The sequence below is a fragment of the Marmota monax genome, unplaced genomic scaffold, assembly GCF_021218885.2.
Source record: "Marmota monax isolate L192 unplaced genomic scaffold, Marmota_monax_Labrador192_F-V1.1 WCK01_AAM20220418_F8-fsc01029, whole genome shotgun sequence".
Taxonomy (NCBI): Eukaryota; Metazoa; Chordata; class Mammalia; order Rodentia; family Sciuridae; genus Marmota; species Marmota monax.
The window spans coordinates 1-106,229 of record NW_026694947.1 but is presented as its reverse complement, the minus strand read 5'-3'; the positions used below and the strand labels follow the sequence as shown (position 1 = coordinate 106,229).

At 39.7% G+C, this 106,229-nt stretch overlaps 1 protein-coding gene and 3 long non-coding RNA genes across 7 annotated transcripts; 2 read left to right on the top strand and 2 right to left on the bottom strand.

Moving 5' to 3' along the window:
* Positions 1–19,935: 19,935 nt before the first annotated feature.
* Positions 19,936–98,605, bottom strand: LOC124081248 (uncharacterized). 3 transcript variants are annotated; one of them, XR_009225229.1, is made up of 5 exons: positions 98,477–98,605; positions 26,006–26,112; positions 22,846–22,969; positions 22,087–22,185; positions 19,936–21,040 (listed from the first exon to the last, which is right to left on the bottom strand). It is a non-coding gene; the product is annotated as an uncharacterized LOC124081248 (long non-coding RNA). The 3 variants fall into 3 exon arrangements; XR_009225231.1 differs by having other exon boundaries at positions 26,037–26,112; XR_009225230.1 differs by lacking the exon at positions 19,936–21,040 and adding an exon at positions 21,048–21,395.
* LOC131423533 (uncharacterized) lies at positions 42,393–51,877 on the bottom strand. Of its 2 annotated transcripts, XR_009225233.1 has the most exons (4): positions 51,675–51,877; positions 45,189–45,284; positions 44,208–44,347; positions 42,393–43,817 (listed from the first exon to the last, which is right to left on the bottom strand). It is a non-coding gene; the product is annotated as an uncharacterized LOC131423533 (long non-coding RNA). The 2 variants fall into 2 exon arrangements; XR_009225232.1 differs by having other exon boundaries at positions 42,393–44,347.
* Positions 64,862–74,753, top strand: LOC131423534 (uncharacterized). Its single transcript, XR_009225234.1, has 3 exons — positions 64,862–65,055; positions 71,459–71,519; positions 74,587–74,753. It is a non-coding gene; the product is annotated as an uncharacterized LOC131423534 (long non-coding RNA).
* A 1,522-nt stretch (positions 98,606–100,127) lies between the features above and the next one.
* On the top strand, positions 100,128–102,773 carry LOC124081247 (transducin-like enhancer protein 1; the record flags this gene model as incomplete). Its single annotated transcript, XM_046427462.2, is given in 4 exon segments — positions 100,128–100,217; positions 101,006–101,106; positions 102,544–102,607; positions 102,729–102,773. Coding segments are annotated over 4 exon segments (300 nt in total), but the record flags the coding sequence as incomplete, so codon positions are not given.
* Positions 102,774–106,229: the final 3,456 nt, after the last annotated feature.

The following is a 106,229-nucleotide window of genomic DNA, read 5'->3' as shown; positions in this document are numbered from 1 at the left end:
ACAGAGCCTCACTAAATTGCTGGCCTTGAACTTGCAATCCTCCTGACTCAGCCTTGGAGCCAGTGGGATTACAGGTGTGTGGGGCCACACCTAGTTGAAATGTTTTTAAAATGGAAATTTCAAAACATTCACATAAAGTGCAACTACTTATTTCTCCCCATTTATCTTTTTAAAAAGTTTATTTTTATTGTAGATGGACCTTTATTTAACTAATTAATTTATATATATATATATATATATATATATATATATATATATATATATATATATATAGTGCTGAGAATAGAACCCAGTGCCTCAAACATGCTAGGTAAGCTTTCTACCACTGAGCCACAACCCCAGCGCCCCTCCATTCCATTTATCTTTATGTTTTCTATTTATCATTGCTTTGCATTCAGTCTCTTTTTGTTCTCTTTCCTTTATTTAATTAATCTAGTTGTTCCATTTTTTTTTCTTTTTTTTTTCAGGTGTTAGAAAGATATCCTTTTCTATTCTGCCTAGAGATTACCTTTACATTTTAATGCTCACACTTAAATGTATATATCTTATCAATGTATGTCTAGCAATCCCCTGATCAAGGTGAGAGTTTAAGACTTAGTCCTAGATCCATCTCTGTTTTGAATTTTCTAATCCCTAAACTCTCACATCTATTCTTTACAGGTTGGAGATGTTAGTTCCTATCATTAACAATGGTTTCTATCTATGTTATGTGTCAATAGTTCATTAGACTATCTAACTTTCATAGGTTTTGTCCTGCATCTTTTTTGGGGGGTGGGGGGTGGGGGGGTAATATGGGAGATTGAACCCAGGGGGTGCTTGACACTGAGTTACACCAACAGCTCATTTTATATTTTATTTTCAGTCAGGGTCTTGCTAAATTGCTGAGGCAGAACTCAAACTTGCTCCACCTTCCCTCCCCAGCAGCTGGGATTACAGGCATGTGTCATTACACCCAGTTTGCCCTACATCTTAATCATTACTGTATTCATTTTATTTTTCATGTTATTACTCAGCAATATGTTTTGAAGATTACTTTCAAAGGTCTGTGGTCAAATCCAACTATACCTTTATTTTGCCTTCTCACTAAAACATAAGTTTGGTTGAGTATAGAATTTGAAATGCAAAATTATTTGCTTTCAGAAATAGATAATCTTTATTATTCTGGCTTTCTGCATTACTCACTGGTTTCAAAAAAGTTAAAGAAAATTTGCAAATTCTTCTGCTTGGAAAAAATTACTGAAGTTGATGTTTAATACATAAAGGAATAGTCTTTTTTTTTTCCCTTCTAGTTTTGCATAGAGCAAGGAAGCAAAGAAACTAAAACTGAAAATGGGATTCATTCTTATAAACTCTCATGTAAAGTGAATTCTAAGTACCATCTGCTAAAGTGAAGAGATTAACAACAGAAAGGAAACAGCAAGAGTGTCACATGCCTCGAAACTATGTTCACTCTGGAAGGAGTCTGATTCAGGTGAATTAAGATTTTTTTTTTTTTTTTTTAGTAGTAGTAGTGTTCAAAATAATCAGCTGCCACTAATAGACAATGCTACTTTGTATTTCTTTAAATTTTGTTCTATTATTTATGTAATAATTTGCCAGTAGAAGTTGTCCTATTAAAAGTTGTCATTTTAATAAACAACATTTTTTTGTAAGAGAAATATCTACTCACACAATAGTCAACCACAATCTATGTTCTGTTACTCTAGACAATGGAACACTTGGTCACTAGAGTCACAAAACTTAATCCAAAAATATACCATTCTCTGCATAAATTTCACAGGCTGCTCTGAAGGAGGAAATAAAATCTCTGAAAGAGAACATTTTTTTTCCACCTTTTTCTACTCTTTTCATCACCATGTCCTTCCCCTCAAATTTCCTGGCAATTGGAAAGGGAGAAAACTAACTTTACAGACTCATTCAAACCAGGGAAAACAATTTATTGTTCATACTTCAAATCTTCTGCTGAAACTTGTGTTTTCTAGATCACCTACACCATTCCCCATCAGAAGAGCCTCTTGAATGACAAATGATGTTAAGTGGTATCCAAAATAGAATGCACAAATCATAGCAGCTGACAGTCACAAAGAAGCAAATTAATCAAGGCATGTTAACATAAGTAGTTATCTTTCTCTGTGAGAGAGGAGATAGGAGGACAATATAGCTGAGGGGACTCTACAGCCATTTTCTGTACACTCACATACTATCTAAAACTTTTACAATGTGAATATAGTAATACATTAATTGTGTAATATTAAAGTAATGTTAACAGTGAAAGGACACTAGAGATGACTGGTAAAAATCCCTCAGTTGTAATGCTATACATTGCATGTTTAGCCCCTGTCTCCATCCCCTGCCCCCAATTCCTCAATGCAATAGTATTAGGAGGGGGGCTTCTGGGAGATGATTTGGTCATGAGAGGGAGCCCTCTTAAGAGGGATCATTGCCATTTTAAAAGAGATCTCAGAAAGCTCTCTTACCTCTTCTGCCATGTGAGGACACAGGAGGATAGCAACTATAAACCTGAATATGGGCTCTCACCATACACCAAACTACCAATGTTTTGTCTGTGACTTCTCAGCCTCCAATGACTTCCCAGCCTCCTGAACTGTTCAGAAATAAATTTCTATAGTTTATAAGTCACCCAGTTTGTAATATTTTGTTACAGAAGCCCAGATTGACATGTATAAATGATGAAACTGAGACTAGAAAATCTGATATACTCCAGGTCAAGATTTACCCAATTTTCAATTTCTAACCTCCATCTGAAGAGGCATATGAGGAGACAAGCATAGAGTTGCTCTGAAAATAGCCATCCTCCCTTGAGAAAACAAGGGATACCAGGTTCTGAGAAATAAGTCAATCCAGAAACTACATAAGAAACACTTCTGGTTGGGCACAGTGCCACACACCTGTAATAATTCCAGTGGCTCAGGAGGCCAAGGCAGGAAGATCCCACATTCCAAGCCAGCCTCAGTAAAAGCAAGGCACTAAGCAACTCAGTGAGATCCTGTCTCTAAATAAATTACAAAAAATAGGATTGAGGATGTGGCTCAATGGTCAAGAGCCCCTGAGTTAAAAAAAAAAAAAAGAAAAAGAAACACTTCTGTTCAAATATTGGAGGAAGTGAGAAAATGTGCCAAGAACAGAGAGGACAGTTAAGGATGTAAGTCACAGAGTCAATCCAAGGATTTAGGATCTAGGATATAGGAGCAGTCAAGATATCAGTATTAGGGCTGGGGTTGTGGCTCAGTGGTAGAGAGCTCGTCTGGTATATGTGAGGCAAGAGGTTCGATGCTCAGTACCACATAAAAATAAATGAAATAAAGGTATTGTGTCCATCTACAACTAAAAAAATTTTTTTTTAAAAAAGATAAAGGTAAGTATTAAACTGGACCACCTGATTGCCTATAATAAATGGTAAAAATTAGGTCTTCACTTTTAGTTTATTCAGATCAGTTTTTTGTAAATAGCCATGGAGATGGGATGGCAACCAGTGGCAGAAAGCTTCCTAGAACACAAATACTATAGGTCCAATTCTAGTTTAAAAATCTTTGCATATTGCATCATTTGTCAAATACCAGTAATAAGAATTTCTTATGCCTCAGTGATACAAAAACAGATATAAGAGGTTATAGATCCATGGGAAAAAGAAACTAAAATCTTCCAAATGGAGATAAAAGCAATCACTATGAGCTTTGTTCCTGTAACCTAGCAATATTATTTCCATGAGATTGAGACTGAATCATGGGAAATTTGGAGACCATTATTTGGAAGAATACACAAAAGAGATAAATAATGTAAAGACCTGGGCACAAATGACTGGGGCAAGCCAAAATAACTTCTAGTCTTTGTCTGTACTCTCCTCAGACAGAAAAACACAATGGTGCCTGATAGGACAATGATATCATGAAATTATAAATATGAAAGTAAACTGAAATTCAGGTTAAGTTTCTCATTTGCCAAAAGTCTAAACAAACTTCTTGATAATTAATCTCCAAAATGTGTGACTCTGCTGCAGACTTGTGCACATAAATTATAATAAAGAACCTTGGTATGCAATTTGATTCAAAGTGCTTTTTAGTAAAGTACATAATGATGCATGCTGAGGAGATGCAGGTATATTTAATTGGATATAATTAAAATAATGATGTGTGTTTAAAATAATGATATATTTAAAAATGTTAAATGTAAGTGGCTGAAGAACCTGTAATAAAAAGTCAAAGCAGTAACTAGTTTTTGATTACTTGATTATTCACAGAACTAATACCCTTCATTTAACAAGTAATGCAGGTAATGCTTGTAATAATGTCACAGTAGAGGAGTTCAAGGAACCCTGGTGACAACATGGGCCTCTCCCCCCACCCCCCCCGTCTCCCCCTCATTGCTTGGGACTAGTTTCACCTTCCAGCTCTCTTCTCTTCATGCCAACTCTTTTCATCAAAATAGTAACAATAATAATTTCTCCAAGATAGCTAAAATATTGACAGTTGTTGAGGCTGAGCAGAGGTAATGAGATAGGAATTTGGGGTAACAGAAAAGAGAAGGATGTTGAGTCTCAAAGGAAGAAGTACCCATGAACCCCTGAACTGCAGAACACACCCATGAAACACAGAAATGAGAAAGCATACATGAAGAGTTGTAACTCCTGAGAGACCCAGCCTGCACCCTTGTCCTGAGCCCTTGTTTGCAAAAAATTTACATGAAGGCAGTGAGCAAGTGCAGGGAAACTGGTACAAAATTGTGTAACTCTGCCCCGACTCTACCTCCAGTCCAGCCCCTAGAAACCATCCCTCTATAAATATTAACACCCCACGCTAACAGGTTGCCGTTTCCCCCTCTGGAGATGGCCCACATTCTCCCTTGAATGTGCCTCTGCTTTTCTAAATGAACCTCTGTCTATGGCTCTGACTGGCATATGCTGAAAAGTCTTTTAAAACACCATTGTCCTGAGTCCAGTTCCCCTTTCTCTCTACAACTTTTCAGATCCTTCTTCTAAGCCATCTCTTCTCCTGTGACAGTTACATGAGGTTCAGTGTATTTGTTCTCTCCGTGTACTTTTGAGATGTTCTTTTATTAGTAGAAAAAAAAAAGTATCTATTTTTGAGCATAGGTTTTATAATGTGTGAGGACTTTGCTTCTTCCCCATTCAAAGGACAGACCTTACTAACTTGTGCATGCATGCACTGGCATTACTTGAGGCCTCAGAAATTCCCTTAAAATAAGTGGACAAGTAGCACATAGAGGGGTGTTTCTAACTTTCAGCCCTGGTTAGGTATTGCCCCCATAGAGACTGCTTTTTGCCTGGATACCTCTCACCATCTGGAGTTAGTTTTTGGTCCCTTCCTTGTCTTTCACCATTTCTCTGCTTCAAGTTCAATCAATGGTTCCTGTCTGCCTCATTATTTTCCAGAGCCTGGTCCTCATCCATACACCAGGATTTCTCAGATGAGCAGCCAATGAGCCAGTGCCCTACTGCCCAGACATCTCATTACCTTCTGTCCTCTGCTGCCCAGCTGTGACTTCTAACGGAGCTCAGTTCAACTCCCTGCAGGATTGTACAGGCAATTACTGTCTTTGAACCCCAAGCTCTATAATTCATGATCAGATCTTGGGAGAGGCAAATGGCTTGCTTGATTTTTTTTTTTTTTCAGTTCCTGCTTATATGACTAAGCTTTGCACTCAAAATGGGAAACTAGGCTATGGTACATCTGTAACATTTCCTATGGATAAAAAACATTTATTGTACATCTTTCTATAGTTCCTCTTTACTTTTTATGTTTAGTAATTGATACATTGTAATCCTGTTTCTATGAATTTGAAATAGCTCTTATGGACTTTCAAAAGATTATTCTAAAAAATTTGTCAATTTTCATATCATATTTACTGAAAATGTTTCTGAGAGTAAATTCCTAATTTAAAAAAGGACAAAGTTTCACTAATTGTATGAATGTATTGTTATCTTATACAAACTATGCTAAAGCATTCCAAAATTCAAACAACAACAACAAAAAAAAAAGGTCAATTTCACAAGGCAGAGTGGTGCATTCCTGTAATACCAGCTACTGGGGAGCCTGAGGCAAGAGGATCACAAATTTAAGGTCAGCCTTGACAACTTAGTGAGACCCTGTCTCAAAATAAAACATTAGTAGAGTATCTCTGGGTTCAATACTCACTACTGCTAAATAAATTTTAAAAATTATTAAAATAAAATTGTCAAACCCTCCAGAAGTTAAAAGTAGCAATTTTACATTTTCATCTTAAAAATTATCATAAAGTAAGGTATCTTATTTGCACAAGCACATAGGACAGCTAGAAAATAATACACAAGGGAAATAAAGGTCAAGAAACTTTTTGGCATTATTGTGCCTTATGGCAATTCAATTTCCACTTATATGGACTCTGACACCAAGTTTTGATTATTCAGTGGCGATGATCCAGTTTATAAATTGTACCTATCTTTTCCTATTCCTGTTTTTGTTAGGTTCATCTTTGCACTACTTGATTGCTCAAAATCACTTTCGTAATAAAGTAATAAAGAAGTATAGGCCACAGCTTAGGAGGTTGAGGCAGGAGGATTGCAACTTCAAAGCCAGCCTCAGTAAAAGCGAGGGATTAAGCAACTCAGTGAGACCCTGTTTCTAAATAAAATACAAAATAGGACTGGAGATATGGCTCAATGGTTTAATGCCCTTGAGTTCAATCCCTAATATCCCCCCAAAAAACTGGAGAAAAAGAAATACAGGCCAGAAAACAGAATACGGGTTAATCAATTATACCCATTTTATTATCTCTCTAATACTTGTTTGGAGGAAAATTTTAAATCACTGAACAAATTACACTCTCCTGAGTTCAAAAACTGTGTAATTACTCTTTTCCCAATACTAGAAACAATATGGGAGTTGTTTTTATATCCCAACATTAGCAAAATAGTCACAAAATCCAATTCTCAAATATTGAGTTTTAAAAGATTTCCTAGCTAACATGGTATATAAACAAGACTATCCAAGATCCTAGCTAGTTGTCTGCAAAAATCTTGGTCTAAATCCTATGAGAGTGTTTACATTTTAAGTCTATGCGTTACTACTATCCAAAAGGATATTTGAAGAATCAATTGATTTTTTAGAATTTAAATAATTTTTAAAATAAAACATTTGTCTTCTCTCAGCAAGTTTTAACATTGCCAAGTTAGTTTTCTCAATGTTTCTCCTTGTTCCTTCTCATTTCCATCTCAACCCCACTATCTCTGACCCAGATCTCCACCACCAGATTTGTACATGAGAGAATGGGGAAACATGTGGAGAAGAAGGAAGGGTGAGGAGGAATGAAAAGAGCCAACAGAAACTTTTACTGGGGCCAGAATTTGGAGATTATGCTGCAAGCTAAACATAAAGCAGCCAAATTGTTTATTTTGTAGTTAGTGGAATTTTGTTCTTCAATGTCAAGAGGCAGGAGCCAAAGTCAAAGTTTTCCCAAGACTTAAAATAAAGATATCCTTGATCATGTACACAATCTTGGAATGCTTGTAGGTTAGAAATGATGTCCTTTACTGGATGGATTTATAGGCCAAAATGCAGTCAAGCTTCCGAGGCTCCTGGCTCCAGCTACAACAGTGAATGAGGTAAGTACAGATTTCCAAACCACATGTTCCACTTGGCTATGAATGCTTTCTGTGGTCCAACCCTCTCCCTAGATTCAAATGATGGTTCCATGTTCTTATTTATTTTAGTCGGTACCAGAGATTGAACCCAGGGGTGCTTAACCACTGAGCCACATTCCCAGCCCTTTTTATTTTTTTATTTTGAGACAGCATCTCACCAGGTTGCTTACAAGCTTACTAAATTACAATCCTCCTGCCACAGCCTCTCCAGCCTCCAGGATTACAGGCATACATCACCACGCCTAGCTGATTCTATGCTCTTTGAGATGCTGTCACCTAATGAATTTATTTTCTAAATAGGTAAAGGATAATGAAAAGGTATATGAGAGTCAAAATATGTAAGGTGTTAAATGCCATCCAAGAAAAATCAGTTTCCCTTTAGAGGGAACTACAAAAGTTGTCCTTTTTTGGGGATTGGGGGGGGTGTTAAAACCTGGGCCTTAAGCATACCACTGAGCTCTACACCCAGACCAACAACAGTATGTTTTTAAATAGAATATAAGTGAGGTTAGATTTATTTTAGAAAGATACTTTTCAAGATGCCAATGTTTATGCCTGTAATTGCAGCAACTCAGGAGGCTGAGGCAGGAGGATCTCAAGTTTATATGAACCTAACAAAAACAGGAATAGGAAAAGATAGGTATAATTTATAAACTGTCTCAAAATTTTAAAAATACAAAGGTTGCCAAGTGTGGTGATGCACAAACTATAATCCCATAATTCAGGGGCTAAAGCAGGCCAATCTAACAAATTCAGTGAAATCTTGTCTCAAAACAAAAAATAAAAGGGTGATAGCTCAGCAACAGAATAACCCTGAGTTCAATCTCCAGTACCATGCAAAAAAAAAAAAAAAAATCAAAAGGAAAGATGCTAATTATTTTTCAAAATAAATTTAATACAACACAAAAATCTCAACAAGCTTTGTTTAAAAAAAAACCTTGATTAAATGGTATTTAATTCACTGGGAAAAATATAATATGGTAGGAAAATTTAGGAAATCTTTGTAGGAAAAAAGAAAAGGAAAGGAAAAAGGCAGGAGGATTGCAAGTTCAAAGCCAGCCTCAGCAACTTTGTAAGGCCCTAAGCAACTCAGCAAGACACCATCTCTAAATCAAATATAGAAAGGGCTGAGGATGTGGCTCAGTAGTAAAAAGCCCCTGGGTTCAATACCTAATACCATCCCCCACCAAAAAAAGGAAGGAAAAAAAAAGAGAGGAGAGCAAATTAGAATGTGCCCTACCAAATATTAAACATACTAGCAAGCTACTGGACCCAAAGAGACAGGGCATTTTTATAAAATTTGTAGCCAGAATGATGAAACAGAATAGAAGCCCAGAAACAGATGCAAAATATGTACTTAAGAGCTGGCATCTCTAATCATTGGAGTTTGCATTAAACTATAAATAATATGAGTAAAGCTGACCAACCATTTAGGAAAAAAATGAAATCCAAACCACTGTCTCATACTTCATGCCAAAGAATTTCCGAAGGGGAAAAGAAATGTAAAGCTTAATTATAAGTCATGAAGCCATAAAATATTAAAAGAATTGTATGTGATAAGGAATTTCTACCTGCTAATTAGAAAAAAAAAAATTAAAAAAAGAATTTCATTTTTAGCCTGGCCTGGTGTGGTGGCACACGCCTATAATCCCAGTGACTCATGAAGCTGAAGCAGGATGATGGAAAATTGGAGTCCAGACTGGGCAACTTAGTGAAACCCTGTCTCAAAATTTAAAGAATGAAAATGGCTGAGGAATTCAGTTTAGGGGTACAGGGTGCCTGAGTTGAATCCCCAGGACTCAAAAAAACAAAAAAAAGACAACAACAAAAAACCCAGAAACATTGCATTTCAGCTCTGGAGTGCAGCTTAGTAGTAGAGCACTTGCATAGTATGCACAAGGCCATGTGACATGCATTCAGTCCCCAGCACCACAAAAATAAAAAAGAAGTCCATTTAAGAAATTTTTTCCTAAGAAAATGAGGCCAAGATAAGAGATATACATCAATAAATCTAGAAAAACATTCAACATATTATTCATAAAAGTAAAATAACCTGAATGATCATGAAAAATAAATTGTCTAAGGACTGAGCGCTGTAGCGCTGTGGTAGAGTTCTTACCTCACAAGAGAGAAACTATATCATTAGACAAGAATTGCAGGACATAATGAAAAAGCTGCCCAGCAGGCAGTTGGGGATAGGCTGGAAAATGAGCCTTGGAGATATTGGTTAAAAACATCATCATGACTTTTAAAAGCACCTGTAATTCTCCAAGGAAAATGTTTGCTACGTCCAAAATGCTTTTAGAGCTCTTATCATACTAGGCTTCCATTTTCCCAATTAGAAGGGATTTTATTTCCAGAAATGATAATCATCCGAACACTTTCACTCTGTCGCATACAATGGATCAAGCCATCCCTGCTCTAAGTCCAAACTCTTGGCCTGGATCTACTGGCACTACACTGGGACCACATGATCTCTGACCACATTCTCTATCGGTCTCCTTGTTATTTACTGTGACTCCATCCTTCTGACCTTTCCAGTCCTTAAATACGCTGAGTTACCTCCCATGTCAGAGCTTTGCACATGCACTTCCCTTAGCTGCAAAGGTCCTCCTTGGCTTATCCCATGGAATTTTGGGTCATAGTCCCAAATACCATAATCTTGAATATTGAAATCCCAAAAGATCAAAATCCCTAAAATCTAAAATCCTTCAATTCTAAAATCCCAAAAGATCAAAATCCTGAACATATAATTCTGGAACAAAATAGTAAAATTCACTAAAAGACACTTAGTTACATTTTTTTAAAGGAGATTTATTTGAAAAATATCTAAAACCATGACACAACGCTTTATACATAGGCCCTGTTACACAATAAAATAGGTGATAATACTATACATATTTTTGGAAGCATAAACACTTAGGTATACTAATGACAGTCCCATGGGTACAACAGTTATGAGCAGATTAACCATATCCATACAGAAATGGGTCAAAAAGTAAAAGGTATAAGTACATATCATGTTGGTAATTGTGTGCAACCAGCTTTATAATTTTGGTCATCTGAAAAACAATGAAGAACAAGGCTTTTGGTGAGATTGATCAAAAAACATTCTGGGTCACAGCATTGCCTTTGGGTATATACATTATAAGTGTATGCACAAATGTTAAAACCTTCCAGGCATGGTGGCACATGCCTATAATCGCAGCAACTGGAGGGAAGAAAGATTATAGGTTTGTGGCCAGCTAAGCAATTTAGTAAGACCCTAAGCAACTTAATGAGACCCTGTCTCAAAATTAAAAGAAAAAAAATGAACTGGGGATATAAGTCAGTGGCAAAGCACCCTCGGGTTCAATCCCCACTACAAAAAAAGAAAAGTTAAAACTCCCTCAATAAATCAAGAGATATCTTTTTTGTACATTTACATTTGTGAAAAATCAAATTTTTACAGATCTCAACTCTTTGAGTGACTACATATGCAATCTGCATGAGTCAATTATAAGCAGAGAAACCAATCTTGAGCCCCATTTCTAAAGAGCAACCCCTACCCATATATATCACTCTATCACATCATCTTACCGTATTTCCTTTACAGAATTTTCCTCTATTCAAGATTATTTTTTACTTGTTCATTGGCATTTTTTTAAGAATGTAAGCTTCATAAGAGTGATCATGTCAGCCCAGCACATAAAATAGAGCCCAACATAAAGCAGGCTTTATTATGTTTATAGAATGCAGGATTGAGGCATTTATAGTAAGAAGCACTAGGTTTGAAATCAGAAGATCCAAATTCTATATAATCTTAGTTCAGTAAACCTCAATTTCCATTTCTCCAAAATATGGCCAGAAATGTTTATCATGAAACTTCAATTATTCATTCATTCTTTCGTTTAGTCATCAACAAATGTTTCTCACATACCTTCTGTGCTCTAGGTACTAAGTTAGCTGCTGAGGATACAGCTATAAATAAGAAGTTTAATCTAGTATCTGAGACAGTCAAGCTTAGAGGCAGTTACAAACAATACTACTTCTATCAAAAGGACTAAGCAAAACAAAAAAACAAAGGACAGGGCTGGGGTTGTAGCTCAGTGGTGGAGTACTTGACTAGCAAGTGCAAGACCCTGCGTTGGAATCCCAGCACTGTAAAAGAAGAAAAAAAAGAGGAACAAGCATAGAGTAATTTAAAACCAGTAGGAAGGGTATTAAATCCATTCTTATAGAACCAGGAAAGGTTGAATAGCCGTAGAAATCAACATGGCAAACTAAGACTGGGCGACAAGGGGAAAATGGTCCAGACTGAGGGAATGATATGTGCAAAAGCCCAAAGGCAAAGATGAGGTAGAATGAGGAACTCCCTATTATGACTAACACTAGGAAGAGGGAGGGATGGCAAAATTCAAGGCTGGAGCTCCAAAGAGAATCCAGGTGATTATGGGCTTAGGCACCATCGTGGACATTTTGGAGAACTTCAGCAGGACCAAAGCAAAGAAGCCTTGGGGAAGTGGGGAGGTCTATGAGGGCATATCAGGGGTGATTCTAGAAACAGAAAGAAGCCTGGGCTTTGGACATGCTAATGGGTTATACTCCACACTCAGAGTGATGGGCGGCTACAAATGGACTTTAAGATGGACAATGACCAGTCCCACCCAGTAAAAACAATGAAGGGAGAGAAAATAAGAAAACAAAAGGGTTGTTCATTAAACCAGGAGAAAAGAAAGCTGTGGCTTGAATTAAGAGCGACAGTGGTGATGAATCAGAGAGAGAAGTTCAAGAGATACTTTGGAGAAAGATTTGTTGCAACAAGGTGACTCATAGGGAAAAGAGGAGAGGGAGGTCTGAAGGACCCAGGGTCAGACCTGACCACCTGGAATGCTGTTGGTGTCATTCAGGGACACAGGAAACCCAGGAAGGGGAGCAGATTAGAGAGAAAGATGACATGTGTGATACTGAATGTAAAAAAAAGTATCCTAAAAATCGAAATTGCTGGCTGTCAACCCATGTTGCTGGGCGTATCTGTATGATAGGGGATTCCACTGATAAATCTTTAACAATAGCAGTCGTTTCTTAACTCAGTAGAAAGATAATAATTAATGGATAGAATTTCATTGATCTTAAACTCTTTTATAAATTTTTCTTAAATTTTGGATTCTGTTTCTGCTTTTTATAACTACCTGACTCAAGACAAAATTCCAAGCTTAGTGATTGTTTGAGATTGAGGTCTGCAGGAAGCTAAGAGTTTCAAGTGCAAGATATGTATACAGAGTGTCCTGAGGATCAACACTTCTAGAAGGACATTGGAAGCTGGACCAGGTGAGGCAGACACCAAGGGTAATATGGGCCCAGTGGCCACCATGCACAAACCCTCAGGGATTTCTGGAACTGAAACAACTTGTCAGCATTAGCCCAGACTGGATGGAAATGACCAAGCCTTTATGCCCTTTTCAGAAAGCCACTGGCTGGCATACTCGGGCAAGGCAGTTTTCTACAGTGGGCACAACCCTGGTAACCAAAGACTGCCTGCTAACTGCATTCCCAAAGCTGAGCCAGAATAATTCCTTAGTGAAGTGAAATCTGAGCAGTGCACAAAGTGATTATAAGTCATCTGTTACTTCAATATATCAAGACCCTCAGAGGACATTCTGATGGCCAGAAGACACACAACCCTGAGCAAGTGAAAAAGTTCTTCATTTCTACAAACATTTGTCAAGCACTGGCACTGTAGCAGTGGTTAATCACACACATGGCCTTCATGGAAATTTTAATCTCACGAGGGAACCAGTTCTATCTGTCTGTCTATCTATCTATCTATCATCTATCTATCCATCCATCCATCCATCCACCCTAGGAATTGAACCCAGGGATGCTCTACCACTGAGCTATATCCCCAGCCCTTTACATTTTATTTTGAAACAGGGTCTCACTAAATTGCCCAGTCTAGCCTCAAATTTAAGATCCTCTTGCCTCAGCCTCCCTAGTCACTGGGATTTATAGGCATACATCACTATACCCTGAAGGAAACAGTAGAATATAATTGTGTCATTAAACAAAGGACTTCCCCATAGAGAAAAGTGCTCTAAAGAAAGTAAATAAAAGGTGTCTCATTACACAGAGTGCCCCAGGAAAGCTGCTACATTCCTTGACTCATGGCTCCTTCATCTTCAAAGACAATGGTGGCATCTTTTCTCCTCTCTGATCTTTACCTCCTTTGTTTTCTCCGACTCTGATCCTCCTGTCCCCTCTATATAAAGGCTGTGAAATGACATCAGACCCACCAAATCACTAGGATTACTGTGCCTGGCTGTCTTCAGTATTCACCTCTCCTACTCACATCCTAAACCCCCACACTTCCCACCCTCCATGCCACCACCAACCAGTGTAGGCCTATGATAATCACAATTCATTAGCTCATTCTAGAAGCCAAACACCTGCAATTACTATCTTCATGTCCAATTCCTATGCCAGATGGACATCCTGAGCCAGGTATGGAACCTTGTTTATCTCTGTAACCCAGTGCTTCACAGTCCCTGGACCACAGCAGGTGCTCAGTAATGCCTAATGAACGAGTTAATGAATGGAGGAGTCTAGTTATAACCTTCTATAGTTCTATGAATCTACAAGGGTAGGAGCCCTATTAAATTCTCATCAAAGGAACATATTCTGATTGTTTGTAAAGCAGTTGAGGTGCTATAAAAATTTACAATGATGGCTCAGTACATCCCTGAGGAGTGTTCTGCATCCCCACAGCCTCCTTAGGCCTCCTAAGCCAGAGCCACACATAGTCATAGACATGCAGTTGCAAAGAGGGCATCTGGGTAAAGTGGCAAGGAGGCAGGTGGTATAGCACATATTTCTTTGCAACTTTTACAAAGGAGAATCAAGTGGCCCTGTGATATGGCTCTCATTTTTAGTTAAGATATACTTTCTCTCTTTCAGCATAATCTCATTTACTCTCTACCACCAAAAACATTTTTAAAAAGGAAAAGCAAGATACTGAGAAGGGCCCTTCGCTATGCTCCCCATTGGAGTGCCTGCCAAACCAATTAATACCTCCTGAATGTTATCTCCCCACTATGTTAATGTTATGTTAATAAATGCAATTAAGATAACATTCAGGAGGTGTTAATTGGTTTGGCAGATGTACATGAATAAGAAGTGCAGATATTTTGCTTTCCCTATTTATGGAGGCAGGAAGTGACACAAAGTTGGACAAAAGGAAACTTAATTTGCTTCCAGTCTCTATTGATACCACTTAGACATTTTCTGTTAAGTAATATATGGGATTTTTTAAAAATGCTGATTTAGATGGTATTACAAAGATGAAGTGATTGTTAAATGTTGCAAAAACACTGAAATTGTCTCTTGCCATAAGAATTAACTACATGATGCTTACTCTCTTTAAAATGCTATATATGCCATATACGCCATATATACACACACACACACACTTTCTTAAATGTCTAGAGAATATATGCAAATTAGCGCTTATGCTAATCTACGAAGCAGATTGTTCCAGAGGACTAACTCCCAGACTATTCTTGATATAATTAGTTTTTTAATGTATCCAGTGATTTAAGAGTTAATGGTTCTTTTATTCTAACTTACCACAACATGGTAGGTTTTATTTTTGTGTTAGAAATGATACATACATACAAAACATTGCACCTTACTTTGCAAAACAGAAGTGCTTCACTGAAAGGAAGCCTAGGTTTATATAGACTTGGAGTAAAGAGATTCAACCGTCCTGCCATGGAGGACACTATGTTCATTCCTGGAACGTGGCATTTGTGAGCCCATCACAAGGCCTTTGTCAAGCTTAGCTTCTTCAGCACTTTATTAGGATTCACCTCAAGTAAGTGTCCCATTGAGATTTGAGGTATGACAGGACACCAGTGCACCACTGAGGTTCCTTCCTATGAACCAAATGAGGAGATCTAACCTGAAACAGTACATGGAATGTCGATCAACCTAAACTCCCAACAAATTGGAAGCACATTAGGTCAATTCTAAGAAACATCTGCTGTGGTTTAGATATGGACTGTCCTTAAATCTATCTATGGATTTAGAGATGGGGACCTTGGGACATGATCAGGATTAGATAAGATCATCAGAGTGCAGCCCCCATGATCAAAATCTTGTGGCTTTATAAGAAGAGGGAGAGAGACCAGAAAGCACACATATGCCTGCTCTGTCTCTTGTGATAGATGCCCTCTGCCACCTCAATACTCTGCCATCAAGAAAGCTATCATCAGATGTAAACCCTTGAATCTCTGTGAGTTAAATAAACCTCTTTTGTTTATAAAGTTTCCCAGCTTCAGACATTTTGCTATAGTAATGAAAAACAGACCATATGCCATCTGTGTAATGCACCCACATTTTAAGAAGGGCATTGAAAGAAGAAAAGGATGAAAAGAAAGAGGAGAAAGACCACACTATATTTTATGTTTATTGAAAGATTGAAATCTAATTTCACAAATGGTAAAATGTACCTCTTAAGAATATTATGTATTAAAAAGCAAAAAAGATAACAGAGTAAGAATTCAGTACACAGACACCTGATTGTTTCAAGTGGATTGTTTTGATTCCGTGTCTACTGCATAATTACAGGGAATTTACCGATCCTTGAGAAATACATGCAAGTTTTTCTGCTAAACATCCATCTGTGCTCTCAACTGTCCCTTCAACACTTTTCTCAATAAAATTTCTTTGTATGTTAAGTGTAGAGCAATGAGATTGTTACTAGCTTTCAACTTGCAAATGTTGGTAATTTCTTAAGTGATAAAGTGTTACTGTTAGCCAGACGCGGTGGCACACACACTTAATCCCAGCAACTCAGGAGGCTGAAACAAGAGGATCCCAAATTCTAGGCCAGCCTGGACAACTTAGCAAGACCCTAAGCATCGTGGTAAGAACCAACCTCAAAATAACAAAATAAAAAGGACTGGGGATGTAGGTCAGCGGTGCAGTGCCCCTTAGTTCAATCTCAATACCAAACAAAAGGCGGGGGTATTATTGTCATTCTCCACAAACAATAAACTGTTGAAAGATGATTGCTATTACATGTCCGTGCAATATGTGTGTATGAATGTGTTTGCAATATTTTCCAGTAAGAATCATTGTGGCTCAAATTCTTTAAATTTTATAATCCTGGTTTTCCCTTCTAGGCTAGGGAAGCAGAGAAACCCTCCCAAGCATATTGGCAATGGCTCAGAGTTTGAGGGCAGTTCCTTTCTGGCTTACGGTTTGGGTTGCATTGATGACTTGACACTAATTCCCCTGAGAACCCATTCCTCAACTCCTTTAGAGGAATGTTGCTCACTCTGGGCATCTCTTCCCACAGTACCCCCAAAGCACAGGAGGCCACCTGAAAGCAGCATCATGCAATAAGACCTAATGCTTAAAGCAGTATACGCCCATCCAGAGGTACACAAACATTTGCAGTTTGTTCTTAATAGATTATACTCTATATTTTTCCTGAAAGTATTGGAAGCATACATTGTGGCTGAGACAGAAAATAGGTATCAGAAGGTTATGGACTGAAATATATCCCTCCAAAGTTCATATAATGAAGCCCTACACCATAGTACTGAGGGCATGACTTGTTTGGAGGTAGGGCATTTAAAGACATGATTAGGAGGCCCTGAGGCTGGGCCCTCATCCAACCTCACTCATTCCCTTACAAGAGGAGACACCAGGGATATGTGTGCACAGAGAAGAGGACAAACGAGGACCATGAGCAGTTAGCCATCGAAAGTCAAGGAGGAAGGCCTCAGGAAAAAATAACCAAACCTGCTGACACCCTGATTTTGGATGTCCATCCTCCTGAACTGTGAGAAAATAAATTTCTGTTGCTTAAACCACCCAGTTTGAGGTAAATTGTTATAACAGCCCTCCTGAACTAAGTGATTACTAAACACTGAATGATTGCTACTGGTTGGGTAGGGCTTAGGAATTGATACCCCAAATCCTGGCACTTTGGCATGCTGAACCAAAGCAGCAGCCCCAGGGTCTCTCTGGCCTTCCCCTGACCCTCTGTCCCTCCATCCTCTTTCCCTCCTAGGAAGGGGCTCTCTCTGAAGTTTCCCTGTGTACATAAAGGCTGGATCCCAGAAGATTAACTTGCAGGAGGAAAGACTAGAGTTGACGCTACACCCAGAGCCCACTCACCTTCCTTAAAAATCATTTGCTCTCCCATTAAGTGGAGCTCTCCAAGTTCCGCTTCCCTCTCCCCTATGAAAAGAGTAGGAAGGCTTCAGCCATCTGGTGCATCCTCAAGTCTCAATTTGTCACTTGGTGTGCCTGTATGTTGATAACTTTGTGCACCTTTTTTCTATTAATCTGTCCATAGTCAGCTCGTGTCAGCAGGCTCAGTGATCAACCCTCATAGGGTTGAGGGTGTGCCCTGAGCCCCTAGAGCTCCCTATAGCTCTGTGTTAAAACGGATTTGAGCAAAGGCAAATATGGCCTGGAAAGTAGCATGGCAGAACCTATGGTAGGTATTAGCCACTCCTCTTCCACAGGGTGAGATGAAAAGATCTAACTACTGTATGAAACCTGCACATTAGAACAATCCCAAAAGTTCTTCGGTAGGAAAAAACTTGGTCTTGAAGGTACGCTTATATTCTTCCTCTGGTTAAAAATAGAAGGAATGCCAGCTGTGGTGGTGGTGCACATCTGTAATCCCAGCAATTCTGGAGGCTGAAGGAGGAGGATCGTAAGCTGAAGGCCAGTCTGGGTAACTTAATCAGACCCTGTCTCAAAATATAAAATAAAGGGGCTGCAGGTGTAGCTCAGTGGTAGAGCATTTGGCTAGCATATTCAGGGCCTCGGTTTAATCCCCAGTAAAACACACACACACACACACACACACAGATGCATGAAATGTAGTCTTTGTCAGGCTCTTTAGCTTTCAGAAAAGAATGGCAGTCATCATCTGAACGTTACTAATTAGTAACTATTACACACAACTGAATAGAATCAATAACAGAACTGCTGCTTTCTCGTCAGAAAGACCAACTTAGAACTAATAGTATTAGTAGGAAATAGTACTTTTATGAATAAATGAATCTCATTTGATGATTTTTTTCTCCTTTTTATTTGTATTTTTTTAAATATTTGTTTTTTAGGTGTAGATGGACACAACACAATGCCTTTATTTTTCTGTGGGGCTGAGGATTGAACCCGGGTCCCGCCCGTGTGAAGCAAGCGTTCCACCGCTGAGCCTCAATCCCAGCACCTATTTGTATTTTTGAAGAACATTCACTTTAGCTTCATTTCTCCCTGCAAAGAATTCTGGAAAACCAGCAACCCTCTCTGAAGAATTTGTGGCCAAAAGCCATTAAGTCTGCACCTCAGTAATCATGCAACCAGTTGCTCAGGCCCCAAACCTTGGTTACTTCCTTTATTCTTCTCTTGCCCTCACTGTGTCCAATCAATCAGCAACTCAGCTCTACCTGCAAAATGTCTTGAAATGTGTCCACTTCTCTCCTCAGTTGGAACCTCAATAATTTCTCATCTGCACAAAGATGACAGTCTCCTACTTGCTTTGTCCACTAGGTCTCTGTTTCTACCATTTCAAACACAGAAGCTAAAGTATGTTTTGTTTTCAAATAAAGATTTTTAGTAGAAATTGGAGCATGCTTATTTTTAACACTCTGAAATGTTTTAGATCCCCATGTGCATTCACCTTTTTATATTCTCCTTCCTTAACCCTGAAGTTCAGCTCTAGCTTAAAATATGGTGTTCATCACCTCCAGGGATGTCTTCTTTCTTTTACAATACTGTAGATGGGTGTGTATTAGTCAGCTCAAGCTGCATAAGGAAATACCACAGACTAGAATTCTGGAGACTGGAGTCCAGGATCCAGGTGTCAGTAGAGTAGTTCAGCAAAATGCCACTTTTCCTAGCTTGCAGATGGCCCTCTTCTTGCTGCATTCACATGTGGTTTTTCCTCTGTGTGCATATGTGTGGGAGCTGGGGGGGGCAGAGACAAAGGGGGGCGGGGCACTATGATATCTCTTCTTCTTTCATAAGTCATATAGGCTTAGGACCCCATCCTTATGATTCATTTAACTTTATTTATCTCCATAAAGGCTCTAAGTCCACGGCTGGAGCTGTAGCTCAGTGGCAAAGCGCTTGCCTTGCATTTTTGAAGCACTGGGCTCGATCCTCCGAACCACATAAAAAAATAAATAAATAAAGACATTGTGTGTCCATCTACAACTAAATGTATATATATATATCTAAGTCCAAATGTAGTCACATTGGGGGTTTGGGCTTCAGCATATAAAGGGTTTTACCAATTCAGTACATCATAATATGTATGTATCCCTAAGATAGACTGTGATTTAAAAAATGATCTAAATGTATCATATTTACCTCAGCTAATGAAACTTAAGGAAGTTGCAATTGGACATCATCCATTTAATAGCTGTCCCTTCTTCAACCCCAAATTCTCATTTGATCAATCATATTTTCAAAAACTGATGGGAAAAAATATTCCTAAATTCTGCTTTTAAATAATCTATAGAAGTCTAAATTACAATGTAGTAAGACTTTATCATGTGACTTATGCAAGGTGATGGGAATTGAAATTACATACATTTTATATTCTTCATTTCTATTTCCAGGTATCTTAAATCTCTCCTATCTGAAGTAACTGTCTGTAATCATAAAAATTAAACTTTAAAATGTTTTTTAGAGACATCAAGAACTTTATCTCCCAGCTTTTGAATAAAAGACAATTTTATTTTTTAAAAAACAGAATTTTTATTTAAAATAAAGTAAATAGTAAACTGGCATATTCAAACCTTTTGACTGGTCAAGTTCAGTGTAATGACATGAATAAGTTCTGATCTATACTGGCACTGGAGCCATCATATTTTCATTTTATAGTCAATTGAATAATTTTTTTTTCATTCCACCTCTCAGAATTCTGTCCTTTTGAGGCAGGTAAACAACTCAGCTCCATCCATATTGTCTCTCATTTAACAATCTATCTCCGGCGCATGCTCGGCAGTTACCAGTGACCTCATGCTGTGGACACATTTTCAGTGTATGTGTGGCTGTGTATGAAATGCTACATTTTCCCATTTTGCTCTCCCCTTTGATCAGCAACCTTGTCTTGTTTCCCACTCTCCCTTGCAACTCTAATCATTTTTTACTCCTTTCAAACCATCGGGGAAAACATAAACAAAAAAACAAGGTCCCTCAAGAATACTTTCCCTTCCCAAAGCTGCTAGCTTAGAAAATTTCCATTTTATTTCTGCCTGAGTATTTTTGATTTAAGAAGTTTTCTTTCCTACCTGGACTAGACGAGTGTACATCAGGGTCCACTGGATAGTCCTGCAGCAGCAACATCTCCAGACACAGCAATATCTCCAAGCCCTCAGGCATCGCAGTGGGAAGACCAAAGCGTTTAAAACTCATTTGAGTCATAATCCTACTACTTCCTGGCAAGATACCTGTGGCAATCACTAAGCTACTCTGGGACTCAGTTTCCTTACTTATAAAATGGGGATTATAATGATATCTAATTTTCATGGTTTTAAGAATTGAATAAATTTGTATACGTGAGTATTCCTTGAGAAGCATCTGAGGCTATTTTACATTGCTATAGCAAAATGCCTGAGATCTTATAAAGAAGATAGTTTTATTTAGCTCACAGTTCTGGAGGTCCAAGTACATGATACTGTCATCAGCTTCTGGTAAAAGCCTCCTGGAATAGCAGCCCATGGAAGGACTGTGTAGAAAAAGATGGTAATCAATCCAGTCCGATGATAGCAAGAAGTTACTTTCTCAAGAAAAGCACTATTCCCTCTCAATGACCTAATCAATTCTTTAAGGCACCAACTCCCAACACTGCCACATTAGGTACCTAGACACAGTGTGAATTTTGGTGATAACAAACCACATTAAAACCACAGCAAGAGCTGGGCTAGGTGATGCACGCCTGTATTCCCAGTGGCTTGGGAGGGAGGCTGAAGCCGGAGGATCAAAAATTCCAAACCAGCCTCAGCAACTTAGTGAGACTCTCTCCCCCCGCCAAAAATAAATAAATAAATAAAAATAAAAAAATAATTCTTAAAGTGGCTCAAAAAAAAAAAAAAAAAAAGTGGCTCGGTGGGAAAGTGGCTCAGTGATTAAATGCCCCTGGGTTCAATCCCTGGCACTAAATAAATAAAACAAGCATAATGCAAGGATATTAGTTTTTGTTTAGTTTAAAAAACATTTCTTTAATAACTAACAGGATAGCAAACTCAAAGGAGTATAGTTAATATAAACACATTCAGAGGGTATACGTCTGAAGAACTAGAGACCACAGCCTGCCTAATACCCCACTCTAGCCCATACTATGCATCTGAAAAAGAGACCCAGTGTTGCCATTTTTTTTTTTCCCATGTAAAGCTAGAACTGGACATCATGACACACACCTGTAATCCCAGTGGCTCAGGAGGCTGAGGCAGGAGAATTGCAAGTTCAAAGCCAGCAACTTAGTGAGGTCCTAAGCAACTTACAAGAAGACACTGTTTCTAAATTTAAAAAAAAAAAAAATTGTGGGAATGTGTCTCAGTGGTTAAGAGCCCCTGGTAAAGCTAGAAATCAAGATGATTTTTATGTAAAATCTTCCAATTTTTAAATATAGAAAGCTAATTTTTAAAAAATGCTACAAACAATATTTTTCTACTAGCCTGAGTTGTCCTGCAAACCTCAAATTTGGCCTGCTGTCTGTCACATACTCTGATTGGCCTTAGGAATTCAAGGAAAAAATGCAGTGTGTGTGGTGAACACTGGAATGCACTGCCTTATCCCCCTTTGAGAAATAGATGTGCTGCCCCTGCTGCGGGGAGTGCTCTTGGCCTCTACAGTTATTGCTTCAGCTGCAGAGATGCCTCACCCCTTGCTGGGTGGCCCATAGCATAGCCATTGACTGGTAAAGGCAGATACAAAGGCCTGACCACTTCATTCTAATTTGCAATAACTCTGAAAGGCCATCCTGGTGCCAGAGGGCTTCTCAGTGCCAGATGAAGCAGTTGCTGAGTTTGCGTCAGAGTTTGTCTTCTCCGTCAGCCTGCTCCTTCCTGCCCCCTTCTTCTTTCCATAGGTGAGTGTTAGTTTTTCATCACTATGATGATGAAAACTTTTGTGACCAAAATGCCTGACAAAAACTAATTACAGGAGGAAAAGTTTACTTTGGCTCGTGGTTTCAGAGATCTCAGTCCATGGTCAGCCAGCTCCATTGCTGTGGGCCTGAGGTGAGGCAGAGCATCATGGCGGAAGACTGTAGGGAAGGAAAGCTGCTTCCGCCCATGGCACCTGGGAAGCAGAGAGAGAGAGCAGCATAGAAGAGGCTGGGGAGAAGATAAACCCATCCAGGGTCCATCCCCAGTGACCTACCTTCTCTAACCATATCCTAGAAGCCTTAAGTTACACCCAGTAGTCCCAAGTATGCTGGAGAACCACCAGCAGTTTCATACTCGTAGAGCTCAAAATGTCATTTGTAGATTGCCATGAGATAAAGTTGGAGAGAAAGTTTTAAATTAAGAACTTGCGGGCTGGGGTTGTGGCTCAGCGGTAGAAAGCTTCCTTAGCATGTGTGAGGCACTGGTTTCGATCCTCAGCACCACGTAAAAATAAATAAATAAAATAAAGGTATTGGGTCCATTTATAACAACAACAACAACCAAAAAAATGTTAAAAAGAAAAGAACTTGGGCTTGATTCAGTAGACAATGGGGACTGCTTCAGAGGTTGACTTCTCCCTCAGGACTGAAGATTTTTTTTTTTTCTACTTATTGAACACTTGTTCTTACTTTCTTCCAACAGTCCTTGAGAAGTCCATCTGTTGTCATAATTTAAAATCTAGACATGAACACTCAGCTCAGCATCTCCACTTGAATGGCCCACAGGAACCACAAAGTCAGCATTTCCCAAGTCAGGTTCATTAACTGACTTGCCTATACCTCATCTTTCTGAATTCCCTACCCTGGTGAATATTAACACTGTCCATCCAGTTGCTAAGCCAGAGTGCCAGACATCAGTCTAGATTCCTTTCTCTCCCTCACCCTCTAGGTTCCAACTTTCAATGTGACTTATAAGTAATCACACCTGAATATATTTTGGATCACTCCAGACCCGCCTCTACTTCCTTAGTTCAGTGAAGTCTTTTAACAACTGGCTAATTTGCCTTCAGTCTTACCCCCTTTGAAATCCATTCACCAAACAACTACACGAATAATACTTCCAAAACAGACTTGATCATGCTAAGCCTCAATTTAAAGTCCTCCAGGAGTCCCCATAATCTTCCAGATAAAAATACTTAACAGAACTCTTCATTATCTGACCACTGATTTCACTTTCTACTTCATTTACACTATTACTCCAAATCCTTCCAGATCTGTATGCTCTCTCTTGATTCTAAAACTTGCACCAGGCTGTCCTCATAGTCTGAAATCTCTTTTCTGGTTGTCTCTCCTCTCCTTCCTTTTACTTGAACACTTATTAGTCTTTGGAGGGCTAAACCTAGGTGTTGCTCCAAAGAGTTTTATGTAATACCCTTACTCCTATTATAAGCTAAGTCCCTCATTTGTAATTCTATCATTGTACCTATCAATCTGTACTTATCTAACTGGGAGATTATAACTGAAAGCAGAGAATATGTCTATTCATTCCCAAATTTCCAGTGTTTAGCATAATATCTGGCACATACTAGTTCTTAATAAATATTTCACCAGTAAAAAAATAAATAAAACATTTCACTCCTAAGCATACAGTCTGACAGTAATATGGGTCAGTGTTTCAAGAGGAAATTAATTGGAGCCCAAAAGAAAAGATACAACAAGTATTAATGATTTAAGTCAGAAAAGTGGGTATAGAAACGGACAAAAAGAAGCTAGAGGAGAAATATAGATAAAACAGCATAATTGGTGATTGGATGTTGCAGATGAGGAAACAATTATGGTACAAAATGACTCCTGGATTTCTGACTTGGGTACCAGGATAATCAATTTTCCCCCAGTACTGACTTGCCTTTACCTCATCCAGGGGCCCCTGATATCTGGCCACATCCCCAGTCCTTTGTTTGTTTGTTTGTTTGTTTTTTTGAGACAGGGTCTCACCAAGTTGCTCAGGGCCTTGCTAAGCTGCTGAGGCTGGCCTCAAATTTGCAATCATCCTGCCTCAGCCTGCCAAATTGCTGGGATTACAGGCATAATAGCTGAACTAAGATACAGAATATAGGTGGAGGAGTATGTTGGATAAGGGGCATAAAGATGATGAGTTTTAATGACTTTGTTCAGGTTTTATTGAGTGTGAGCTGCCTAAAGGAAGTCCAGGGGACTTTCTGGACATCAGTTTAAGGAATACAGAAAGAAGTAAAAACCATAAATAAGATGTCCCAAGGAGAAAAGTTGACATAAGAGGGTGGTCAAATATGGTGTTCTGAGGAGGACACTAACTTTGCTACAGATTGTGTGCAATCTCTTCTTTTTGCCCCTCCAGATCCTTTCCCACCCCATTCCAGAAGATGGGTGTCTCTCTCTCTCTCTCTCCATATATATATATATGTGTGTGTGTGTGTGTGTGTGTGTGTGTGTGTGTGTGTGTGTGTGTATATACATACACACACACATATATATATATATAAAATCACTAATTGTACCAGTGGGCTTCCTCACCCTCCTGTTTTGCTTGGGTTTAGTTCATGTTTAGTTCAGCAGTAGATAACAGAGAAGAGTGAAGCCAGATATTTATTCTCCATGTCACTCCTTGCTCCATCCCTCCACCAAATGTCACAGCAATTGTTAGGGAGCCTTCTTCATAGAGCTATGGCTTCAGGTGCCAGTAACTGCCTGCTCCCTCCAACCTGCACCCCAGTGTTACTAGCCTGAGGCATTGTCACTGTCCCAGCCCTTCCTGCTTTTCCTAAACTTTGTAAACAGCCCTGTTACTAAAATATCCTCAATTACTCAGTTTGAAATGCCATCAGTTTCCTAAAGAGATTCTGAGTGAAGCACAAGACCTCCCAGGAAAGAAAAGATTGGCTAACAAATCTGATAAACTAACTCTATCAACTGCCTTAGTAGACTACCTTTCTCAAATAAACGGATTTCTCCTAAAATTAAAGGAACAATCTTGATGGGAGAGATTTCAGGTACTTAGGTGACCATTAGCAATAATGACTGCAATAGAAAATTAATTTGGAATCCAATTAAATTCCAGTGAGACATTTTCCAAAGGGTTAATAAGTAACTGTATACATGGGTTACTTGTAGGTGGCATGATCTCATATTATAATGAACTTTGTAAGATTTACTAATGGCCTAGGTTACAATGACAATAAATTCTACTTAACTCAGGTAGTTGTTGTTATAGTTGTTACAAACCCCTCAATATCCTCATGTTGTCAACTTGCTTGGAGAAAGTGGCTCAATTGGTTTTGTCTGACATAGCCAATCAATCCTGTAAGAATGGAGGAAAAAATTAGTGGGGACCACTCAAAAACTATTAAAATGCCAATAAGGTTAGGAAGAGACCTATTCATAATGCAAATATGAAGGACTTTTACTGTTGATACTCAGGCCATAAGAAAGTGTGAGTTAGGCTATTACAACTTTGCATTAACTTGTCAATAAGAAAAAAAAAATATAGCAGCTGTGGGATGTGTCCCTGTTATCTCAATTCCAAATTATATTGATATATTGTATGAATGTACAAATATGTAACAATGAATCCCTCTGTAACATATAATTATAATGCTGCAATAACAAATATAAATCAGAGAAAACTCCCAAAGTTTGTTTGTAAGGAAATAACCTTAGAGTTTATCACTTCTAACTTTCCTCTCAACTCACTAATTTCTTGTAGAAGATTCCTCAAAAAGTCACTTGTTCAATGGACATAAATTGAGAACCTGTTCCACAAGCACCACTTAACTTCAAAGACGAAAGCACTTTCACTGCTCTTTCCAAGGAACTCATCCCACATCTGTCCTTGATAGCTGACTTCAGGACAAAGGTCACTATTATAAAGTTCTCTTGAATGAAAATCTGCCTCTACATGACTTTCAGAAAACATTGTTCTGCCTTTAAATATTTTTAGGGAATGATTATGCTTTTGTGCTGTCCACTCTGGCCCCAAGTTTCTTTTAAGCGAGATATATCAAGTTTGCTGTTACTCCTCATGTGGCTTAGTGACCAGACCATTCAGGACCCTGGTCACATTCCTGTATGCACTCTGAAGTTTGTCAAAACCCCTCTTAAATTGAAAAGCCCAAACTGGAAAATATATCCCATATGTTTCCTGAACCTGGACACTCTGCTATCGAAGGACCTGGACACTGCTTTCACTCACGCAGCTACAATTAATTACTTAGCCTTTTGAGAACACCTCGCTCATTTTGTTAAATGAATATAGTTTTGCATTTAACCCAAGTTTTTCTGATCGATGATGATGTAATCCTGGACAAGTTGCTTCACATTTCTGAACCGTAACTTCATCTATGAACAGAGATAATCATTACTTCTTTATGGATTTTGTGTGTGTGTGTGTGTGAGAGAGAGAGAGAGAGAGAGAGAGAGAGAGAGAGAAATGCATGATGTAGGTAAAGACTTAGCTCAGTAACTACTCAGAAATTGTTCACAGATGTCCTTACTTTTACTTTCACAGATATATCTTTTTTTCCCACATAAATGGACACCAAACACAGAATCATGAATTCTGCATTTAACTGATTTTCTCCCTGAAATTTAAGATTTCACATTTACTATTGTAGCAGTTCATGTGCTTTTATCTTATCCTCCCAGTTGATTGAAATTTTCTGTAAATTTTCATCCTATTTTAGATCAACTGTAGATTTGATACAGCTAACCTTTGATACACCTTATCCAAGATATTGATAATGCTGTGATTAGAGAAGAATCAAGGACAAAGCCACTCACTGGGACCTTCATCAAGGTTTATCTATTTCCACTTTTCATCGGTTGTTTAATGAGTTGTGAATGGAGCTTACTGCATTGACATCTTACACACATTGCTTCATCTTTCCACAAGAACATCCTAAGAGAAAAACCAGAGTGATAAATTTGTCTCTGGCATTCCCCAGTTCTGTCTGCCTGGTAACTCCTCAAATAAGAAATGATACTTGCTACATTTTAATTAATGTATATTCATTGTTGATGATTATTTTCTAATTATCTGTAAATTACCTAACAATCCACAAATGTTTTTCCTCGCCTCCTTCTTTGTGATAAATAAACTAATGTCCTCCCCCACATGCACATGTACTAATTCTAGAACCTGTGAATTTCTTACCTTATGTGGTAAAGGGACTTTACAGATGAGATTAATGGTATGGAGTTTGAGATGACAGTATATTGTATATCCAGGTGGACCCAATCTAGTCACACGAGTTCTTAAAAGCAGAAAACCTTCCCCAGGTGTGTCAGAGGTAGATCAAGCTTTCTTAGAGAGCCAAAGTGTTACTGATATAAAGATGGAGGAAGGAAGCCAAACACACTGGCCGGCACCTGTAATCCCAGCCACTTCGGAGGCTGAGACACAAGGATCATGAGTTTGAGGCCAGCCCGGATAACTTAGTGAGACTCTGTCTCAAAATTAAAAATTGAAAGAAAAAAAAAAGTAGGAAGGAATCATAAAGTAAAAAAAGAGTGCAGCCTTTAGAAGCTAGAAAAGACAGAGAGCAGATTCCCCACCTCTACCATACTCCACAGTCTCCAAGGTGTATTGCTAACACCTTGATTTTAGCTCAGTGAGATCTATGTTGTACTTCTGACCTTCAAAACGCTAAGAAGATAAATTTGCTTTAAACCACTAAGTGTCTGGTAATTTGTTAAAGCTTCCATAGGAAACTAATACCTTCTCATTGCTGTCTTCCTCCTCTTTTGTAAATTTATACTAACATAGGTTTTTCTTCAAATTCATTTTTGGTCTTGGGGCTTAATTTGCCAAGACACAGGAAACTAGTATAAGTCTGGTGAATTTCAGGAGATCATCAATCTCCCAATAACAATTATCTTCATTAATGTAGGTTGCAATGAAATATCTCCAAAGCAAAACTTTGCTAGACTTGCCCTGATTATTTTAATGACAAAACTGTATTTATTTTTCAAAATCTGAAATTCATCCAGTCTCTACTCCATTACACCTCTGATGTAATTCAATAAAATCCTACAGTTTCATTAAATATACTAATAACATTATTGCAGTTATTGTAGAAGCTACATTTGTGAACCAGAGCCCACTCTCTCACATACCCATTTTGTGACTTTTAATAGTCACTTTCATTTCTTAGTGCTTCAGTTTTCATACCTAGAAAAATAAGAATTTTTTTTTTTTTTTTGAGCTAGGGTCAGCTATGTTGTCCAGACTTGCCTCAAATTTGCAATCCTCCTGCTTCAGCCTCCTGAGTAGCTGGGATTACAGACACATGCCACTACTCCCTGATAAATAAGGACATTTGATAAAAATAATCTGTATCTAAAGTTTCTTTATTCCTCTAAATTGCTATGTTCAATCATAGTACAGACCAAGAAAAAAATTGTTTCCTTGCAAAAGGAGAAACTGATTGAAATATAGTTCTTAAGTCCTACATGCATGCCAGCCCCTCTACATGAAATGCATTTTCTTTCTCCTTTATTTCCTTTTACCACTTATATCCCCAGCTAGTAAAATCCTACTCTGCTTTCAAGTCCTAAATCAAATGCCACTTCTCATGAAAACTCCCTTGATCACAGCATCAGGAGTTAATCTTGCTCTTGTCTGAAATACTACAGCACTCATTGCCTGTAGGCTTAGCACAGACAGTTATTATTATTTTTTTGTTATGGTTGCAATGTCTTGCCACTCCAACCAGATTGCAGCTCCCTGAAGATTGGGACCATGTTCCTTGTTATTTGCCAATAGCAAGTGTTCAGTAAATATCCTGCCTTTCCTCCTATTATAAAGGAAGTGGTGTTCTACTCCTACCTAAAGCCCACCTCTTGACTTCTAATTCCTTCTTCTCCTGCCTCTCACAGACTCAATGACATCCATTATCCTCCATCGCTCCTTCTCCTTTAACTTCAACTTCTCTTCCAGCCTGTCCATTGGCTCGCTATATCTCATTTTAAAAAATTCTATCATCTATCTGTCTGTCCTACATCCAACTCGAGCTACATGATTGGACCTGAAAAATTTCATGAAGGAGTTGAGTTGTTCCCATCTACAGCCTCCACTTCACCTATGCTATTCATGATTCTGCCCACTTCAGTCTGGTTTCCAAGGTTACCAGTGCTGTCCAGGTCACCATCGCCAATGGATATCTACTATGCTTATGTTCTAAGCAGCAGATTCTGCTATTGACCATAACTTCCTCCTTGAAACACTCTCGCCCTTTGCCTTCCACTGGATGTTCCTTTAGTCTCCTGTATCAGTTCACTCTCTGTTATTCACCACTGAAATATTTCCCTTCCTTAGAATTATATCTTGGACCCCCTCCCTCAATTTCTCCATGTATTGATCAGCTTTTTGTTTTTGTGACCAAAATATCTGCGCAGGCGGGGGGGGGGGTGTGGACTACTTAGAGGAGGAAAAGTTTATTTTGGGCTCACAGTTTCAGAGGTTCAGTCCATGGTTGGCCAACTCCATTGCTTTCAGCCAGAGAGCATCATGATAGAAAGGCATGGTAGAGTCAAAGTGCTTACCTCATGGTACCTGGGAAGCAGAAAGGGAGTGAGGAACCAGGGAGAATATAAACAAAGAGAGACAGGAAGAGGCCAGGGTCCCGAAACTCCTGCAAGAACGAGCACAGCACCACTGACTTGACTTTCTCCACTAGGTCCCACCTCCTAAAGGTTGGAGCACCTTTGAAGAACACCAGGGGTTCGCCACCAAACCCCTAACACTTAGGTCTTTGGGGGACATTCCGGATCTAAACTATAGCACCATTTTAAATATATGATCAACATAAGACATTATGTGATAGTATGTGAACTAAGTCCTGTGTGTGTTTTACATTTAAGGACTACCTCAATCCAGACTAGCCCCATTTCAAGAACTTGGTACCTGTTTGTATCTAGTGATTACCTTATAAGATAGAGCAGGTCTAGACACTGGTCTAATAGCACATACTGTTCTCCTACCCTCTTCTCTAGTTCCTACCTCATGATATCACCAGATAATAGGTACTCTCCCTCATAAATCAGGAAGTCCTTTCATAATCCCCCAAAGCAGAGAAAGTGCCCCTTGTTCCATGTCCCTAAAGCATCTTGAATGTCTATCATAATACCCACCACACACATAATTATTTCTTCATCCTGCTATCAGCTCCATGAGCAAAGTGTCTGCCTTGTCCAGAGCTGCATCTAACCTAACACCTAGCACGTGAAAGTTCTTCAAGATGTATTTGATTAAATAAATTTAAGGCAACTTCCAGGATAATTAAAAACAGTTCTTTACATTGCTATTTTCATCATAAAATTTCTTAACAGTCATAACCTAATTAATGGGATTTTACCATAGTGCTCAGTACTAGGGATCATGTTGCATAGCACAGACCACAGAGGTAGGACCTCATGGCAGTGTTATGAGACATAGCACATACCTGTTGCTGCTGCTATTGACTGGTGCATTCTTGCACATGTAGCATTGTTTGTTACAAAATTCAAAATGTACAGAAGTGAAGACAAAGTCTTTCTTAGCTGGGTGCAGTGGCACATTCTTGTAATCCCAGAGATTTGGGAGACTGGGGCAGGAGGATTGCAAGTTTGAGGCTAGCCTCAGCAACTTAGAGAGTCCCTGTGTCAAAAAAAAGGGGGTGGGCCTGAAGACATAGGTCAGTGGTAAAGTACCTCTGAGTTCAATCCCTAGTTCTCCACCACAAAAAAAAAAAAAAGTCTCTCTTCATCCCTATTTCTAAGTTATTCCCTCCCTAAAGACAACTATTACTGGTTTCTCATTTTTATTTCTCCCACCTTCTTCTCATGGATAAAAATCATTTCACAGGCTAACATTTTTCAGTTTTCTCAATAATGTGAAGAATGAAAAAACCAATAATCCTTCCTTAGGAGACACCCTGTAGACTATTGTCTGCTCTCAGGCATGCTCTAGAGAATTCATATATTTCTGTACTTTAATTAAAATGAGGAAGCAGTAGAATTTAGAATTGGAATTCTTTCAGCCAAACAATTATCCTTACCTGGGGTATTTTCCACTTAGATATTATTAATCAGTAATTGGCATAATAAAGTTCTTTATACTTATGTATCATTGGCTATGTAAGAAGTATTAAATACCCAAATCCATCCTTTTATATGAAGTCTAGGTGTTGGTATCATTGTGTCTATTTTTTAGACAGGAAATTTCAATGCAAAATACTTTGACCAAGGGCAAAAAGATAGCAAATATTTTCAGAGCTATAGCCTCTGTTTTTGTTTTGTTTTTGTCACTGTAGATTAAACCCAGGGGTGCTTCACCACTAAACCACATTCTAAGCCCTTTCATTTTTTCTTTAGAGATTTTTAAATTTAGACACAGGGTCTAAGTTGCTTAGGGCCTCACTAAATTGTTGAGGCTGGCCTTGAACTTTCAATCCTCCTGCCTCGGTCTCCTGAGTTGCTGGGATTCCAGGTGTGTGCCACTGTGCCCAGCGATCACTGATTTTTATTTTCATTCCATGGTAATATCCTCAGCTCTCTAGAGAGAACAAAGCCTCAGCAGACCCTACAAAACAGAAGAGGAGCCATAAACCAAAAGATGTTTGGGACCCATCTGCCTAAATCCTTCCTCTTCCCTATCTTTGATCACTCTGGCTGTAAAATAGAACCATAATTAGTTTGGGCTTCTTTTATTATCACAAAGTACAGATATGAAATTTTAATATCTGTTAAAGTTTCATTAAAAAATTTGTTTCAAACCCTTCAAATGTTGCTGTTTGAATGACACATTTTTATAAGCATTTTTTAAAAGTAAGTTAGCATTACGAATTAAAAACCTAAACACCACCCATTTAAGGGACTAACTTAGGAATATTACCTCCTTGAATATCTCTTAAGGGAATAATTTCAAGCATAAAGATATTCATCACGGTGTTATTTATAACAGCAAATAATTGGCATACTCCAAAAAGGCAAAGTAATGGTAAAATAGTAATTTAAAATAATAATAGTAAGATTGTGTGCTACTTTGTAACAAAGCTGATTATATATAAAGCGACGAAAATTAGGACACAAAATTATGCATATAATATAAGATCAAAAGAAAATATTTATTTATTTATTCATGGTACTGGGGACAGAACCTAGGGGCAATTTACCACTAAGCTACATCCCCAGCTTTTTTTATTTTTTTTTTAGACAAAGTCTTGCTAAATTGCCCAGATTGGCCTCAAACTTGCAATCCTCCTGCCTCAGCCTCCCAAGTCATGAGAATTATAGGCATGCACCCCCACACCCAGCAGGATATATAAATTTAAAAATCCTCTAGGTAATTAGACAATAAATGATATTTTCATTCTTTCTATATTAATTTAAATAGTGTGTTTTGGGACTGGGGATGTGGCTCAGTGGTAGAGTGGTTGCCTGGCATGTGTGAGGCCTTGGGTACAATCCCCAGTATGGGGGAGGGGAAAGCAATAGTGTATTTGAAGATGATAAGTCATGTGGGAAAAATGAAACTGAGAAAAGGAAAAGGAGTTAAGGATTGCAATTTTACAGAGGGTAATCAGGGAAGATATCATTGACAAAGTAATGGTAGAAAAGACTTGAACCAAGTGAGGAGTACATAGGGTACCTTGGGCAGAGCTTTCTAAGCAGTGGGAACAGACAAGTGCGAAGGTCCTGAGGCAGGAACAAGCCAGTTTTGTTCAAGAAACAAAGGGAAGCCAGTGTGGCTGAAGTGGAGGACACAAAATGGAAAACACAAGGCAGAATCTCTAAGGGCTGAGGTGGCACTCACCTGTAATCCTAACGACTAGGGGTACTGAAACAAGAGGATCACAAGTTCAAGGCCATCCTCAGCAACCTAACAAGATCCTGTCTCAAAATTAAAAAATTAAAATTAAAAAAGGACTGGGGATGTACCACAATGGTAAAATTCCCCTAGGTTCAATTCCCAGTACCAAAAAAAAAAAAAAAAAAAAGAAAAATGAATGAAAGAAAGAAAGAAGAAGAAAAGAAGGAAAGGAAGGGAGGGAGGGAAAAGCAAAGCTCAAGAAGAACAGGAAGGCAGGTCACGTTGTATGGTGCCTTGCTGGCCATGTGTGGTCTTTGGTAGTTCCTCTGAATAAGATGAGGAGCCTTTGAAGGTGGAGGATAGAGGAGTCAAGTGAGCTGATTTATGCTGTAACAGCCTCCTCTGGGAGGTTGATAGGGGCGAGGAGGCTGCTGCTGCAACCAGGCAACTAGAAATGATGATTAGACCAAGAAACTAATAGTAGAGGTAGTTAAGAATTAGCTGGGTTCTGGAATATTTTGAATGTTGAGCCAATAGGAATTCACAGCTTGTAAGATATCAGGAAAAATGTAGTCAGATTAATTCAACAGTGTTGGCAGGTTTCAAACTCATTTTGAACAATGACGTTCTACTGTACTTTTTGGTCCAAGTAATTAACTCAAAAAAGGAAATTCCAAGCTAGGAGTGTATTTATAATCCCAGCATTCAGGGAACTGAGGCAGGAGGATCCTGTGAGTGAGTCCTATACAAGCCTGGACACTACAGGAAAAAACCCTGTCTCAAAACAAAAGGAAAAAGAGAAAATTACGAAATGTCTGTTAGAATATATAAAAGAGACCCGATGTGATAGCGCATGCCTGTAATCCCAGCAGCTCTGGAGGATGAGAAAGGAGGATCACGAGTTCAAAGCCAACCTCAGCAAAAGTGAGGTGCTAAGCAACTCAATGAGATCCTGTCTCTAAATAAAATACAAAATAGAGCTGGGGATGTGGCTCAGTGGTCAAGTGCCCCTGAGTTCAATCCCCATTACCCATCTCCCCCCAAGAAAAAGAATGTACAAAAGAATTTTGACCATAAATTACATGGGTGGGCATATCATGTTACAATATTCGAGGGACCCACTGAAGTTCATCCTCAGCCCTGTGGATTTTATTTATAATGAATTTTTATTAAAAACCTCTGCAATTATTTTCCTCTTTCCTTAGATTTTTTTTTTTTTATTTAAAAGTCACAACAAAACTGCTAAGATGTAAAGGGCTCCCTTATAATCAGTTTGCAAAAATAGTAATGCCCCGCATCCAAATAGACCTTTAAGACCATCACAGGCCCTGTGACATGATGCACTTCTCCGTCCCCAGTAACCTCTGCTATGTGCACCACCCAATTAGAAGACTCCACCTTCCTCCCATCTTTTCCACCATTTAGCCTGCTGAGTGACTGCTGAGGCTGACAGGTAATGTTCGTTAGGTTTACTTCTCTGGTTGGTGTGATTCGATGCACAGAACTTTTTGAAAGAGAAAGTTTTCTCTACTCATGTTGATAGCAAGTCACTCCCTGACTCACAATCAGCCAGAAAATCCAACCTACACTGTAAGACTTGAGAGATTCTCCCAGGCATATCTGCCAGGCAAATGAACAGTAGAAGTTAGAAATATTTAAACAGAGAAAGAAGAGCAGCAATCTTCATGAATTCTTCTAACTCTTGGCCGAAAGCTTGATTGTCAAAGGAGGCAAGACTTTTTCATCACCCTGAATGCTTATACTGTAGAGTTTTCTGCAAGTGTTTCTTTTTGTAATCTCTTCAACCTAGTGAGTCAGAAAGTACCTATATCCTACAAATTGCATCTATACTGTGAATGTTTGTATTGCCTACATATTCTCCTGTATTGTTCCTTAGTAATTTCTTATCTACAGTCCTTGAAGTAGAAATCAAATTCCTGACCTCCTATAGGCAAGGATCTTTTCATGCCTGTCTTTCTATCTCTTCCTAGACCTGTAAGAGTGAGGGTCAATAATTATCATTATTATGCTACTTATAGACATTAAGACACAACATAAAATGAATACTTTCACATGCACACAAACACACACAGGTAGCTGAACAAAGGGGTAAACTATAAAGTGCATAAAACACATATTTAGTTTCCTGTCCTCAAACTTCTGTGGAAAATTAACATATTATGTAGTGCTGTTTTTCAAATGTAAATAATTTATGGACCACTTTGAGGGAAAGATAGTCTCACAGACCTCTGAGGTCATCTAAATGATTTTTATTATAATGATATTCTTAATGTATATAGACTTAGCTAAAAAGAATGTTTGCATACAGACACCATGCAACAATACAACTAAAATGAACTTGTAGATCAACAAATGCAGGAAACTCATAAAATTCAAATGAACAATTTTAATTTAATGGGACAAATGCAGAATGGCCACCCCACCCCACAGGGTGAATGTGGCGCTCACTGCCAATATGCAGATTCTTCGAGTTAATTTGCCAACTGTGTGCTTTGCAATGACTCAATGCTTCCATGGTTTGTCTCTATTTAAATCACACAGAACCTTCCTTTTTACATCCTGTGATGAAGTCATTTGGCCTTTAGTTGGTGAGAACTCAACATTCACATATCAACCGCTTGTGTATTCTCTCTTTTTAATCATTTGTCTATGACAAATAAAGGAGCTGTTATGTTTGATTATGAGGTGTCCCCACAGTTCCTGTGTTAATACAGGAATGTTCGGAGGTGAAATCATTAGACTGTGAGAGCTGGAATCTAATCAGTCCATCCTAGTTTGAATGGACTTACCAGGTGGTAACTATAGGTTGGTGGGCGTGACTGGAGGAGGTGGGTCATGGGGGGGCGTGCCCTCCTCCTGCAGTCTCTCTCTTTTTCTCTTCTCTTCCTGGCCACCATGAGGCAAGCAGTGTTCCTCCACCTTGCCCTTCTGCCATGATGTTCTGCCTCACCTCCGTCTACATTGATGGAAACGACTGTCCATGGACTGAATCTCTACACCTGTGAGCCAAAGTCAACTTCTCCTCTTCTAAGTTGTTCTTGTCAGGCATTTTGGTCACTGTAACAAAAGGCTGACTAACACAATAGCACTCCCTGGCACCGATAAAAATCTTAACACAGACAAAAATACAAGCCCTGTAAATAAGCGACAGCTCTCCGTTAAGCTGATCACCCAAATGAACCAAATATGTTGCTATTCACTTATTATTTGCCATCAAAATGAAAACACAAAATTAAATTCTTGTGGAGAACTTGAGGCCCCTTGAGAATATGACTACAGACTTTCAAGGATGTTCAAACCCTAATTTGAGAAATATGAGTGAAGTGTAAAAGGTCCTTGACTTAGAAAAGTCAGGATAAAAATTCCAGCCCTGACATTTATAGCAAGTGGGCCTAGAATGTTTACCTCATAAACCTGTTAGAAAGATTAAATAAAATCACAGTCATAAAATTTATTTGTGAGATAATCTTTACAGCAAGTTAGAAGATGGCTTAGTCAAATAACCTGGAAAACATAGTATGAGAGAAAGTGATGTCTAATGCTTGCTGTAGTTGCTATCCCAGGGAGCAGGAGCAAAGGGAGGAGGACATGGGTTGTGCAGTAATCATCATGGCTAGGAATATTCCAGCATTCCTTTGCCCAGTCAGGGTGTTTGAATTTAGAATACAATTAGAAAAATAACAGGGTGCAATTTTAACTTTAAACTACATGCTGAATTATTCTATTTTCAAAATAGAGCCAACCTTTGCCCTGCCCACAATTCTTATAAACAGAAAAAACAAAAAAAAAATTATTCCCAAAGACTATTTGGGGGATTTGTTTTAGTATATAGTCTTATGTCCTGATTATGGTCATGTGTTAATGAAAGCATATTTGCTAAAACTAGTTGCCTGATTTGAAATGCAAAACTTTAGAAATGCAAACATGATTGCAAATATGTGAAGTACAGTGTCTTACACAGGTGGCCCTAATCGAGATGCAATCCTGCTGAAATTAATAAAACAAATTCTGAAATAGACCAAGAAGTAAAAGGTACAAAATGGTTAGTTGTTCTTAGTTTATTATCAAGATTAATCTTATTTTACCTATAAAAGATGACTGTAGGAAAAAAATATCAAAAGCCTTCCCTGCTCTGTGTTCCTTCATTTTTCCCACTCAGCTATTTTGCAGTTGTCATTTCTTACTTCCAGGCTCTGTGCCTATTCTTAGACGTTCAATAGCACCAAATGTAAGCCACTTGGTGTTAGGCATGAATTAATGAACAGTAATCTCTTGTAGGCAGGGAGGGTCCAACAGGATGAGTGGTGGAGAGGGGTTTTGTGGTAACACTGCTGAGTGGAGTAAATGAACATGTTCTTTGGACACCAATTGGGAGAAGGTACCTCAGGGGTGTTAAATATTCTACCCACCATCACAGTCCTTGAAGAAGCAGCCACCTGAGCAGGAGAAAGGACCCCTTGAGAGTGGGCAGAACAAACTCAATCAAGTGAACATAGTGTTTTTGGAAAATTAGTGAGGCAAGACTCAGAATTAAGAGCCCAAAAGTAAAAAGGGGATGTTTCACCTCAGACCCAACCAAATAAGAGAAAAACAATGGAGAATATAAAGAACAGAACCCAGTACAAACAAACATGGAAAACCCCTTAGCTATACCAATTTGCAGTGCCCCTGCTTTATTAGGGAGGAAAAACTAGAGGAACTCAGAAAAATCCCTCATACTATGGCTTATAAAAAGATGAGGGTATCCTGTTGCAGTGGTGTATGCCTATAATGCCAGCAGCTCAGGAGGCTGAGGCAGGAGGATCACAAGTTCAAAGCCAACCTCAGCAACTCAGCAAGGCCCTAAGCAACTCAGCAAGACCATGTCTCAAAATTTAAAAATTTAAAAAGAGCTGGGGATGTGGTTCGGTCCTTATGTGCTCCTTGGTTAAATTCTCTCTCTCTCTCTCTCTCTCTCTCTCTCTCTCTCTCTCTCTCTCTCTCTTTATATATACATAATGAGAGAGAGAGAGAGAGTGCAAACTCTGTATATTGGCTTTATCTTTAGAGTGTGGGCCCAGTTATAAGTGAATAAGTAAATCCTACAGTTCTTGTTATATACACATATCTGGAAATGTCCAACTTTGTCAGGATCCTGATTGCCAACATAGCCAAAATTGATAAGCAACACTTCTCTGGTCCATGTGCAAGCCTATTTTACATATGTAGCACTATTATTTTGTTTGACCAGAACCCATTCTTCCTTCCAAGAAAGAAACCCCCTTCTTGGAACTTCTCCTTGTGCTTCAGATGGAGAGAGCCACCATGTTATATATGACCCCAATCCCACTAAAGAGATCCTCCCCTGAGATTTATCTATCTGGAATTAAGGAATAAAATCAGTCCTTCTTTGATGTTTTAATGCACAGTAGGTGAATCTCAAGATCCACAAGGAGAATGACTCAGACAGCCAAGAGGAATAAAGATGTAGGCATAGAAGGAAGGAATCCCAGCAGGGTGTGGTAGGGCTTGCCTATAATCCCAGTGATTTGGGAAGCTAAAACAGGAGGATTGCAAATTCAAGGCCATTCTGAGCAACTCAGTGAGACCCTGTCTCAAAATAAAAAATAAAAAGGGCTGGAGATGTAGCTCAGTAGAACACCCCTGGGTTAAATCCCCAGTACTGCAAAGAGAGAGGGGGGCGGAATTCGGGTGGTAGAGTTCTGATTCCAGTTTTATTTTGTTTTATTGAATGTATGGCGGGGGGGGGGGGCAGAAATGTAGCTCCATGGTAGAGAGTTTGCCTAGTATACATGAGGCCCTAAATTCAATCCCCAACACACACACACACACACACACACACACACACAATTCCTGCTTCTTGTCTTTCACATAGATTGACTTTCAACCTCTCCTTCTATCACTTAAAATACCCCATGTGAATGTGGTAGTGCCACTAGTGACTCAGGAGGCTGAGGAAGAAGACTATAGTTTTGAGGCTGGCCTGGACAACTTAGCAAGACCCTCTCTCTCTCTCTCTCTCTCAAGTTGGGGAGGGTAAAGACTGAGAATGGAGCTTAGTGGTAGTATACTCCTGGGTTCAATCCCCAGTTTTAAAAAAGATTCCAGGGCTGGGGCTGTAGCTTAGTGGTAGAGCACTTGCTTAGCACCTGTGAGACACTGGGTTCCATCCTTAGCACCACATTAAATAAACAAACAAATGAATAAATAAATAAAGGTGTTGTGTATAACTACAACTAAAAATATGTATTAAAAATCCTTAAAAAAGAAAAAAAATCCAATATCCTCTCAATAAATTTCCTCCTTATTCCTAAAAAAACTGAACCTGGCTATCTAGAAACAGCAATCAAGGCGATTCTGAATAATAAAACACTATGCGGCTATTGTCTTACTCTTCAAAGGATGAACATGAAAATGTACCTTAGCTAATTAATAAACTAGAAGATGATTCCCAGTTCAGCTTTAACTAACCTTGATAGGTGGCTAACCATCAGTTTAGCCTCAAGGGTTAAAGCCAAATGAAAGCAGAAGGAAAAAAAAAAAAAACCTCAGTCTCCACATTGTTGGATTTCCACACTAATGAAAGGGCAATTGCTATAGGAGATAGTGGGAAACAGAGAGGATTTTCAAAGAGGTCCTCTGTCTTTCATTCTTTTTTTTCTCTTATTATATTTTTAAAACTCCGTTGCTTCTGAACTCTTTGCTCCACAGGCAGTGCAGCTGGGGAAGCCATGGGTGGTCTCCTCCTCAATCCACCAAGATGACTCGCCTCCTGGTCATTGCCCCTAACTAAACAAGGTCCAAGGCTGGGAGAAATCAAAGGAGTTATTTTTACAAAAGAAGTGTTTTTTGCATGCTGTGCAGGGACATTATGGGATTGTCTGGCTGAAAGCTGGGATGTCTGAAACAACTGGCAGAAGGAATAGCGACCCAAGATCCCTAGGCTGGGCTCTTCCCCTGCCTTTCCTTCACTCCTGCCACCCACCGCCAGTCCCACACCCAACATGGTGGCAGAGATGTCAGTTGCTGTCTGGTTCAAAATGGCCTTGGAATCCCCCCTAAGTGTTCACAGTCAGGAAGTTCGAAGTTTTTGCTTGTTTGTTTGGTACTGCTTTTTCTTGAAGGAAATATTCAGTCGTCACAGCACCATCATCAACATCTCCCACCATGTCAGTGACTGGGAGATAAAGGGGACAGAGTCCCACAGAAGGTGGAGAAAACAGATGAAGACTTGATCTGCTGAGCAACCTCTGCCTGGCATCCCCAGCTTGGCCAGGCCAAGAAAGAAAGAAAAAAAAATCCCACAAGGAAAGGGTCTGGGAGGTGTAGGATTAGCGGTTATTTTTTTTAAAAATCTGAAATCTTCACATACACTTATCTTCCACACAGTCATCCTTCCCTCACCATCTCACTGTGGAAGAAGTGTAAATTAACTTATCATTTCCCCTTCTTCCTTTTCCATGTGATAAGACTGACCTGTTGTTAGCCAAATGCAATCTAGATGGTGAGAATCAACAATCACAGAAAGAAAGGCCCAGAGGAATCCTCCACAAATGAGTTGGCTCTCCTGTACCCTGAGGGGAAGGACCATGCCCAAACAGAGTAACTTCATTTAAGGTTATACAAGCTAGGCTACCTTTTCATAGTGCCATTGAGGATTATTATTTCTTCTTATTATTGAAAATACTTTTACTGCCAGGCAGGGAGTGTACCCAGTGGCTAGGGAGGCTGAGGCAGGAGGATCAAGAGTTCAAAGCCTCAGCCTCACCAACAGTGAAGCACTAACCAACTCAGCGAGACCCTGTCTCTAAATGAAATACAAAATAAGGCAGAAAATACTTTTGTTGAGGCTGCAGTTGTAGATCAGTGGTAGAGCACTTGCCCAGCATGTGTGAGGCGCTGGGTTCAGCACCATATAAAACAGACTCTAGTATGGCAATAAAACAGTGGATGTGTAACCGATGTGATTCTGCAATCTGTATACGGGGTAAAAATGGGAGTTCATAACCCACTTGAATCAAAGTGTGAAATATGATATGTCAAGAACTATGTAATGTTTTGAACAACCAACAATAAAAATTTAAAAAAAAATTAAACATACATTCCTTCAAAAAAAATAAATAAATAAATAAAATAAAGGTATTTTTTAAAAAAGAAAATACTTTTGCTGATATGTAAGCCAGAGAAGCCACTTGTGATCCCAGCAACTCAAGAGGCTGAAGCAGGAGGATTACAAAGTTCAAGGCCAGCCTTAGCAATTTACCAAGACCCTCAGCAACTTATGAAGACCCTGTCTCAAGTTTTTAAAAAATAACTAAAAGGGCTGGGGGTGTAGCTCAATGTAAAGCACACCTGGGTTCAATTCCTAGTACCAAAAAATAAAAGTGAAAGTGTTGGTACCTGAATTGTTTTCAGATCTACTGTTTATTATTTTTCATTGTTCTTAAGACTTTAATCAAAGATTTCACAGCACTTGGGCAGAATCTTTGTGGATGTGTTTCGCAAAAGGGCTTTCATTTATGTTAACAGTGATTTCTGTTACAGAAAACCAGAGCTGGAGAGTAGTTTGAGTAGTAAAAAACAGATTTTATTCAGGAAATACTGCAGTAAGGTTAAAGAAACATTGATATAAAATTGGTTTGATGTGGTGAGCCGTGTTTGTAGACCGCTGCCGTCATTAGAAGATGGCGCCGGTCTCCGTTGTGGATCTTGGTAAACAACTCCTTATTTGGGAGAGTTGGCGTGCTGTCCCTCAATACCCTATGAGAAAACCCCGCTTGGCAGCTTTGGATTGGACTTAAGTAAGCTTTATTAGGCTATGCTTGGGCGCTCGGCGGGGGGTCACTAGAAGATGATACTTGAATCAAGGCCTGAATAAACTGCTGAAAGAAGAATCCTGTGTCGTGTTTTCCCTTGCCGGCGAGGGGTGGCGACAGTTTGATTCCAAAAAGATCAAGGACAAATGGAGATTTATCACTAAAGATAGGCTTGAAGGTGGATGGGTAGAATATTACCAAGAGGGGGCTTCAGGGCTTCATGCACTCAGGCTGAAGGCGACCAAGGTGATCTGATACTAAGGGCAAAGGATGGGATGTGATCACAGACCCAAGGGTTTTCAAATATTGAGGGTGGGGATTCTCTCTTAACTGACTTAACAGGATTCTTGTTAAAACTGGGTGATGCAGGCCCACACTGAAGTCCAAGGTCAAAGCCTCCTTGAGACATGGCTTCAAGGAGCCTGAACCAAGTTTGGTCAAGAAGAGAGTCCTTGTCACTTTTATCATCCAGATTTATACAGCCAGATGAATGATATCACCTTGAGAGCAGTCTCTAGAGGAGAAGGGACTAATGCTGAGACTGTTTAAAGTATTTTGGGGTCCTCCATAAGCACTGCCTACAGAAGAAGTCTGTGTTTTGGAGCAAACCAGATCTAGGTTTTAACTCTTGCCTTGACATTTATTTGCTATCTAATCTGATAATTAATTCCTCAGCCTGTTCCATCATCCACAAAATGGGGTTACTAATACCTACCTGTCAGGATTATTGAGAGATTTAAATAAGACAGTGATGTGAAGCATTTTGTATAACATGCGGAACACAAATAGGCTAAATAAATAGTTATTCTAAAGACTGTCTCTGACTTGCCAGTGTTCTCTTAAGTATCTCCATTGGTACAATCTTGGTTTTCTTTTTTCTTTTTGTATTGGGAATTGAACCCAGTGGAAACCTATCCACTGAGCAACATCCCTGGCCCTTTTTATTTTTTATTTTGAGAAAAGGTCTCACTAAATTGCTCAGGCTGAACTCAAACTTGCAATTCTCCTACCTCAGCCTCCAGAGTTGCTGGGATTATAGGCATACAATAAACACACCCAACTAATGAAGTTTACCTCCTACATAATGAGGCTACATTCTGTTGTATTACCTGGGAATTGGTTCTGAAGAAATGGCCAAAAAGCATTTCCGAAAGTGGTTTCCATGACTTTCATGATGATTGCCAGCTTCTCCTTCAAGTCTCCACAGCTTTACCATCCGCTGCTCTTCTATCCCATGTATACTCTCAGCTCCAGCATCAATGTCAACCAAGGCTGCTTGGCTCACCATCCAGGTGGAGCCTTAACATTTAGTCACCTTCCTGAATTTGGTTCCTGGTGACATACTTATAAGGGCTGGGACTCTTGAATCACTCTGCTGACCTGGTGCCCAAACATTATACATGTCACCTTCTTAGGAAACACTCTTACCCACAGCTTCCAATATTGTCCCAGTTTATTCAACTGGATCCTTCCCAATGCCCCAGTTCTGCCAAATTCCTTGCCAAGCCCTCTCTGTTCCCCCAGCTCTCCCTTGGCATGCCAATTTTCCTGCCATATGAACTAGGTGCTGCAGCACAGGGTGAGAATCCCTCGAAGGAAATTTAGTCAAATTCTTTCTTGGAAACAACAGAATTAAACACAAACTAGGTCCCACAGAAAAGTTATTTGTTAAAATATGTTTGGATTTGACAGAAGAGCAGAAAGATAGGACAACCAGGCTGAGTAAATGGGCAAGAATCAGAAAAATTAGCCAGGCATGATAGTACACACCTATAATCCTAGAGCCTCAGGAGGCTGAGGTAGGAAGATCAAAAAGTGGAGGCCAGTCTCAGCAACTGAGTGAGACCCTGTCTCAAAACAGAAAGGGCTTGGAATATAACTCAGTGGTCTAGCTATCTTGGGTTCAATCTCTAATACCAAAAAATAGAAAGGAGGGAGAGAGAGAGATAAAGGGAAGGAAGGAGAAAGAGAGAAAAAGAAAGAAAAAAAAAGTAGACATTAGTTAGAATCAAAATCAAGCCCAGCCCTTCTGGCAAGGACATTGTGGCCACCACCAAAGTTTAGATCTAATGGCTGAACTTAGCTGCTGGCACTGCAGACATATTACACATGGATTCCCCCTTCTGCCTGCTTCTTTGCTGCACCAAAGACTGGGGTCAATCTGAAAGGTCTATCCTAGGTCACATGCCAATGCCCTCCCTTTAAGAGAGCCTGGGAAAGTATTTGGCATTCTCAGATTTTACAATAGGTGGCCCAAAACCAAGTATGCACTGTAGGTAACTGGCTGTCCACAAGGACTCACATGCTGCTTCTGCTTTGAAGAGGACATCCATTCCAATATAGTAAGCTTTGGCTCACTGGAATTTTTAAAATTTGGAACACTTTCTTGGAAATCTTTAGAGGATGTTAAACCTTCAGACTCAGAAATTTCACTTCTCTGTCTATAATTTGGGTAAAATGAGAAACAGACTAAGATTTCTTCAAAAATACATTAATTGCAGTTATTACTAATTAAAGTTATGTGTTGCTTAAAAAAGGGATATGTTCTTGAAAATACATCATTAGGTGATCTTGTGGTTGTGCTAACATCACAGAACATAATTCACAAACCTAGGTGGTATGCATCTACACACCTAGGCTGTAAGATAATCTTATGGGATCACAATCAAATAGGTGGTCGGATGTTGACTAGAACATCATTAGTAGCATGTGACTATATTTCAAACATTTAGGAAAATAACTAAATATTACCTGCATGCATTGGCGTACACTGTAATCCCAGCAACTCAGGAGGCTGAGACAGGAGGATCAAGAATTTGAGACCAGCCTAATCAACTTAGTAATACCCTGTCTCAAAAAAAAAGTAACAGGGGGGAGTGGTAAGGAGTAGCACAGTAGATAGAGCACTTACCTAGCATGCACAAGACCCTAACTTCAATTTCCAATACCACAAAAAGAAAAAAATAACCTAAAAGTTTAACAGAAGATGATTAAAAAATTATGGTATATTTGCTTAATGGCATATTATGTAGCCACTAAAATTATAATTATAATAAATAAATATATGTTTTGTAAAGCATGTAAAAGCATCTTTTTTTGGGGGGGGATTACTGGGTACTCTACCACTGAGCTATATTCTAAGCCCTTTTATTTTTTGAGAGAGGGTCTCCTTAAATTGTCCAGACTGGCTTTGAACTTGTGATCCTCCTGTCTCAGCATCCTGAGTTGCTGGGATTTCAGGCCTGTACTACCACACCCAGCCAAGTCATACTTTTTAGTGAGAGATTATTCTTTATTTTTTCTTTTTTTCTTTGTACCAGGGATTGAACACAGGAACACTTAACCACTGAACCATATCCCCAGTCCTTTCTATTTTTTTTTATTTTGAGACAGGTCCTTGGTAAATAGCTGAGGCTGGCTTTGAACTTGCCATCGTCCTAGAGCCATTGGGATTACAGGCATCCACTATCACACCAGGCTAGTGAGAGATTTTAACATGCCTTTTTCAGCACATGATGGAAGATGCAAACTCTCAAACTAAGAAAAAATAAGCTAATCAGTATAAATATAGAAGATTTGAACAAGGTTCATAAACTTGGCACCACTGTCAAAAGGAACTCTCCCACCAGCATCTACAGAAAAACTTTTTAGGTGCACTTGGAACATTTACAAAAGTAACATCCACTGGACAGCAAAGTAAATGTCAGCAACTTCTACCAGGCTGAGAGATGAATCTGTTCTCTTGACATCATAGAGTTATGCTAACATATCATGATTAATAGACGTATAGATACCATTAGCAAAAATGATAACTAGAATTCAAAACTATTTGGAAGGTAAGCAATACAGTTCTAAATATCATATGTACAAAGGATAAATAATAGAAGAATTTGGAAATTTTCCAGAACTGGGTAATAAAGACTAAGTTATACTCTGTAAATTCTTTAGTTTTTTTGGTGGTACTAAGGATTAAATTCGGAGTTGCTGGCATCACAGGTGTGCACCACCACACTTGGCCCTTTAAGATGTTTTGTGCTACACTAATAGTTCACTAAACCAAAATAATCAGTTTTTTTTAATATAAAATAACAGTAATTTTCTTATTCAAAGAAAGAGCTGGACATAACCAGGCAAAAATTATCAAGGTCAACTTTGATTCAATCCTAACCCCTTCAAAAACCAATTCTTTCACTGATTTTTTTAAATAATATTTTTAGTTGTAGATGAACACAATACCTTTATTTTATTTACTTATTTTTATGTGGTGCTCAGGATCGAGCCCAGTGCCCCACATGTGCTAGGTAAGCACTCAACCACTAAGCCACAACCACAGACACACTCACTGATTGATTAATTTGCTGAATTAAATGCTACACAATTTGAGCAAGGAAGTTAATCCAATGAAGAGGTCTAAATCCATTTTTAGTATGCATGTGTGCTAGTCAGCTTTCTACTGCTATGACAAAAACCTGAGCTAAATCAACCTGAAGGGAAGAAAGGTTTATTTTGAAACCTGGGGTTTCAGAAGTTTCAGTCCAAGGTTGCTTGGCCCTGTTGCTTTGGGCCTGTAGTATCACATCATGGCAGAAGGGTGTAACAGGGAGGCCTGTCAACCTCATGGCAGCCAGAAGCAGAGAGAAGAAGGGGCCAGGTCCCATTTACCTTTCAAGGGCACACCCCCCAAAGACCTAACTTCCTTCCACTAGGCCCCACCTAATAAAAGTTCCCTCACCTCCTGATAGTTACAAAGGCTAACGACCAAGCCCTCAACACATGGGTCTCTGAGGAAATTCCTGATCCAAACTATAGCTGCATGTGACAGTGTTAATTCAGGATTATTAACCAGTCCTTTTCTGTTAGCAAAAAGAAAAAGAACAAACTAAATAAAGCCTTCTGATTGACAACACACAACAGAATAGGAAACGTCACCAAAGCAGATAAAACATGACAGATGAGGGGCTGTAACTGAAACAGACTCAAAGAGCATTAACTAACCCTCTCAGTAACCTACACCATAAGGAAAGTGTCCCTAGGTTAGGAATTTAGAGAGGAGACATTTGGTGTCTGTTCCAAGCTGCACATTTTCAGCAAAAAGAAGTCTGTTCTCCCATCAGAACTCCCAATTTGAGCTCCCCCACCTATTACTCTGTGTCCTTGGGTTAGCATTAAGAACATCTGATCTCTGTGAAAGATGGTGCATATCAAACATGATGATGAATTGTGAATGTGCTTCGTAAACTGTAAAGGGCTGCATAAGTGTAAATGATTATAGTGTCATAGCATTGTCCCAGATGAACACTTATTGAGGTTGCAGCATAAGCACAAACACTCTTGGAAGGCTTTTGAAGTAACCAACTTAGAAACTGAATAGTCTTCTCTTCATACAATACCACTTCCTTGTCCTATTTCAAGTTCCATCTTTTCTTTTAAATCAAATATCTTGGTACTGAAAATAACACTGATGGTATATTGAGCATGTTATTACATGACAGACTCCCTGCTATGTACTTTACACATTTATTATGTGTACTTTACACATATACTAATCTTCAATTCTCGTAACCCTCCAAGGTAGAGATTTTCCAAGTTTCTTGGATGAGGACACTTGGAGAATTGTTAGCATTTAATTCTGGGGTGCAGGGGGAGGGAACCAGCATGAGAAGTACCAGGAAAAAGTCCCAATTGTAAAAAAGTGCCAGGATATAGAGTAGAGGGGCACACATGTGCATTTCATGAAGGTTCCCAGGGGTGACTCTGTCTTCTCTGATCTTTTGTGAGAAATTAATCTACTGGGGTTAATTTATTTGGTCACACTGCTAGTGAGTACAGACCAGGCATTCAAATCTGCTGGCAAAACTCATGCTTTTTCTGTTGCTAGTTTTTTTTCCCCCCCGACTGTATCTCAATAATGTGCTATATAATACAAATACAAGTTTATTTCTTATGCACAAGTAACAAGTGATCTTTGTAAAAAACTCATAATAGTACAACTCCATCTATAAAGCATTTTTGCCAAAAATATCTAACATTAATCTAATCAAAGACTTTACTTTGGATACAGTAAAAACAGGTAAGACAGAAACATGTTAAATGATACTATAGGGAAACAATCAGACAAACACAAAATATTGGATAATGTATAGGACAATTAACCTGGATTCTTCAAAACTCAATGTCAGGGGCTGGGGATGTAGCTCAGTGGTAGAGAACTTGCTTAGCATGTACAAAGCCCTGGGTTCAATCCCTGGGAAAGTACAAATCATTCTTATAATAATTGAGGAAATCTAAATATATAAGAGATGCCATATAGCTCTATGGGATTGTTGCTAATATTTTTGAGTCACCTAAGATAGGTGTGATAATGATATTATGGCTACCTATGAGAATGTACTGATTCTTTAAAAATGTATGTTAAATTATCTGGAATAAAGCATGATGTCTGTAACTTTCAAATGGTTCAGAAAAACATGTGTGTGTGTGTGTGTGTGTGTGTGTGTAGAGAGAGAGAGAGAGAGAACAAAATTGTTAACAAATTGGTGAATTTGGAAAATACATATGTTCATGGCACTATTCTTTCAGCTTTTTTGTATGTTTCATATTTTCTGAAATAAAACACTAACACAAAAGTCATTAACAGGAGACCCTCTAGTAAATAAAAATTACAAACAAGTTCTGCTTGATCTGCTGGATGTTCAACTTTGTTTTTTATTTGAATGCCAGGTATGAAGTGGGCCTGCACCCTCCTGTTTAGCCCAGTCTGGACCACTCCCTGGTGTCTGACACCAATGGCTCTTCTTCAGTTATGCAAACTGCCAGGGCTCTTGAGGCAGGGGGCTGGAGATGTTTGACTGGGGTATTTGACTCTGTGATCTAAGTCTCCTTTGCATGAAGTCCTTTACAGTGTGGGATTAATTTTTATATGTTGAGCATTGTTTTCTAATTGGCTTCCTCTTTTAAAATGCAAACGTCTTTAAGAAAGGTAATGCAATCATTCCGAAACAGTTTTAAGGTAAATAATTATATAGATTGGGCATCCCTAATCCAAAAGTCAGAAATCCAAAATGCTCTAAACTCCAAAACTTCTTGAGTAGCCACATGATGCCACAGTGGAAAATTCCAAACCTCACCTCATGTGACAAGTTGTAGTCAAAACAAAGGAACACTAAAAATATTGTACAAAATTGTCTTCTAGGGGCTAGGGATATAGCTCAGTGGTAGAATGCCTGCCTACCATGCATGAAGTTCTGGGTTCAACCTCTAGTACTGGAAAAAAAAAATTAGACCAAGTATGGTGACACACACTCGTAATACCAGCAACCTGGGAAACTAAGGCAGGAGGATGGCAAGTTAAAGGCCAGTCTAGCAATTTTAAGAGATCCATCTCCAAATAAATAAACAAACAAACAAACAGCACCAGGGGTGTAGCCCAGTGTTAGAGTACTCCTGGGTTCATTTTTCAGTATCAGAAAAAAGAAAAAATATATATATCTTCAGGCTATGTGTATAATAAGGTGCATATGAAACATAAATGAATTTTATGTTTACACTTGAGTCTCATCCCCAAGATATCTCATTATGTATATGCCAATATTCCAAAACCTAAAATAAAAACAATCTGAAATGTGAAATACTTCTAGTGCCAAGCAAATTGGATAAGGGATAATCAACCTGTGTCAGAATGTCCTCACTAGGTCTGGGGTTGTGCACTCAGTGCTAGAACACTCACCTGGACTGTGTGAGGCCCTGGGTTCGATCCTCAGCACCATATAAAAATAAATAAATAAAATAAAGGTATATTAAAAAAAAAGAATGTCCTCACTAACTAGAGACACAAAAAATTGTGATCACACTAGGGCCTCACAAGACAGATTATGAAAAGGTGAAAAGGAAAAAAGGTGCAGGTAAAGAAGTTAATTTCACTTTGTGTGTGTGCGTGCACATGCACACACATGCACAAAGTGTCAGAATTGAACCTAGGGACTTGTGCATAATTAAGCAAGCATTCCACCACTAAGCCAGACCCTTAGTAACTTCATTTTCTTAACAAAGTTTACCAGGAGCTCACTGAAGAAAGGACTAATTCCAGGGATGGAGCAGAGAAAATACTGTTGTACACAAAGGTGATGCTTCATACAATCCTGAAAACATATCAAAAAGACAAGCCAGGTTGGAGGGGCCACCCACTGGCCAAATCTGGGAAAATTTGAGGGAAAATTAAAAATGAGAGTAATGCTGTACAAATATGGAACAATGAATCCCATTATTATATGTAATTGTAATGCACTACTAAAAAATGTGGGAGAAAAAGTGAGAGAAATAGCTATAACCCAATAAGTTCTTAAATAAATATTACTCTTTCTTAAATAAGTAAATGGATAGAGAAGGGAAAGCTCTTCTTACAGTAAAACATCAACTAATAAGTTTAGAAGGCATGCCCCAAATACATAAGTTTAAACCTCAATCAAACCTGGAATGAAGGACCTTCTGAAAAAAAGAGAAGAGGAAGAAAAAAAAATCACTGGTCTACAGAAAAATAGCCCAATGACATTAAAAACTGTCAAATAAAAAAAATATATTGAGAAATTTTTGCAGATAAAAGGAGACATGGCAACTCAATATAATGTATTCATCTGCATTAGAACCTGAACTGCAGGAAAAGTAGTAATTAATTATTGGGACATTTGAGAAAATCTGAACTTAAATTTGGACTATACATAGTGGCACATGCCTGCAATCCCAGTTAATGGAAAGCTGAGACAGGAGAATTGGAAGTTAGAGGCCAGCCTCAGCAATTAAACAAGACTCTGTCTCCAAAATTAAAAAAAAAAAAAAAAAAAATTAAAAGGGCTGGAGATGTTGCTCAGTGCAAAATCACCCCTGTGTTCAATCCCCAATACCTTAAAAAAATTATAAACTTGTACTATGGATACCTATAGAGAGAAACTGGACAAGATATAAATAATTATGAATGTAAGGGGTGTATGGGGGCTTCTTGCACAATTCTTGAAAACTTTTCTTGATATGAAAGGGAATAACTGTCCCTGAACGGGTACTGGAACAGGTAGGAATAAACTCAGTCTTGTTTCCTTTTTGGTCTTTTAATTTAAAGTCAATATTTTAATAATCTCTTTGACTCTTCAGTTGGTTGCTCTCAGCCTGCAAATGGATCACTACCGATATGTAATTAAAGGAGAATAACAAATAGTTAGGATATAGATTACACAGGTGTTGACTTACAAATGCAAACGTTGTAACAGAAGATTAAGCTCCCAGGAGGCTAGAGGTGCGTGTCTTTGCTTATTGCCATCATATTTCATTAATGGTCAGAGTAACGCTGAGATCAATATTCCTGCAGTCACAGCAATGAGAAAAAATGATCCCCACCAAAACAAGATACAAAGACATTCTCAAAATGCTTCTCCCTGTATAATGAAGAAACCAGTCACTGTTAAGAATTTTAAAATTCAACAGGTTTTCTTAGCTATTATACGTTTAAGAAGTGGCATACTTTAAGTAATCTTGAAAAGAACTGTAGGACCATATGGGGTCGGGGGATAGGAGGAAAGAGAGGGAGGCAGGCATTTACTTATCCTGTTATCTCTTAGCTCCTCAAGAACAAATATTTTCCTAAGTCATTTTTTTATATTAATGATAAAGAAATTTTAAGGAGGGATGAAGGGATATGGTAAATACCACAGAAGGCAACACAGTGTGTGGCAGTCACACGAGAAGCTTAATCCTGAAATATGGATGAAGAGACTATAGAAACTAGCCTTTGGCAAGATCCATACTTAAACCAGTGGTCCCAATTCAGGTTCCTGGGCCCCAGCGAAAGGGATCAAGTTCAAGAGGATTGTGTTTGGAACCTTAAAATCTGCCTTTTTTTTTTTGCAAATGTTGCATGGACCAGAATAGAAATGGTAAGAGAGGCATATCGTCTATGATATGATAAACAATGCTTATTGTAGTTCAGTAATAAAATTACTTGTAATAAATTAAATGCTATACAGGAAATGGCAGAGAAATTTGTTATGACTCATTTCTACCTCTGATCTCAACTCTGGAATTGAAGCCAGGATCTCAAACATGCCAGATAAGTATTCTACCACTGGGCTACATTCCGCAGTCCTTTTTAGAATTTTAATTTGAGATAGTCTCTAAAGTGGGATCCTCTTGCCTCAGTCTCCAGAGTAGTTGGGATTACAGGTGTGAGCCACCATGCCCAGATTCCTAAGAAGACTCTCTTAAACATTTCTGCTCTTAGGTCTTCTGGTTGTAAAGAAATTTCCCATCCAACAAAAATTTTTAATAAATATTGCTCTTTTAAAATATGCTCATATTTTAGATACATTAGAATAATGAATATTTGAAATAGAGTAATTAGCCTATTTTAAAAAGTTCCTATTTTGTGCAAAATTTAAAATGGTTTAACTCCTGCCAAGAGTATCAAGAATTGCATAATTTTGAAGTTAGCAGGCAGTGTGAATGGCAGCTGCATCTATCTGTGTGGCTATGTGTCATGTCACTTCAGCTGATAACCAAAAGAAAACTGGGAGCCTGGGAATATAGCTCAGTGATAGAGCACTTGCCTAGCATGTGTGAGACCCTGGGTTCAATCCCTAGAATTTTAAAATAACAATAACAATGAAACAAACAAAAACAAAAAATCACGTACATTAAAACTACTTGGGGGCTGGGGATGTGGCTCAAGAGGTAGCGCGCTCGCCTAGCGTGCGTGCGGCCCGGGTTCGATCCTCAGCACCACATACAAACAAAGATGTTGTGTCCGTCGATAATTAAAAAATAAATATTAAAATTCTCTCTCTCTCTAAAAAAAAAAAAAAAAAAAAAGAACTACTTGGAATAGCATGCTGCTTGAAAACGAGACTTTGAACATGATAAATTTGGTGATTGACTCCCGTACTCACACAGCGGAATCACCTTGGTCATTTGATTAACTTTTTACTAAATTGGCCTCACACATTAGGAGTTTGGAGTTTTTGGAGCCCACTTATGGAGATATAGCAGGGTTTTACTTGATGTCACTCAAATGTTACTGAAATTTAAATCTAGAAGTGATTCAAGTGAATTTTATGTTGAGATTTTAATTTTTACAGTTATAATCTTGAAAATAGCTTTCATCCTATAACAAGGTCATCCAAACTCTCATGCAGTGGAAGCAAAAACCCAACCCTTAGAATATATTCTTTTGGAACAGAAGTTAGATATAATGAAACACTTTTATAATGCATGACCATGTACCATACCATTAATTTTGGATAGAGTACTCTGAAGTATTAGAGATAATCCTGAGAAAATTTAAAAGAGCATTCAAGTAGGCATAACTCTAAGTTTGTAAATATATTGCTCTAACTGAGCATGGAAAATGGGATGACTGCAAGATCATCAGCCCCATAATGTATTCTCAGGCTACAGAGACTGTTTACACCGGTGTTCTGGTATCACACCTCCACAATCGCACAGGGATGCCTATGAAGAAGTGTTCATGATTGTGCATGCTTTGAATATACAAGATGTTTGGAAAGTCATTCCTCTTTCTAATATCTTGGTTGTGTAATGACCTCTAGGTATAAAAGATAAGAATTTAGCTTATTTATATTATCTTATTCCTCCCAGTATTGAGCAGTTACATCATTAATTTCAAGTTTTGTTTTGGTTATCCTTATAAATTTAAATAGCAGGTCATACTCAATTTCTCATTTCAGAGCTGGAATCAGTGTCTTGACTTCTGATTAGACAAGTTGCAGGAATCAGTGATACTATTTCTTTTTCATTGTGCATATTTTCTTGTGGTACTTGGGATTGAACCAAGGACCTCTAACCTGCTCATGCTAGGAAAGGGCTTTAACATTTAGCTATACTCCAAGCCCTTTAAATAAACTTTTTTTTTTTTTTAAATTTTAATTGTGAGACAGGGTCTACTTAACTTGCTGACTGGCCTCTAACTTGTGATCCTCCTGACTCAGCCTCCCATGTAGCTGAGGTTTTCGCCACAATGTTCAACTCCCTTCTGTGTGTGTGTGTGTGTGTGTATGCGTGCGTGTGTGCATATATATATTTTTTAACTTTTTACTTCTTGCTTTTTGTCAGGTACTCCATTTTTATATTCTGAAGATTAATACTTGCCTCTTTAAAAAAAAAATAACCAAGATCTGCTTTGTTTTTATCTGAGGTTGATTGTAACAGATGTTGGTCAAAAGGCACAAAACATTCAGTTATAAGATGAATAAATTCTGTACATCTAATGTACAACATGGTGACTAGTAAAAAGACAAAAACCCAACCAGAGTACTTAACTTATTAAGACTACATCAATACTGTGCACATCCCAGTGAGGTAGTATGTTAGAAATGTAATTTCTTTTTCTCTGAGGGCAGTATCATACCCCTTATCTATGCAAAGAAAAATAATATCATCACATACTCATCTTTTTCTTATAATCTGTAAATTACTGAAAATCGTATAACATGGTATTTTTTTTTTTTCAAATTTGGATCAAAACATTCTCCTCAGTTAGCTTTTTGTTTTTCCTGGAATTCTTAATTGTTTTTTTTTTTTTTTTTTGGTAGTGCTCAAACTGAATCCAGGGCCTTCCACATGCTATACAAGCACTCTACCATCGAGCTATACCCCAAACCTGTTAAATGCCCTTTGTATTGACTAAATATGTGCTTTATCTTATGCTAAAAAGTTTTCATTGTTGCTGTTGTTGTTCACTTAATCACACTACAGACTGCATGGAGATCTCTTTTGTCCCAGAGATTTTCTCTTTGGAGCTCTTTATCCTCCTACTCCTACAAGGATGATTTTATTATACTCCTTTCCTGATTTAGGAAGCTCCCTTGCTGCTTTTTTGTGGGGAGGGGGTACCGAGGATTGAACTCAGGGACACTCAACTACTGAGTAACATCACCAGCCCTATTTTGTATTTTATTTAGAGACAAGGTCTCACTGAGTTGCTTAGTGCCTTACTTTTGCTGAGGCTGGCTTTGAACTTGTGATCCTCCTGCCTCAGCCTCCTGAGCTGCTGGGATTACAGGTGTGCTCCACTATGACCGGCTCTTTGCTATCTTTTTTCTTGAATTAATTTATTCTGTTGCAGCACATATTCAAATAACATAAAGGGATTCTAGGAAGTAAGTTTTTTTCCGAAGTTCTGGTTTGTGTGAGATGCCTGCACTCTACCCTCACATTTGGTTGTTAAGTGGGTTGGATATGCAAATTTGTTTCAAATTCAATTTCTCCTAGAACTGCAAGGACCACTTTATTATATTGTAGCAACCAGAGATATTAAGGAGAATGTGGATTCTTAATTTAACATTCTTTTATGGGTGGACTAATTTTTCTTTCAGGAAGCTTTTAGGAAATGATTGAATGATTGTGGTACTGGGGATTAAATCCAGGGATCCTTTACTACTGAGCTATAACCCCAATTCCTTTTATTTATTATTTTGAGACAGGGTCTCAACTAAGTTGCCCAGAGTGGCCTCAAATTTGTCCCTCAGCCTCTGGAATAGCTGAAATTAGAGGCTTGTGATACTGGGCTGACTTGGGTTTATTTTTAGAGTTCTAAAAGTTGTGTTCATGTTATTGTCCCCATTTATCATGACTGGCACATAGGGGGCTCTCTGGAGGTAAGTATGTGTGTCCTTTTCTGGGAATTTTTCTTAAATGATTCTCTAATAATGTCCCTTACACCTTTGTATCTGATCTCCATTTCTGAATCTCCTATTATTTAGCTGTTGGATCTCTTAGATGATTAGCTTTTATTGTCTCCTATTTTCTTTCATGTTCTCCATAAATGGGAGAAAATGGTATTTCCCCTTCAACATCTTCATCAGTATTGTCATCTTTTTTTGTGAATTATGATTAAATTATAGTGGGATTCATTATGTCATATTTGTGCATGCACGTTATATATTATATATATCATTACCCAGTACCTCCCCTTTCTCTCTCCTCCTTCCTCCCACCGATTAGATTGATGAACTTTACTGATCTCCCTTCTATTATTATTTTAATTTTTATTATTTTAATTAGTGCATTATAAACACACACACACACACACGGTTCACTGTGGTGTCTACATACAGAAACATAGCATAGTTTAGTAGATTTTGATCCCTAGTATTTCCCCTTGTCCTCTCCCCTCCCCTCCCCCTCAGTCCCCTCCACTCTGTTGGTAATACTTCTTTAGTCACATCCATTAATTAAAATTGTAGTAATTATTACTATTAACTGGGAGCAGAATCTTTGTTTCTACCATTTTGAGTACCTCACCCAGATTCATGACTACCCAATTGTTGTTCTAGGTAGCATCCTCTCAGACAATTGATACTGAAACATGCCAAGGGATAGAATCTAACCCCCCCACCCCACCCCAACACACACACACACCCCTTACTGGAGTCCAATTGTAGATGTTGTTTTCTCTTCTACTGCCAGGCTCATCACTCCATCACAGACAAAATTAAGTTGGTCTGGCATAATTTTGCACTTCAAAAAAATCACATTGATTACTACCCAGTACCTTGTATTCTTCTGGTTGGTTGCAAATTGATAGTTTGATGATTTGTTCTTGTATCTTCCCAGGTATCTAAGATAAGCTGAGTAATATATAATTACCACGGGTGTCCCTTTCTCTGTTTTAAAAAACCAGGTACTCAATCTGTCAATTCTGCTTGTTAAGACCTCCTATCCCACCTTCCATGTCTAACATAAAGCTGAGAGTCTTGCAATTACATCTGCCAATTCCTTAGATATCCTGGGATGCATGTAATCAGGCCCCACTGATGTGAATGCACCCAGCTTTCTGGAGTGCTCTTCAATCACTTCTTTCCCCCTTGTTTGCCTTCGCACCACCAGTGTGATATCACTCAATCTGGTTTAGTTTCCTTATCACTGCTGATTATAAAGAAAAAAAAAAAAAGATTTCAGATGGTGAAAGCCTCTCCTATTATAGTTTTCTGTTAATGGTTTCTGTTTAATAGTACTTAGTACTTATTAATTTTTGTTAATAGTTTTAGTAGTCATATTTTATATCTTATAAATTCTTTATGGTCTTATTTCTGTTCTCCTTCTTTCCTGCTTCATTCTTTCCCTCCATCTTCCTTCAATCTTTCTTCGTCCCTCTCTCCTTTCCTTCCTCTCTATTTCTCTTTCTTTTATATTTCTTTTAGAGGGGATGAGGTACAGAGAATGGAGAAAAGAGAGAGTCTGGGTTAGCTTTCCATTGCTGTGAAACACATGAGAAAGGGGGAGAGATTGATTTTGAGAGGTCTCAGTCCATGGTCACTTGGACTTGTGGCAAAACAGAACATCAGGGCAGGGAGTGCTCTACATCGTAGCAGCCAGAAAAAAGAGAGACAGGGGAAGGAGCCATGGTCCCAATATCCCCTTTAAGGGCACAGTCCCCAGTGACCTAACTTCCTTCTACTGCTCCCACACAGTGAATGTTCCACCACGTCCCAATAGTGTCACAGGCTGGTGATTATGTCTATAGCACATGCAACTTTGGTTTAAGATCTGAACCCTAACACAGGCCAAGAATGCCACGTAACTTTAGTGCAGGGACATTTACTAATCATCAAATGACCCCATGCTTCCCCCAATTCTCCAGCCTGCCTATAGTTGTGCAGAAGGTCCATGTTTTCCTTCCTCCTCCTCCTCTAAGGTGGAAGCCACCTCTTCTGAATGGCGTACTAACAAAATGTAAGCAGCCTGGATCCCAGGCACCACTGACAGGCAGCAGTCCTGAACAGTCATCAGACACCCCCAGGAGACCACATGCTAAGCCACTGAGATCTGGGGATTTGTTTTTCTCAGGACAACTTAGCTTATCTTCACTAATACAAACAGAATTGTACTAATAATTTCTGGATTAGTCAGATTATGCTAGGTTTTTTTTGCCAAGAGAACAAATTAACCCTGAAATCTAAGTGACTTAACATAACAATGCTTTATTTCTTACCTGTGGTATGTGACCATCAGCTCCAAGCATCCTGATTAGCTTACCTCCTGGTAATCCTTCCTTTATAGTTACCTCCCACTCTGTCTCTGATCTCATGACTCACTTTAACCAAGAAAATGTGGTCAAAGTCACACTTGTGACAGTTCCCAGCTTAAGCTTAGGAAATCTTGGCATTTTCATGATATAAGAAGTCCAACCATCCTTATTGGAAAGAGAGGCCATGCAGAGATGCCTGGAGAATGAAACTCTATGTTTGAAAAGCATAAGTAAGGTTCCAGACATAGGTAAAGAAGCCATCTTTAGTTCAAGCCAAGTCAAGATCCCTGAGGACTGCAGACCCAGCCACCATCTGACTACAGCCACACAAGAGACCCTAAGAGCAGCAAAACTTCCTAGCTGAGCCTAGCTGACTCACAGAATTGTAGAGATAACAGTGAATTGTTGTTTTAAACTATTTGTTTGGGACCATGTTTTGGTTTGGATATAGAATGTGCATATCCCCCAAAGATTCCTGTGTTGAAACTTTGTGGTTCACAGTGGGGTGGAGTTGAGGTGGTTTAATCTTTAACCTTGAGATGGAACAAAGAGCATCAGGTCATTGGAAACACTGCCCTTGAAGGTATTAATGTAGTTCTCAAGGAACCCCAGTTGGTTCCTTATTATATAAAATAGGTTGTTATAAAGGAGCTTGGAAGGGAAGTTATAACCTCCCCTGAATCCCTCTCCCTCATGTGTATGCACCATTTACACCTTGCCACATTGTGATGCTATTTTTCGTGAGACTCTCACCAGAGTTGAACAGATATCAGCACCATGATCTGCAACCTTGACAAATATGAGCTAAGCAAATCTCTTCTTTACAAAGAATCCAGCTTCAGGTGTTTTGTTGTAACAACAGAAAATGGACTAAGATAGATGGCATATCATAGGTAGCAACAGATAACCAAAGCATAGTGCACATTCAGTGTGGGTGAATGAGAATTGGATTCCACACAGACATTCATGGAACCATTTTGATACAGGCTCCAACATTTTGTATCTGCCCCATGAGAAACACATGACCTCCTTAACTGCAGCAGCAAGGAAGGCAGTACTGGAGGAGGTTGCATATTGACTTCTAAATATTTACATCTCTGTTCCTAGTCTATTAGCCAATAAAAATTATGGGGGAGTAGATGGAGATTCAATGGGCATTAAATGTCACTGCCATATACCTTGCCAATAAAATGTATTATCCCTGTTTCTACTAGTATTGTAACAAGGTTCATCCAGGTATTACCCAACTAGCTTTCCAGAAATTGTACAGTAGTATGCAGGACTGGTTCATATATCTCAGAGCTGTGTGTATCTCCTTCCTACTCTGCATTCTATACGCTAAGTGGGTAGCCTAAATTAACCATGGTAGAAATATTTACACCACAGAACTTGGTGAATGAGTTCAAATTGGGGCTTTCTTTCCTTGGAAAACCAATTATTTAACATTTACCAGAACATCATTAGATGTACAGAATCCAAAATATACCTACTGCTTGGCTTGGTGGTACATGCATATAATCCCAGTGATTTAGGAGGCTAAGGCAGGAGATGGTAAGTTTGAGGCCAGCATGGGCAACTTGTTGATATCCTGTCTCAAAATAAATAATAAAAGTAGCTGGGGATGTAGCTTAGTGGTACAGTGTCCTGGGTTCAATTCCCATACCACATATACATACATTAGTCGCACGCACACACATACACACATACACACACACACATACACACACACACTAACACAGATAAATATACATACACCTACTATTCAAGCTGCCCCTATATTCATAAATTTATTATTTTTAATATGATTTATCATTTAATATTACAGGTAGAATTAGGAAATATAGCCATTGATGACTGGATACTCCATTAGTTCACCTGGGAGGAGATAGAAGGCAGGAAAACTGCAAGTTCAAAACCAGCTTTAATATAAGAGCAAGACCCCATCTCAAAATGAAAAAAATAAAAAATAAAAAGGGCTAGGGATAGCTCAGGGGTAAAGTACCACTGGGTGTGATCCCCAATACCACAAAAAGAAAAGAGTTGTTCTATTCAGCCACCAACTACTAGAGTCTCCCCAGGGCAGAAACCAGGTGTGTATAAGTGAAAATTCAGACAATCAGTCCTCCGCACCCCCACCTCCAAGGTGTCTCAGCTGAACCCAAGTTGAAATGGAAACAAGCTGCCCATGCTCTGCCTTGCTCAGATGACAGATTTGTAATAAAATAAGTGTTATTCTTGTTTATGCCACTCAATTTTGGAGTGACATGTTCCACAGCCACTGTAGCTGTAACAGCAAGTAACAGAAGCCCTGCAAGCCAGCATTGTCAGAATAGTGGTGATGGTTATAGTATAAAGGTTTAGAAGCATCTAGTGGAGCCCTAGGAAAAGAGGCACAGCTCGGTCTCATAATGGGTTGAACAGGAAGTAAGAAAACGAGCAGAAGCCAAGCCAGCATTGGACTCCTGTCCTCCTCTATTTTTTTCTCTCTCGTCTTCTCTGGTCTCCTAGCACATCTACTTCCTTCTACCTCTCTGCAATCTGGTGCTCTGGCTGCTTCTTGCCAATGGCACACTAACATAGCTGTTGAGTTCATATGCCCTTAGTGTAAGAGACCAGTGCACACTAACTGGCACCCTTTCATTCCAGTGACAAGTTCCTGGAGGAAAGCATGGAACAAGACTGCCTTGAGTCAGATGTCTACTTCTGGTCCATTTGAAGAGTACTGGGGGCAGGACCACCTGTAATAATGGGGTCATTACCCCACTCCCCAATTCCCTGTGAGAGATCTTAGAAGGCAGGTTCAAAGGCTTCAGTTTATAGCAATATATCTAATGCCTGAACCTTAGAAGGCATTTTGCATGTTCTTATCCTTATATAAAACCCCATCACAAACCAGGAGCACTGGTGCATGCCTATAATATCAGTGGCTAGGGAGGCTGAGGCAGGAGGAGCATGAGTTCAAAGACAGTCTTAGCAACTTAGCTAGGCCCTAAGAAATTTAGCAAGACCTTGTCTCTAAATAAAATATAAAGAAGGGCTGGGATGTGGTTCAGTGGCTACGTGCCTGTGTATTCACTCCCTGGTAACAATAACCAAAAACCCCACCAAAAACCCCTTAAAATTGCCTGTTGCTTTGTGTACACATATGCTTAGATAAGTGCATGCCACCCTCCTGCTCAATCTCTTCTCATTCTCCCTATTTTTTAAAAATATGCTCTGGAGCTCTACAATAAAGGCAGTGGATTGACCACCTTGATGTGACCTCAAGAAGACTGAATGCAGTGATTAATCTCTTTTATTTCTATTTTTTGAGATTTATATTCTAATATGATATTGGCTCTTTACCTTTTAGCTATTAGGGCTTCTGAGTACCTGGGTCAATTAGCGTTCACAGAGACACTCAGGGAAAGTGCTTCTTCTTCATGAAATTTGATAATTTTCCAACACTAAAAACTTCCCTTTGCTAAGTAACCTGTGGTCTCAGAAGTCAGGATAGAGGTTATCCCCAAAGGAAGGAGAGACTGGATGAAGTTTCTTGGGTGCTGGTGATATTCTGATTCTTGTGCTGGGAGATGGATGAATGAGTATATTCCAGTTCATAAAAATTCAGGAAGCACTGGACACAATGGCACATGCCTATAATCCCAGTGGCTCAGGAGACTGAGGAAGGAGGATAAGAGTTCAAAGCTACCCTCAGCAAAAACTGAGGTACTGTGGGCTGGGGATATAGCTCAATTGGTAGAGTGCTTGTCTTGCATGCACAAGACCCTGGGTTCGATCCCTAGCACCACACACAAAGTGAGGCACTAAGGAACTCAGTGAGACCCTGTTTCTAAATAAAATACAAAATAGGGCTGGGGATGTGGCTTAATGTTCAAGTGCCCCTGAGTTCAACTCCTAGTAACAATAAATAAATAAATAAATAAACAAATAAATAAATAAAGGCAATTCAGAAAGCAATATATACATTGCGTTAACTTCTATTGCTGTGACTAAATACCTGAGAAAAGGTTTATTTTGGTTCACAGTTTCAGAGGTTTTATTTCATATTCACTTGTTTTATTTCTTTTGGGCCTGTGGCAAGGCAGAACATCATGGTAGGAAGCATGTGGTACAGCAAAGCTGCTTATAGCAACCAGGAAACAGAGAGAGGAAAGAGTTAGGGTTTTAATATCCCCTTCAAGAGTGTCCCCAGTGACCCACTCCTTCAACTAGGCATCACATCCTAAGTTTCTACTACCTCTCAATAGTGCCATCAATTGGATTCCAGCCTTCAACACATGAGCTTTTGGGGGATATTTAAGATTCAAACCATAGCACATATGATATGTACTTTTCTGGTACATATGTTAACCTTCAATAAAAGTTTTAAAATATTTCACTAATTATGATCCTGGCACAGTGGTGCATGTCTATAATCTAGCAGCTCAGGAGGATAAGGCAAGAGGATCACAAGTTCAAGGCCAGCCTTAGCAACTTGATGAGGTCCTAAGCAACTTAACGAGACCCTGTCTCAAAATAAAAAAAAAAAAATACAAATAAAAAGGGCTGGGAATTTATGGATCAATGGTTAAGTGCCCCTGGGTTTAATCCCAAGTACCCCCTGAAAAAGACTGCTCAAACTAGCCTCACAGTATAGAGTGAAAATATATACAACTTACTGATACAAATATATCCTCTGTTAACAGATATATATTTGTTATGGTGCAAACCGAATTTTAACATTTCTTCAGGATGTTACGTAGATATACCTCTCACAGAAAATTTGGCTCCTAAAATACCCAATTTGAGGGACAGTAAAATAGTGAATGGCTCTGGAGTCCGACTCTCTGGGTTTTAATCCTACTACATGCTACTTTTATAACCCTGGGAAAATTATTTAACCTCAGCTTCCTTCTCTGTAAACTGGAAGTATTGAGAATACCCACTTCATCAATTCTGAAGGCTGAAGCAGGAGGGTCAGTTCAAGGCTAGTCTCAGCAACTTAGCCAGACCCTGTCTCTAGATAAAAAGGGCTGGGGATGTGGTTCAGTGGTAGAATGCCTCTGGGTTCAATCCTCAGTACTGAAAATAAAATAAAATAAACAAATATAAAATGTCATGAGAATTAAGGGAAATATTGCTTGTCAAGTGCTTGGAAACAGGGCCTGACCCCTAGTAAACACTTCATAAATGTTAACTATCATTATTATTACCATTATAATTACTGTGAGGAGACTACCTCAAAACAAAGAAAGCAAGCATCCCTAATTCTACCTGTTACTACCCCATCCACTCCAACTCAACAGAACTCACTTGAATACAGCATGTTAGCTCACCTCCACGAGCCTGGTACAATGCTCAGGTATGGGCAGAACAGATGTAGAAAGTGTATGTCTGCCTATTCCAGAGTCCCCCGCTGCAGAGATCTAAGTCCCTGGGATCAGTCTACTCTGGTAACATTCTCTAAAAGGTTCTGTGGTTCCTTTTTTCCCCACGAGTTCACTTCTGACACTATCTGCAGTTCTACAGATTTCTGTCTTGAGCCATTGTGTGAACAGAAGCAAATCCTCTTACTGGGTTGTCCTAAGAGGAACCTGGCAAGGTAAAAAGGTGAAGCAGGATGGATTTGCTGCTGTGTTTGCTTTTTTGGTTGCAGGTGCTGTGTCGTGTTGTGTTTCACTGCAGCACCAGTCCACTTGACCTAAGTGCCCTGGGAGTCTCTAGTAACACCCGTTTTGTTTTAAGTAAACTCAGGGAAATGGGACAAAAGAAAATGGCTATTAATCAGAACTTCAGCAACACACTGTACACAACGAGGCGCTGCTACAACCATCTAAGTTGAACAGTTGTTTGGATGCCATTCGTAACCAAGGCAATCTGCAGTGGATAGTAGCAAAAATGATTAGTTACCTCCTCCAGAATTCACAACTACAATCATCTCTAGTAACTCCTGTTTCACAGCTCACATTTGGCATTATACCAACACATGAGCTGAGAACCTCTTGAAATGGAATTTGTGAAAAGTGGAAGGGAAATGTTACTTCTAATTAGACAAGCCTAACGCTCCAACAATTGATTTAAAAAATTGAGTCTGCAGCAGTGGTACATGCCTGTAATTCCAGAGATGGGGGAGACTAAGGCAGGAGGATCACAAGATCAAGGCCAGCCTCAGCAACATAGCAATATCCTTCCTCAAAATAAAAAAAATAAAAGGGGTGAGGATGTAGCTTGGTGGTAAAGTGGCCTGGGGTTCAATTCCCAGTAAAAAAAAAAAAAACAAATAAACAAAAAATGGAAACAAAACACCAAATCGGTGGGGTTTTTGTTATTGTTGTTTTTATTTTTATTTTTTCATTTATTTCCTCCTCCTTCCCTGAATAAGGAGCTTCCTGAGAATAACCTGATATATATTGCTCTTCCTTCTCAGATACAGAATTGGGTGCTTTGCAGTTTGGCTTCTGCCTTATCCACACCCAGGCATGTACAGAACTGGAAAGGAGGAGAAGAAACTGGGGGAAAGGAGAGCAGGAAGTCAGCAGTGAACAACACAGTGACCATCTCCCCTCCAGCTTAGGCACTGCTGTGTAATGAACCCTCTGTATGTGGGAGGTAAGGACTTTAAACCACTTGATTACTTCCAGGTAGGGACATGTTCTTCCAGGTTAAGGGTATGTGCCAGTAGCCAAAAATATTGGCTTTGAATCCTAGCTCAGTCATTTACCTTGGATAATCAATTTAATCCCTCTGTACCTCAGCTTTCCCATGTGCAAAAGGGGACAATAATAGTACCAATAACTTAACACCTATAAAACACTGAAAGAAAGGACTAGCACATATTAACCACCCATAAATGTTAGCCATTATCATCATCATCATCATCATCATCACTATCACTATCATCACCATCACCATGAAATATTTCCAAATCATAATTACAATGCAACATCATCATATTATATTTTTCTCCAGTTGCACACCATTGAACCACCATATAGGAAAAAATAAAAATTTTTGTCAATGTAGTTACTGAACAGTGTTATAAGATCTAACATAAGCTGTGTGTGATGGCACACACCTGTAACCCCAGTGACTTAGAAGGCTAAAGGAGGAGGATCAAAGTTCAAGGCCAGCCTGGGCAACTTAGAGAGACCCTGTCTCAAAATGAAAAATTAAAATGGCTGGGGTCAGTAGTAAAGTGCTCCTGGGTTCAATCCCTAATACCACACACACACACACACACACACACACACACACACACACAAAGTTGTAACATGAAACACCTTGGGCTGATTTAACAGGGAAGACAAAAGAGAGCTTCCAGGATTCAATTTGCCAGTAATTCTACTTCTAGTATAACTTCCATGGGATTTTTCAGATATGCAAAGAAAAGGTACTGCAGCATTATTTATAGGGTGAAAAACTACACACAGCCAACTAAGTGTGGAAAAATCTGAGAATGATTAAATAAGTTATGGCCCAGAGATGCTACAAACATCATGGAGCCATCAAGAAGGGCACTTTTGAAGAATTTTTAATGTCTAGGAAATACTCAGGAAACAAAGGTTAGTAGAAAAACAGGCTTCAAAACTCTGTGTACAGTGGGATGGCATTTGTTAACTAGGTAAGCACGATTCAGAGAAAACAAAACTCCAGAGAAACACATCAGGATGTTAACAGTGGGGTTTCGGCCAGTGGGGAACATATGCATGGTTTTTTGTTTAGTTTACATTTCCTTATATTTTTTGGTGCCTTCCACAATCCCACAGACGAACACAAACAATTTGGGGAAAACATTAAGTCATAAAACCAAAGCATTTACACAAAGAAAGGATCTTTCTGAAAACACACAGAGGGCCAACAGGAACTAGGGCTTTGACCACGTTTCCTAAGCTCCTTCCAGGTTTGTTTTGTTTTCAGTCCAGAATGATGTCACATCACAAAGACAGGTGTTGCTACTCTTCAATTTATCTTTGGTCTGGAAAGAAAACCCATGAAGAACCTCTTGATTAAAAAAATACAGACAGATATGGATGGGGCAATAGCAGAGCAAAAGAGCCTCTCCCTCTCCCTAAGTTGTCTTAGGATACAATTTAGGATTGACTAATCACAGGCGTTTGTTTTCACAACATTGGGGAGAAACATCTTTGGCCCACAGCAAGATGGAAGAGAGCCATCCATCAGCTCTTTTGGAAGAAGTTAAAAAAAAAAAAAACTGCAGTTAAAAAAAGAAAAAGATAAATAACACAAACAGTACATCAGACCAGTCTAAATAAGTAACAGAATTCTTGAATTCCCACGCCTCTATGCACAGAACCTTGCTGATAAACCTCCTGTTGTTCCAAGTCCTACACCTAAGGAAAGGTTACTAAGAAGAACTTGACTTAAAAGACTTGGAACATATCAGAGAAAGCCAGTATACACTGTAGGCCACCTAATATCAGTCAGCTCAGGGCCCCCACATGGTCCTCACCAGGGGCCCTTGTCCCTTCAATCAGGAGCTTGGGTCTGTGTACTCGGGATGAGAGGGGGGTCTTACAGGAGTCGGACCTTGGTCTGAGAGGCCAGAGTAAAAACATTAGGTTCACTTATGATGCAGCAGTGATTTAATAATATTTTTCAAGAACCTGATAGATTTATGTAGAGGAACTGCTGTTTTAGTAACTAAACCCTTTTGGATAAACTCCAAGATAAACCAGACTTGTCTGGCTTCCGCCCCGAGTCCCTCCACCTCTTCCAGTTTCTCTTGGCAAATAATCTCCTTTACTTTACTGGAGGGTGATGGTCAAGGAGATGACCTTCCTGGCTGCTTTATCATCCTGACTCCCCACTTCGAAATATCTTCCAGGAGTATCTCTCTTGTTCCTTCAAATCACAAAAGAAGAATCACAGGAGGCTGCAGTTTTTTTGTTGTTGTTTTGTTTTGTTTTGTTTTTTTAATAGTAATAAGGATTGAACCCATGGGTGCTTTACAACTGTGTTACACCCACAGCCCTTTTTTACTTTTTGAGACAGGGTCTCCCTAAGTCACTGAGGCTGGTCTGGAAGCTTTGATCCTCCTACCTCAGCCTCCGGAGTCTCTGGGATTACAGGTATGTATCACCATTCCTGGCTCGTGCCTTCTTCATGCCACAAGTGTGCACTTAATTTCCACAAAAACCTGCAAGTTAGGCACATGTATCTCTGTTTTGTTTTAGAGAGGATGGAGGAAATTTTTTCTTGTTTTTGGGGTTTTTGTTTTTGTTGTTGTTGTTTTAGCAGCTGATATGAGTATTCCTCTCAGGGAGAGAACCAGCTTAGTGGGTAATGCCTTGACCAACTTCTTTGGATTATTAGGGTATGGGGAGGGGTAGGGAAATATGCAGACTGCAGGGAAGGGTTGTGGACTTTTCACTCAGAAAGAAGAGCAGTGGAGGCAGAAAGAGAACAGCCGCTTGAGAAAAACACTTGGTATGGTACCAAATGTCCCATCCTCAAAAGCATAACTTCAAATCTTGAATAAATGTATAAACTTATAAAATGCTTGCTCAAAGAGGATTTTATGAATTGGGCTGCCAACGTAGGGTGAGGCAGAAACCACATGAGTTCCACCTGGAATGGTGACAGGTGATACCATAAAAAAAATGTTTCATAAATTCAAAAGCAGAAAGACCCCTTGATTTTGGAGTTACATAAAGAAGGATACACATAGCTGGGTGTAGTAGTGCATGTCTGTAATTCCAGGAGCTCAGGAGGCTGAGACAAGAGGATCAAAATTTTGAGGCCAACCTGAGCAATTAAGTGAGACGCTATCTCAAAATTTAAAAAATGAGGGGCTGGGGTTATGGCTCAGTGATAGAGTGCTCTCCTTGCACTCACCTTGTAAGGCCCTGGGTTCAATCCTCAGCACCACATAAAAAATATATAAATAAATAAATAAAATTTATTTTTAAATTTTTTTTAAAGTGAAAAAAGGACTGGGTAGTTTTTTGCTCAGTGGTAGAGTGCCCCAGGGCTCAATCCCTAGTACTCAAAAAAAAAAAAAGTAAAAAACTTTCTTTGTGCAAGAGTCACACAAACATGGGAGGCAGGTCTGCAGGTCAGTTTGCTGACTGATTTTCCTAAACCCTCCCTTCTTTAGGTTCTTATCCCTGTGGGTCAGCTCCTGGGCTGGGCTGGGCTCCCAGTTCTCCTTTGCCTCACTCTCTCCCCCATGAAACCATACAGGTTTGTTTGTGAGCCTCAGCACACATCCTGGCATCAGAATCTCTCCTCCACCCTTATAGCTCCTCCTGCCTAACAGAAGAAAAGTAATTGTCTGCTTTCTCTTCAGGAGGCAGCTGTAAAATAAGAGAACTGGCCATCATTTAGATAACCTTGGTGAGGCTAAGCTCTAGGGACAGGATAAAGGGGCATCCCACAAGAACCAAGGCTTGCTAATGATGTGCTTCAAACAGAATGAACATCACAGAAAGAAACCTCTAGAGAAGGTGGAAAAGTCATTGCTAAGGATCTGAATCCAAGGAGGGAGTCCTGCAGCCAGAAATGGAAATGCCTCACTCATCTAGGAGGCCAAGGCCAAAGGTCAAGACACAGGTGCAGGACAGGATGCACTTCTGCCCAGAACCATTGGACAGCACAGGTCCAGTATAGGCTCAGACTCCATTAAGGGAGACTAAGAACAACAACAGCCATCACTTCTTAATTAGCTCCTATGCTCCAGGCACTCTGTTGCTGGGATTTTAAAATAATGCATTATTATTATTATTACTTTGTGTGGGGGGAAGGGGCCAATACTAGGATTGGCCCAGTATCTCCAGAGTACTGCAGATGCTAGCAAGCACTCTACCACTGACCTCTATCTCCAGCCTTTTCTTCTTCTTCTCCTTCTTTTTGAGGGGTGGAGGGATAGGAATATCACTAAGTTGCCCAGGCTCCTGCTTCAGCCTTCTGAGTAGCTAGGATTATAGGCACTGTATCACTGCACCAAACTTCCTTCATTTAAAATATATATATATATATTTATTGAGGCTGTTTCTCTCCCAGGAGATGGCCCACATTCTCCCTCAAATGAGCCTCTGCTTTCCTAAATACACCTGGTTCAATCCCCGGTATCACCAAAATAAAATAAATAAATAATAAATAAATAGGTGTGTGTGTGTGTGTGTGTGTGTGTGTGTGTCATAGGAGATAGGGAGATCACAGATTTCCCTGAGGAAGTGAGTCTTAGATTTAAATGCAGTAATTATTAGTGATGGATGAGGGAGGTTAAGATTAGACCAGACAGAGGAAACAGCATGTACAAATGCCCTGTTATAGATACAAAGGGCCAGAGCCAGCACAATTTGAAAGATTTATATAGTCAAGCAAAAAAGAGTAAGGATCAGCCTGTGTTCGCTGAGGTTAAAAAAAAGGAGGGGCTGAACCAAAATCTTGTTAGGGTACTTATTTTCCTTAAATACTGAAACCATGGCACAAAAACTCAAGTAATATGCACCTAATAAAATATGGAGCTAGAAAACTAACCTGTTAACTTCCAGACTCAACTTCTATATTCTCTTGGTTCCGTTTGGTTTTATGTTTACCTGATGTCTTTATAAATTTCTCTTAATGAAATTCCTGATTTGTTCAACTAAATTAAAAGGAAGAGAATTTTATACAGACCTAGTCTGGAAGGCTAGCAGGGTCCTGATACTAGCAGGAAAGCAGAGGGAAACTTGTGGAGGATTCCTTCAGAGAAGGATGTGCAAAGATTGGGGATAGCTATGTTCTATATTCTCTTTTCACCTTTGATGTCTTTTATGGAGTATTATTAAATCTTTCTTTTTTTCTCTATATCAAAGAATAGTGTTCAGACTATCAGCCTGGTGTAGTGGCACAAATCTGTAGTCCCAGAAACTCAGGAAGTTGAGGTATGAAGACTGAAAGTTCAAGGCCAACCTCAGAACTTTAGCAAAGTCCTAAGCAATTTAGTGACACATAGTTTCAAAATAAAAAATAAAAAAAGGGCTGGGGATGATCTAGGCACAGTGGCACACACCTGTAATCCTAGCAACTCTGGAGGCTGAGACAGAAGGATCACAAATTCAAGGCCAACCTCAGCCACTTAGTGAGACCCTCAGCAACTTAGTGAGACCCTGTATCAAAATAAAAAATAAAAAGGAGCTGGGGATGTGGCTCAGTGGTTAAGCATCCCTGAGTTCAATCCCTGGTACCAAAAGAAAAGAAATATATGTAGATAGATAAAGAGAGAGACTATCCCTAACACCTCAACTAGCTGTCTCTGCCACACTCTGTCTTTCCAGTACCAGGGATTGAACCCAGGGTGCTCTACCACTGAGCCACTTCCCCAGCTCTTTATTTTTTTTATTTTGAGACAGGGCCTTACTAAACTGGTAAGCCTGGCCTCAAACTTGCAATTCTCCTGTCTCCATCTCCTGAGTTCCTGAGATTACAGGTGTGCACATTTTTTCTTGATCCAGCCTCTGTCTGCCTCTCCAGCTCTGTCTCATCACCTTATTTGCCTCTTTCTTCTGAGAAAATAGGCTGACTTGTCCCATGAGAATCCCATATCCCCTCTTTAATTCCATGCTGTCCCCTCTGCTGGAGGAGCACATGACTGGCCTTGCCCCTTTGTCTAGATATTCTTTCTCTTTAAGAATTCATTCAGGAGCCAGGCACAGTGGTGCTTACTTATGATCCCAGCAGTTTGGGAGGCTGAGGCAGGAGGATCACAAGTTCAAAGCCAGACTCAGCAAAAAAAAAAAAAGTGAGGCACTGAGCAACTCAGTGAGAACCTGTCTCTAAATAAAATACAAAATAGGGCTGGGGATTTGGCTCAGTGGTCAAATGCTTCTGAGTTCAATCCCCAGTATCAAAAAAAAAAAAAATCCATTCAAGAATGACTAGGGTATTCTAATTTTAAGAAGCCCCCATAATCTCTTCCTCACCTAACCTGAATGCTGTGTTCCTTCTCCTGTGCTTACAATGGTTCCTACACTGATGGCTAACTATCCTACTATCCATCTCGAATTAGTGTGCAGCCTCTGCCATGAACCCCCAGCTGGTGAGCTCTGTGACAATAAAGGACTTGTCTGGTAAGTGTTTTCTATATGGAGGTTAATTTATTTAGCCCCAATTTCCTTAGGGAGGTTTAATTGTTGACTTGTTAACTCCGCTTCTTTTGCCTCTTAAGTATATTTCTATCTTTTGGAGTTCCTACCGCTGGACTTGAATCAGCAGTTCCAAAAGTGGGGTCCCAGATCCAACATCAATATCATCAGCATCACCTGGGAACTTGCTAAGCAATGCAAACTCTCCAGCACTTCTCTGACCTCTGAAAACTCACAGAGTAGTAGTAGTAGTAGTTCTGTTTTTTAATAAGTGCTTCAAGGGACTCTGATGCATACTAAATATTTGAGAAATAGTGCCTTACAGAAGTTATTGCTCATTAAATTGTTGAAGAGCTGAGGATGGGATGGGGCTCAGTGGTACAGCACTTGCCTGGCATGTGTCAGCCTTGGGTTCAGTCCCCAGTATCAAAAAAAAAAAAAAAAAAAAAAAAAAACATTGTTGTCGATTCCCTGAGGATGGCAATAGGCTATTTTTAATCTCAAGAGAAACAGTAATTGAGGAAATTACCAGGAAAGCTTTTATGAGGTTGAAATTTTTTCTGACATAGTATTTCAAATAGATGACTATTTCAGAGAAGGAGCAGTGGTTGGGGTTTTGTTTTGTTTTTGTGGTAATGGGGAGAACATGGGGATACTATACCATTGAGCCACATCTGCAGCCCCCCACCTTTTTTTTTTTTTTTTTTGGAAACAGGGTCTCAACACATTGCACAGACTGGCCTCAAACTTGTGATCTTTCTGTCTCAGCCTCCTGAGCAGCTGGGGTAACAGACATGTGCCATCGAGTCCAGCATGCTTTATATGGGCTTAAAAACAAGATGGATTCTTTTCTTTGACTCAATCTGGCTTGAGTGTGGTCTTGCTGAAGGGATATGGAGGAGACTGCCTTAACAGTTTCCTTCTAGTGCACAGATTCTCTGCTTCTAGGACAGTCTATGTGCTATTTAAAAAAAAAAAAAAAAACATGAAAGTTAGGGAGCAAGGGACCTTGCTAGGGGACCTTGGGCTTCAGCCCATAAGGAAGTATTTACTTTTTTTTTTCCCTTCCTGAGGTGTCTTTGCCAGTCTATACTCATAAAAAGGGATGACCAAGACCTTTCCAGAAAGGTAACTGTTTGTTTTACAGTCATAAAAATGAATCCTTGCTTTGTTTTCAAACAAACATGCTCTTCATGCAATCCATACAAACTGAATGACAAGTAGGTGCGGTCCAAGATTGGAGAGATAAAACTTCATTTGTTGATTTTTGGCCTAGAGCTGAAACAATGGGACAAAGGAGCAGCTTGTTGGTATAAGCTCTATAAAACACAATAATATTAGTCATGTAAACAGAAGAAAATAGGAGAGGCTAAGGAGATAAATTACATCAAGTCACCACAGTAGGGATTAAAATATTCTGATTAAGCAAACACTAAATGATCCAAAAGAAAGGATGAAGGGAAGAATGATAACTTCAGATTTAGAAAACAATGGGTCCTTCTATCTAGGGTGCTGTCTGACAAGGCCAGCTTTCAGAGGCTGCCTAAGCCAACTGTGATCGCCCATTAAGATCCCAGTTTTCATCAAAAGAAAAAGAAAATCATCCTATGCTCAAATAGCTGGCACACAAACCCACACATTTTTTTTTCTTATTTTCTTCCCTATTCTCTTATCCCCCTGCACAATTGCAAAGCAATCCATTTTGCTATGTAAGCACGGGAAGGGAATAAAAGCACTCACAGGTTTCTAACTCTATTTGCATTCAGAGATTTGTTGGCTTAACTTCCAAAGTATGAATTGGTGGCTGCTCTCAAGCGATGGGGAAAACAGCCAACTTATCAATGTTTAAGACTGCCCAGGTACTGTGTGAACAGCAACTTTTTCATAACTGTCTTTATAAGGATATTTGAACAACTAAAGCATAGCTTACAGATTGGTACTATTTCAAGTAATAGTGCTGCTGAATCTGGAGTTAATGTTCTATGTTTATATACTTGTCTGTATTAAAGTAAAGTGCCCTTATATAATGATGAAGAAATAATATTTCCCTTTGAAACTTAGAATGCTGACATGCTCACTGACCTATGCATCTGTAAACTTCTTGGCAGTGACAATGAGCATAGGTTACTGAAAGCCAGTAAGCATTTTTAGAAAGTGAAGGTCTGGGGCGTAGCTCAGTGGTAGAGCACTTGCCTGGCTCTCCAGCACTGGAAAAAAAAATAATAATAATCTTTAAAAATAACCAGGCTCCCGGACCTGGCTCCAGGTCAAGAGTTGATAATTCTACAGCTAGACAGGACTCCTGTGCTTTTTTCCTCCCGGGAAAAAAATGTCCTTCTGGAAGGAATTGAGACTAGCTGTTCTCAAAATCAACTTTTGTTGTTTTGTTTCTTTTAAAAGTAATATATATATATATATATATATATATATATATATATATATATATATATATATATATATATATTTAATGAAAAATAAGCAAGATGCAGAGAGTATTAGCAAATAATGATCATAAGACCCACTTTAAACCACTTTTTGGTTTATTTCTTAACAGGCTTTATTTATATTAAGATGTATTTTTAAAAATATTTTTAGTCGTGGATGGACACAATATCTTTTTTTATTTTTTTAATGTGGTGCTGGGGATTGAACCCAGTGCCATACATGCACGAGGCAAGTGCTCCACCACTGAGCTACAACTCCAGCCTCTTAAGATGTATTTCTAAAAAAAAGAAAAAAGAAGATGAATACACACAATTATTCAGCTCAATATTATACTGTATGTACCATTATGTAACCTACTTTTTTCAATTAAACATTTTCTTGCTAATAAAAATCTTAAAGCAAAGGTTGTAACGTGGTGGCCAATGAATACATTAATTGGCTCACAGTGTTCAACAGTGTGGAGCTGAGGAGTAGGAGATTCTGTGATATGGCCTGTGGTCTTCACTTTACTGCAGTCCCTACCACTCCCTATTGTTCTCTATTCAAGATTATTGGTTGCTATTTATTTATAATTTCACTTACACTGCCTTTTATTTTTAAATTGTAGGATCAAAAAGAAAGTGACAATATTAATTCTGCCTATCCAAGAACAAGGGAGATCATCTTCTAAGGTATTCTTTAATTTCTTTCTTTAGCGTTCTGTAGTTTTCATTGAAGAGGTCTTTCACCTCTTTTATTAGGTTGATTCCCAAGTTTTTTTTTTTTTTATTTTTTTTTGAGGCTATTTTAAATGGGGTAGTTTTCCTCATTTCCTTTTCAGAGGATTTGTCACTGATACACAGAAATACCTTTGATTTATGGGTGTAGTTTTGTATCCTGCTACTTTGCTGAATTCATTTACTAGTTCTAGAAGTTTTCTGGAATTTTTGGGGTCTTCTAGATATAGAATCATATCATCAACAAATAGTGGTAATTTGAGTTCGCTTTCTATCTGTATCCCTTTAATTTCTCTCACCCAATTGCTCTGGCCAGTGTTTCAAGAACTATGTTAAATAGAAGTGGTGAAAGAGGGCATCCCTGTCTTGTTTCAGTTTTTAGAGGGAATGCTTTCAATTTTTCTCCATTTAGAATAATGTTGGCCTGGGATTTAGCATAGATAGCCTTTATGATGATGAGATATGTTCCTGTTATCCCTAGTTTTTCTAGTGTTTTGAACATCAATGAGTGCGATGTTTTGTCGAATTCTTTTTCTGCATTTATTGAGATGATCATATGGTTAATCTCTAGGATTTATAAAGAACTCAAAAAGCTAAACTCCAAAAAAAATAAAAAAAATAATAATAATAACCCAATCAATAAATGGGCCAAGGAACTGACAGACACATTTCAGAAAGTGATATACAATCAATCAATCAATATATGAAAAAATGTTCAACATCTCTAGCAATTAGAAAAATGCAAAACTACTCTAAGATTTCCTCTCACTCCAGTCAGAATGGCAACTATTAAGAATACAAACAACAATAAGTGTTGGTGAGGATGTGGGGAAAAAAGCACACCCATACATTGCTGGTGGAACTGCAAAATGGTGCAACCAGTATGGAAAGCAGTATGGAGATTCCTTGGAAAACTGGGAATGGAACCACCTTTTGACCAGCTATCCCACTCCTTGGTGTACACCCAAAGGACTTAAAAACAGCATACTACAGGGACACAACCATATCAGTGTTTATTGCAGCACAATTCACAACAGCTAAACTGTGGAGCCAACCTAGATACCCCTCAGTAGATGAATGGATAAAGAAAATGTGGTATATATACAAAATGGAATATTAATCAGCAATAAAAGATTAATAAAATCATGGCATTTGCAGGTAAATGGATGGAGTTGGGAGAAGATAATGCTAAGTGAAGTTAGCCAATCCCCAAAAAAAAACAAATGCCGAATGTTTTCTCTGATATAAGGAGGCTGATTCATAGTGGGGTTGGGAGGGGGAGCATGGGAAGATTAGACAAACTTTAGATAGAGCAAAGGGGAGGGAGAGGAAATGAGAGGGCAAGGGGATTAAAAAAAGATGGTGGAATGAGATGGACATCATTACCCTAAGTACATGTATGAAGAAGACACGAATGGTGTGAATATGTTTTTTTTTTTGTTTTTTATACTTTTTTTTGTTTTTTTATACAAACAGATATATGAAAAATTGTGCTCTCTTTATATAATATGAATTGTGATGCTGTCATATATAACAAATTAGAATAAAAATTTTTTTAAAGTGAAAACATTGCTTTCTCCATGTCTCCACTTTATATCCAACCTACCTTCATTCATTTCTGTTATTGCTTGGCATCCAGGTTTAGAAGTCTTTAATTAAAGTAAATTTTATAAAGACTCTAGGAAATATAGCATTATGTGATTTCCATAAGTATTTAATCAATCACTGCTGTTGGACACTCAAATTATCTTGTTCGTTGATATTACCAATAAAACTGAAAATAATCTTTTATATAAATGTTAAATATAAGTTCTTAGGGATGGGAGTATAGCTCAGTGTTAAAGCACTCCCCTAGCATGTGTGCAGCCCTGGGCTGGATCCCCAGCACCATATAGGCGCATGTATGCAAACACACACACACACACACACACACCACACACACACACCACACACACACACACACATGCTTCTTTGAAGCAGACTGCTTTCAAGCATAGCCAGGCAGGTGATTTAGCACTGAGCTACACCCCCAGCCCCAGCAGAATTGCTTTGAATAGTAAGAATATTTTAAACCTTTTTTTTTTTTGTTTTGTTTTTTACTGGGGATTGAACCCAGAGTGCTTTACCCGTGAGCCACATCTCTATATTCCTAGTCCTTTTTATTTTTGAGACAGAGTCTCACCAAGTGGCAGAGGCTGGCCTCAAACTTTCAATCCTCCTGCCTCAGCTTCCCAAATCACTGGGATTACAGGCAAGTGCCACCATGCCCAGCCAACAGCTGCATTTTGAAAAGATATTCCCCAGATTGTTTTTTGTTTGTTTTGTTTTGTTTGCAGTACTGGGGATCAAACCCAGGACCTTGTACAGGTTAGTCAAGTGCTTTCCCACTGAGCTCCTCCAGATAATTTTTAAAGCACATGCTGGTTAAAGAAATACTTCCATAAGAGACTGGGAAAATGCAAGGAACCACTATGGAAAGTTGAGAAGAGTTGGAGAAGCAAGAGCAATGGGAGGTGACAGGGGCATGGTGAGCCTCAGGGCCTGGCCAGGCACAAGCTTTCCACCAAGGAGGCTTGTGACATGTTGCAGTGAGGGCGAGAGAGATTATGAAGGCTAAAAAGAACAGAAAATAGAGGTACTTAATCAAAGGGAAAAAAAATGTATTCCAGATCTGACTACATAAATATGAACTATTTCAACATGTCAAAAAATAAATTAAAACAAAAAATCAGTATATGTGAGCAAATAAAGCAATATTACTAATGATATAGTTTTATAATCCATTCAGAAAACTATGACTCACTTGTAAAAAAATGAGCCACCACATGGACAATTCCTAATGAAAATACAATTTTCAATATATATGAAAATGAATATAAAACATTTATAAAAATAAAAATGTATGACATTTTAAACTTTTTAAATTGGCTTTTTTTAAAACCAACCAACCAACAAACAAAAAAGTATACTACTGTTCTGGCACAGAAAATAAGGGAAATGAGCAAATTCATCCACTATTCATATTCACTATTAGTAAAAATATCTTTGGCACAAATTTTCTTTGGCACAAATTTTCTAAAGATCTTTGGAAGTTTTTCTGCTGGAATCAGGTTGGCACATGCCTGTAGCAACTCAGGAGACTGAGTGAGGATCACAAGTTTCAGGCCAGCCTCAGCTACTTAGTGAGGCCCTGAGCAACTTAGAGAGATCCTGTCTCAAAATGAAAAGAAAATAAGAATAAGAGTAAGAAGAAAAAGAACAACTGGGGATGTAGCTCAGTGGCAAAGCACCCTGGCTTCAATTCTCAGTACCAAACAAAAACAACCACAACAAAAAACTTCCAGGCACACTGGGCATACCTGTAATCGCAGAGACTGAGGTAGGAGGATTGCAAGTTTGAGGCCAGCCTCTATAACTTAATGAGACCCCGTCTCAAAAATAAAAATTACAAGGACTGGGAATATGGCTCTGTGATAGAGAGAAGGGTAGGAAGGAAGGAAGGAATTCCCTCTTTTGCCACCAGGCACATCTTCTGATACCTTATGGTCAAGCCCACATTTCCTCAATCAAACTAATTCCATCTTCTTAAATATTTATCATTTCTTTATGCTGGGAACCTTTGAACTCCTGTCTTCTGGGAGGCTCTTAGACAGAATGAGTCTTGCTTCAAGCTGTTTTGACTTCCTTAATGATAGAAGTGAAGAAAAAGATGCCAGATAATAATCAGAGCAGACACTACAAACTGTCCAAGTTGAAAAATCCTGTCCAATCCCAAAGTGCTAGGGACGGGAGTGTGGCTCAGTGGTAGAGTTTGTGCCTAGCAAGCATGAGGCTCTAGGTTTGTCGCTCAGTGTGGGTACACACACACACACACACACACACACACAGATTTCTATCCATAAGGTGCTACTTAATATCTTGTTGCTTTCACTGCCCATAAACTCAAGAGACAGCTCTTCCTTCCTGGGCTTTTCTGATGCTCCTGGGTAACAGGAGCTCCTAAGAACTTCTTTAAATCTAGCTTCTCCTGTTAAACTCAGAAGTTAGGCTCAAAGCAGTATAGTCAACCATCTATCTGACAGGGGGCAATGCATCCTGGTTAGGAATGATGACTCATTGGGTGCAATGGTGCACACTTGCAATCCCAGCAATTCGGGAGGCTGAGGCAGGAGGATTGTAAATTTGAGGCCAGCTTGGACAGCTTAGTGAGCCCAGGTCTCAAAATTTTTAAAAAGGGATTGGGATGTAGCTCAACAGTAGAGTAGCCATGGGATGAATCTCTAGTACCTGCGGGGTTGAGGACCCTAACTATAGGGTGACTCTGCAGTCACCATCTGTGAGGTTGGGGGACAAATGGAAACCATGATGACAACTCTCAAGGTGCAAGGGTACCTGAAATTCTTCCTCTGACAACTCCTTTAGTCTGAAAATGGTCCCCAAACTATGCTCTGCGTTTTGGGTTTCAGGGGCTAGGCCAAAGCAATTTATTGCTAAATTTGAATATTGACAGCCTTGCCTGCCCACATCCCTCACCTACTGCAGACCCAATTAAGTTCATGGACAAAGTTTTCAATTTAGGCATGGTGCCACATACCTATAATTCCAGTGACTAGGAAGGCTGAGGAGGAGGATAGCAAGTGCTCGGCAATTGGGGGAGACACCATCTCAAAATAAAAATATTTATTTATTTATTTATTTATTTTTTTAGTTTTTGGCAGACACAACATCTTTGTTTGTATGTGGTGCTGAGGATTGAACCCGGGCCGCACGCATGCCAGGCGAGCGCGCTACCGCTTGAGCCACATCTCCAGCCCCTCAAAATAAAAATATTTTTAAAAAACCAAAAAAGAGCTGGGACGTAGCCCAGTGGCAAAGCACCCTGGATTCAAACCCTTGTTCCAAAAACAAATAAAACAAAAAATATGAATTTTTAAATTAAAAATGTCATCATCTCAGCATTTTTCAACCAAAAACATAAGAATTGTACTTATTTATTGGGAACAGTGTAATAATTCAATACATGTAAAACATATAATGATTAAAGGAGGGTAATCAGCATTTTCGTCTTATTAAATATTTATCATTTCTTTATGCTGGGAACCTTTGAATTCCTGTCTTCTAGTTCTTTATAAAATATATAACAGGAGCTGAAGATGTAGCTCAGTGGTAGAGAACTCTTGCCCAGCATGCCCAGCATCTCTAGTACCACAAACACAAATAAATAAAACCTATAATAAATTGTTTGGAACTATAGTCACTTAATTACGTTATAGAACATTAGAATTTATTCATTCTATGTACCTGTATTTTGGTAACAATTTTCAAACCTCCTCTATGAATCAGCTTTCCATTGCTGTGACAAAATACCAGAGAAAATCAATTTACAAGGAAGAAGGGTTTAGGCTCATAGTTTTAGTACATAGGTGGTTGGCCCTGTTGCTTTGGGCCTATAGCAAGGCATCATGGTGGAAATAAATAGTGGAAGGAACCTCTTTACTTCAGGGCAGCTGGGAAGCAAACAGAGGAAGAAAGAGAGGAGGGGGTAGGGGTTCAATATTCCTTTCAAGGTCATGCTGCCAGTGTCCTAACTTCCTTCCAATGGGACCCACTCCTCAAAGTCTCCACCTCTTCCCTACATGGCAAAGCTAGGGGCCAAGACTTCAACAAATAAGCCCTTGGGAACATTCCAGATCTAGACCACACTGCCTCCATCTCTCCTTCCTCTCCCCTTCCTATCACTATTACCACTACTCTACTTCCTACTTCTATTTCTATGAAATCAACTTTTTTAGCTTGCACATATGAACAAAAACATGCGGTATTTGTCTTTATTTTTTCCCCTGAATGTTCTGCATCCTGTTTTATTGTTTCTTTTTTCTTGGGGGGAGGGGGGGATTGAACCCAGGAACACTTTACCATTGAGCTATATCCCCAGTCCTTTTTATTTTTTATTCAAGACTTGACTTCCACCAAGTTTCTGAGGCTGACTTTGAACTTGCAATCATCCTGCCTCAGCCTCTGGAGGGGCTGAAAATTTAAGTGTGAACCAGCACACCCAACCTGTTTCATAGCATAATACCCCACACAGCACATAATTCTAGGGGGTATAACTCAGTGGTAGCAGACAAGGCCCTGGGTTCTGTCCCTAGCACAAAAATAAAACAAACAAACAATAATAAAGCATGTATTTGCAAATATTTGTTATTCCTCAACCAATCATGTGTCATGAGAGACAGGATTCTTTTGTTATAAATAAATACTTAAACACAGTTTGGTTCCTAGAAACATCTGCTCTGTGTAGTGGGGCTACTTCAGCTAAAGATCCTCAATAACATCATTCTTCTTTTTTTTTTAAGAGAGAGAGAGAGAGAGAGAATTTTTTAATATTTATTTTTCAGTTTTCGGCAGACACAACATCTTTGTTTGTATGTGGTGCTGAGGATCGAACCCGGGCCGCAGGCATGCCAGGCGAGCGCGCTACCGCTTGAGCCACATCCCCAGCCCCACATCATTATTCTTGTCCGATAAGCAATACATCGAATCAGAGTGCCAATGGTCACACATAATCTCAATAAAGCCCTTTTCTTTTTAACTTATGTTTTTATTCTAATTTTTTATACATGACAGCAGAATGCATTTCAATTCATATTACATATACAGAGCACAATTTTTATGTCTCTAAAAAAAAAAAAAGTAGAGTCACACCATTCATGCCTTCAATCATGTACATGTACCACATTTTATTTATCCACTCATCCACTGATGGACACCTGAGTTGATTCCATTTCTTGGCTAGTATGGTAATGCTGCCATTCACATGACATCCCTAAATTTTGTAACTTCAGTGCTAATGAATGTTCGAAAGGAATTAACAAGTAAAAATGAAGTATTATTAGTAAAGCTCAGAAACAGTGGCATAGACCAAATTTAATAGTCAGGTTATCCTTCATGAAGATCCACTCATGATTTTTATTTTAAACAATGTAGAAATGACAGCCACTTTCCACTAGTAAAATCAACCTTTATTGTATGTGAGAATGAAATATGTCACTATTTGTTGTGCTCTCCCAGGAACACAGAATCAAAGGTCAGTGCCACCCAAACAAATCTGAGTGCCCAGATGAGGCACTCAAGGTGACTCTACCTCCAGTACCATGACCCCATGAATTCTTAAAGCACTCAAGGAACATTAACTTTTACTTGTCACTTAACATATGCAGTTGGGTGGGACACTGTGGTGCACACATGCCTGTAATTCCAGCAACTTAGGAGACTAGGGCAGGAGGATCCCACATTCAAGGGCAGTCTGAGCAACTTAGCAAGACCCCGTCTCAAAATAAAAAATTAAAAGGACTGGGGATGTAGCTCAGTGGTAAAGCCCTCGTGGGTTCAATCCTTAGTACCAACAAAAGAGGAAACAATAAAAAAGGCTCAGTTTGTAGCTCAGTGTTAAAACAGCCGTGTGTTCAATCTTCAGAAACAAAAATACCATACGTAGTTGGCCCTCCATGTCCATGGGTTCTTCATACATGGATTCAACCAACCTTGAACTGAAGATAATCTGAAAAAAAATTGTGTCTATACTGAGCATGTGCAGACTTTTGATCATTTCCTAAACAATACAGCATAATAGGTATTTACATATCATTTACATGGTACTATTCATTAAAATGAATCTTAGAGATGATGGGAGAAGGGCTGAGAGTATAGTGATAGAATATGCTTAGCATGAACAATGCCCTGGGTTCAATTCCCAGCATAAATAAATAAATAAATAAATAAAGTAAGTAAGTAAGTACACAAGAGGATGTATATAGGTTATATGCAGATACTGTTATTTTACATAAGGGACTTGAATATCCACAGATTTCAGTATTTTCAGGGGTCCTGGAACCAATCCCCTGAGAATACTGAAGAATGACTCTACTCTCTCTTATAGCACTTTACTATTATTTATCATTTATTTGAGTGTGTGTGTGTGTGTGTGTGTGTGTGTGTGTGTTACAGTACTAGGGATTGACCTCAGGGCCACTCCACCACCAAGTCACATCCCCAACCCTTTTTATTTTTATTTTGAGTCAGGGTCTTGCTATGTTGCCCAGGCTGGTCTCAAACTTGCAACCTCCTGCCTCAGCCTCCCAAGCAGCTGGGGTTCCAGGTATGTACCACCACATCTGGTAAGTGTTGAGTTTTGGGTATACAGCTATCCTCCAAGTTCTCAGAGTATCTTTTACAAGGTTCCTCATGACCTCAATACCTAGAAGTATATTTTTGGTAGATCTAAATAAATGTATTGACCAATAATGTATTACCTGGAATGGATGATACTTCAGAAGTTTTATTTCCATTAACACAGCCATTCCTCTAGAAAATGGGATATGGGGTCACTAAATCTTGATTTGTAAGGGATTAGAAAATGTCCACCTACTCAGGACCAAAAGCCCAGGAAAACACAGGATCGCAAACAGCTGGAGTTCTATGTTCAAGGGCACTAAGCTCTTAAGATAGTTGTCGTGACTTAAAGAGGGAAGGAACCAAATATTTCAACAAATTGTTTCATTCATAAAGGTTTACTGGAGCCATCACTAGCAAATTGTACACTATTTACCATTTTCTGGTTCCCAAAGCCACTTTTTTTGAGGTACTGACAATTGAACCTAGTGGTGCTCTACAATTGAGCTACACATTCCCAGCTCTTTCTGTTTTCAGACAGGGTCTAAGTCACTCAGTCTGACCTTGAACTTTCAAGTAGTCTGCCTCAGCTTCCTACCTGAGTAGCTGGGATTACAGAAATATACTACCTCACCTGAGGATGATGGCGGCTTATTCTTCTTCTTCTTCTTCTTATTATTATTATTATTATTTTTAAAAGCCTGATCTGAGACAAGATTGTTTATCTGGTTTCCTAGTATTTCCTAATTGGAAAAAGCCAAATCTAGAGAAAAAAATATTTTCTCTTTTTTCCTTTCACTCTACCAATAAATGAAAGTTTTGCATTTCAATAGTTTTTTGAAAAATTCCCTAAAGTAAGCCTGATTTCAAAGAGAAGTTTTCAAATTAAGAAGGACACAGAGAAGAAGTTCTAGAAGGTCTCTTGGTAGGCAGAGAACTGTTGAATTAAAAGATAACTGAGCCAGGCGAGGTGGCACACTTCTGTAATCCCAGCGACTTAGGAGGCTGAGACAGGAGGATCGAGAGTTCAAAGCCAGCCTCAGCAAAAGCGAGGTACTAAGCAACTCAGTGAGACACTGTCTCTAAACAGAATACAAAATAGGGCTGGGGAAGTGGCTCAGTGGTCAAGTGCCCCCGAGTACAATCCCCAGTAACCCACCACCAGCAAAAAAAAAAAAAAGATAACTGAGTTTGAGTTCTACCCACATCATGGCAAGCTGGAGCTATTGGGATTCTTATTTAACCAGGGCTCATTGGTTCTCACTAAACCTTATTCAAAGATTTGAAAGACTTCAGCCATGGCTAATAAAATAGAAGATGTGAAAGTCTCCAGGAGGAAAGTCGAAGTTCTCAGTTCAAAAATAATCCTAGAACAGAGCACATTCCTAAAGAGAGTCCAGCTGGTATCTAATTAACTTCCTAATTTCTGTATGTGTTTCTCAAGGTCTTTCCAACACACAGCTTCACATTCATTAGGTGAGATGGCACGACATTCAAGGGGAGCATATTTGAGACCTAATTCCATTAACCTCTCACTGGTTAGCCACATTTTTGTCTTATTATATTATCTAAGCAAGCATTTCAGGGCATTTAGCCACAGAAAACAGCTGTTGTATGTTGTTCAATATTTGTTTTTATAGCCCTCTCACCCAAAGTTTGGAAGTTTGCATTCCTAGTTCCAAAAACATACAAATACTCTTGTTGCTTTTTTTTTTTTTTTTTTTGCTTCACTCCCTAATACCACTCTATCCCCAGTTCTTTTCATTTTTTATTTTGACATAAGATCTTGCTAAACTGCTGAGGCTTGTCTCAAACCTGTCATCCTCCTGCCTCAGCCTCCTGAGTAGCTGGGATTACAACATATATCACGATGGCTGGACATTAAGTGTTGTTTGTGTCCAAGCAACTGGCTATAAATGGGTAGGACATGGGAGTGTATTCAAGGTCACTGACTCCTACTTTCCCTGAGATCCATTTATCCTACTCCTAAGAAATACAATGGTGATGGCTTTCTTGGGCCCCAGAGTACTGGTCCATGACTAGAGTGTAGAATTCCACAGAACACACCTTTGGAATCCATGGTGCCAGATGCACTGGTAATAGGGGTGGTGTTTCTCCAGTTCTGGCTGACTTAGGGTAGAGCCTTCAACTCACCCCAGGCAAAAAAAGGGAAAGGCCAATGCTATGTTAAGTATTTTATTATGTTATCTCAGTTAATCCTTCAATCCAAGCAACTATCTTAAGAGATCTGTGTTATCTTCATTTCAGAGTTGAGAAGGGGCTGGGGAATGTAGTTTAATGACAGAGTGCATGCAGGTGCAAGACCCTGGTTCAATCCCTAGTACTGGGGGGAGGGGGGTCATTTCAAGGTATGAAAGCAAAGGGAAAAGTGTTTTGTTCAAGGATATACCTAGTAACAGGTAGGGAAGGATTCCATTTCAGAATAGAATGGCTGCTACTGTTTTTTTTTTTTTTTTCCTTTCCTTTTTGGTGATGGTGCTGGGGAATGAAACCAGGGTCTTGTGCATGTGAGCTTGTGCATGTGAGGCAAAAGTGAAGTGCTAAGCAACTCTACCAACTGAGTTATATTCCCAGCCCAAATCTGGTGCTTTCAAAATTTTTGTTATACACAAGAATTGGGGTGTGTGGATAGGCAGGGAGGCCAGAAGGATCCCAGGAGAGGTGGGAAAGGAATGGGGATGCTGAAAGGGAGGGGTAAATTTGAGGCAGAAAACAGTCAGCAGAGAAGGTAGTAACTCTAAGAATTCAAAAGACCCTCCAAAGTGATTTGAATTCTACTAATTTGAAATTGAAGATTACGTTCAAGAAGGCAGGCAGGAATTATGGCTCCTCATATCAAAATGGTATAAAGGAAAGAAAAATCTGTCATTTGTCCTATAGTTATTGGGCTGACATGTGTCACCATTTTTTATGGGTACTTAGAATGTATACTTAGCATGGTCAAGGCCCTGGGTTCGATTCCCAGCACCACATTTTTTTTTTTAATTTAAAATGGTACAGCATAATGTAAAGCAATATTTTTTGTGGTGTGTTGCAACCTATGTATGTGGTATGTGTGTGTATATGAGGTTGGGGGGAGAGAACAGGGTTGAGGGATTAAGTGGGTTTTTTTTTGGTACTAGGTATTGAACTCAGGACCTCACACAAGCTAGGTAAGCACTCTACCACTGACTATACCCCCAAACCCTTTTTAACATTTATTTTGAAATAGGGTTTTGCTAATTTGCCCAGGCTGGGCCTGGACTTGGAATCCTGAGTGACTGGGATTCCAGGTATGTGCCACCACTGGGCTGAGATTTTTTAAAATGTATTTCTTAATATGATTCGTGGTCAAAGATGTTTGAAATCCACTGATTTCAAGAGAGCTTTGGAGGTTAGAAACACATCCTTTCCCATTCAACAGGCCAAATGCTTCCAAATGTGTTGTCAATACTCAGTCTACCTGTCTACTGTCACCAAAATCTTCTCAAAACAGTACTATTCACAAAACCGTACGTACCTTTCATTTTTCCCCTTTCAGTTTTAGCATTTTCAAAATTGAAAACCAGTACAGGTGCTACTCTGTCTTTGAAATTAAGACTTTCTGTCACTCTCATTTGTCTGCTTCGCCTGGCTGCTGAGCCCTCCCTTTATTTGCTGAACTGCAATGTGAGGTATGGACTGGGTGCTGCCAGAAAGCACAGGACTGAAGGTGGCTGCCTTTTTCCACTGGCAGAAACAATTCCAAAGCCCTGGGGCAGGTGTTAGTTCTCTTTGCAGGAATATAAATTCTTAAAGTATCAACTTCAATTCAAAAAACTGAGAGAAATCCTACCAAGCTTGTGAACTATATAGTTTGTGTATGTGTGTGTGTTTCACTTTTCTATCAGTAGATCCATAGGGTATGTAGAAATAGTAAAGAATAGGGCAGCTGGGCGTGGTGGCACATGACTGTGAACCCAGGGACATGGGAGGCTGAGGCTGGAGACTGCAACTTCAAGGCCATCCCTCAGCAATTTAGCCAGATACTGTCTCAAAATTAAACAAAAAGAGATAGGGAGGAAGCGTAGAGGTAAAAAGCCCCAGTACTGTAAAAGAACAACTATAACAAAAAACAAACCAGTATGGAATGGCACTGGAGGGTAACTAAGTACTACACTCATCTGTGACTAATGGCGTCCCATATGTTCTCATGAACACCAGGATTAGGAACTGGGCTCTCCCATATGACTCTATGAGAGTACTGGGCCACAGTAAATAGAAATGATAATAGTACTTACCTCGGAGGGTAAGTACAATTGCCATTGTACTTATCTAATAGCAATTATGTGAGGATCAAATGGGGTACTACAAACATGGAAAGCACTTAGTAAGTGCTCAGTACAAAACAGCGATATTCATAAGCTTAGAAAACAAACAGGAAAGCCAGGGTGTGGTGGTGCCTGCCTATCCCAGTGGCTCAGGAGGCTGAGATTGAAAGTTCAATGTCATTCCTCAACAATTTAGCAAGACACTATCTCAAAGTTAAATAAAAAGGCAGCACCCAGTCCATACCTCACACTGCAGTTCAAAGCCAGTCTCAACAATTTAGCGAGGTCCTAAGCAACTTAGTGAGACCCTGTCTCAAAATAAAGCATAAAAACAGCTGGGGACGTGGCTCAGTGGTTAAGTGCCCCTGGGTTCAATCCCTGGTACCAAAAAAGAAAGAAAAAAATTAGGAAGAGAGTCCAAAATATGGTGCATATCGGCTTAAACCTCGAATCTCAGCTATCAGGAAACTGATAGCAAGTTGGGAGATCCTGTCTCAAAATAAGAAACGAAAAGGGCTGGGGGTGTAGCTCAGTGATAATGACCCTAGGCTCAATCTCTGCTACTTCAAAAGCAAACAACAAAGAACAGATACATGGAAAAAAAAAAAAAGGAATTTTATTGTCTTTTAAAAAATGTGGTGGTGCTAGGCGCAGTGGTACACACCTGGATTCTCAGTGACTGGGGAGTTTGAGGCAGGAGGATCACAGGTTTGAGGCCAGCCTGGGCAACTTAGTGAGGTGTTAAGCAATTATGTGAGACAGATCCTGTCTCAAAATAAAAAATAAAAAGAGCTGGGGACTTAGCTCAGTGGTAAAGTGCCCCCTGGGTTTAACTGCCAGTACCAAAAAAAAAAAAAAAAAGTGTGGTACTGGGGAGTAAACTGAAGGAAACTACATTAGATGCATCTATGAATGTGTCAAATGAACCCCATTATTGTGAATAACTATAATGGACTAAAAAATAACAATTTTTTAAAATGTGGTGGATCAGGGGTATAGCTTAGTGGTAGACCACTTGCTTAGTAGGCAGGAGGCCCCCAGGTTCCATCCTTGGAAAAGGGGTGGGGGAGGAGAGAGAGAGATGGAGAGGCAACCACCATTCTCCTTTCATTTCCATCATGCTGAATCTCCTAGGTTCCTTATGAAAGTGGAACCCTTTACAATTTTCTGAATGACTTATTTTACTTAACCTCCTAAAGTTTCATCTATGTTGTTCCATGCATCAGAATTTCCTTCCCTTTTAAGTCCATTTTCTTTATAAAATCTATCAATTCTTTTTCAGTCTTTCAAAAAAATTAATAAGTAAACCTGATGACATCCCTCTTTCTCCAGCAAAGGCAAATAATTTTTCCTGAAATTCTCCCTAGAGTTCTCTGAAAATAGTGTCTCCATAGAAATGCTAATTGGAAAATCAGTTTTCTTAAGAAAGGTATTATTCCTCCAGGCAGGCTGTTTACATTAATCAACATTTCTCTAATACTTGTCAGTGTTTTGTAACACTTTTTCAAGTGCCAATTGTAGCTTGCCAGTTCTTCTGAAGTGTGGAGGCTGCAAATGGGGGAAATCAGAATGGTAACTCTGTTCCCTTGGGGCTATTTCTGTCATGATGATGAAGCATAAATTCTTTTCATTATTTTCATTTTACATAGTCACTAGTTATGTGGATGGTGGCTAGAAACATTGGATGAACTGATTAGTCACTGTGTGTGAGAAGTCCAGCCTTCCCAGAATTTTCATATTTGCCTTCCTTAAGGCAGTCAGGTTTTTCATTACAAATTGTGGGTTTAATCTGTTTCCACAAAAACTGGAATCTGCTACCAGGGGAGGTGGTGTGAATTTGTAATCCCAGCTATTTGGGAGGCTAAAGCAGAAGGGTAGCAAGTTTTCGAGGCTAGTCTGGGCAACTTAGTGAGACTTGTCTCTAAATATAAAATTAAAAGGGCTAGGGATGTAGCTCAGTGGCACAGTGCCCCTGGGTTCAACCCCCAATACAAAAAAAAAAAAAGAGTAAATACACAAACTAGACTCTGCTTACCAATGCCACAAAAAGTATTCCCTTCAAAAAACATAATGGTGAGAAAAGGCAAAAACAAACTGAAAAGTTATGATGAAAAAAACATGATGGATGGTTTTTTGTTTTTTTTTTTTTTCAATTTCTACTTTTAGTTTACGTCTTGTTACTTTTCATATCTTTTCTGGAAAACTACTTATTTATTAGTAAGTACATCATAAACATAGCAGTCCCTCCCTATCTACTTGGGTTCTGTATCCATGGAATCAACCAAACTATCAATCAAAAATGTTCAGGAAAGCTGGCTACAGCGGCACATACCTGTAATCCCAGTGGTTCAGGAGGCTGAGGCAGGAGGATCACAAGTTCAAAGCCAGCTTTGGCAACTAAGTAGGCTCTAAGTAACTCAGTGAGGCCCTAAGTAACTCAGTGAAACCCTGTCTCAATAAAATACAAAAAAGGGCTGGGTATGTGGCTCAGTGGTTAAGTTGCCCTAAATCCAATCTCTGGTACCAAAAAAGAAAAACAAAAAATAATGTTCAGGTAAAAAAAAAAAAAAAAGCTTTATAAAGCTTTATACGTGCAGACTTTTTTCTTGTCACTATTTCCTTAACAATAATAGTAGAACAACCATTTACATAGCATTCACAATGTGTCAGGTATTATGAGTAACTTAAAACACAATGGACAATGGAGGGTATTCACCCACTACATACAAATACTATATGTCATTAAATGTAAGGGACTTGAGCATCAGTGGATTTTGGTGTGTGCAGCAATTCTGGAGCCAATCCTGAGTGAATACTGAGAGACAACTGTGGCCTCTGTGATTCTGGGTGAGGATAACATCAGTGTTCAAGATTTAGTGATATATTTATGCTTTCAAGATAAACATTTAGGAAATGAAGGTCAGTAGAGGGGGTAGAGAGAGAAGAGGGGAGGGGAGGGGAGGGGAGGGGGGATAGTAGAGGATAGGAAAGGTAGCAGAACACGACAGTCACTAGTATGGCAATATGTAAATCAATGGATGTGTAATTGATGTGATTCTGCAATCTGTATATGGGCTAAAAATGGGAGTTCATAACCCACTCGAAGCAAAGTGTGAAAGATGATATATCAAGAACTATGTAATGTTTTGAACAACCAACAATAAAAAAAAAAAAGACAAAAAAAAAAAAAAAAGATAAACATTTAGGGATGGAGATGTGGCTCAAGCGGTAGCAAGCTAGTCTGGCATGCGTGGGGCCCGGGTTCGATCCTCAGCACCACATACAAACAAAGATGTTGTGTCCGCCAAATGCTAAAAAATAAATATTAAAATTCTCTCTCTCTCCCTCTCTCTTTAAAAAAAAAAAAAAGATAAACATTTAAAGCTTAGTACATAATGTAATACTCTATCAGCATCATATTTCAAACTATTAAGAAATTTTAAAAATCAAATTAATAATTCATAAATTTCATTGCTAGACTCAAGTGATTAAAAGGCTAGCAGAACAACTATTCATAATAGAAATAAAGAAACTGAAGTAAAATATATTTGCTACTGCCTTATTCTTAATAGTTTTGCTCTTTATTTGATAGTAGATTTTCTAATGATTCAGAGCTTTATGGCTCACAAAAAGATGCATCAATGAAATGCCCCAATGTATTTAAAAATTTCCATATTATATTAATAAGTAACTAATCTACATTTAGGAAAAAACAAAAATTAAATAGAACTAATAATAAAAGTACTCTAAAATCCAGAGCAAAAATATTTGGTAACACTTGGTTATTAGTACCACAGTTCTTTCATGATGAAGGAAAAAAATCATTTTTTACATTTTTTTTTAAAGAGAGAGAGAGAATTTTTTAATATTTATTTTTCAGTTTTCGGTGGACATAACATCTTTACTTTATTTTTATGTGGTGCTGAGGATCGAACCCAGCGCCCCGCACATGCGTTACCGCTTGGGCCACATCCCCAGCCCTTACACTTTTTTTACTAAAAACACTATAAATCAAATTTTAACTATGAAGTTGAAAATTGTTTCACTTTATATATGAAACAAAGATGCAGGTAATAAGTTTTGAATTGTTTCCCATACTTATTAAAACTTCAAACAGGAAGAATGAAGGAATAATAAAATCAATAACTATCTCTAAATTCTGAAGGGATCTGTATAAACACATTGCCAAATTTGCTTTCTCTTTCTTTCTCTAGACACACTCATTTGCAGTTACTTTTTCTTTTTTTTTGGTACCCAGAGGCATTCCACCAGTGATACTCCTAGCCTCCCCCTCCCCCCTGCCGCCCCCTTTATTTTGAGATGAGACAGGGTCTCACTAAATTGCCTATGCTGGCCTCCAACTTGTGATCCTCTTGCCTCAACTCCCAGGCAGCTGGGATTATAGGCATGTGCCACTACACCAGGCTTACAGTTAATATTTGAAGTTGCATGCTTTACCATTCATCTTCTCAGAATAACAGCCTCCTAAATAACCACAATATTTCCACATCAAAAACGAGTCATTATTCTATATTGCCTAATATCCCAAGCACTCTGTCAATGAGCTATTGACAATTGCCAATGACATATTCCATACTTGTGTGTACTTGTGTTGCTGAAAGCTCAGTCCTTGTCCCTGATGCCAATCCAATAATGAGGACAAGGTTTTGAAAAAAAGGAAAAAGAAGGTTTACTTTGCTAGTAAAGGAGAAACACAGGGGACTCCTGTCCAGAGGCTGTGATTCTGCCAATCAGCAGGAACAGGGGGCCTTTTAAAGAGGTGACTCAAATGCTACATTCCAGAGTTCTCTGTTGGAGCTGTAATTCACTTGTTAATTTGGGTGACGCTCATTTGGAAATCCTCTGGAACCATCCCCAAAGTCTTAATGATTTGGTTCCTATGGTGGGTGTGTACTCAAAGACAGATAAATCTGCCTAGCATCCAGAAGAAAGGTAATCCTAATTCCCCTAATAATAGGGAGGGGGAGAAGCAGGGAGAGAGGAAGAGAAAGAAACTTTTCCATTTTAAAAATAAATTGAAAAGAGGGGAGGGAGGGAAAGGGAGGAGGCAGGGGATTAGCAAGGATGGTGGAATGTGATGGACATCATTATCCAAAGTACATGTATGAAGACACAATGGGTGTCAACCTACTTTATATACAGAGATATGAAAATTTGTGGTATATATGTGTAATAAGAATTGTAATGCATTCCGCTGTCTTGTATTTAAAAAAAATAAAATCAATAAAAATAAATAAATAGACAGATTGCAGTGGCAGAGCAGCAGGTTATATTCAAAGCATAAAGTGAACCACTGTTACACTTGTAGTACTGAAGATTGAGTCCAGAGCCTTGTGCATGCTAGGCAACCACTCTATCAATGAGACAAGATCTGGTTTAAGTTGCCCAGGCTGGTCTTGGAATTTGCAATCCTCATGCTTCAACCTCCTGAGTAGCTGGGATTACAGGCCTAAACCACTGTTTCTAGCTTGACATTTTTAAAGAGTGCAGGCTACTTGTCTTGTGAAATGTACCAACGTTCTGTATTTCTGCTATTTAACATGTTCATCCAGGCCTAGACTTTCTGTCTTAGAAGCATGACTGTATCTGGAACATATACTTGTCTGCTGGTGCCCTCCCCATGTCAGACTTTTTGTCTTCAACTATACCAAGAAGAATACTCAGAGATCTCAGGTGAATTGAGTTCAACTCCTTAACTCTTCAAACACTTTGCTAGCTTCAGGAAGAAATATCATTTAAATGATACTGACAAGTCTTCTAAGGTACAAGGAAAAATGTATTTCCTAGCAACTCCTTGGCCTGCAGCAAAGGTGGGTCATTATAGAGAACTTTAAGGGGCCAAGGTCTGTTCTTGTTATGTGAATATGTGGGAAGAAGCATCAAAGGGCTTCCTTTTATTACTTTTGTCTACCAGCTTCTATTGTGCTAAATGCTAGATTAGAGGAGTGAAAAAGGTATATCATCCCATCTTTTACCAGACTTTATAAGAGTTTTTTTTTTTTTTTTTTTTTTTTAAAGGTAGGGAGTGTGCAGTTGTGCACTACCTTCACTGAGACCTATGACAGTCTGAACTCCAGACAGTATTTGATCAGGTCCCCAAATACTGACAGTTTTTCCAAGGCATCTCGCCAGGTAGACATGAAAATCTCTGACAGCTAGGCCCTCTGCTTGAAATATTTCAAAGAAAAGAATCATGAATCTATTTTATTGGTGTGAAAATTCCAAATTAATCAGACTACATTAAAACATAGGTGTGTGCCATCTGGGTACATTAGATGTAAACAGGCTTAAAAGGAGCACTACTAAGCAAAAGAACATGGTAAAATGGCATTTATATCTGAACTCTGATGACTGCATATAAACATATGCTATTTTGGGCTGATACCTCTTTGGAAAACCAGCCTTAAGTAAACAAAAGGTTAGCCCTGGGTGAGGTGGTATTCTGCAGGCGCAGACACAGTCAAGTGTTTTTGTTTTTTTGAAACATGATTGGCTAGCTAAGAAGTTTATCTGCTTGGTGCCTCAAATTCTCAAAAACAGTTTATTTGAATACTGAATGAATGGCTAATCTCCTACAAGTTTTGGGGCTTTAACAAGGTAAACAAATGGGTGGGCTGTGGCAGTAAACATTGTATTTAGTTCCAGGCTCATCCAGGTTTCCAAAATTCCTCTCTTCCTCTCCTTTTTCTATACCTAGCCTTCCTGCTCCCCAGCTTGGTCTCTCGTACCCTGTAAAAGTATTGAAATTGCAAAGGAGACATTTTTAATTATAAGTACTATGGTAATGAATTCAAGTACACTCATTTATCATAAAGGGCTTTCCCATCTGTCTCTAAAGTATACTTAAAAATGATGTGTATTTGATAACATTAGCACCAAGCATCTTCCACATGTTAATGTTCACTGTTTTAAATGTTCCACCCCGCCCCCCAAGACAGCATAGTGGTTGTTCCAGAAAGAACACATTTATCTCTTGTTTGGGAATGCCTGTGTGGTCTCTTCCTAATTTATTTGCACTCCAATCCTTGGGGATCCCATCACAATCCCCCTAGGCAAAGGGAGATTAGGGAACAAGGCTGGCTGCTTTTCCCCACCCTACCAGAGAAGGGAAAACAACTTCCCCAAGTCCCACAAGTTCTTCTGGCCACTGTACAAATTGTTCTTGAGCATGGAGAGTTTCCAAAAGCCCTAATTAGCAACTCACAGCAAACATTTCTTTGCATTAGCTAATGATCCGGCTACACTTGTAAGCAAACAGAACCAACATATCTAATCAATGCTGAAAAACCAACCAAATGCCTATTAAACATCTGGATGTAATTTTCTAGTTAGAACAAAATGAAAACATATGCAGGTTCCTTTGATCTGCGTCTTAACAAAGAAATTGTTGATAAAAAAGCATACTGGTCAGTCAATGTGTCATTTCCATAAAGTCTGCTCATTTCTCTTCAAATGCTCCCAGCTTAATTTAGTTGGTTTCCTGCAATCTCTAATTTTACCATATTGTGTGAAACCACAGAGGTTCTTTGGATGTGATTTTATTTGAGGTTTTACTGCTGCATGGATCTGCTACTGATTTTTTTTTTTTTCCCCTTCTCTGCCTTCTTTCCTCCACCTCCACACCCATTCCGTCCTTTTCTTTGGTAATGAGGTGGAGGAGGAAAAGGTTATAAAGCAATGCTGGGAACATTTCTTCTGGACCCTACATTCTTAGGTTTTAGAAAACTTTCAGGGAAAAAAAAAAAAGCCAAATGAGGAAATGTATGAGCAATAACTTGTAATTAAAACGAAGAGAAAATGAAGAGGGTGAGGTGGTGTGTGCCTGTAATCCCACCTTCTCAGAGGGTCAAGCAGGAAGACTGCAAGTTCAAAGCCAGCCAAAGGCAATTTAGTGAGGCTCTATCAACAAAATAAAATACAAAAAAGGCCATGGATATAGCTCAGTTCTTGCTTAGCTCTTTGCTATGCCCTGAGTTCAATTTCTAGTACTGAAAACAAACAAAAAGCCTAATTTTTTGATCAGCATCCATATATTTTCCTGTTGTGTCCAGTATCTTACTGTATGACATTTTGTTTTTATAATTATTTAACCTATTAGTTGAAAATTTAATAATCAGCAATAAATGAATGGAAATATACCTATATATGCATCAAGATAAACAATCTGACAATTTTTGTTTCTTCTGCAGAGGATCAAAGGGGTACTGTTTTGTTCCAAGTCAATTTCCTATGGAAGTAGTATACATAATATTATTTTATGTGAAAACATAACTGACATATGAATATGATAAAGGTAAAGAAGATTATGGTTAACAGATTTTAAATAGAAGATCAAAATTATAGATTTCATGAGTAGGACTATTTTCTTTTAAATAGGCTGTAGGCAATCTGCACATATATTATTTATTTAAAACGTAAGATTAAAGCTACTTGATTGTTTAAACACTATCATTTGTAAAGCAGTTTGATGAGAGTTTTGTAGTATAATTATTACAGCATGACAATCATGGAGAAAATACGACCTTGAAAAGGGACAAGGCCTTCTCCTACTCTCAAAGAGGATGCACTGAATGATAAAGAAACCTTCCAAAACCAACCATCTTTATACACGCAATTAGAAGCCTTTCAATTTAAAAATCATTAGGAGCTTTCTTTTGTTCCCCCAACATACTACATTTTAAGACAATCAGAAGGCCTGGTCTGGTTTCAAACTTTATTGGTAAGGAAGTACTAGTTAAGAGTATTTCCCATTGTTAATCTTAGCAAACTGGTAATATTCTGAGTGGACACATTTTCCGTGAACAATTAAAGAACATTTTAAAGACAATATGGCTAGTTGTGGAGCTTAAATTGATAATCCCAGAGACTGCAGGAGGGTCACAAGTTCAAGGTCAGCCTCAGCAATTTAGCAAGACCCTAAGTAACTTAGCAATTACCCCCTCTCAAGGGCTGGGGCTGTTACTCAGTGGCAGAGTGCTTGCTTAGCATGTGTGAGGCACAGGGTTTGATCCTTAGCACTGCATAAAATAAACAAATAAAATAAAGGCAATGTGTTCATCTACAACTACAAAAAATTTTTTAAAAATATCCTGTCTCAAAATTAAAAAAAAAAGAAATCTGGGGATGTGGCTCTACACCCTGAGGTTCAATCTTCAGAATCAAAAACGAAAAAAAAAGGACAAAGTGTTAGAATTTTGAAGAAGGTGTGGTAGGGAAAAAAGTAGCAACACTTTTGCTCCTGTCCAAAAATACTCTTTACTTTTGTGTTTAATTACCATTCTGTGCCAGTTAGACAAGGCACACTGAGTACATAAAACTCAGGGAAGCCAGGAAGAAGTCTCAGTGTAGGCAAAGTCTACTTGTGGCATAGAAGAACTTTCTACGCAGTTCTGGCACTGATTATGGGATAAACTGACCACAGACTGGCATTTGTGGCCCAATCACTGGATGATGATTTACAAGGGCACAGGCTGCCAAAGCACAAAGCCTAGTTGTCCATGTATCATCTGATTTCAAATGTCCTGTATGTGGAGCAAGCCTGCTCTCACCATCACTGTTTAACCAAGGAGAAAGGCAGTGTTTCCCTCTTTTCATGCTCCATGTTAGTAGTAATATGAATAACATAACACCCTTCCCAATTCCATTTAATGAACATGCCCCAAAACTGCCATGCCAAACTTGTTTTAAGAATTTACTGTGGTCTTCAGACTGGCTCAAAAATTGCTCTTTTTTTTTCATTTATAATTGATATTTGGGATTGATGCAATTACATACAAATCAATATCATGCATATTTAAAAACAACTTCAACAGTGAACTGTATTATCTAAAACGATTCTTTTAATATTTCAAAGAAAAAGATCTCTGTAAAAGCAAAATTTCTAATAAAACATATGTCTACTTAAATAGGCCCCTTCCCATAAGCCTCTTGAAGGTAAAATAAGGTTTTAAACTACGAGGTAAAATAAGGGATGGTTTTAAAAAAGAGGGAGGATTTTAATACCAAACATTTGTTTACTAGTTTCCAAAATAAGATGAACGATTGTCCAAGATGCACCTTTCTTAGGGAGGAAGAAAACAGCACTATTCTACTCACTGCTCACATGTAAAGAGCTCCACTGAACTAGTCTTTAAAGTTTATAGGTAGTGGTTGGGGGGGGGGCTAGGAGTATAGCTTAGTTGGTAGAGTGCTTGCCTAGCATGCACAAGGTCCTGGGTTCAATCCCCAGCACCACCAAAAAGTGGTATATAAAGTGTAGGTAGTGGCAAAACAAAATAAATAAATAAAACTATACACATGGGAACTCTGAAGGTTTTTCCTGCTGTGTATTTGGACATACGGATGGAAACTGGAAACTCTATCAGCATCCCTTTTCAACTAAGAATCTTAACTATGTCACCTACCCAAAGTCTTTTCAAGCAGCTACTTAACACTGCTCAGCCCAAAGGTACCACCCAAACTCTGGGGGTGGGGTAGGCGGGGCAGGTTTTTCAGGTCTCTGGGATTTGTTATTCCATTGTCTCTCTTTGTTCCTAAGACATGGAAAAGACTCATGGTCTCCCGGTTGAGAGGCTCCTGAAACGTTCCGTCACCTCCTCCTTCCTCATACACAGGAAAGTCAGACAAGGACCGGGATTTCTCGCCCCAAGGAGAGTCATCTGCGCCTGGGACACACGTGCCTAATATTGGTCGCACCTTGGAAATCCTTCCCGCCAAGAAGACAGGCCGGTCTTTTTTGCAAAATGGTTTGAGATCCTTCAATAAAACCTGAAACCCACTACTTGCGGAGCAAAGCGGGTAGGTGGGGTGGACGGGCATTATCGTCAGGACTAATGCCGCTGATGTACCTATGCCACCTAATGCATTGCTCATCTATGAATTTTCCATTAAGTGCACAGTTCGCTTCTGCGTCCGTGAAAAGGTAGCTCAAGGTAAAACAAACCTCACAGACATTTTTGAACGTAACCTCACTTTCAAAGAGTAGCATCAAACAAGGGCCAACACCGAAAAACACATTTTGCTTAAATTACCCAAAAGCGACCCCTTCGTCCCCAATAAGAAACAACGCGGTTAGTCTCTGAGTTACTTTCACTGAGATCTGAAGATTTTCATTAAAGGGAAAAGTGAACAAGTGGAAGGGTTTCTGCAAAGTCTACCCCCAGCTTCCGCCACTGCACTATCGACGGTCCCTCCAGCTTGCCCGCTCTCGCGCGCTCCCAAGCCAGCCCCACGTTACTTTGATTGACAGTTCGGTCCCGCCGCGCTCCTTCCCACCGACCTTCCAATCCTTCGTGCCAATCTCCGGGTCTCGCCGCTTCCCATTGGCTGGTTTTGGCGTCCCGCGGCTCCTCCAGGAACAGTTCCTCACCGAGCCCGGGAGGACACGGCTGGCGGAGAAGGGGCGGGGGGAGGGTGGGAGGGGAGACGGGGGAGACGGCGGAGATGGAAGCTAGGGGGGCGGGTAGGAGAGGAGGGGGAGGGGGAACGGGCCGTCCGGCACGGCGCAGCCATAGGCTCCGGGGAGGCGCTACGTCAGTGCCCCACGTTGGGCACGGCGCACTGGATTGGCTGACGCGGGCCTCCGCTCCCCCCGGCTCCAGCTCGGCCCCCGGCCCCCGCCGGCTCTGTGCTTGCGGCCCCCGCCCGCGCGGGGCTGGGCGGGGCCGGCGCTGGTTAGCTCCGGAGTGTGAAACCGCGTGTTAAAGTAACCGGCGCGAGAGGCGCGGGCGGCGGTGGCGGTGGGAGCGGCGGCTGCAGGAGCAGCAGGAGCGGCGGGTACCCGGTGCCCAGCGTCCCCGAGGCAGCCGACTGCTCCACCCCCACCCTCCTACAGCCCGGCAGGACCTGCGCCACTAACCTGGCCCTCCAGCAGTCCCGCGGCGACCGAATCCTCTTCGGCTGCGCTGCTGTGACAACTCGGGACTCGCCCTAGGAGTTTGCCCGCTGGGGAGGGAGACCAAGCGGCAGAGCGCACTCTTGCTCTTCTCTCCACCATTTCGCGGATGTCTTCCCCTGGGTCTTGAGAGAACTTTGCTGCAGACTGGAGAGCCCTTTGCAGAGAGTGAGAAAAAGGGAAGAAAAGAAAAAGACCCAGGAAGAAGAGGCGCTGACGAAGGGTCCTGAGCGGCTGTACGGCCCGGACAAGTGCGCGCAGGGCACTGCGCCCTAATGCGCCCCGGGCTCAAGGAACAGCGGGTGGTTGCGGGATTCCTCCACGAGGAGTAGCCCTGTGGGTCCAGGAGCGTTTGTGCAACCGCGGAGAACACCGAGTGCCGGTCGCACAGGGCTTGCCGAGCCGCCTCCCGGCGCGCCCTCCGCACTTTCCTCGCTTCGTCATCTCTCGTTCCCCATTCGGGGCTGAGGCTCTGGACCACCGGGTGAGGATCCTCAGCTTCGATCCCGACCTTGCAGTTTGCAGAAGGCAGTGAGCGCCTGGCCAAAGACGCCGCCGGGACCCGAGGAGTTGCCCCGGAACGCCGCCGGGTTTGTTTGTGTGTGGGTTAGCTGGAGGTGCCGCGTCACCTGCACCTCGCCTACTGCCACCGCTGTCGCAGGGAAAACCCGGGGAGGAGGCTGATCAGAAGAGCAAAGCAAAACAGCCCGCCTGGATTTGTGTGCCCGGGACGGGCGCCCGGCACGCGGATCTCGGAGAGGAGTGCCGCCGGAGTCACCGCGACCCCACCTCCTCGTTTGGGCGGCCGAGGGCCGCGGGTTGGAACGCAACCCCCGCGCTCTTTCCCTGCGCGCCAGAGACGCCGGCCAGATTTTCGGAGCAGCCCGCACCTGGGCGCCCCACAATGTGGCCCTGAGGGCGGAATCCCTTAGGCAGGAGCTGCCGCCGGCACCGAGAGGCCACAGAGTGCGCCCGGGTGCGTGGCCAGCGCGCCCCGCTTCTGCCTGGCCTCCTGGCTTAATTTTCCTCGGCGGGATTAAAGTTGGAAATTGAGCGGAGAATTGAGTTGTCCGGGAACCGAGCCGCGGCAGCCGCCAGAGCGAGGTTCCCGCAGAGCCGGCAACCGGTGAGCCAAGGGCGGGTGGTTGGGTGGGGGGCTTGAGCGAGGGTTGGGGAAGGGCTTTCCCTGTGCGGTAAGGGACGAGTGGCTACTGCAACCTGGCAGGCTCCTTCGCCCCCAGCGGTGCCAGGGTGAGCGGGTCTTGGGCTCGCCCACCCTAGGGCAGGGAGTGAAGTGAAACTCAATCCCCCCCTTTCCTTCTGGGCCCCCTCCTATTTGACGTCTAGACAGGGCGGACGAGGGCGCCCGGGGAGGCTGGGGTTTCTTTCCTGGAGCCACATCCTTCCCATTTTCCCGAGGCGTGTGGGGCGCCCCCCCTTTGTTTCTTGTCTCCCTTATTTACATGTCAATGTAGCCCCCGTTCTGGTGCGCCCAGTGGTGGCCCTGGCGACTCTGGGAATGGGGAACGTTAGGCTGTTGTTTTTCTCCTCCCGTCCCGGGGTCATTATCACCCGCATGGGGGAGGGGGCGGCGACGACGACTCCTCGATTTGGCTTAGTCCTCTCCAGTCTCGGGGCAGCTCCCTTTCCCAGGTCTGGTTGACCTAGGCACAAGGCGCGATCCGCCCTGGAGGATGGAGGAGATTCTGTTCTGAGCCTTTTTAGAAGCTGAGGGCAGGAGGAAGGGCCACTTTCTCTCCAAAGTGAATCGTAAAGTTGAGTTTGGGGCTCGTTTTTTCACCACTTAACTTTATTTTTGTTTATGCCTTATCCGATTTCTCCCTCTCCTGACTTTCTGCTTTATCCATCCGCCCGCATTCTGGTGCCTCGGTGCCCCTCGCTGGTCGCCCCCAGACGCCTCATCAGGCTGCAGGCCAGCCCTTCAAGTTTACTATCCCGGAGTCCTTGGACCGGATTAAGGAGGAATTCCAGTTCCTGCAGGCGCAGTATCACAGGTGCGTGTCCAGCCGCCTCACGCGAGTGGTCGGTCGCCCAGGCTGCCCGGTGCCCCTCATCTCCCATTCTACTGGCGGTGGCGCCTGTACTTAGTACTGGCGTCCAGGCGGTGGCGTGTGGAGTCGCAGTTAAGACCTGTCATTCATGTTACCCCCTTCAGTGTCTCTTCTCGGGCCGCCTCTTTTCTCTTGTCTCCTCCTCCTCCCATTGTTTCCCTTTTGCCCGTTTGCTGCTGTTCCAGGGAGTCCTTTTTCGTGTATTTAGGAGTTGCATGAGAACCGTCAATATTTGCACTTCATTTATTTATTTTGCAACAGGCTGAGCTGAAACATTGGTTCAATCGATGCCTCAGCTCTGGAGTGCGGGTTCATGGAAGCAAAGCCATGTTGAAATCGCTGTTTGCCATGCTAGGAAATTGGGTTGTCTGAGACAAAGTCCATTAGGGAAGGCTAGATGCTTTTAGCTACGCCCATCACTGGTGATGATGAGGGAAGAGATGGATATCAAGTAGGGGAAAGCACACCTGCATTGGCCTCATTCTGGGTTGTTTTGAGTGGGACAAGAGAGAGGAGTAACATTTATATTAATGTCAGCCTTAGTTACTTGTAATGATACCTACGGTCAAAGGATTTATAAATGAAACTATTGGTAAAGTATTCTGCCCATGGTGAATTTTCCAGAAAGGTTAGTTCATTTCCTTGGATCCTATGAGGTTTTGGCTCATTGGAGCTAAGAAATAGCTGTATTGACATTTTTACTTTTGTAGTGCTTGAGAAAAAGCACACAGATAAGCTAAGTGGCTTGGGTGTGAATTTTCTTATTTTGTCAGGGGCTTTCTGATTATTGACCTTTTGTCTACTTGTAGATACTATCTCCAGAGCTTGAGGCATACTTGCACATACCATGTTTACCTAACAGGGAGAACTTCAACCCACTTCATTGCGGTAGCTGCTTGACATATTTTGGCAGGGATTTAAAAATCAAAGGTTTTGAAAGGGAGCAGCCATAGTAGAAGTAATTTTACAGATAAGGTTTTCAAACCTAGAGACTGTTTAAATAGGCAAGATGGTACAGACTATGCTGAAGTCTGAAAAGTGTTGCAAAGGCCAGATTTTGGTGTAGTCTAGAGAAATGAACTTTGCAAGGAAGTAAGGAACAGATAACCATGAGGAGAAATCTGTTTTGATGGACTTTTCATTCTTGGCATCGGACCAGGTATGCATCAAGAAGAAAACAAACTGTAGTTGAAAGGGATACCCTGTACTGTTAACCTTATTCTCTGTTAAATGCAAGGACAAAGCTTTCAGGTGTTTACCTAGATAGTTTATGGTTTTTCCAAATTGGTCTTTGTTTTTACTTGAAGTGCAAATATGTGAGGCAGATGTTAAAACAAGTGACATAATGTTTACATTAAGTTGCCTGTTTTGTTTTCATAGCCTTAAATTGGAATGTGAGAAACTGGCAAGTGAAAAAACAGAAATGCAGAGGCACTATGTGATGGTAGGTATCAAAAATTGGACTTTTTTTCTTTTCATATAAGTATCATTAAGTATATATTCTTAGCATTATAAAAGCATGAGTTAATGAAATACCGGGTTCTTTTTTTTTTTTTTCTTTACAGTATTATGAAATGTCATATGGACTAAACATTGAAATGCATAAGCAGGTAAGCTTTAATTGAATCTCAAGCCGAAATGAGAAATTTCTTCATGATTTTGTAACACTGACTTTGTCCTCAGCCCTGGGGTTGTTGGGTGGGCATTTGTGTGTCATTTTTTCTTTCCTCTTAGTGTCCTGTATCTTCCTGTGAATTGGTAATGGTAGTATTCTGCAGCAAGGATTGCTTCTTGACAATTACCTTGATTTTAAGTGACAATTACCTTGATTTTAAAGGTGGGAGGTGCTTTGGAAATGTAAAGTAGCCTGTTTACAGACAGATAAGAACTGAGACTCCAGAGTTTCCTGGGGTTTCTCTCACAGAATTGCTGAAATTTCGAGTAGTGTTTGTACTGTTTGGGAAGAAAGTGTGGACCTGTGTGGGGAAGAAGAATGGTTAGGAGGTTTTCTTAATCAGATTTAACAAGGTATATGACTAACTGGAGTACTCCTTATGCTTTGGGGTTACACAGAGTGACCCTGAGGATTGGTGACTTATCAGCAGACATCTCTTTGAGAAATTCCTCAGTTGATGCAGGTTTGGAAGTGAAAAAAGCATCCTTTTATGGCCACAGCATATGTTGAGAGTTACTTCAGTCCTAGTGGTTTTAAAAGCATGAAAAGATTAGTGACTAGAAAGCTCTAGCTATGACTATGAGTTTGCAAGTTCCCATAAAATTCACACTTATGGCTACTATAATGGTGTATAAAAAGAGTATTGAGCTGGAACAAGGCACTAAGGACCTCATAAGAGAAGAAAAGCTAAATGATTGCTCAGCCCAAAGGACTCTCGATTGAGTAGTCATTGTCTGCCAAAGAAAGCATTAATGGCAGGGTGTAAGTATTCTGGAGATATGCTGACATTCACTTTTTCATCAAGACGCTGGTACAATAAGTCTTTTAGAAATCGATTGCCTCTTAAAAAATTATCATCAGATGAAGTTGCACAGTTGGACACATTTCAAAGTGCAACAATACAATTCTTACTTGATGTATATGTGCTATTTCATCTCAAACCCTTGTTTCATTAAATTAAAGAGCATGGCTGACCGGCTGGGGCACAGTGGAGAAATTGATTAGTTCAGCCTTCAGATCTTCCTTATATTCAAAGACTTTCATTAAGCAAGTGTGTTTCAGAGTTGAATTCTGCTTTTGTAACTGTGCTCTTTGATTTTTAATTCATCATAGATTTCATAATGTTAAGTTATCATGTACATTAGATCTATTTTCAGATATGTGTTTGGAAAGTGATAGCTTAGTTCAAGGCCTCTCATTAGTAATGTAATTGGGCTTTTAAAATAGTGCTGATTTTACTCTGATTTGCAAAGTTAGTAGCCTAGCTTGTATTGGGATTGTGCCTTTGTTTTTGTATTGTTTCAGTGGCTAGTGCCTTATTGAGACAATTATGCCTTGTTGATAGTAAATAAACCAGAAGATCTATGGCTCATGTCTGTGGTCATTTAAATTAATTATGCAGATAAACCTTGCCTATGCATCCTAATTTGCTACTTCAACCTCCAGTACTAGGACATGATACTTTACCACTGAGCTATATCCCCAGCCCTGTTTATATTTGTTTTTATTTAAGTTGCTAAGGCAGGCCTTGAACTTGTGATCTTCCTGCCTCAGTTTGCTGGGATTACAGGTGTGTGCTACTATGCCCAGCTACTTTTTTTTTTTTTTTTTTTTAAGATGTCCTCAAGGGCACATTTTTTAAGGGCAGGGTCGGGGGGTACAGATATTCTTTAAGTGTAAGAGGAAACTTGAGTTTTTGGTTTTTTTTTAAAACCCATAAACTTGAAGGATTTAATAACCTCATCGACTCTTTTACAAGGGAACACCACCCTTGTGTGATGTTGTATGCTGGTGCTGGGTTTATTGGGAAAGATAAAGAGGTGTAATTCTTGTGGGTTCCTGTAGGTTACATGACAGGGTGACCTTTTTGTCATGTTAGGGGGAAGGGGGAGAGAGAGTGTCAGAAACCTCATGGTGTGAAAATAGTTTTCTAGTGAGTTTCTGTACTGTGTTGGGCATTTATGAGTATGTATTGTCCATCTATGAGAATGTGTGCGTTAATAATATGCTGTGTATAACTGGCTCAGTAATTTGAAAAATGTGAAATGCTGAGAGAGACCATGTTCTTCATAGTAGGGTATTAAGCCCCCTGAAATTTAGTTTATATTGTAAATGCTGACAGACCCTTAACTAGAGTGGTGTGCAAAGTAATGCTATAATTCAGTTTAAAGTGGTCTTACATTTGAAAAACATCCTTCTGACTGTCACACATTAATAATAAGTTCTGAGGAGGCATTTGGTGCAGCTAGTAATCATAATTCTTATTAAAACTGGTGACGTCTGGCCCCCAGGGTGCAGCCAGGCTCAAATTGATGCTTTTCGCCGCCTGATCACCAGCATGGCCTAAGTGCTCATTATATTGTAGAGAGGGCCTTTGGAGCTCTCATTAGATTTGACAGGAATTCTCTCTAGGGGGAAACTGGGCATTAGCAAAGACTCCTGACAGGCTGAAATTATTCCTGCTTTATGGCTTATAACCAAATGCTAGCAAGGCATCATCAGGGGACACAAAAAATTGTCATTTCTGACAACATCTTTGTTACTGGGGGAAAAAAAAATGCAGTGATGGGGAAACTTTCCATGTAGAGAGCTTTAATGCCGTTAAGATTTGTCTGCAGTGTGACGACTGCTCTGCTTCCTACCTTTTCAACTGGCTTGTCGGAAGGAGTAAGTTTTAGAGTTCAATGTCAAATCTCACTACGAGCTTCTCTGGCTGGAAGTTTTAAAGTGGAAGCACGGGCCAAATCAAGAGTGGTATAATTGTGGTTTCCTTACTTGGTGTGGTGCTCCCAGTCTGTTTGTGTCGTGTCAACACTTCCTGATAAGGCTTCCTCTTACTTTCTCTGCTCCCATTTGTGGTTCCTTACTGAAAAGGCAGCAGAGCCAGCATGGGAATAGATACTTGAGTCTTTTATTGTAGCATTAAGACAATTTTTTCCTCCTTAGAGCTTTTTAATAGGTCCCTGTCTGTCCATTTCTAAACATGTAGATGTTGGATTTTAGCTTTTTTGTTTGTTTGTTTGGTGGTGCTGGGGATTTTATCCATGGCCTCATGCTAGGCAAGCACACATCCCCAGCTCAGCTCTTATCTATTTCTAAACAAAAGAGAGGTGGAGACTTGAAAATTTGAAGGAATTCTGAGATCATCAGAGTATTATAAGTACATTGAAAAATAGGAAGCCAGTGTGAGTCTGGTTGTTTTCAAGGGCAATGCCGCAGTGTGTATGACAGCCTGATCTTTGATTTTCTTTGTTCCATGTCTTGGTATTATCTTGTTTGATATTTTGGGGAACAAAATGTACTGTAAATTTCATACATAATCCTTATTTATCCCAATAGTGTATCTTTTTTGTGTGCTGATAAAGCCAGGTTATGAATTGTCACTAGTGAC